Raw genomic sequence first — 129,203 nt, 5'->3', positions numbered from 1 at the left:
AATGACCTCGGACAAGAAAGCCTGTTTTTTCTGTTGTTCAATACTGAAGAAATTTAAACTTTATATGCAGAACATTGTAGAATATTTTTAAGGTTATCTGCTATAAAAAGCCAGACCAGGAAAATCTCCTTCATGTTTTTCTGTGTTTTATTCTCAGTTACTTTCACACAAAGGCATCTGCTGTGATGCTCACAATTCTGATGAAGTCAGTACTGATAAGTGATCAGAATTATAATATTTCTGACTCTTCTGGCTAAGTTGAATCGAATCGGGACTTTGAAAACCAGAATCGAATGGATTATAGAAATCAGTGATGATACCCAGCCCTAGTGAGCCGCCTAGGCACGACAGAAGTGGATGTAGCTGTAATAGGAAAAGAACTATTGCTAACTTTTCTCTTAAGTTAAGGCCTGATCCTTCTGAAATTCATAGCCAGTGCTCTGACACGGTGTCATCAATCTTTGAATGCTGAAAAAGCACAGTGTATCCAGACAAACACATTATATTACATAAATTATTATAAAATTTGTGTGCGCCTAACTTTTGTACGCCTAACTTTTTAAAGTTAGGCGTACCGGTACGCCCATGGCAAAAAGTTAGTCTAGAGCCCTGCTTAGTTACTTTTTATAAACACAATTTACAACCTGAAGAGGTGATAAAGCGATAGATCTTTCAGCCCAATTCTACTTTTTCTACATAATCCATCATACAAAATGTAATCAAATGGAAAAGTCCCTTTTTAAAACTTATTTTATTAGTTTTAATCTGTTAACTTTATGCATAAGCAAAAATTTAATTAAATTTTATATGCAACATTCTCTGACTGGAAGAAATTTGTTTAATATTTAAACCTATTTTCTGCACATTCCAGCACATAAAATAATTTTTTGTGTGTGTGTTTACACTCACTCTTTCAAATAGATGCAAGTAAAACACAGCAGAAAATAAATAAAATCAAAGACTAGCGGTCCTGTTGCTCTATTTTCACCTGTAAAGCAGGAGTGGGGTAGGCAGAGGTTTACCCTGGTGCAGGTGTGCCGCAGCGGTCAGTGGAAGAATCCGCGAGTTTCTCTGTGAGTTTCCCATTACGTTGTAGCGCACTCGGTGCTTGCTTGGAAGTTTAGGGGTTTTTTCGCTGTAAAAAGAAGTTTTCTTCCCACGCAGAACGGACGCTAATGTTTTTGTCACTTTTTATGGAATCAAACTCAAAGTAAGGTCAGTACTTCCACGCTTTAAACGCTGCACGCTCATACTCTCTCCCGCACTCGATATATTATCCATTGTTGATCTGCACACTGTTGTCACGAACGTCGCACTCGCTTACGTCACTGTCATGAGACGTTCTCGCAAAAAAAAAAAAAAAAAGCGTTCCTACGGAAAAGTAACGGTAATCTAATTACCGTTTTTGCAATAGTAATCCCTTACTTTACTCGTTACTTGAAAAAAGTAATCGGATTACAGTAACAACGCGTTACTGCCCATCTCTGTGCATAAGCAATCATGATGGGCCACCTGGACCAAAAATGCCAGGGCCGATTTTGTGTCCAGGTCCAGCCCTGCCCTAGAATTTACCTTATTGATGTTTAACCCTTTAAGACCTACCATAGAATCAACTCCGCCAGAGCTTATATTATATTTTTTACATGCTGTAGTACCATTTTTGGGAGCATTTCAAGTTGCAGTTCTACCGGGATTTAAAAATAGTTACGCAAAACGGAGCATGCCAGCTCCGACTAGCTTTAAAGGGTTAAACAGCTTTCCCAGCAGGCTGCAGTAGTTTAATATAAAAGCACACCGACTTGTCTCTGTTCAGATGTGGATATCACACAGCACACCTCTGACTGTCATCTTACTGAAGAGCAGAAATGGCATTAAATGGGAAAACTGCAGTAGTGACCGGAGCAGCGCTGGGGCTAGGAAAAGCAATAACTGAGATACTTCTGCAAAATGGTGCCAAGGTAAAGTTGGACGCCTGTATATCTTTGTAGAGGGGAAAAAAGAAGCTAGAAATGATTTTACATAAGTGCTAACCAGTTTTCTGTTTAGCATTTTATCCCGTTAAAGATTATATCAAAGTTTCACATATCTTTTGTGGTTATCTACATTGTTTTGTTTTCTTTTTGTGGCACAGAAATTAACAAAACTACACAGCAAATTCAAAAGTGTTAAATTTTTTGGTGTTAATAGTCTCCTTGCAAAAGTAGAGTTAATTTTACTCTAAGCAGAGTCACATTCTTTTAATGTAACTCTGAGGTGTAAAATGATAGTAGTTAAAATCGAGTGTTAAAAATGAGTGTTTCTCTGTCAAATCTGGAGGTGTTAAAATGGAAACATTAACTCTTGACCTCTTAACTCTGAACTCCTAGAGGGGCTATGACACCAACAGAGTAAATTCACAGACTCCGCCCCCAGCACGGCTCCAATCGAAGCTGAAGTGAAGCCGTTTCAGAACATTTTGCTCTACATATTTGAGTTGTTTGCCATGCTTGGTAAGTCATTCTTTCAAAGATTGTTTCAATTATTATTATGAGCTTTTACTTCTGTGGCTCTTTGGAGTTGAGACAAAGCTGTGTGAAAGGCATTAGCCATGTTGCTCGCTGATAGCATAATATTCTGTTTTAGCTAGCTGAAAGGTATTGTTTGCGGGCAAATACCACAGCCTTGAAAAAAAAGCTTGCATGTGAATTTTCAGTCAAACGTTTGGTCAAATACACCTAAAACAATGTCTAGAATGTGAAATGTTGGTATAATGGTGCTGCTTGAAGCCTGAAAACGATTGCCCATAAAAAAATAAAAAAACACGAGCAAACAGCAGTAGCAGACGTCCTGACTGGATTCCACGGTAGCATTTAGATCCCTCCAGAGTTTTGTGCACACGGTTTAGGTAAAAATGAAAAAGGTTGAGGTTTTACATTTAGTTCAGTATTACCTGTTGCCTGTGTCTTTGTCTTTTGGGAAAATACTTTACACAAGTAATGGCTCAAAAAGGATTCCTTTTTTTTTTTTACTGTGCTGCAATTGTTTACTGGATTATTTGTGCCATTAATTAGTGTCAACTAATTTTTATTCGATCTCCACACAGGATATGCTTGTGAAGATGGAATATGGGGGAGAGCAGAAGTGCGTTGAAGTTCCACAAAGTGATGAATGAAGGACATGCATATTGTATTGAAGAAATAAGTGATGAGAATGCTGTTATTTGCATTTACCATGTCAGACCTTTTGATAAACAAAATTCTAATGAAAGTGAGAACATGTATACTGTTACATCTTTCAGAAAATGTTTTGAAATTGTGGTGCACAGTTCAGAATAAATGTTTTTCAAAAACCATTGCGTCTTTTTAGTAAATGTTTATTTCCAAAAGAAATTTCTAGAAGATCAGAACAGTAAAATTCCAGCTTTTTAGAATGAATTAGAAGATAACTCTTACGTAGTTAAACTAAAATACTCTTTGAGAGTTAATATATAAACTCTTAACACCAAGTGTTAAATTATCAACTCCAGACTGATTTAGTGTTAAACACTAAATCAGAGTTAACGTACCAACTCTCCAAAAAGAGTTAAATTAACACTCTCTGGTGTGGACCCATATAGACACTTTAATAGTGTTGAAATCAAATCCGACAGTGTTAATTTGGACATGCTGGATTTGCTGTGTACTTAAAATGTAATATCCAAGTTGAACAGTATTTGACTGCACTCCTTAGGATTATTTTTATTTTGAAACTTCAAAGAAAATTATTAATACAGTTTGCATAGTCTCTGAAACTGAACATATGCTATAAAAAAAAAAGGCCAAATGTTTGTTTTTCACTGAGTTGGTCCTTGGCTGGCACTTATTTTTCAGAACTCGGTGCTTCGGTCGATCATTAAACACTGGACCAATGTACTGCAACCATCTGAACCCCAAGCTGCAGTGGGTCAGGGTGGAAATTTTAAATGCTGAATGAACATTAACTATTAAAAAAAATTGATCTGTAAACTATAAACAATTCCAAATGTAGCAAGCCACAGGTGTTTATCTCTGCTCGCCTTCACCTGTTCAGGTAACCCTTTTGGATATAAATGAAACTGCAGGGAAGACTTTAGAGGAAGCCCTCAACAAACAGTATGGAGAAAAGAGATCTCTGTTCTTCAAGTGCAATGTTCAGTCTGAGGAGCAGATCAAAGGTAAAGTATACACAAAGAAAACAGTGGTGATTTTTTTTGTGGAAACATCACTGTGTTTAACAACATAACTATTAGAGAAACACATTACAGTCATGATACAAAGAAATTACAGCCCAAAATTATTTAAATGTAATGTCAGGTGTCCAACGGCACACAAAGTATTCTATTTTTTCCATTACCAACTTCGGCACACTGTAAACCCAAAGATGTTAGCACAACTTAAAGAAATTTGGGAAACGGGTTGTCTTAATGTTTTTATTAAAAGTTGAAGCTTATTGGAACTTCAATATATTTTGACGACAATAAAACTAAGATGTTTAGTCATTACATTCAAAAAATATTCAGTAACTGGTACTTAAAGTTTTCAGTCATGTCTCCCATGGAAATAAGTTGACATAACTTAAAAGGAATGAGTATAACAGGGGCACTTTTTCGGTTTAGCAAAACTCTTGTTCACTTTTGTAATCATTTTTAATTAAACAAAAAAAAAGTCAAAAATCTAGTGAAAACTCCAAAACATTTCAGGCAAAACTTAAAAAAAAAATGAAAGGAACTAAAAGCTACAATTGCGCTGAGTACTACTAATTTTAACGCCTTAAGTACATTTCTTTAGTTCAACGTTGTTTTCTTGGCGTCCACCAATAACACACTGCACTATCAATATTTGAGAAATATCAAAAAAGCAATATGTACTTTTGAATATATTACCTCCATGTGACTGAAATAAGTAAAATAAAATGGCATTTTTAGGTAGTAGCTACTTAATATGCAAAAAAAAAAAGTTGAAGTTGATCAAAAGTAATAAGTTAAACTCATATGGAAGAAATGTGGAACTTTTCTGTATGGCTTTCACTTTCCCATGGTGTTGTTGAGTAAATATTCACTTCATTTCCTTATTTGTGGATAGTTCTATATAGACAAGTCTTATAAGGTCCCTCCACAGCATTCCAATGAGGCTGAGGTCTGAACTTTGACTGGGCCATTGCAACCCCTTGATTATTTTCTTCTGGTGTAGATCTGCTGCTGTGCTTCACTCATTAACCTGTTTATCCAGTTTCAGGCCAGCTTTACCTGCCGGCCTCACATTTGACTCTAGAACACTTTGGTATACAGAGGAGTTAATGGTTGACTTAATGACTGCGATGTGTCAACTTTGTGTTGACTTGTTCTTTTTGGAGAGAAACCATTCCAACAACTCTATCAACCCTTCCAAAAAGGAATACTTGTTCAGTCTTTCGTGCTAACTGAGGCTGATCTGAGATCTACAGTCTGACTTTGGGGTGATGTCCACAAAGTCAAATGTCTTCATCTGAATGTTTCCTACTTGTGAATCATTTTGCAGTGAGACAGTAATTCACAAGTAGCAGACACCGGATGAGCTTCGCATACTTAACCTCTTAATTCCTATGGAAGCAGAAAGGACATACTTAGTTTTTTGTAGTAGTTACTTAGCTTTTCATTATAATCCTTCTGTATTTTGACTTTTACACAGGAAGATTTTAAAAAAATAAATAAATAAATAATGGCAAACACACCTTTCATGTGACGTCAAAGAAAACATGATTCATCATAGCAGGCCACATACCAGCCCCCTGACTGGTCTGCGAATATGTAACCCCGCACACAACAATGTTGCATCATGATGCAGAAAATATTTCTTATAAATTTAAGAAAAATGTTAATAAGCACTTCCATACTAACTTGCACTGACGAAAGAAAAGTATCTAACATAACAACAAAAACATGGTTTGCTCTGCTTGCTATAGTGTGCCCTACACGTTTAAGGAAACAAAAAAAATCCACTATATTAATTAGAAATATGATTGTTACTGAAAAATGTTTAAAATTAGAAAATGAAATGTAAAATCCTCTGTGCTGCTTTATCGTGGGGCTAAACGTCACCTGTGATATGTTAAATGTTAAGAAATTTAGTGCAAAACATAACAGTTCTGTCCCACCTAAACAAATTGGTTACTTCTGTTAAACTATGGCTGACTGATCAGAAATGTGTCTTACCTGGTTTGCAGTTCTGTCCCAGTAAACACTAAATTGTCCAAATTACACAGACAACTTTTACATAAAGTACTTAAACACGTTGGGAACTATCTTGACTTTAAAATTCCTTACTTTTGATTCTAACCACTCTTCTTCTTCTACTGTCCTGTCTTTCTTACATCTTTCTCCATCTCAGAGTGAAGTTATCTCATACGAACCAGATTCATAAATGTGTAATCTAGCAGAGCAGGTGCAGTTTTGGTCTCCTAGATAACCTTTTTCTACTTTTGTCAGATTTCCAGTTGGTTACAGCAGTTTAAATAAAGACACAAGAAATTATGCTTGAAGGTTTTTGGTTTTTCTTTATTATTCACATATCTGTTACATACTTAAGGAATGATATCCGATGTCGACATGATGGTTTCAAGGTTTATCGGTGCTACTTAGTGATGGAAAAGGGACGTAACCTTTCATTTCTGTGCGCACCATGAAGGCCTCTCCATTTTTGGTCTCATCTGTCACCAGCTCAAGGATGCACTCTGCTACCTCAGGTGTACTGAATCAAAAAGGTACAGTGACATCAGTGAATATGCATGTACACATTATTATATCAAGTTATACAGATGGAGCAGAGAAACAAAATGTCGATGTTGTAAGGTTTATGACTGCTTTAACAAGAAACAGAAGAAAATTACTCACTTTAACACCCCAAGCTTTTGCACAAGCTGGTTGGCTGCACCCTTCAGGTGAGCAAATTGTCCCAGTTTGTGTTCGATTGTCATAAAAAGTTCGGTTCCAACAAAACTTGGACAAAGAGCGTTGACCCGTATTCCATAGTTTGATGCTGCAGAGGCAGCCTAGTTAAAAAAAAAAAAAAATTCACATAATTAGCCTTCTTGGTTTAAGTAAAGCATAGCACGGACATAAACATTAAGTTACTGTTTGTTTCTAATCGGAGGCATTAAAATGCAGGTTATATATATTTCTCAAGTGTTCGGAGATCAATAGATGACTATTTGGGCATTTTAAATTGGAAAAAAAACAGCAGTAGGTTGGAGTTACACATAGAGCGCATGTACATGTTGATTCATAACTCTGCACTGAATGAACATGAGCAGCAGATTTTTGGACAACCCATTGTTTTTGTCTCTAATACACCAACACAGTAGAGTTTAAACACAGCCTCCCACTTTCAGAGGCTCGAAAGTAGTAGGATAGAGTAACATTATTTTAAGTCTGAGGCTTGTTTTTAATACTTGAGTGAGAATCCACTGCAGTTAGTGACTACCGTATTTTCCGCACTATAAGGCGCACTTAAAATCCTCAAAAATGATGAGTATTTTGACCTCGAAATGATTTAACTGGCTTCTGGCAAACCCCAAGACATGTTGAGGGGGTGATTTAGCCATTTAAAGCAGCTGTGTTGGCTCAAGGACACATCTAAAACCTGCAGGAAACCGTCCCCTGAGGCCTGGAGTTTGACACCTGTTGCAGTAGATACATTGGCATCTTCATTAATATCACACTCAACTGACTGCGTTTCGTCTTCCCATTGCACTGATGGGTGGACAGTTCTCAGGTGCCTGTGCATGATATCCTTTTCATGCACACTCTACACTCTGCCTATGTATTGTCAGTAAAATTTAAATGGTTCCAGATTTTGCTTCTTTTCTTGGTGTCACTCATTTTCACTACTATAACTTTCTAATATGACAATGTTGAGCAGGAGGGAGAGAAAGAGAGCCAGGGGCAACAACAAGAGACAACATAATTTACACATAATTGTGTGTATAATTTTATATTGTTGTTGATAATATAGAATTATCAACTAAACAACCCGAAGAGCCGGTTGGGAGCCGAAAGAGCCAGTTCTCTAAAAAGAGCCAGAATTTCCATCGCTGTAATGTTGGCCTCCTTCACTTGTGTCAACATATAATTGGACGTCACATTGAGAGTTTGCAAGAAATGTTAAAATCCACTTTGTTGGTGTATAGAAGAAAAGCTCTTATTGTCCATACAGCTACAGATCAGATACTACACGACCATAGCATCTTTCAAAAACTGACATTTGTGGTCACTTTAATAATAAATGCATAACTGTGTTCTATCAGATGAATGACTCAACAACATAGCTTTCTGTAGGGGGGGGGGTAGTATCTTGAGGAAGGATTTCAAAATAAAATAATGACACTGCCTTGACAATTCCTGGTACAACTAATTTGCAATGACACTTTTTTTTGTGTGGTTAGTCACTTATATGGTGATGGATGTCTTCATTTAGCTTATGCTTATTCTAATGAAGTACCATCTGGCAGCACACCAACACACCAGTGTACAACTGGTTTTACATATCACTAAATCAGCCAGTCTTCATAATATCACAGGAACACTAACAAAAAGTAGCTGTTATAAATGATTTCATTGCACATATCATAAATCTAATTTAATCTAATGTATTTTATTAAACCTACTGAACCAAGGCACTGCCATTTAATTCAATAGAAGAGGATAGCTTTATTGCCACTGAAAGCAGAACAAATAACAACAAATTAAGAGTGCAGCTTCTAATATCAGTTGTGTGTGTTTTATTCGATATCCTTGTTATCCAACAGAAAAAACAGTAATCATGGATAACTACTTTTCATTGTTGTTTACTAAGACACATTACACAATATCCTAATATGATAATAATGCACATTTTCTGAGAGGGCAAGTTGGTACTTGCCCTGCAAAAATGTAGCTTTGCAAGTACTACCAGTAAAGATTAGCTTGTAACTTTATCATCAGACCAGCAGCTTCTTAATGACTAAAGGAGCATTCACACATGCTGTCATGGTCCTGGGTGCTGGACCTTGAGTTTTTGCTAAATTTTAAATTCTTGTTTATTATTTGATGCTGTTTCATTCTTAGTTTGTTTTTTTGTTTATATCTGATTTTCAGCACCGTTTGTAGTTTGCATCCCCGAGTTAGTTGGACTTGACTAGTTCCAGCTGTTTCTTGTTACCCAGCTGTTTCAACTCATCAGTTATGCTCAGTTCTAAACAGTTATGTCCTTTTATTACATTTTTGCTAAGTTGCACTGTGTTTTGCCTGCTTTATGTGTTTCTTAGGTTTTGGTTCTAGTTTTTCTGAACTTTTGTAGGACTTTTTGTTTTGGGGGTTTTGTGTGTGCGTGTACAAGTATATGTCTCACCTCTTCTCAATTAATTCTGCCTGATGATGCATACGAGTTGTGTCCATGTGTAGTTGAAGGCTGTTTAACTATCAACTATGCTGCGACAGAAACAACCACAACGCACAAGGCTAGCTACCTTCTCTAACTTAGATCATAAGAAACAGTGATTATTCACCACACCGATCAGATTTTTGATCAATTCCACCATTTTCACACAATGACAGGCCACACCAAAAAACACCCTGCACTTTCAGATGTTTTCATAATGTGATTACTTAATACAAAAAACTAAGGCAAAACTTGCATCACGCATGCATGTTCATAGAGACTGCTAGCTAGCATATCACAAGGCAAACAAATATCGTCTTGATGTTCTTGAACAATATCATGGGGAGTTCTTTCTTACCGCAACGGCTCGAGTAAATCCGATCACTCCGTGCTTGGTAGCCGTATAGACAGGACAGGTAAGAAAAGGGCCCAGACCTGTAGGACGGGTTGTATCAATCATTGTAAAAGATTAAAGTTTAAACCTGAATTTCATGACTTCTAACACTCTTGTCTGTGATCTCTCCAAGTTTCCATTAAACAGTATTTACCTGCCATAGATGCTATGTTGACGATGACCCCTCCTCCACCTCCATTCGTCTTGCGCATGTGCTCCAGCGCCAGGTAAGTCCCCCTAATAACACCCGCCTACAACACAAACTTTATATCTGGCGAAAATCTTTCAACTGTCTATGAACACTTGCCTGCATATAAAATGTTGTGAAATGAATAACAGGAATATTATTGTGACATTATTATGTCAGACCAATAACTGTCCTAGATGTCGCTCTGAAATCTTCAGCAATTAATCCCATTTGAGACAGAGCAAATCTAACACGTCTGTTGTGCTTTCAGCTTCTTACCAGGTTTATGGAGATCATATCCTGCCACTTCTCCTCATTCAAGATGCCGGCATTGTTGCACAAGATGTCGATTGCTCCAAAGGCTTCTGCAGCTTTCTGAAAGGCAGCTGAGAGAGTTTACAGGAGTCACTTAACTTTGCAAGAGTCACTTTACAACTATGCTGACCTGTCCCACCCACCTTTATATGAAACAAACAAGCCCAATTTAGCTGTTGTTGGATCCAAATCTTGCTGTGCTTTTCTCCTCTCCCTTGTACTCAGTTTTTTCAGACCTCACTGACCTTGTTCTACTCTCCCTTTTCATTGAATGTGGATTTTCAGCCGCAATCAAATGCCACTTGCATGACTCAAGACAAAATGTCCCCAAATTTTGGAAACTTCCTTTCATCTGGTGAACATCTGCCGCCTGGAACACATACTACGAAATCACAGCGCGTTTGATCAGTTTCATGTGTTTCGGCAGTTGTTTACTTCAGGATGAGCCAGGGACCCATTTACTTTAGCATTTCCAGCTGTTTCCCCCTTTTCGGTACCTCCACCGTTCACAATGTTTTTCCAGGTTTGTGTGCTTTACCTTTGAACTCCTCATCCGATTCAACATTGCAGCTCAGGAACAGGGCTCGGTCTGCTCCATACTCTTTATTCAGGTCTTTAACTAGATTCTCTCCTTCAACTTTATTCACGTCCAGGACGGCAACCTATTGACAGGAAGGTTCAAGGACCAAGGTTCACATGCATAGTTATACAAGTATAACACACAGTGAAATGTAACCTGACACGTTCCTCGACTTATGCAAAAGGGAGGGGGAGAGAGAAAAAGGAAGTAGAAAGCAGAGTAGAAAGAAGTTGTCATCGAGCAGAAACGGGAGCTGGTATCATGTAAATATAATAATAACCACTGCAGCCAAGAAGAGTGCCTGAGAGCCCAGTTGTAAGTAAGCTATTAAGACTCAATTGTACACCGTGTTCCTGTTTTCCTCTGAAACAATAAGTTCCGTTGGAGCAGCCTTTCAACGCCTCTCTCTGTGTCTCATAAGCGAAGTTGACCCAGACAATAAAGTAAAGCTAGTTTTCGGCTACGAGCCCGACAAGGAACCCGATGTATTAGCCAGAGGTCCCTTTACTGTGGTTCGGAGCCTCTGACCTTCAGTAATAGTAATAAATCACACAGCAATAGTACATTCATGCAGTTGTAAAAAGCATGATAATATATTAAGTAATCCAAAGTATTCAGAATACGTTACTCTCATTGAGTAACGTAACGGAATACGTTACAGAATACATTTTGGGGCATGTATTCTGTAGTGGAATACATTTTAAAAGTAACCTTCCCAACACTGCATGTGTGTCACCTCTGAATGTGTGCCGTTTTATTTTCTCCATAAAACTCAATATTTTGCCCACTTTTCATCCACACCCAACCTTTACGAACTAAAAATACATAAACAACAACCACATAACAAATGCAGCGCTGACACAAAAACAGACACGGCAGGTAGATTTCCACATTTAATCTAAGACAAGGATTAAGATTAAACTTGGCAGCTTTGCAAGGTGTTTATTTTTTTTAAGTAAAGGGCACACCTACATGTTCAGACCCCCCTAAATATACAGGCTCTTGCTGACTCCATCGCCAGCTGCTCTTTGCCCCACAGGCTGATTAAAAAATTCTTGGCTGTGGGGCATGAACAACTAAAAACACAATATAAAAGAAAACAGCAACAAAAAAATGAAGAAAAAAAAACTTAAATAAAAAGAGAGACGTGTGCAACAAGTGAATTTCCACATTTAGTCATGGATTACATGCTGCTAGTCAAGTGTTACCAGTTAATGTGTCACAATTTGGCATGGTGTCAACAGCTTGGCAACTCTTCGACGGTTGTTTTGTAGTTGCTATTTTTTTCAACTAAAGGGTGCCGGTAAATGTAAATTAATATTTTCTACACCACTGTTTACAACAAGCGCACACATATAATCTCTCACTCACACACACACACACACACACACACACAAAAGAAATCCAAGTCCGAGCTTAATCTTTACCTTAGCACCGTTTTTCAGAAGAATCTCCGTTATCGCTTTCCCTATTCCCATCGCCGCTCCTGTCACTATCGCAGTTTTACCGTCCAGAGCCATTTCAGCTGTTTATTAAGAAGAGCCAGGAGGTGGTCAGCTTCCTTACACACGCAAAGAACTGAGAGAATGTTAAATAGAGAGAAATTGGTCGCTATTTAAACTGCCCATCTGTCGCCGCCCACCAGGAAGACGCGCGGGGCTTCAAACGTGTGGCAACCGTGCGGAGGTCGAGTGAGAGACTGGAGGCGGTCAGAGTGAGTAACTGGTAACTGCACAGTTAACGACCAGCCTATTCATCCCAACTGTGCAAAAACTCTTCTCGCGGTCATTTTTCGATGGTGCGTGCAGCAGGGGCGTAACGAGAGGGGGGTCGGGGTTTTACTGGAGAGTACAGTTATTTTACAACCCCCAATGCCACTGGATAAAACCAGTGATTAGTCATGTTACCAGACCACTGTGCGTGGTGTCATTACACTCTCAGGAGACAATTTAATGGAAGTATATTTTAAGTACTGTATGGCTTCATAATGCTTGAAGGGGTATTAGGGCCACATTAAGAAAAACAAATATTACTGACCATTTTGAGACCAATGTTGGTCAAGTTACTTGAAGGTAATCAGTAACTAATTACTTTCAAAAATAAGTAATCAGTAAACAGGATTACTTTTTCAGGAAGTAATCAGTAATTGGTTATTGATTACTTCCTGAAAAAAGTAATTCTGTTACTTTACTTATTTGAAAGTAATTAGTTACTGATTACCTTTTAAAACATAAATTACACCCTAAATAGGTAATAAAGCAATAGAACTTTCAACCCAATTCGACTTTTTCTGCATAATCCATCATATAAAATGTAATCAAATGAAAAAGTCTCTTTTTAAAACTTGTTTTATTAGTTTTAATCTTTTAACTTTATGCATCAAGCAAAGATTAAATTATATGCAACATTCTCTGACTGGAAGAAATTTGTTTAACATTTAAACCTATTTTCTGCATATTGCAGCATATAAAATAAAATATTTTTTTGTGTTTACACTCACTCTTTCAAATAGATGCACGTAAAACACAGCAGAAAATAAATAAAATCAAAGACTAGCGGTCCTGTTGCTCTATTTTCACCTGTATAGCAGGAGTGGGGCAGGCGGCGGTTTGCCCTGGTGCAGGTATGTCGCAGCGGTCAGTGTAAGGATATGGCAGTTTCACATTCCAGTGGCAGCATATTTGGTGCTTGCTCGGAAGTTTAGGGGGGTTTTTTGCTGTAAAAAGAAGTTTTCTTCCCACGCAGTGAGCAGCAGACGCTAATGTTTTTGTCACTTTTTATGGAATCAAACTCAAAGTAAGGTCAGTACTTCCACGCTTTAAAGGCTACACGCTCATACTCTCTCTCGCACTAGTATCCATTGTTGATCTGCACACAGCTGTTGCCACGAAAGTCGTACTCGTTTACGTCATTGTTATGAGACTCTCTGGCCAAAAAAAAAAAAAAAAAAAAAAATCACCGTTTTAGTAACGTAGTAACGCAGCGTGCTTATGGGAAAGCAACAGTAATCTAATTACCTTTTGCAATAGTAATCCCTTACTTTACTCGTTACTTGATAAAGTAATCGGATTACAAGTAACGCATTACTGCCCATCTCTGTTTGAGACTAAAGTCAAAATTTCAAGAATAAAGTCGTAATTCTAAGCGGCTGTATCCTCTACAAAACGCCTCGTATAGATGACTGAATTAAACAAACTGATCAGCTGTCCTGTGATACAACGTACATCCCCGATAACCTCGGCTCTGTTCACTACGCGCCATTTCATTTTGTACAAATCCACGCTTTGGAGTTTGTGTTTTTTTTCCGTTTGACCAGATGCAGCTTTCCGCACCATCTTTTCAATGTCCTTATACGGCTCACCACACTGTGTTAATGTGCTAAAAGAGAGAGAGAGAAAAAAAAGGTGCTAAGAGAGAAACCATTTACTTGTTACTAAAACCGATTCTGAAGTACAAGTTCACTAAGTCGGAGGATATACCTACCATAGCAGTTTGTCTTGAAACAAAAAACTAATCAGTCGATTTTCTCAAAATAGATTTTCAACTTTATTCTCAAAATGATTAATAATTGTATTTTTTTTAATTAATTAATGTATTTATTTTAATGTAGGCCTAAAACTCCATCATAGGGGTGTGCTCAGAGGGGGGTCATGGGTGACACCAATTTCCCTGAAATGACTGCTCCAGCATCACAGTCCCTGGAGAGGAGTACTGTTAATTTTACCACCCCCAATATAACTGGATAATACACATGGATAGGGCCAGTGATTAGTCATGTTACCAGAATACTGTGCCTTGTGTCATTGCACTCCCAGGAGACAATTAAATGTAAGTATATTTTGAGTGTTGCACATCCATCCACTGCAGTAACCACTTACAAACAAGGAGTAAACATGAGCAGATTGATCCAAATATCAATAGTATCGATGCCAACGCTGGTGTCTGATTGGTACTAACCTGATAGGATCGATTTTTTTTTTAAATATATATCCTTTAAGTTAATATGTAGCCCATATAATTGTGTTAAATAAACTTTTTGGAATAAAAAAAAATATATATATATATATACACACCTCAAACATGCATTGTGATAAATGTTTTCTGGTAAGTGCCACATCTGTTTGATTTTAAGCCTGTAACACATTTAAACAAAAGAAAGTTGATTCCGAGATGGGCACATTTACAAGAAACTGCAGTTTCAAAGTACATGAAAACCTGAAACCTGTTTTGTTGCATTAACTAGAAAATAAAAATATGTGTTCTGAATTTCTAAATTGATAATTTGTCTCATAAATCGTGACACACCATTTTAAAATCAGCGATATACTAAGTAATTAAAGCTGTAGTATTAGTGGTACAGAGTACTTCTTAAGCCGACCCCTTAAGGAAGCAGCTGAAAGACAAAGTTCTCAATACCATCAAAAAGCTTTAATTACTTAGTAACTCACTGATTTTTAAACATAAATCTACAAATATGATGAAGTGTTCTTATGGATAAATCTGCCGAGCAACAATGTGACATGAATGATTAATGTATACTCTTCCTTTGAAACTTTTGTACTATTAGTAATAGCAAGTGTTTAAGTACATCTTTGTTTTAGGCTCTTGCGCATTTAATACCAATTGTATGAAGGCTCGGGGGCTCCACATTGTGCTGGTTTTTGATCAAATACTCTGATTTTGTGACTGCTTCTTTCAGTCCTTTCTCATTTCATTCGTAGCCTTTAATCACATTAGTCCACCTTGCCGTGTAACCTTTTAGATAAAACCATTGTCTAGACATACTTCTTGTGAGTGCAGACTAGCTTCCCCTTTTTTTAAAAACACATCTTTGTTTTGGTGACTTCCCTTTCACAGCTGACTGTGGGTGATAACTAATTCTTAATACAGAGACCCATGTGTATCTATGTGAGATCTGACTGCAGTGCCTTCAAACATATGGTGTGATATTTTGCAGTGACAATGCATTTTCCCTTGTGGTTTGTCATTTCGGGTATTGGCAGAGGAAGTTGATTTCTGTTCAGATATATTAGTTTATTCTACGCCGGTACAGTGACTGACTACGTCCCTGTCAGGCGTGCGTTTGTTTAAATAGGGGAAGAAAAAAGTTACACTAGGGGGAGCTAGATACAGGTGACACTACATCTTTGCGGTGTGTTGTGACACAAGTTCAGCAGCTCCTACAGTCAAATGGTTTAAGTGTCAGTCTTGTGCAATAACAAGACTGAAATTTGCCAGTGGCAGGATGTTGCAGATCAAACACCCACACAGATTTTATATTTTAATCTGTTATTGCAGTACATTTCATACATTGTACAGAAGTTGAAACTCTTGCCTGAAAGACTTGAAATATTGTCATGAGTTAATCAGTGGGTGATGCTGAAAAAGTTGCATATTTCTTCTCTTTTGGGAGAACTAGGAGAGCTTCTCCATTTTTGGTCTCATCTGTCACGAGCTCAAGGAAGCCCTCGACGACTTCTGCAAGCCTGCATCAAGAGATACAGTTACCATGAATATTCATTTCCACTGCAAAATACTTTTAAAAAACATAATGCCATGTGCACAGACATTTTAAGGCTTTGTACAATTTTAGACTCACGTTAACACGCCAAGTTTTTCTATCAGTTCCTGGTTGGCATCTGCCAAGTTGGAGAATTGTCCCAGTTTGGACTTGATAGAGGAGAAGAGGTCCGTTTTAACGAATCCTGGGCAGAGGGCATTCATCCGTATACCATAGCCTGATGCAACTGAGGCAGCCTAGTAAGAAAGTTTCTTTACATTTTGTGTAGCTCTCGATTCAATAAGGGGCTGAAAAATTGTCACAGGAGAAAGATGGTGATCGAGTCCACTGGAACACCGAAGAGAAACTGAGCTTTGTGACCTGCATGTTCTCCTGCTAGCAGCAACCATCAGATGATTGCCACACTGGTCAGAGGCATGACATGAATAGCAACAGTAATCGTGTGTCAGGATATCCTCCACCCTGTTATTCCACCTGCAGGATGAACTGACGTTACAAAGCAGGATGATCCATGCAATTTCTAGTTTCAGTTTTCAGTTCTTCAATACCATGCGCTTCAGTGTATGGTGCAGTCCATTCCCTTGTGCATACCTTTGCTGCAATAAGTGCTTGGTGGAATTACTGTTGCCATCGTGTTAGTCTGGTCATTCTGACCTAGCATTACGCTCACAACTGATGCTCGCTGATTTCTTTCCAGACCATTTTATGTAAACCCTAAAGTGTGCTGGAAAAATCCTAGTAGATCAGTTTCTGAAGTACTCAGACCCACCATGCCTTGTTTAAAATCACTTCAATCATATTTCTTTTGATGTCTCTTTGAGCCTCAAGTCATATTGACCCAATTGACTTTTACTGGCTGATTAGACAATGTGTTAATGAGCAGTTGAACATGCAAGTTATAGCAGTAGCACAGTTGCCCTAGTAGCCACTAAGCCCAACATGCAGCTTACATGGACTCTCCAGACAGTACAAACAAATTGAAACTGATTTTTCCTGAAATTGTGTCAGTTTCCTTACCGCAAATGCTCGAGTAAACCCAACCACTGCATGCTTGGTGGCTGTATACACAGGGCAGCAAGACAGAAGGCCAATACCTGTTGGATGGGTTGCAGTTCAAGTTCAACTCAAGTTTTCCTTTAGCAGTCAAAGTAGTCCTGATAGTTCAGGCTGTTCATCATTTCAAATGAAGTGACTACCATGCATGAAATGGTCTGTTTAGACGCAAATACATAAGTTTACCTGCCATGGATGCCACATTGATGATGACCCCTCCACGACCCCCAGTCAGCTTGTTCATGTGCTCGATAACCAGGTAAGACCCCCTAATACAGCCACCCTACAACAAAAGGCATCCATGACACTTGCAATCTCTTGCATATCTGATTTTGAGTAGCTCAATGTGAGTGTTTCTTACAAGGTTGATGCCAATAGTCTTCTCCCACGTTATCTCATTGAAGATGCCAGCATTGTTGACCAGGATGTCAATTCCACCAAAGGTTTCTACAGTTTTCTGAAAGGCAGCTTGAGACACCACAGGAATAACAGTCCTTTCAAAACCAAGTGACAAAATTCAAGCCAACAATAAAAAGACAAATTCATCTCTAGCTGTTTATTGGGAACTACAAGAACTGTTGCAGCATTCCCAATTCATGAAGCAACTTTAAGCTGACTACAGAAGCATGCCAACTACAACTACCTCCAGAATCTGATCAGCTTTATTAGCAGCATCTACATTAGCAAAACCCCTGTGCTCTGGTAAAGTTCTGATGGCTCATTGACTCCCACATGAAGAGCAAGTAATTTCTCATGGTCTGGAGCTCCAGCTGCTGATAACTGCTCATACTGTGACTCAAGCTGGTGAGTTCGAGAAAAATTCACTGACTGGAACAAACTAAATCTACAAGTATTTGAAGGAAAGCAGAACACACACACGCCTTTGCCGCCACCATTTACATTTTGTTGTGTATGCATGTTACCTTTGATCTCCTCTTCTGACTCTACGTTGCACAGCAGGAACAGGGCTCGGTCTGGTCCGTGCTCTTTGTTCAGGGTTTCAACTAAACTCTGTCCTGCAGTTTCATTCATGTCCAGGATGGCCACCTATATGTGCAGGACAACACATTAAGCATTTTGTTTTTGGTCACATCCTGCAGTGAAATGTTATGATTTACCCCCATGAAGGGTTTTAGCCACAGACACTAAAAGAGGTCAGGAACCTGTTCCATCCCTCAGTGAGGATGAAAATTTCATCAGATAGAGTCTTCCTTGCATTCCATTCTTGCAAATACAACCCAAAAAATAAGTTACATTTCATTGCTTAGAGTTTAAAAAGCATAAGTGTTACCATTTTTAGTGAAAGAGCTATAATAAATGCTATTAAATGGATAGCAAGTTTCCCCTCCAACATCCACCTTCCAACACCACAAATACAGTAATTTGGTGGGCAACCAACTTCAGACCAGGGGGGACAAACTGAAGACAGCTTAATAAAAGGATGCAGTTCAAATCAAACTCATTCATGCTGACTTAACCTGTATCCACTTTCTAACTCTAAATAGGCCATGCAGTAGTCTACTTAGAGTATTTGATTTTACTCACCTATGACTAGTAAAACTAACAAACTTATCTACTCTCGCAGTTACATGCTCATATTCATCACCACAAATTTACTCATTTATTGCAGGAAAATAAAGTATTCAACCTCAGCACTTCAAAATGTGAAGCACAAGAATATCTGATCTCAAACACTACCTTGGCACCATTTTGCAGAAGAAGTTCAGCTATTGATCTTCCTATTCCCATCGCAGCTCCGGTCACTACTGCAGTTTTACCATTGAGAGCCATTTCAGCTGTTTCACAAGAAAAGACCTAGAGTAGATTTGCAAGGAAATGAGAAAATGTTAAGCAGAGAGAAGTTATGTGTTTTTATATGTTGCTGGTCATCAGGAAGCCATACAATTTCCAGCTGGTTCGAATACAGGGAGAGGCAATCAGAGTGAGTGAGTGCACCTGTAGGAGGTGTGGCTCTGCTGACTGAAACTTGGCCCAACTCAATAAAACATCATTTGTGTCTGACCCATACTCCGGAACAGTAGGAGGCGATAATGCTCCTTTACGTTGGTTGCCAACCGCCGTTAAACACAAAAAAGAAGAAAACAAACAAACAAACATCATTTGCCCTCATTTATTTGGTTTGTTTGTTTACTGAAGTGGAAACAGTCTAACTTAGTACGATGTCTTTGATACAGGCAACACAAATAAGTTAAATGTTTTGGGCTAAATCCGTCACGATAAGTCACTCTTCAGTTTGACCAATGAAATACTTTGGAAATGTTTGAAATCTATTTTGACCTGACGGTCATAAATCTCTTAATCCCCACAGCCATTAGTGGAGCTGCATGTGGCCAGCAGATGGAGGTATGGAGCTGTGCAACTTTGTGGCCAGTGTCTCTGATCTACTGTCAGAAAAGTGAAAGAGAATGTCAAAAACACCTGATTTTCAGCTTTTTTCTGCTTTTACCTAATGGTTTGTTTGTTTGTTTGTTTGTTTGTTTGTTTGTTTTTAAATTCAAGGAGAGTAGCCCAATGTAAAGTTGTTGTTGTTTTAAATCACATTGTAAGTGTTTTTTTCTGAGGCCTTCAAGTGGCAAATCCAATTAGCCACATGCATTTATGAGGATTGCATTCAAATAAACAGCCTAAAGTTTCTTTTAGGAAGGAGTTTGAGCAGCAGTGCTATCAGCTGGTCCAGATAGCTGAGCCCACTCGACCGATATGACACTCCACTGGCTGGCTCAAATACTCCATATGCTGACTTTAATATTTAAGCATTAATGAAGCATTTAATAAAAGAAATGCTGATGAGTCAAACAGATCCATTAACAGAGGTTCCAGCACAACTAAAGCCCGGTTATCCCAAAGTTAGCTTCTAGCAGGTCATAGGCTGAAAGCCTGAGACTCTTTGTGGGGCCTGAGAAAGCATGAAGTTAAATTCAATCCCAAATCTGATACTAAGTCAGTGCAGTGAAGCAAGAGCAGCAGCACTCTGAGCTAACACTGATGTTAAAGCTCCTTAATATGAACAAGTGTGGAACAAACTGCACGGGAAAGCATCTGGTATGCAGTCTGTAGGGGTCTGGAAAAACATTCCACTACAAACAGAACTTATTATGAGGAGTCACAATGAGTCACTGATTAGATTTTTAGGCGTAATGGTCAATGAAGCAGGATGCTTTCTTGCTAATTTAGCTGCTTTTTATTGCATTTACTGCTGCTCTGCTGCTCTGCAGGAGACACAGGAGTGGTTATTGTCATCAAAGGTCAAGAAGCTGTCTGATTAGTTTTATTCAGTGCCAGGCAGAGAAAGCAGGTTTAAGCACGCATGATAGTATGCATATACAGTGTATTAGTCATACTTATAAATACTGAGCCAGATACTGAGCTGTGTGCGTGTGTGTGTGTGTGTGCGCGCGTGCTCAGGACACATATTGCTTAAAGGGTTTTGAGCATAAACGTACACGGCAAGACTGTGCAAGTTGATTATAACTGTAGAACTCATTGTGTGGGCTTCTGGCAAAATATTTCTGTCACAACCGCTGCAAATGTACAGAAAGTATTGCAACAGAAGCGGCGCATTGCTCATACTTGATGCAGATAACGATGATGATGCTTAGCCCTTGAAATATTTTCTCTTTTTCGTTCAGTCCATTAAGCAGGAAGGTCAGTAGCCGATACAGTTTTATGAACTGCATCACTTTTGTTTTTGCAGCTCCAGCAACACACATAATTGCTGTTAGGGCAGGGTGGGAACCTCAAGTATTAATGCGATGTGACTCAACAGCCGTCCTGAACTGAACAGCAGCTCAAAGAAAGCAGTTTTTACAGCGCGGATAGTCTGCATCCTTGTGTCAGTGAGGTATGTGCTTTTTTAGGAATTTAAGTGAACTAGTGATGCCATTAATGACCCCATTATATAAGAATACTTTTGTCACGGCTCTGTTTCATATATCTATGATAGATATTCTAAAATGTTCGAATGAAATGCTTCTGGTTTTCAATCATTTTATGCAAAAAGGAGTTTTTAAAAGAAACCATGTAGAAAGATCAAGCCTGGAATTGGAAACAGCTGGAATACCAGCATCACTCTCCACACTGAAGTAGATCTCACATCACTGATGAAGAAGTCCCTGCTCAACTGGCACCATCAAGCTCGACTGGAATTTGCAGCTGCCCACGTAGACGAGCCAAATGTGGAGTAAAGGTGAGGCTTTCAAAACTTGTAAAACTATGCCAACTGTCAAGGGTCATGCTGGTAGCTGAGGCACTCTGTTAAAGGTAAAGCAATTAAAAGAATTTCTCTTTTTTTATTGAATTTCTTCGCCCTACTGAGGAGCATCTGTTGATATGCATCAGAGCCAGCACCTCATTTTTTGTCTTTTTATTAATGGTGGTGGCAGCGTCATGCTCTGGGGCTATTTTGCTGCCAGTTGTTCTGGTACACTATACAAAGTGGGTGGTATTGTGAAGAAGGAGAACTACCTCCAAATTCTTCAACGTCACCTCAGATGAACAGCTAGATGGTTGAAGCTTGAACACATCTGGGTGCTCCAACAGGACGATGGTCCCAAACGCACATCAAAACTGGATTTGAACAGATAAAGAAGGCTAACATCAAGATTCTGGAATGAAAATTCTTTAATATACTTAAAAGTCGAATCTGTGCCAGGAAGCCAAGACTTTTTAAATTAACTCTGATAATCTGCCAATAAAAGTGGTCAAATATCCAGCCAGAATTATGCCAGCAGCGTGTTGATGGCCACTAAAAGCATCTGGTCAAGAAGCTATTCAGCCAAGGAACATTAGTGGTATTTATCCTCTAAGGGACATTTAACAATATATTAGTGGGAGTGTATGTACAGATTTCTGTATATATACTTTTTAACCTGTGTGGATGAGGAAAACACACAAAATAAATTCAAACTTGTGCACCCAGTTCTTGTTTTTTAAAGTAATTAAAACTGTAAACTAATTCCACGCTGGAAATCATTAAAAGATCAAAATTACCATGACATTCATGCCCATGATAAATATATAAATTTATGACACCGCTGTACATCATAATGCAGCATGTCTCATTTTGGTGTGGAGAGGTTTGCAGAGCTCTGGTCCTGACCTGCCACTAGGTGGAGCAGAGAGTTGATAGCAGCGGTGGCCTCATGGTGATTGATTGCCTGTTTCAGTGAAGTCATTTCGTCAGTTTTTTGTAACCATAAACACATTGAAGATATCAGTTGCTTCGACATTCAGACTCCTAACTTCTACCGTTCACAGAAATTATAAAACATGAGTTTTATACTTATCCAGTGCTTTAAAGATTACTTTTTCTCCTTCTATTTCTTTTTTTGATAGGGTCTGCTTTATTGGCTGAACTGTAAGAAACAACAATCATGAGACCAGCACCTGATGTAAAGATCAAACTTTAAGACTGACGGGGCATATTTTGCTAAAATTGCTCCACTTTTGTATTTTCAATATTACATTCCTGCCTTTCGTCAGACCCCAGGCACACACATTGTTTGTGATATTCATTCTTGTAGCAGGAATCATTATGTTTTGGGGGTTGTCTATAGATCTGTCCCATTCATAAACGCCATTGGACTGAATTTAGCACAGATGTTCACTAAGACTGAAAGGAGATCTAACTCAACTTTACAGGTAAACATGAAATAGCATGAAATTAAGTGATGACATTAAATATATCTAAGAGGGTTAAAGTTCATCACCACTGTAGATTCATGATGTTTGAAAGAAAACTGCAATAATTCTGCTTATTATTTAGCACCATACTTAGAGTTTGCGATCATACTTTGGTGGGATGCTGAAATAGTGACACTAATCTTTAATGCCCGCGTATTAAATTCCTCCTAAGCCTCCACCATATTATGAGTCAGGACAGTAATGGATGTAAACTGCAACTTCACTGCTGGAGGCATGCAACCGCAAGACGATAATTACAGTTTTGTCTCTCTGCTGCCGGGAGCCTTGGCGAGAGGTGTAAGTGTCATATCCTTTATTGCCTGAATCTTTTTTATTTTGTTTTTTAAACTAAATAAATTAAATAATTAAATAAAAAAAATTTAAAAATTGATTTGACAGTGAAGGTGTTTCTCTTCAGCATCTTCCAATCACTGTCAGCGTAAAGTTAGCAAATCTGGGCTGTGAGTCATATATGGAAATTGTGCTTTATCTGTACAGAAGGTGCTCAGCTTGTGTCAAGTTTTAATTAAAATAAATACACTCGACTCTGATAAGAATTCTGCTTGTCTGAACACCTTAATCAAACTTTTCAGTACCCTGCTAGCCCTGACATGAAGTCTGCTTAGACAGTCTCAAAACTATTTTCATCAGCTTGATGTGTCAGACGTGTGAAAGGCCGAGTTATAAAATGCCCGTTAACTGTTACGAAAAATATCCTTTCAGCTCTGCGCATTCACAAACTGGGTCCACAAAGGGCCCCCGAGCTCGTCTTGCTTACAGGGCAAATCCACCATTTAACGGCTTTCAGCTGTGATTTGCTGACCAGCTGCTGACTTGTGTTTTCATCCCAGTGGCCCATTGCCATTTCACTGGTGATTACACTGCTAAAGAGCTCCAGCGAGCTGGACAATGCCAGAGAGCTTTACATGTCACCAGTGTCATCGGCCGCAAAGAATAGGCAGCCGCCAATGAACAAAATTTGAGCCTGTTTACAGTGTGAGGCCGTGATGGGGGAGGAGCAGGGCTGCCGGTGTGTGTCTGTGTCTGTATGTCGGTATCTACAGGAGACTGAGTGCAAATGCGCAGAGATTATGTGGTATGAAGGTGTGTGGTGGTTGCTGGAACTTAATAGAGCGGGGTTTTGTTGGTGTGCCAAAAAGATAGTGGATCACACCTCACTCCTCGGTCATTCACACGTGTTTACGTGACCCTAAAAATGAGACGCAGCTTCATTCAATTGCACAATGACCTAAAAGCCACTGAGTCAAGAAGCAGCTCCACAACAGACCTTGTGGTGGTTTGTTGACAAACTTCCATTCTGCTGTTTGTCACACACACACTTTTTGCATTCATGCCTTTCAGCACACACAGCAATCGGTCAGTGTTTAATGACAGAATAAAAGCTTTAAGTTTAAGTTATTAGAAGTTTTAGTTTCAGAGTCAGCGTACCCTGACGACAGGGTGATCACATCTGCTGTAAAGGAAGTCGTCACATGTCATCAGTCATCAGTCATTGTGTCAAGGTTTCAAGCGTTTTTGCCCTGTCGGCCTTTTGATAGACTATCAACCTGCCCACAGTGTACCCCGGCTCTTGGCCAAAGTCAGATGGGAGAGCTTCAGGTCCTCCTTTCTCATTATTTGGAGCATTATAGCCACAGCTGCCCTGGGGCGCACTGACAGAGGTGAGGCTGCCGGACACTGGAGCCACCAGGCCCTCTGACTACCACCAGTAGTGCTCCTAACTGAAGGCAACGGGTGAAGTATCTTGCCCAAAGACACAACGACCGAGACTGTCCGAGCCGGGGCTCGAACCTTCCGATTACAAGACGAACTGCCAACTCTTGAGCCACGATCGCCCCATTATTGTGACATGTATGGTTTGATCCCGGGGACGGAAAAACTTGAGAATGAAAGCAACATAATGAAAAGGAACTGGACCTGTGATCAGTTTATATTATGCACAGCATTCTCCAAAGTCAGTGCCTTCCTCAATCTTTTCAGTCAGCTAAGTCACTGCTCCTAACTGCGTTACTCCTAATGTAACTTTTTTAACAATGTGGAAATACATGTTAGAGATTTAACCATGTTGGATGTTTCAGACAGATGCCAGTACCAGTGTCTCAGAGAAAAACACCTCCAGTATTCATATATCTGCTCGATATTTCTCATGATGTTTTAGAACAACATGTTAAGAGTTACATTGCAAAAGGAAAAATATGGCTTCATTGTATGTTATCGTCCGGGATATATTTCACAAACTACTTAGAAACTTGTAAACCGTGCATTCAGATCCACTTCACCACGAAAACAATGCCAAATTTATAAACGATAAACCTAAAAACCTTTTTTGCATTTTTTTCTGCATTTTGTTATGTTAAATTAAAAAAAAAACAATGTTTCTTTACTGATGCTAATCAGAGAACTACTGTATGTGCCAACATCAGTATATCTGTGATAGATCACTGCTAATGCTAATAGCATCCATTATAACGTGAATATAGCCATCAGACTCTAAAAGTTTGTAAAAGCCGAACTTTATATCATCAAACATATAATAAAAGCCAGAATTTAAAATTCTAACGAAACATGGACCAATAATAAATACACTCTCCAGCCACTTTGTCAGGTTTTCAACTACTCATTAGCGCAAATATGTAGTCAGCCAATTACATGGAAGCAACTCAATGCATTTGAAGCATGCAGTCATGATCAAGAGACCCTGCTGAAGCTCAAACAGCATCAGAATAAGGAAGAAAGGTGATTAGAGTGACTTGTTGATGCCAGCGGTCACTTAAATAACCATTCGTATTAACAAAGGTATGCAGAAGAGCATCTCTGAATGAACCTTGAAGCAGATGAGCAACAGCAGCAGAAGACCCAGACTGGGTACCAGTCCTGTCAACTAAGAACAGGAACCTGAGGCTATTTGCAGAGGATTTGACAATAGCAACTTGGAAACATATTGCCTGGTCTTATGTATCTTGATTTCTGCTGCAAAATTCAGATGGTAGGATCAGTATTTGACTCAAAAAACATGAAAGAATGGATCCATCCTGCCTTGTATCAGCAGTTCGGGCTCATGGTGGTGTGATGGCATGGGGAATATTTTGTTGGTAAACTTGGGGCCCTTAGAACCAACTAAAAAATGTTTAAATGTCACAGCTTACTAGAGAACTGTTGCTGACCGTATCTGTGTCTTCTGATAATCCACCTCGAGTCATCAAAAGCCTCAGATCATCACAATGGTGTCTTGAACATCCAGAGTTACCAGATCTCAATCCAAAAGAGCACTTTTTAAAACAAGAGTTGCTCTTTTGGAATGGGAGATGAATGTGCAGAAATTTGTAGCAACTGTGTGATCTCTGACAAATTAATCTATACCACAAAGAACTGAAACAGTTTTGGAGGCAAAAAGAGGGACCAATCCAGTACAAGCATGGTGTACCTAAAAAAGTGCCCAATGAGGGTATGTGACATATTTGCCTATAATACCAACAGAAATTCCTGCTTTCAGCTTAATGTACATGAACTGTAGCAGCAAAACACATTCCCAAAATGCAAAAGAGCACACATCGAAATAGGATTTCCAGAGGGTGAGAGTTCGGTCGAGGACAGGTCAGAGTCAAATTTCACCTCCACACATTCGTTGATCACTGGCTCTCAGGATAACATCAGGGTTTCTGTGCAGATGAGAAAACAGGTGAGTTGTAGGTGTGGAGCAAAACAGAGTCACTTTTCACTAACATGGTAATCCAACACTCGGGCAACAACCGAACGACTTCTGTCTTAAGTAGTAGCAGGATGTGCAGGAACAAAGAGCGAGAGAGGACAGGAGGACTGATGGTGCGGTGACTGATGCTGCGGTGACAGCATCAGTCACACACATTTTTACCACATTTTGTGTATTTTGTGTATGTCTACTCAGCTGTGTGTTGTGTTGTTGTCATGAATTGAGTAGCCCTTCAGAGACAAAAGAGAGGAGGAGAGAGAAAGAGATTAGGAAGTATCATCAACATAGGTCTGATGCTGATGTGTCATGTGCTATTTTCAATCAAAACCACAAAAGCATCAGAACTGCACTGTTAAAACCTGACACCAGAAAGTGAGATTAATGATGTCAGTGTAATAATAAAATGACTGCAAAGACAATCATTTACAATTACACAGTGATTAGATATTACAGTTTCAAGTGTCGCATTGTTTACACCAGAGTTGCACAACAAAAGATAAAGAGATGCCTGGGGTGAAATTATTTCTCAGAGGCCAATGATCCTAGGGAGATGGTTCAAAGAATTGGGGATCTTTCCTCATACTCCCTTTCTTTTCAATTATCACTGCCTCCCTCGTTTCATTTATAGATTCATAATATAAACTCTCTATTTTAATGTCTCAGGGGGGTCTTAGATGACCTTAGGTAAGCTACTTCCTGTTTGTTTTAGATGCTGATTTCATCCAAGTTTGCTGCACAACATTCATTAGGTCTTGTGCTTTATGGGATAAATTGGGAAAGTGTCCACCAAGTGTTATAATTGTGATGGTAAACAAAGTGCCCCAGTGCCCCACATTAAAACCTTTGGTCATCAATTTTTATTGCTTTTCATTTGTGGAATAAGCAACATTACAGGCTGCATCCAGCTGTGCAGATGCATTTATGTCATTCAGACACTGTTGTGTTGTTTGAATGCTGTGACATGCGATGTGAGAAAGCCACTGGAATTGCACATTATTTGGCTCATATATTAAAAGTGAAATTATGTATAATGCTGTTGGAGTTCACTTTTCATTTTTGCTAAATATTATCACTTTTGTTGATATCTAAATGACCTCTCCTCACCTCATTCCTCGTCTCCTAAACTGAAGTCAGGGCTGTGACACACACAAACTGGCACAAAACATGCTTATTTATTTTCAGTATTGTTACAATTACTTATTGACAGCAGATTAGACATGTGGCCATCTCTTCTGCGCAAAGCTGACAACAAACTGGCTAAACATCAACACAGCTGGTTATCAGCTAACATTGTGCTAATGTTAGACCTGAGTGTCCCAAAAATCACATTTTCCCTCTGATGAACAGTTTGATTACATTCTCACATTGTATTAGGGTTTATTCCCTCTCATATAAATCAATTCAATTTATTTACACAGCACCAAATCACAACAACAGTCGTCTCAAGGCGCTTTATATTCTAAGGTAGACCGTACAATAATACATACAGATAAAAACCCAACATTCATGTGACCCCCTATAAGTAAGCACTTTTGAGAAAGTGGGAAGGAAAAACTCCCTTTTAACAGGAAGAAACCTCCAGCAGAACCAGGCTCAGGGCAAACAGTTGGGGTGAGAGGAAGAAGACAAAAGACATGAGAGAGTCCAAAAATGTTAAATCCACTTCAAAGATAGTTTCACAAACGCTGGCTAACAGTAGCAAAAACAGTGATGCTTACTGACAGGAAACTTCAGGATATCCTCGACAACTCATTTCAGTATTGCTGTCATCAGACAGAAGCGAACGTCCCTGGCTCATCAACACAATCGTTTTACAACCTCCTGCAAAGTAAACAGATGTGGACACGTTTTGACAGCTGAGGTAAAGAGTGGCCTGACAGCCCACACTCACTACAGAAGAACGGTGGCCACCTTACCCAGGATTCTGCACTTTAATTGGAAGGGTTAAGAAGACAGAATCCAATCGACTGCAACCTGCAATCTAGTGACATCTAGTGGTGAGATTTTTGCACACTGTACCTTTAATGTTCCTTATTTAAAAAATGTATTGCTGGAAACATTCATATTCAACTCTATGAATAAAGAAAGTATTTTATTAATTAACATACCTGAACACACTTTTTAAACACATTGTGTTCTGGCAGGACTAAAGCAGGACGACTGACTTTTATGACAGTTATATGATTATAATGTGGATAACAGCTAGAGAAAAGCAGCTGGTCCAGTTTTGTCCACCATGCCCTCATTCACGTGGGAGATTTAGGTCTACATAAGCTGGTGTCTGAGTTTTCACAGTTTTGGTATCACAAATTGGTACTGGTGTAACAGCTAGTAATTAATACTCTTCCACTAAGCATTTATTTTTATTTTTAACTTTAAAGCATTCCCTGTGGTGAAGCACTGACTGAAAAAAACACAATAATGTTGGCAGCGTAGATGAAAATTCATCCCTAATAGAGGATTTGGGAGATAGTTTAATGTTAAAAATGAACGTGTAGTTGGTTTCTTTGCAGTGAGGTCACTTTGCTACTGGGTCGGTTTAAAAATAGCATACTATTTATGGCTATATGAATGCTGCAGAAATGGTGGTGCTAGCTTTAAAGAGACCTGTCAGTTTTTATTGATCTCAGTAGTCAGGAACACCCACTTTAAGGAAGCTGGAGAATGTGCGTGCAGGAATGTGATGGGTGTGAATTCATTCATATGGTTGGTGTAATTTAAATCAAACCAAACTTTTTTTTTCTCATTACTTTCTCTTGTCACAGAACTGTTATCTCTTGCACACACCCGTCATTCAAATATAGCAACTGATGCTACGCCCTTCATAATAATGCAGCCATTAGTAGGCTAAGAGGAAGTTTGTGCATGCCATGATCAGTACTGGCTGACAGCATAGTTCTGGCTTTACTCAGAAAACACTCCAGGAATCCTGTTGGTTGAGTACAACAACTACAGCTCCTGGGCTGATGTGTCAAATTTTTTTTTATAAATGCTTTGTAACACATACCATATGTTTTATTTTTAAACACTTTGTGAAGCTGGTGAAGTTAGTGTTTTAGTAGAGCTGGTGATTGCAATATTTATTTGGAAAGCGTTTTTCCATGAATCAAGAATCAGCTAACTCAGATTTAGTTTTGCTTTTTTTAAAACCCTTCATTTATTTTTTGTTTTGCGATTTGTTGGTTGTTGTTGTTGTTGTTTTTTTTTTTTTTGATAGATTTTGCAATATAACAAATATACTGTTCATCTGCTGTAGATATTTTTTGGGCCTACCATCTTTTCTTTTTTCCTCCACTTTTCCAATTTCCTCAATTTTTTAAGGACACTGTGCACACCATACCCAGATATGTGAACTTTTGAGCTATGAGCTCTTTGAGAATCAACTTGTTGCTTAAAAAAATAATATTTTATGCCTGCCAAACTGTGTTTTATTTGGCGTTGTTCATTATGTTTTTGTGGCAAGCTGCTGGTAACAAAGTTTCTAAAGATACAATGTAAAAATGTTTCTTTGTTAAGTTGCCTGTTGTGCAGACACAACACTGGTTTTCCTTGAGTTAGGTGCCTTTTTTGTGCTCGAATGATTCATAGGTCAGTCTTTAGTGGCTTAAGACAAAAACATTCATCTGAAAATAGTCAGGTGTAAGGAGTGGGCTGAAAATAAGTGAAAAAACAGCAAATGTCCAAAGAAAAACTGACCTTCAGAAAGCCTGTAGAACTATTGCTCAAAAGATTACAAGAAAGTCTTGCTCCTTAAAAGCAGAATATAACGACATGAGTTGTGGCTCGAGAATTTTTTACAGTATTGTACTTTTATATGTTTATTTTACAGTGTACAGAATTTATAATTTAAATGGTATTTTGCACTGTATCACTTTTATATTATATGTATCATATTAGGTTAGTTTTTTGCTACTTCACCGCACCAGGGAGTACATTTGAAAAGGAAATATTGCATTATTCAGTCCTGTACATTTCACATTTTAGCTGCAAGAAATACGAATAGATACGATATTTACGTCCATTAACTTATGTATTATGCAATGTTCTAGTTCTTTTGGAGTTCTTCCTGTTAAAAAGGAGTTTTCCCTTTCCATTGCTGCTCGTAGGGGGTCGTTGGGGGTTTTCAGTGGTTTAGCAGGGCTTTTACCTTACAATATAAAGTTCTCTGAAGCAACAACTGTTATGATTCAGTACTAAATAAATAAAATTGTATTCACTTGAAATGTTTTAGAGTAAATCAACTTTAATTATGTCCTATTGTGGAAACCGGGGTTGATCCAGGTTTTGTATATTTCTACAGTCCAAAAACACTCTAAAAGTACTTCCAGGCCCTACATGACTGCTTTTTGTACTTATATATTATATTAGTATATTCATATACTGTATACTGCACAGATAATGTTTTACTATAGAGTTTGAATGCAATATTTTTATGTTGCTATTTTATATCTCAGAGCCTCTGACTCTAATCTAATGTTGGAGCATTCAGTAAACTGAATATTTGCCTGAGGGACAGCTTGCTAATGCACAGCCACTTTTCCCCTCTGCGTTCAACACAAGTCATCATTTTCTTTCTCCAAACGCACAGGCGCGTCCCCTCTTTCCCATACTCTCGCTTTTACACACGCCGAGTATCAAGTAGCACATTATATAATCAACCAGACCAGCTAAAAAAGGGTCTGTAATGCTGAGCCACGCGTAATGTCGCTAAAGACACAACACAAACACACGCAGAACAACGGACGCATAGTCAACTGGGACATCTGTGTGTTTCGGTAAAAGTAGAAAACTTCATAGGAAGAGCTTGTTTTTTGGGGGGAAATCAGGAGGGAGCACACACGTGCAGCTCCGGTATGCACACGTGTGTGTATAGTGTGTGAACTCTAAGAAGGGGGTTTGCATGCCCACCTTTTTTTCTCCTTTTCTTTCTTTTCCTTTCTTTAAAATTAAAAAAAGAGAGAAAACAATCTATACAAGCATATAAAAGGACAAATTCCACGTGGTACCCACGAACATGTATTTGTAAACTACTTGTTACAATAATAAGCTTGTGTTTTGGTCAGCAAGTCAATGAGGTAAAGGTGATGAAACGGTGACACGTCCAAAGAGCGAGCCAGACGTCATCAAAAGATCCGTGGTGCGTTTACGTCTATCGGAAAAATCTGACATGGATGTAGACGAGGGTATAAGAAATGATAGATGGTGATAATGGTTATAATTGCATAAGTTTCCTCCAGGATCAGGGGGTGGGCATTTCATATTTCCGAGATACCACATGAGAAACTGCGGAAGGCCCCACAAGTTTATTTAATCTCTTTATAAGGTCATTAGTCCAGCCCTGCACAACAGTCCCTGGTTGGCATGTGGCCTCTTGGGAAAATTAATTGCTCACCTTTACAGGTGCTTGGATTTCCTCCTAAAGTTCAAAGACATCTCATCCAACATTGTTGTCTTTTACTAATAAAATTGTATAAAATCAATAACAGTAGCCTAATATAAACAGACTTTTTGGTCATCTCAAAAAGAGCTGACTGCATGTTTGTAACACATTTCACACTGATAGTATTTTCTGTGGGACAGGCACTGCTATTTTAAGTTATTTTATTTTGCCTTCACGCTTCCTTTACTTAGTTAAATACAGCTTAAACATTACAGGTGTTTAACTAGCTTTTTTACGTAGCATGTGATTGAGGGTCATAAGTCATGATGGGAAACCTTTTTGGAGCATTTGATTGGTCATTCCTATATTGTAACTTCATGCATGATGGGCTTACATGCTGAGTCACACCCCAACAGCAAAATTTGAGACAGCTGGGTTAAATCAATTGTTATGTGAAAGTCATTAATATATATAAATGATGTGTTTCACTTTTATTCCAGTTTCATTGTGGAAAAAAATGCATTAAAATGATGAATTCTTTTTTCATTTATAAAAATGTCTTTGTCTTTGGTGTGAGTCCTTGGTTTCAACAGCTAACTTCGTCCAAAACACACAGCGTGACTCAGTGATACATTTCGTTACTGATCGCACTTGAATGCGCCCGACAAAGAGCCACTTTACGACTTCCCAAATTGGAAATTAAGAGGTTTTATGACGAGGAAGCGCATGAAAGCAGCACGTCGACCTGACCCAAAAGCGCGCTCCCTGCGTTTTACGTGTCTCCTCCCCCTCCACACTGTACGTGCGCGCACCTTTCTATCGCGTGGTGGGGATCATCCATGTTGCTACTAGTGGTGGAGATAAGGTTGTAATCCTGAGAGGCCCCGGAGACGTTTCTTGGGTTTTTGTATATGCTCTAACTCGGCGCTGACTGCTCCGCGTCGTGGACTGAAGCTCTTTTTGTCTCGGAGCGACACAGAGGCGGTAGACTCTGCGGAAAAACTTCACGTTTCCCTGAAATTGAAGGCGAATTCGGGCCGGGGGGGAGGACTGGTAATCCTGAGGGGGGAAGAAAGACGGTGGTGGGAAATGGCCACTCAGGTGGAGGCTCTCCTACCCGGCAACCCGCTTGCTCAAGCGAAGGAGCACGGTAAAGTGATCCGCAGTGAGCCTAAGGAGGAGGCGAGCGGCCGGGGCGACGGGGCCAAGCGGCAGACGGGTGTCGCCGATCAGGGGAGCGGCGGAGGCGGCAGCAGCAGTCCAGGACAGGGAGGGACCACCGGCTCGGAGGAGCAGACCTCCAAGCGGGCGACAGAGGAGAGCAAAGGCGGCTGTGACAGCGAAGACAAGCTAAGCGAGGAGGGAGTTAAAGGCGGCGGTGGCAACAAAAAGGACTTTACTGAAGCTCCCCCGCCCAAGGTGAACCCGTGGACGAGGAAAATGAATGCTGTGACCGTGGTCAGCGTGAATGGACAAGTACACCACGGTCTGTACCCTCCCTACGTGTTGATTTACTGGCTGTCAGTGTTGTGTTTAGTGTCTGCCTGCACAGGTGTGGTCGTCCTGCTTGCACAGGGGGAGTCATGGGGGTGATTTATTGAACCAAAAAGAAAGGAAAAAAGAGAGGCAACAGAATTGATGAACAAGCTCTAACTGTGGTATTTTGCAGGCTGGTTATATTTGGAGTTAAAGCCCTCCCTCCACAACCTCATAGTGAAGGCTATTCTTGGGGGAACATGGGTGGCTGATTGCACAAGTGAGCACACCCTTCCCAAAAAAAAGTAAAGGTGCTCCAAAGTGCCTGCAGCTTTTCTGAAATTTAAAGGTGCAGTTCAGGGATCCGGTACCCCAAATAGCCCTTCACTTGCGTGGACGTTTTATGGGCACTGTGTGTTGTGGTGCAAAGGTTGTGAAGTTGCTCACTGGTGTGTCATCAGATCGTGCATTTTCTTTTACTTGAGAGAGTTTTGGTGTCTCTTTCTTGGGGCTTTTTAGGAGAAGGAGCGTATTAATGTTTAGCGATGTCATCGTGCATGCTTGCTTGCATAGACTTTAAACTTTCAAGTTAGGAGGAGAAGACTGGAAGGAGAAGACTTCTGTCTTGATGATCTCTCTCCCCCTTCTTCTGCTGACACCCACCCTTGCATACAGCCACATCTCTGCTCTGCTGACACACACCAAGCTTGCCAAATATTTAAACCAGTATTTACTACTGTTTGCTTTTGGGACCGGTTTCGACACAGCATCAACCGCATCAGTCGATCGAGACATCCGCCCATGTCTCTCGCATTGCATCAATTAGCTTTAAAGGCACGAGTATGCTCGGTTGTGTAGCAGCTTAGCTGGCTAACAATAGCACACTGACTCCCTTTTTGGCCTAGTCCTTGGCCGGGCCCTTCTCATTCAGATGTTAGCCTAGCTCCCATGTGGCTAATACTCGCTTCCGATCAGCCCGTGTAAAGTACGTCAGCCTCTCAGTCGTTTAGAGAGCCCTCCTCGGTGCTAAAATTCTTGTCAAACCTGAAACATTTGGTGGTTTAAGCTCTAAAAACGAGCATGTTTGTTGTGAGACGTCACGTGTTCACTCCACGTGTTCCCCTAGAGAAAGGCATGAGAGCTGTTAGCTAGCTAGCTGTCTGCTTGGGCGACTTCGCTGCATTAGAGGGCAGATGTCGCATGTGGCGGTCTTGCCTGAGGCGGTCCGGGGGTTTTCGTGGTAAAGAAGCCGGTTGTCACGTCGTGCATGTGTTGTCAGAGTAAAACCCGGTACCTAGTCTGCTCCTCCACCCTGCTAGGTGTCGTTAGCTTGGAAGCTAGCAGGCAGATTTCATCGTGGATTTTATCTTATCGATCAGTGATCTAGAAAACTGATTACTATTATATTTTTGTCTGTAACAATTCACACGAAGTTGCCCCAGAATCCACACCGCTTGTCGATAATCTATCAGGTGGAGTGATAATTGGTGATGCACATGTAGGGGACAGTTCCCTGTCCTGTTAAAGCAACGTGGTTTTCATGTCTCACAGCCATGCGTGATTTCCTGCACGCCGGCTGTGTTGCAGCCGCTCAGTCAGGTCCGAGTCTTTGTTTGCACAAGAGCTGAAAGCGTGTGTAACTCATGCAGACTTCAGCCTGTACTCAGGGTGGATTGGATTGCTTCTTGCTCCTAAATCTGTCACATCAGCACATGAAGAGCCAGTTTGTAGCTTGCCAGGCAGCATTGCCCCCCTCCACCCCTTCTTTATCCTGATTGAAACCGGTTTGCTGGTTGACTTTTTGAGGCAGTGGCTCTAAACCTTTTTGTTTTCTTGTTTACTTATGATTCAAGGCCACTACCAGTGTTGCTGGGAAGTTCTAGTCACAGGTTTTTGTCTCCATGACTTATGAGCAGTTCCCTGAAAATAGATTTCAGTTTTTGGGTATGTAGGTAAACCATGGTTTTGGGTTGGGCAGTGATATAGAAATATGTCTACCATGAGGAATTTTTAATTCTTCTGTGTTTTTTGTCATTCCAACACTTTCATTCGCAGGAAGTGAAACTAAGTTTTGCACACAGGTCCCAGGTAAAAGCCAAGAAGAATGAGAACACATAAGGAATATGTACAAAAACAAACTTTTTTTTGTGAGAAAGTTTAGCATAAAATATGTCAACATACAAGTGTTTGCTTTTGCAAAATAGTTTTAATAACACACATATATGATGTTTACGACTCAGATGTTTCACAAGGACTGAATTTGGTCCAAATAAGCTATTTTATATTAATTGAAGAAATGATAAAATAAGTCTTTGTGGTTGTGTGGTTCCAGAACTTTTGGCTCAGTTTGATCCACCACACAGACAAATTCCTGACATAAAACGCTAGAGTTTTGATTTCAAAAACAAAACAATAGGTCAAGATTTTGCTCCTTAGCTAGTCAGAGTCATTGGTGGGAATAATCCTACTCTTAAGTGGAGTTCTGTAAGTGGGATATTTTAAATAGCCAGGGGATGCTTGTGGGTGTTTTTTGGCCATCTCTGATGGCTGTTGAACCGATGTTACTTTGCCAAACCCTGGCAAACCTTTATGTTGGTCTGGCTTTGCATCAGTGTCACCTTAAAAAGCTAATAGAAGTAGGCTTATGATTAGTTTCAAGTGATCATTTAGGGAAACTAAGATCCCCTCCGTCATGGAAATTGGTAAGACAGAAGGTGGAAATGGAGTTTAAAACCCTGTAAGCGATCACACTGTAGTTTCTAATCAGCCGTTTGTACTCTGTGTGTCCTTGAACAAGATCCTGGAATTCTGTTATGGATAAAGCTAGAACCTGCATGACTGGGAATGGTTATCCACATGTCACAGTGGGAGTATGTTGCTATATGTTAAAAGCGGATTTCGACAAGATATATAAAAAATTTTTCCCCATGGTTCAGACTGATTTGGTTTCATATTAATGTCAAGTTTACCTTGAGTTTTCTAACCACACCTAATGTGTGCAAAGTAGCATAACATAAATCCTGTTACATATACAGTCATAATTACCGTTACCATCCACCATTTAAAAGAAAGATCATCAGCTGACTCATTATGAACATTTAACAGGAGTGAGAGATAAAATGTTTGACCCAGTAAGGACCTGGATGGGTAGTTGCTCCATGTCATCGTACAGAGTTCAGAGAGGACATTCTTATCAGACCTTTGAATTTGCTGTCCTAGAGAAAATACGAGACGACACTCTGGTTGAAATTTAAAGGCATGTGTAACCTTTCTGTTCAGAGATGATGGATCAAAATTAGTAAAGCGCAGTTTTTATTTGTTAGCTTCAGTGTAAGACTGTTAATATTTGTAGTAAACATGAGTGGGGCTGTTCTCCAGGGAGTGTGGCTTCATGTTTACTCCCCAAACCACCACTGGCGCTCAAGCACACCACACCAGTTTCCCCCAGACTGGCGTGTAAAGAGTAATGACCACAGGCTTAAAGGTGCACTGTGGAGTTACCATGAGCACACAAATTATGTTTACATCCGGTGTTGTGTACCAAAGCACTTTCTTGGGCTCCTTAAGATATGGCAAATGTTTAAAGCATTTCCTTTCTCATCAATCATTTCCAACAATGGCTTGTTGAGTATATTTAAATTGAGACTTCCCAGAAAGTTGATTCTGTTCATTTGGATGTTGCGTTTTCAGTGGGAGAAATGTTTCGGCACTCATCCAAGTGATTTAGTGTGTCCAGATGAACAGAATCAACTTTTTGGGATTTCCTTAATTGCAACCATGCTTTTCAGTGCCTTTGGCATGTCTTTAGGAGAAGTTTGTATGTTTGTTTGTTTTTTGTCCACATGCATGACACAACTGCTCTGTAGACCTACTGGAAGTCAAAACTCCCACAGGGTACACTATATCTTGATCTCCTTCACTTTCTTTGTGGAGCAGGGGGGGACTGTGCCAGTGTTGTGTATGTGTGTGGCATCTGATTTTTAGCATCTGTTATCCACTTGATGGGACACCACCATCCTCAGTTGATTTTTAATGGTAGCGCAAAAATCAGAGCTTCCTGTCTCTTTTTTCCTACTAGACAAATAAATGACCAGGTACTAATATTGGTCCTTAATAAATTTAAGCTGCTCATCAAACAAGGATCGTATCCTCGTTTGAGTTGGACATAGTCTGACTCCACTGCCATGGACTTCATGCTGATGGGCTCTTTTCTAGTGACGGGTGACGGGTTGAGCCATTACAAGAAACTCTGTGGCTTAACAAAGACTGCAGTACAAGACGGGGTGGAGTTGTAGTTCATTTGTGGGTGGAGAATCTTCACAGACAGCTGATTATATTTGATTTTTGTCACAAAGTAGTTGGTCGATGCAATATTTTAAACTGTGAAACGATGAAAGCTCCATTTGTAACATGAACACGTTTGCATGTGTACCCCACCACTGCTGCCTGTAGGAAATTTAACAAAACCAGGTGAGGGGTGCGATAACTTTGTGGCTTGCAGTTGTCAACCCTGCCAACCCCATGAGCTGTTTTTGTTTCTACTTCCTGTCCTGTTTACTTTTTTCCACTTCAGCAAAGTACATTTAAAAAAATCCAGTCTACCTTCACTATTACTGAGAGAGGTCTGACCTAGAAGCTGAAGCTGATGACATTTAGATTTCTTTAACATCTGTAGTATGTTGTTTTGTGTCTTTCTCAGGCAAAGTAGGGCAATTAAAAGTGTTTTCCAGCTAATTTTCAAAGTAGTTTTGGTGATAACAAAAATCAATTAGCTAAAAACAAGGTGATATAGAGAGCTGACCAATGTCCAGTGCATAAAAGACTTGTAATTAGGAGCAAAGTGCAGCCACTTTGGCTAAACCACTCTCTTTCCTGTCCTCCTACAACACCTCACTGCTCTGTTCCGGCTCTGTGGGTGTTGCTTCTGGTACTAATAAAATTAAACAAGTTTAGTTTGCAGTACCAGGGCTGTTTTCTGGAGAGATTTCACTCCAGTTATTTACCATGACTTTAGTGTTTCAACCATCCATCCATTGTTTTCAACGGTCATAATAGCAGCACTCTAAGCAGAGAAGCCCAGACCTGACTTAGCCACCTTCTCTTTTAGCTTTTGTTCTTCAGCTCCTCTGTAATCTCTCCAGTGTATACTAGGTCTGCCCTGGGCCGCCGCCTAGCAGGACATATATGAAATGCTTCATCTAGGACAGAGGTCCCCAACCTTTTTTGCGCCACGGACCGGTTTATGCCTGACATTATTTTCACGGACCGGCCTTTAAGGTGTCGCGGATAAATACAACAAAATAAAACTAGTACCGGTACCGAAAAAAGATTTATTCATAACACACGTGAAAAGACCCAGGAAAACAGAGTTAACGATAAAAACGATAACAAAATAACGCTGAAAACCGATAAACCCTGAAAACCACACATTCTACACCTGAGCCTCAACTCTCGCGGCCCGGTACCAAACGACTCACGGACCGGTACCGGTCCGAGGCCCGGGGGTTGGGGACCGCTGATCTAGGAGGCATCTTAGCCAGGTACCTGAACCACCGCAACTCACAACTTTCAATATGCAGGAGTTGTTCTATACTGAGCCCTTCCCGAACAGCCAGACACCCTTTAGAGGAAATTAATTTCCAGCACTTGTATCCAGTCTTATTCTTTGGGTCACTACATAATTTTAATGTGATTGGCAATAACAGATTCAAAACGTTCAGTATGGATGTTCCTGGTAGTTAGTCTAGTCTAAAAGTCAGAAAACAATAAACTGAGGGCGGACTAATGGCTAAACTTTGGTAATGCAAATATTTCGTGTGTATTTAAGGTTAATGCTGTCTAATAATCAAAGTGTATTAAATGTTGCTTTAATGTGTTGCACTTTGTGTTGTACCTAACATTGCGTCCACTCCCTGAGCTACAATTTGGATGGGTAGCATGGTTATGTTGGTATACTCCTCTATAATTGAGCTTCAAATTTACAACTTCACAGATGGAAGAGAGACACTGTCATCTGTTGGGAATTCAGTGTTGGCTAATGGTGTCGAAACAGTAACAGGGCTGACTCGTTGTGGATCTCCCTAACATTGATATGACTCTTTCTCTCATTTAGAGATCAGGAGTTGGTGTTTTTCTTCACTCGGGAGTTTTGTGTGGGTGTAATGTTGCGTTCCATTTACCCATTTCCAGTTAAACGTAGTTGTAGTAGGACTGGAGGTGCAGTGCATCTGCTGTGTTGTGTGATGAAGTCATGCTAACATGAACACACCAGCTAATCATAGTCTTGAATTGTCCTTAATTACTCAAATGTTCTTGTGTTTTTGAGAATTGGCACATTTAAAAGTATAACCTGGAGAGTTGTGGTTTAGTGCAGACATTGGTGTACACAGCCACAATTTTTGAGGTGATTTATACATTTTTCAGCTCAAAGCGCCTAAATGATTTAAAGTGTTATTTTCTTTTTGCTGTTGTGGTAATTGTCAGATGAGGTGTGACCTTAGCTTGGCTGGGGAGTCTGAAACAATCAGCAGATCTACAGAATACATGCAAATATAGATTGAGCTCAGTGCATTAGCATTCCTATAGCACGTACAGAAACCTTTGAGTAGAGGAAGGCAGTTCAACTGTCTTCTCTTTATAATTTGCATCACATGCCTTTAGTTTATTTACTTTCTATTGTCACCACTTTAGATTGTTTATTTTTAGCACACTATTTGTATAAGATTATGTGCTGCTTTTGTTTCTGTAGCATGGTATGGTTTTCATCTCACCTCTCAGTTGTAAATCTGAAGTACTCTGGTAGTTTGTGGCTATTCAGAGCTGCTCAGCGCTTTGTAGGGGGTTGCTGTTTTAAAATTAGCATGGACAACTCTGTTTTCTCCTGCATTTGTCCCAGCCCGTAGCTCTCGTTGTCATCTTTAATGTCACTAGTGAAGAGCCCCCCTCCGACTCCCCTTCTTGTGTCGTCACACACCACGGATCTGTTTGTTGGCGGGTTTTACGAGGTGTCGGGACCCAGTGAAGGTTGCCATCCCTGAATGAGTGTTAACAGTTGAATGGGTAAAATGGAACTACAGCTGCAGACCAGGCTGCCACCATGCTTCAGCTGCTGAATGGGTCCTTAATGTGCTAATGGCAGCTCAGCTGACTGGTTGGCTTGTGTAAATGAGACTGTGTTGGAGGTTAGGGGGAAATTTGATAGCTTCTGTGAGCTTCTGTTGAACCTACAGAAGCATCTCAATGCTCTGGTGCTGCAGAGTTTTCCTTTTTTTTTTTTTTTTCTCCTCTGAAGATTTCATTACTGTCATATAGGGCTGCCACGATTTGTCGACTAGTCACGATTACGTCGACTATCAAAATCGTCGACGCGTCGTTTGAAGCTTTGTAAGATCACAAAAGACGCAGGAATAAGTGGCAGGATTTAAGAGTGTAATAACGGACTGAAACAGAAGATGGCAGCATTGCATGTACAAGGATGTCAGCTACCGTTAAACCCCGAAGAAGAAGAAGAAGCAGCTGTGTCCCAGAATTCATAGCGCGGCCCAGCGCAGTTTCCAACAATGGCGGCAGCTGGTTAGTTTTAATGTTACTCTTATTATTCTTTCTGGGTCACAAAATAAACGTTTAACATATTTTCAGGCGAGAATGTAGCTGTGTAAACCTCAAATATCTGCTCAGTTTATCAGGACACCACATATTTTCAAAAGCGCTCCGACGTTTTCGGAGACATCTGTTACCCACTAGCTCGTTAGCGAGCCGGGGGCTAGGCTCACTAGCGCCGTGAGAACACCGGACTCCCCGCAAATCGTTTTCAAACCCACCGCCGTCTTTCGCTACTCAGGTTAAATATATATGAGTCACTTAGATAACTTAAAATGTTATTGTTTGGCTTTTTTTTTTAGTATTTTATTTGTTCCTGAGTAAATCAGTTTGCCTGAGATTAAAGTTATAGTTTTTACACAGCTGAATAAACGTCAAGCAGACAACTGATTATCAGAAGTGTGAGATGCTCCAGAATTTACTCCAGTGTCCTGTTATATTTTAGATAGCAAGGAGTTTATTAAACTTCACCGAAACAATCCGCAAATTTCATTAAAATTTAATAAACTATCATCTTGTCTTTATTTTTAGTTAGCACAGACCTTAAACACTTAAAGCTGTAAGCTAATGATAGTTATATAAGAGCAGATGCTGCTGGTGCAATAAGCTGTAGTTTTGCGTCCAATGGATGATGATCTGATTAGTCGACTAATCGCAAAAATAATCGGTGACTAGTCGACTATCAAAATAATCGTTTGTGGCAGCCCTACTGTCATAGTCAAATAATGAGTTGACTGGCAAAAATGTTTATATTTGAAATGCATAACAGTGTCTCTAATTTTAGGAGTTTCTGCTTTTCCCCTCTTTAATGCCACTGCATAATGAGCCATTTTAACATGTGTGCTCTTGGGCTACGAGTAGGATGTAATGCACAGTTTTACATTGTTCTGTAGGAAGAAGGAATTACAACCAAAAGTTGAAAATGGAAGTCTTCAACATAACCAATCCTGTGTTGTTTTTTTTCTTAATTTTTTTTTTTAAAAGTGTCAGATAGCAAAACTGAGAACATCATGGCTTGTTCACAAAGTGTAGCATTGCTAAGCTAGGTAGCAGCCTAGTGTCTATTGTACTCACTGTACTGCACTTCTCCCCACACACTACACGCGTGTCACATACAAACTATAGTCCCTCTCTTAGGTTGTCCAGCTCGAGTTACTTTTATCTATCACCGGCTTGTGTCTGGACTCTGTGATAAAGGCACATCCCTCCAAGAAGGTTCGGGTGTGGACAGTTTATATCGAGGACGTGTCCAGTTGGTGGCACGTTGAAATATGACTTGGCTCCTCTGTATTTTTTTTTTAATTTTTTTATTGGCTTGAAGGGTGGGTGCCAGTTATATTTCATCTTATTCCTTTGTTATGAAGTGTGTACATTATGGGGGGAAATAATTGTGGTAATGTTCATGCAAACGTTGAATCACTTTTGGCATTTATAGTTCTGTGAAGCCTTGGACGATTAACCATTTCTTTATATTTTGTATTAATTTTGTCCCTGTCAGACTGTTTCGTATTTTTATTTATTTGGTAGATTCAGTGTCTGAAGATACTTTAAATTTCCTTGTAACGTTGGTTCATCGACTGACTTAGGTGCCTTTTTTATGTTGCAATTATTCATATGCAGTTCCAGTTACATTGGAAGTCTTGCATGTCGGAACTCGGTACGTTCCTGTAGGAAAGTCGATAAAGCAATGGTTCTTCCTTGCTAAGAAGCAACATAATTTTGTTTTGCAGCATATTCATGGATCTTGCTGTGCGTATTGCTTTTTTTTTAGCGACTCACAAATGCACAACGGTGGCAGTTTGTTTGTTTATTTAAGATTCATTTTGCTGCTGCCAGCTTGGATTGTTAACCCCGGGTTGGTGGGGCTGCTCCTAAATTCTGAGTGGCAAAATCCAGAAGTTGGGGGGGCATTCCAGATGAAATTTGACTGGAAACTCAGAAATTCCAACTTAATCTGGAACATATCAATAGGGCAGTTTTGTGCAAGACGTTAGGCAGAGGAACTGGACTGAAAAGGCTGATATCTAAAGGAAAAGTATCTGAATACCTTTTAGATAGCATGGAGAAATATTGCTGAAGCGCACATTTAAAACAATAAGAAAGTCTCACTCCTTGAAAGGGGGGAAAAAAGTAAAATGTGGGGTGTCTCAAGTACTGTACACAGTGTATTGAGATGTAGAAATCGTTGTCAGGCACCCATAAAGTGGCCACAGCTTTTTAAGCAGTTGAAGTTGGTATAATTGTTCAGCCCTTCATCATAGCTGATCATCACCCTTCGGGATACTGTTACAGTTTCGCAGCTTTGGTTTTAGTTCATTTAAAAATTGTTGAAGCTTTAAGTCATGTGTTCTTCACTCTGCCTACTGTTTATCACCCCCACCACCATCTGTCACCACTGTCCTGCCTGTACGTGACTCTGGCGATTGGACAGTTTTCATCTTATTCTTAACTTGAACTCTTTCCACATCTGAGGTGAAGTTAGAGCCCGGGTCGCTTCATTTGATGTGTGTCTCTGTGCTGGCTGCGAATGCAGCACAGAATACTGAGCGAGACATCTCCTAGTCTTTTTACTCCATGTGAGCTTGTGATGTCATCACCCTACAGATCACGTGACTTCAGAGGGAGTCTTCGACTGTGCATGCGCTGCGATTGTACGCGTTTCCTCCATATTTGGTTCTTGCATGCAGAAAGGCTTCCCACCCTCAGTGGTTACTCCGCTCTGTTAACAATTCAGACTGCAAGAGTGAGTAGAGGAAACTCAAGAGAAAGTGTCACACTCATAACTTGAGATGTTGGCTGTGACCAGTGTGTGGTGATTTTTTTTATATTTTTTATATTTTTTTTATTAGGTGATTATTGCTTTATCCAACCAGTGATGGTTGTTTGCTTTCCTCGGTGCCTTTTGGGGGAAATGTGGTGTGTCTCAAACATTTAAACAAGATCTACCAGGATTTATTTTAATTAAAGAAATCATAATGGGGATTCTATGTTCAACACTTTTTTTTTTCCATATATCAAGAATGTGACAGTTATGGGGGAAATTCCAGAAGCCAAATATGGAGTCAAAATAACAAATCTTTTGAATGTACAACCTCGAAATCATGATACAACACATGTGGGAGTGGAGGAAAAACCTGTGTGATTCAGACCACAAAAAACCCCCAGCGTTTGGCTGAGGAATGGGCCCGTTTCCCAACGCTGCGACTGTGTTTGTATAAGACTGCAGAGCCGACGTGGCATAAAGTTTATTTATAGGATTCACCAAGAGAGCCCCCGTGGGATCTTGGGGCAGGTACTGAAGCTGCTCCGTGCTGTAGGATTCAGGTGGAGGCCAAACACAAATTCCCATGAGGCATGTGCGTTGTGTAGAGTGGTTGTTTGGTTTGCGAGGATGGGGAGGGGGGAGGCACTCTTGGGGCTGTTGATCGGGAAGGAGGACGAGATGTGGAGGAAGAGCTTTTCAGAAATGTGCAGAAATCTGTTTTGTCAAGTTAGAGCACTTGACTGCAAAATAAGTTTAAGTGTATATTACAGTAAAGCATTAGAATTACAAAATGAACAGATGTGAAGCTCCCACTGGAGTAACTTTAAGAGACAATGGCTGATTTGAACTGTTGGTTGGTAGTGGCTAATGTTAATGGTAGCCTCTGGCAATCCAGCATGCATAGCAGGCTGCAACAACCTTTAGTGAGCACTGTGGGGAATAAACATAGGAGTGGGTGAAATGAGAGAATTGAAAGAAGTAGTTGATGTAGTGCTTGAGAGAAGAGTCACTACATACTAATGTCTTTAGACAAGAGCACGCTGATCTTGGTGAAGCAGTTAAGCAGTGAATGGGTTTTTTTTTTCCTCTAGCAGCTGGAGCTTCTCAAACATTCACATTGGTATGTAAATAATCATTTTACATTCTGTCTAAAAATAATCTGTTGGTTACAACAGCAATCTTTTAATAGTCCTGAAGAGTTAAACGTCCCTCTGTTTAAACAGATTTGAAGAAATTTACATTTAGCATGTGAGCAAATTACAGTTTGCATGAGAGTGCAAGCATCTCAAACCTTTAGGGGCTATTTCTATATTATTAATGGATGTCATCAGTCTGTGCAGTTGTTATGAGTACTTAGTTGTGAGCTTCTGCTGGAGCAAACGGTTTCGGGGACTACCTGCAGGGAAAATCCAACTACAACTACATGCTGCTGTCAAAGCACTAATAAAAAATTATGTAATGGTGTAAATCCAGTCAGCTGTGACAATTTTATTTTCTCGTGGTGTTTCAGCCTCTTCATTGGTGGATGCTAAGAGCATATTTATCACATTTTGCTCTGTCAAAATCTTTCTTCCCCCCATTTTTGTGTTTAGGCTCTTTACGTGTGTAATGTTAAGGCTTTTTGTTTAAGTGGTTGCCCCCAGTGCTTTATTCTTGTGTTGGCCTATTACCAATGCTGAGAAAATGTCTAATCCAGTGCAGGAGCTAAAAGAAACGTCTGTAAACGCTTTCCCAGTAGGGCTGTGCGATATGACCAAAATCTCATATCCCGATATAAGAATTCTATCGTCCGATAACGATATAAATCACAAAAATGTAACATTTTCTGTAAATTCTGTGAATCTCGGGCAGCTCGTCTTGCGGGAAGTGTTTCCAGCTGCGCGTCCTTTACCCGGAGTAGAGTGTTTTAACCGATGCATGAAACGATGCATTTTTAGACATAAGTTGTAACGGCCGCTGTTTTCTTTGTATTTATTACACGGCGTGCTGCGGGGAAAAGCCCGTTCTAACGTTTGAGTCTAAGGTTTATTTTTTAGCACCCGGGCCCTATTTCAGGAAGCCGGTTTAGAAAACTCAGAGTGAAAAACGATACTCAGGGTTGAGTAACCCCGAACTGTCCAACTCGGAATATTCGGTTTCAGAAAGGCTGATAACAATTAGTTCAATCAACGCGGAGTTGCTTTAACCCCAAGTTAAGCGCGCGCACGAGGATACATAAAGCCCTGATTAGTGGAGCACAGATTAAGCGAATTACCATGGAGAAGGAGGGAAAGAAGGCGCGGTCAATGTATTTTACAGCGCTTGAGGCCGAAATTCTGATGGCAGCATATGCTGATAACATGCAAATTTTGCAGAAAAAAAGTAACACAGCCTCAGCTGCAAAAGAAAGAGAGCATGCATGGCAAAACATAGCCGACAGAGTCAATGCGTGAGTGTTAATTTAAACATTGATCTAGGGATTTCCACCCATTTAACACGTTATTTTATTATATTTTATTTTGTATTTTATACCTTTTTATTTTGTGATGTGATGTGAGCGCAGGTGCAACCCAACAGGCCCCCAACGTTCCTGGCAGCAAGTAAAAATGAAATATAAAAATATAGTCCAAACAGGTAAGGTGTAATTGTATTATGAGCCATAGTGCTTGGTCTGTTTGTCCGATGTAAATCAATTGCAGTTAGAGGCTACATTAATTTCCCCTCTGTAAGCACTTATTGAAATTATCTGAGCACATTATAAGTACATATTTGCTTACTCTGTATGCTCAAATGTGACCCATTATGGCCACTAGAAAAAAAGCGGAGGCCCGAAAAACAGGTGGGGGTCCTCCACCACCACCACTCACAGAGCCTGGCCACTTGGCTTCCACATTTGTGATAATGTTGGCAGCATCACATATGATCTTCACAGTGCAGAGAACACAAATTAGCATCCATTACTATAATGAAATAATTTGTTAGTTTGAAATGCTACAGGGAACTATGTACCTGTACATTAATGCTGTGGAAAGACTTCCTGTTCACATAGTCTCCTTCATTTACTGAAGGAGCAATGATTGGAATGTGAGTGCCATCTATACAGCCAATCACGCCTGGGAACCGTGAAAATAAATGTAAAATTTAAGTAGTAGTTCAAGTATCACCACATCATGTATTAAGTTTTGTTCATCCTGCTACCTGCAATTTTGTGGCATCCCTCTTTGATAAATCTTGTGGGTCTATGACCGGGGAACACCACAGACGAGTACAGGAGACGTTTCAGTGCAACTGTAACATTCCTGACTGCCCGACAGACGGTAGCCTTGGGAACGTGCTCAGCGTCACCAATATTATACAGAAAGCTCCCGTTTGCAAAAAACCGAAGTGCAATACAAATAATATGTACAGAACTGAGAGAATGTCCGCGATGTGTCACATGCGCAATATATGGCCTGAGGATGTTATCCAAATAACTTATTGATTGTGCTGAGAAAAGGTAACGTTCGCACAGAAAATCATCAGGAAATGATAAAATGTCCAAACGCGCTCTGATCACTCTCTCCCGGCGGAGAGCTCTGCGGAGTATTTGGGCTTCAAGATCTACTGGCTCTTCAAGGAAGGGACACGCCATGTCTGACACTTCCTACTGTCAGGTTTCCGACAAAGAGGCGGGGACAGTCAGGGTTAGTTGTAGTAAACCTGCTAGGGGGCAGGTTAGCTTCACGGAGTGTGTCGTCACTCAGGCTTCAGCTGAACTCGCTTTGTGAAACCGAAAACCCAGAGTTTTCGTTAACTCAGGGTATACTTACTCAGAGTTTGCACTAAACCGGCTTTCTGAAACAGGGCCCTGGGGCCTGTTCTTCGTACGTCGCTTACTACATCCAAGATCAAATGACACATCCAAGACCAAACCATCGTGCTAACCGTGAGCTCGCTAATCCGGTTCCCCGAACACACCTGCTGTTGACGATTAGTACAGCTGGACGCAGTAATGTGACATCACTGGGTGTCGTAAAAGGGGCTACGCATCGATAGTAGAAACATTGATCGGCAACCCGCTGATTGGTCGGCGAAAATGTCGAAGGAGCGCGCTCGGTATTTTCCGGCAGCAGAGCAAGAACTCTTGAGTGAGGGATTTCAGGAGTTTCAGAGTTTAATGAAAACGCAAGAGAACACTGCAAAGGCTGCAAAAGCAAGGAGAGAGGGGCTGGCAGAAAGTTGCTGACAAATCAAACTCGTAGGTAATTTAATAATAATAATAATAATGGATTGGGTTTATATAGCGCTTTCCAAGGCACCCAAAGCGCTGTACGATACCACTATTCATTCACTCCCACATTCACACACTGGTGGAGGCAGCTACGGTTGTAGCCAGGCTGCCATATCGCGCCATCGGCCCCTCTGGCCAACACCAGTAGGCGGTAGGGTAGATCTATCATATGACACTATATTGTCCAATATCATATGGCATTATATTATATTATAATATGTTATATTATATCCCCTTTCACATTAGAGCCACAACAGGACCCACAAGAACATGGGAACAAGTAAAAGTGGAATACAGGAGTATTCTACAGAATGGTAATATTTATCTCTTAGATTGCTTTTCGTCTCTTGGCAAGGTAATACTGGCCTGTAATACTCTGTTAGTTTGTTCATAACAGCAACCAAGAAAGGGGCAGAGGAAAAAAAGACAGGTGGTGGTCCTGCACCCCCTCGTCAACAAGTTGGTTAAGTAAATAATACCCTCACGGGAATATCGATATCTCTCAATGAGCACACTGTCGCGCTGAGCTAAAGGATCCTGTCTGTCCCGCAATATACGCTGAATTCTGAGGACTCTCCTTATCAATCTTGCACCTTCCGCAATGGGTTGGTCGCGTATACGGACAGGACATGGCTGCGACAGGCTTCCCAAATCCACCTTCGCTTTTATAGCCGTGGTCTCTCATCTTGATTACACGAAGTAATTTACAATTACTACTCTGAAATATGAATTACATCTGTAATAATCACATACATGTAATAGAATGTTAATAGTACATTTCCCTTTTTTAGGAAATGACCTGTATGTATCTGTGTGACATCAATAAAAGGATCAAGTGCTGCATTATCTTTAGTTACATTGATGTTATTTATTTATGGTGAAACAGTGGTGGAATATCGCTGTTGCTTTCGTATAAATGAAGCGGACATACCTGCGTGGCCGCGATCTAATCCTGTTTACATAAAGTAAACCTGCTCCCGAGCAGGTTTACGCTTACGGCTCTGTTGCTATGACAGCAAGTCCCGGATGAGCTTCGGGGAACCGAACGATCCAGGATCACGCAAAATCGTCAACAATCTAATCCAGCTAACTTACTTAGCGAGGTACGAAGAACAGGCCCCTGGTGGTGCTTTTTTTACTTCTCATCTGTAAATAATCTGCTTTCACGTGATTCAGTTTATTTTGAAAACTCTCAACAGGATCTTGAGCTTTATTGTGAAAGGTTTATGTGGAACATAAACAAGCGGACACGCGATGCTGTTACCGTTGTTGTAGCTAACCACAACGCATTAAAAACAGGCGCTTGTCCGTCCGTAGTGTGGTTATATAAAATATAAGAGAAAGAGAGAACTTTAAGAAATTAATACAGTGACCATCAAAACGATGAAAAAATATTGCTGTAAACAGTTTATTTTGTGACACCACGAAACAAACGATAGCGTAAAATGAAACGATAGACGTTTTTATATCGTCATCCGATATATATTGTTATATCGAACAGCCCTATTTCCTAGTATCTGGCACGCAGACACAGGAACACTTATCTGTAACGCTTCCTAGAAGTCTTAAAAAGGTTCCCGGAGGCTGAAAGTACCCCGGTGTTACCCGACTCTGAAGACTCACCTTTCAACTCATTGTCTATCTTATTTTATTTATTTTTTAAGCATTTAAAAATGTAACAGTCGGTGACTCATCTGTAACATGCATGAGAATAGGTCTCGCTAACTTAAGTAGCCATCAGCATGGAGCAGTCTTTTTGTTTGTTTGTTTTTATTTGTAAATGGAAGTGCTGTGCGGTTTCTAAAACATATACCCCAGATAGGTGCTCCTCAGTGGGGTAAAAACATGTCCTAAAAGCAGAAACTTTTAGGACATAAATTAAAAATATTTAATAAAATGAGTAGAAGTACAGCAAAGAAAAACTTGAGTTTTCATCAGGGTCTAACACTCAAACTGTGAAGCTTAAAAGGGGAATAAAGGTGTGCCACAGGCTGTGCTTTCTTTGATCAGCTGATGCGCAACTTAAGCTACATATAATTTAGTCTTGTGTACACTGTAAACAAAATATGGACACTCCTTCTTATAGTAATCAGGGCTCTAGAGTGCGACCAATTTGGTCGCAAATGCGACCAAATTTTTCAGTGGTGCGACTAAAAATAAATATTTGGTCGCACCTGTGCGACCAACTGTTCCGGTAACAAAAAAAAAATCTCTGTAACTCTCCGTGTGGTCAACAACAGACACACATTATGCACCTATCGTGGACTAAACCAATCAGAGATAGTCAGGGGCGGGACCTCTCTGATTGGCCGTGGTCCAGTCGAAAGTGCAGGTGGAAGAGAGAGGTGAGTAGCTTGAATAAAGCGATATCAATTCATTAACGGATTCCACACAAAGACCTAAACACGGAGCGGACCCAACACATCAGAATCAGCTTAGTCTTTCTCGGCTTTCTCACCCGACGGCCTGAACACGGACACGCTGTCGGAGCTTAGCGATTCTTCGGGTCCGCGCTGTGTTTACGTCTTTTTGCGCTGATTCTGAGCTGCAGGTTTTGCCTCTCTCCAACCAAAATTCACCGAGCCTGCAGCAAAAGAAGCAGCAAACTGCGCTTCACATTTGATCAATGTCGTCATGAATTCCCTCTGACTTTTGCTGTTTTGCTTCCACCACGATAAAAATCACACTTCCTGCACAGCTCTCTCTCTCTCTGTACTTCAGGAACAGTTTCCCGTCTCAAATCTGTTTTCTGCATTATTCATTCGCTTATTACCCACCAGTCTAGCGTTGTTTACAGCGCTTTTTCTTTTTTCACTTCAATGACCTCGGACAAGAAAGCCTAATTTCTGCTGTTCAATACTGAAGAAATTTAAATTTCTTAAAATTATGCAAAATTGCAGAATATTTTTAAGGTTATCTGCTATAAAAAGCCAGACCAGGAAAATCTCCTTCATGTTTTCCTGTGTTTTATTCTAAGTTACTTTCACACAAAGGCATCTGCTGTGATTTTCACAATTCTGATGAAGTCTCATGTGTATCAGTACTGATAAATGATCAGAATTATAATATTTCTGACTGTCTGAGGCTAAATTGAATCAAATCAGGACTTTGAGAACCGGAATTGAATGGATTATAGAAATCAGTGATGATACTCAGCCCTAGTGAGCAGCCTAGGCCTGAGAGAAGTGGATGTACTGTAGCTGTGGGTAATAAGAAAAGATCAAAAGAACTATTGATAACTTTTTTGTTAAGTTAAGGCCTGATCTGTCTGAAATTCATAGCCAGTGCTCTGACACGGTGCCATCAATATTTGAATGCTGAAAAAGCACAGTGTATCCAGAAAACACATTATATGCTGCAGTAAATGCACTGCCCAAGTGTCCCCTCTCCCCACGGCCTTTCAGCAGCAGACAGCAGCAAACAGGTCGTCAGAGGAGGCCAAGATGATGATTAAGTTTTTAACATTTTCTACAATATTGACAAAGCACTTTAAGCACAAGTTTGTTAGTTAATAATTTAGAAATTAATATTGTCTGTATGGACTTCCCCCCCCCCCCAAAGAAAGTGCACATGTAAAACTGCGGTGTTAAGCGATGCGGTTGAAAAATTTGAGTGCGCCTAACTTTTGTGCCGGTACGCCTAAATTTTTTAAAGTTAGGCGTACCGGTGCGCCCATGTCAAAAAGTTAGTCTAGAGCCCTGGTAATATTCAGTTAGTTTTAGTTCATGACTGGCTTTCAGTAGTTTAACACTTGTTTGTGTGCGAGTGCAGCATTGTTTGTTTAATTGTTGTGCATTTAGATTGTATTTAAGTGGCTTTGCCTCAGTTCATATACAGCTGCTGTTGAGGATCGGCAAACAGCAAATGGTGAAGTTGTTTGTATCATTTTGATTTACTTTTAATGAAAAATGAGCTCGCTGATTAATTCTTCTCACTGGGTGTTTTAGTCGGCCAGCGTTTTGTACTTGTTTCTTCTTTATGCGCAGGAAAAATAAATTATTTTCTTTTTAATTCTGAGCTTTTTTTCAGGTTGGCACCACGTGGTCTGATGACGTGATTGTCGTACACTTCCCTCTCCTCCTCCCCCATTTACATCTTCACTCATTTTTTTTTCTCTGTAGGGTTTCTGTTATTTAGCCATTTCTTTGTAACACATAGTCATACCTACACCCATCTTTCAGTTTGAGAGTATTCAGTAGCACAGTTGTCAGAGCTTTATTACAGTTGCCCCCATAAAACTTAAAATACAACCAGCCTGTACTCATACCTGCAGAGAGGGTTTTTAAGGTGCCAAAAGTCAAAAACACTTAAAAGTCATGAAGCAAAGCTCAGGAGTGAAGGTTTGGGATCACAGATGGAAACTTTTTGATGTGGTGTAGTAAAGTATTGTGAAATGGGCCACATTAAAGAGATTAAAATCTACAATTTGGCTTATGAGAGCATTTTAAATAGGTGTTACAGTAGTTGTGTAATAATTCTGAAGCATTATGACGCAAACAGGACGGAGACAACTGAAGGGTTGTCATCAGTTTCAGCCAAATGCTCAAACTGATGCTAGGGTCACACTAGTGAAATTAGAAGTGACCAGCTGTGCAGCCACGCCCGTTCAGGTGCCGTCTTCAAGGTGACTTTTGTGCGATAAGACGCTGTCCAGCTGCTATTGTGTCAGAACAATAGTCAACAAAACCACAAACACTGTCCAACATCAACAATAATTCCTGTGGTAAAATATTTTTACAGTTGCGTCCTTAATATTTCAAAGACCTGAACACAAGGCCACATATCACATTTATTTTTTTTCTGCTTTTGGGCAGAAGCAATGAAATTTGTGATGGATTTCTGTGGTTTAAATTGAGTCCCCTTAATACAGTTAACAATACAATTTTAGCTTCTCAAGTGACATTACAACTATAAAGGTATCATGAAATAATTGTTAATGAGGGAAATGTTGCATTTGTTTGTACTCTTGGGCTGAAGCATTAAATTAGTAGAGAGGTTAAGTTAATGGCTATACCACGGAGTCTTGCTGCAATAATCAGTCACTGCTTGCATTACTTAAATGCCCTGGAAGGTAGTTAGATACACAAAGAGCATCTTATGTGAACCCACTGACGATGTGACTGCCTGAGGAGCATCAGCTTATAGTTTGCCTAACATCTTGGCCCAGGGAGGCTCTCCTCTGACCTTAAACGATCATCTGCAATCATCATGTGACGTGCACTGAACACTGAGCAGCCCTGTAAGTAATGCCTACATGTCTGTCGAGGAGGATTCCTAGCATGCGGCTCAGATGATCATGAGGTGGCAGTTTAGTTCAACAGCTTGCTTTTTAGTACTGAACAACACTTGATTGTCCACTTTTTGCAGAGTTTGGTGGACTATGAAATGTAATTACAGTTTCAGGAACTAGTCTGGTTCATTGCTGCTGTTGGGTTCCCAGAAGTGGTCGAAGTGATATTTAAAAAAAATAAAACTAAATAAATTGCTGTAAGTGTATGAACAATTAGTTACAGAAGTAAAAGAGATCAGTTTGTGAGAAAACATCAGCAAGTCCTTCTAGTGGCAAATCTTTCCACCTGGTGACGTCTCCGGGATGTTAGTTGTGCAGTCCATATTTTAAGAGGGAGACGATGTGCAGGAGGGATGATCTGATATCCTCGTGTTGGTGTTGTTCCCAGTAGAGCAGGGCGATATGGCCAAAAATATTTATCACGATATATATTTGAAAATTTGCGATAACGATATAACTGACGATATAATTGATGCGAGACAAAATACAACTCCACAACATTACTAGCGCAAAAAGACAACCTTCCATTTATTTTCACTCAAACAAGAAGCTGGTTTTTATGTACATTAAAGCTTTATAAAAATGTAACAGTGCAAATGCTAATTCCTTGCTGAAAGTTTAACCAAAAGGCATTTCCAGTAGAAATGGGCTGACATATCCTGAGCATAACCATGTATAATATCCACTGAAGTTAAAAAGAGGTGCTTTGCAACATTAAACTGCAGTGTGCAGTACGTATTTTTTGGACCATAAGGTGCACGGGATTATAAGGCACATTAAGCGAAACAAAGCAGTCAGATAAATCAAACTTTATTAAACTCATTCTTCTTGCTTCCTCCACTTCTGTACCATTGATTCATTAATGTTGAATTCTCTGGTAGCTGCTCTATTCCCATGTTGTTGCAGTATATTAATGACTAACCTCGTATTGTGGATGGATTATCTCAGTTGTTCTCCTGACTGAAGTTTGGTCCGTTTACAGCATCCTGCCATGCGATTGCATTTGTCTCTAACCATGAGGAACCTTCACGTTAACTTTTATAAGTGGAAAAGTGTTAGTGTTCGTCCTCCAGCTTCACTGTTTATGTTATGCTAACATAGCTGTGTCGCTAGCGATTACGTAGCACATCATTATATACCAGCTAGCCCAACTTCAGTAACCCTACAAACGTCACTGCTGTTTAGTTTCCTGTCTTCATTTATGTTGGAAGTGATAGCAGAGCTGTACGTTTGAATTTTTTCAGAAATCTCTCAGTCAGAACGTGCTATATCATGCTTAGGTAACTAGCGAAACTAGCGAGCTAACTTCCGCTAGCTTCCTGCTAACTTCTAACTCCGTTAAATGTAATACATTTTGTTTTCATGGATGCCTGGAAGTTAAACTTCATAGTTACCCCTGGTAAGGCAGTAATGCTGATCGTTTTATTAAAGATGAAAGAATTTAGACAGTTTTTAACGCTCAGTGATGCTGCAGTGTTCGTTTGACCTGAAGTATACGGAGTTTAGGACCCAGATTACTCCCAGATTTAAGAGCATCTTAGTCCGACAAATACGACAATAACGACGGCCGCTTGCATGTTCTGCAAAAAAATGTGCTTTGTCGTGTATCTGACGGACAAACACCAAACCAGTTCCACATCACTGAAGTTGCACCATTTTTACAAACCAATTCTGGTTCATCTGTTTCACTCAACAATCGGCCATGTGCGTATGAAAACAAAGGCACTGCGCATGCGCGTTTTACTCATATTCTATCGCGATATTTCATTTTCCTATCGTTGCCTAACATTATACCGGTATTACCGTGAACGGTATAATATGGCCCAGCCCTAGTTCCCAGACCATCATGAAAACGTTGTTCCAGGTTCAACATTGCAAGTGACCAATCACATTGTTGTGACGTTATTCCTTTGCGCGCTAAGCCATTCGTGCATTTATGAAATTCCAATGTTGCAAGGACAATATAAATTCTGCTTACTGTTTATTAAAGGGTCAGGGTCCATTGATCGGCGGACAGAGGCGGTTTCACGCAGCTTAAGTACAGTTTTTTGTTTTACGCCGGTTTTTCCCGAAGTCGCAAAAGTATGACGTCACAACATTCTGATTGGTCACTTGCAATGTTGATCCTGGAACAACATTTAGTATGATGATGATGATCTGGGAACAACAGCAACACAAGGATATCAGATCAACTGTGCAGGAGCACATGCACAAACAGTTGTATCTGGTAGTTATTAACAAAAGGGGGAGAAAATTGGAAACATCAACTAAACCATGTGACTCTAAAATAAAACTAAACACAATGCACACTTACAGGAAGATGCCACGTTTTCTCTCTAATCCCATTGCTTTTGCATTACCAGCCTCATTTACCTGGGCACTACCACTTACACAGGTAAGGGAGGGGTAATCAAAACATAAGTAACTTGATAGATGCTGTTAATGGTAAACCTGGCTCCTGATGTCACTTGTCAATTTATTTTTTATTTTTTTAAAGATTAGAACCTATAATAGATACTGTGTCCATACAGTCAAAGAAAATCTCACTTATTGCTTCTGTTCTGCATTTACTCGCTCACTGATGTAATGGTCATGCAAATCTATCTTTAATAATCCTAATACCACCGAACAGCTGATTTCCGAGAAAAGCAGATGAATCACAGAAGCAGTACAGAGTATAGCAAAAATGGGCAAGGCATCACCCCTTTCACAGAGGACTGTAATTTTTTACAGAGAACATAATTTCCTTAGGGATTAATAAAGTATTCTGACTTTTGATTTTAAATGCACTTTAAAAGTTGGTGGTTTTGCCCAACTAAAACAGCTCCTCTAGAGTTCTGATTGTTGGAGGCCACGTCAGAGTGCTCTGTCATGGTGACGAGGTAGAAAGACTCGAGGAAAGTGTTTCCTCCGTTGTCCCACTTCCTGTGATTAGGCACAAAATGAACAATCATGCACAACAAGGAGCAGTGAGAAATTTTTGTAACTACTATTGTTCATACACTAAGCAGATAAGAGAGGGCTAAATGCTTGAGGAATTAGCACGGATTCCTTGACTAAATAAGTGCAAAGTTGTTACGCTGGCCAGTGTTTCAACATGGGTCTGCTGACAGGAGAGCAGGAGTTTCAGTTATGCATTAACCTGACCCAAATGTGGCTGGAGTTTAAGTAGGTGGGTGGGTGGAAATCTTAGGTGTTTGCAGATGCATACCTGTGTTCAGGAGGATATGTTCAGTCCTGTTTGGTAGTTGAGACTTGGTCACAGAACAATGTGACACGGGCAAATGATCCATGTGTCTTTGGATCTTTACTTATAAGGCCAGTTAAAGCTATTTTTGGTGCTGAGCATACCATGAACAAACTATCCAGCTGAGGAGTGCCATTTGCTCTTCCTAGCTATTAGGAGAGTACAAATTTTAATTTTAGAGTTGCAGGATTTTTTTTTTGGAGGAAAATAAGTTTGATGTCAGGCTTTTTGCGCAGTTGCTGGACTCATAACTTTGTGTGGGATCTTCTGTGGAGACGTTTATCTCTTTAACTGAAGAGGCAGGGGTAATAGTTCACACTTTGTCCACTTTTGGCTGCACATTTCTATTTTCCTATGAAGGTCGGGAACAAGGATGTACAAATCTAGGTCAAAGTAAACCAAAGTTTTCTTCCATTAATTGTAAAAGTCTTCTACTTTTAGTGATTTTGCAGGTTTAAATTCTATTATAACAAAACAGATTTCAGGGATTTTTGTTTACTTGATTTCACTTGTGTCTCAAATTGTATCTGTTGGAATTTTCCTAACTTTGGTGGTAAAATGACTACAGGCCAGGATGATTGAAAAGTCCGGTCATGAGGCCGCCTAACACTGGGGGGTTCCAGCTTAAAATAGCAAACCAGGTTAGCGCAGAATCAGGTTCCTATTTGGAGAAATCCTTCGGTTTCCACCTGCCATTAGTGAGTTTTATCAGACTGGCACATTCATGTGACATTATCAGCCGCGATTAGTGTAAGCGGCCAGCTGCTGACGCAACTTTATGCCTGCTAAGTGTGGGATGTTGCGTTCGCCACCTGAAACGTCACCAGGTTATAAGAAGCTTTTGTTTAAGGGTAAAAAGCTGCCAGTTTCACAAAGCAAACATTTAGCTGTTTAATTATTTCACACAGCTTCTTTATGAAAGACTGCATTGTAGGGCTGCCACGATTTGTCGACTAGTCACGATTACGTCGACTATCAAAATCGTCGACGACTGATTTAATAGTCGACGTGTCGTTTGAAGCTTTGTAAGATCGCAAAAGACGCAGGAATAATAGCAGGATTTAAGAGTGTAATAACGGACTGAAACAGAAGATGGCAGCACAGCATGTACAAGGATGCCAGCTGCCGTTAAACCCCGAAGAAGAAGAAGCAGCTGTGTCCCAGAATTCATAGCGCGGCCCAGCTTAGTTTCCAACAATGGCGGTAGCTAGTTAGTTTTAATATTACTCTTATTATTCTTTCTGGGTCACAAAATAAACGTTTAACATATTTTCAGGCGAGAATGTAGCTGTGTAAACCTCAAATATCTGCTCAGTTTATCAAGACACCACATATTTTCAAAAGCGCTCCGACGTTTTCGGAGACGTCTGTTACCCACTAGCTCGATAGCTAGCCGGGGGCTAGGTCACTAGCGCCGTGAGAACACCGGACTCCCGGCAAATTGTTTTCAAACCCACCGCCGTCTTTCGCGACTCAGGTTAAATATATATGAGTCACTTAGATAAATTAAAAATGTTATTGTTTGGCTTTTTTTTTAGTATTTTATTTGTTCCTGAGTAAATCGGTTTGGCTGAGATTAAAGTTATAGTTTTTACACAGCTGAATAAACGTCAAGCAGACAGCTGATTATCAGAAGTGTGAGATGCTGGAGAATATACTCCGGTGTCCTGTTATATTTTAGATAGCAAGGAGTTTATTAAACTTTACCGAAACAATCTGCAAATTTCATTAAAATTGAATAAACTATCATCTTGTCTTTATTTTTAGTTAGCACCTTAAAAGCTTAAAGCTGTAAGCTAATGATAGTTATATAAGAGCAGATGCTGCTGGTGCAATAAGCTGTAGTTTTACGTCCAGTGGATGATGATCTGATTAGTCGACTAATCGCATAAATAATCGGTGACTAGTCGACTATCAAAATAATCGTTTGTGGCAGCCCTACTGCATTGATGGATTGGTGGATGCTTCTCTGGTGTCCTGGATTGTTGATTACCTGACAGGAAGACCACAATATGTACGTCTCCCACAGTGTGTGTCTGACAAGGTGATTAGCAACACAGGGGCACCACAGGGGACTGTCCTCTCCCCCTTCCTCTTCACCCTCTACACCACAGACTTCAGCCACTGCACAGAGACCTGCCATCTTCAGAAGTTTTCTGATGACTCTGCGGTGGTTGGATGCATCAGCAGGGATGATGAGACAGAGTACCGGGCTGTGGTCGACTCCTTTGTCACGTGGTGTGAGCAGAATCATCTGCAGCTCAACGTGGCAAAGACCAAGGAACTGATCGTGGACTTCAGGAAGACCAGGAAACACTTGACCCCTGTTTCAATCCAGGGGGTCAGTGTTGACATTGTGGAGGACTATAAATACCTTGGAGTACACATTGACAATAAACTGGACTGGGCTAAAAACACCACAGCACTTTACAGGAAGGGCCAGAGTCGTCTCTATTTTTTGAGGCGACTGAGGTCCTTCAACATCTGCCAGAAAATGCTGAGGATTTTCTATGAGTCTGTGGTGGCCAGTGCGATCCTCTATGCTGTTGCATGCTGGGGGAGCAGGCTGAGGGTCGCAGATGCCAACAGACTTAATAAACTGATCCGTAAGGCCAGCAATGTTGTGGGGATGGAGCTGGACTCCCTCAAGGTGGTGTCGGAGAGGCGGATGCTGTCCAAGATAAAGACAATGTTGGATAACACCTCCCACCCACTCCATGACATGTTGGTCAGTCACAGGAGCTCGTTCAGTGAGAGACTGAGATTACCGAAAAGCACCACTGAACGACACAGGAAATCATTCCTGCCTGTGGCCATCTCCCTGTACAACGCATCCACTTAACACACTGTTTGCTGCTACAACTACACATGTTTCTTTTCCAAATATTTATTTATAAGTGACTTATGTATGTATGTATGTATATATATGTATATATTGTACTATTCTTAGTTAGCGTATTGTCTGTCTTGTCTTAATGTTGGTTTAAAATGGAGCACTGTAACAAAAAATAATTTCCCCCAGGGATCAATAAAGTATTCTGATTCTGATTCTGATTGATGAAAACAAAGTAGTAGCCTGGGAGATGGACCTGAAGTCCTCTGATTGGAGCTAATGAGGGGCTGACTAAAAATTGCGCTGTCTGTATCTGCAACAAATCCTTTGTTATTAGAGAAGATCTGCAAATTTGTTGCTCATAAAATTGTTCTTTTAAAGGAAGGATGTTTAAAAGATAAATAAAAAAAAATATACACACTTTCCGCCTTAGTTTCTAAATGGGTTATTCAGTTACACTGTGATTCTCCTGGCTGGTTGATGTTGAAAGAAAATGTGGTTTTTGAATGTTCTTCATACCGTTTTATCTAAATGGGCATTGCACAAATGTATTAGCGATCAGAAAGACACCACGCCCTCGCCCTGTTTGTTAGCTCATGTTGCGTGATTGCTGTCGTATGTTGCGTCCCATCTTTGATCTCTCCAAGAAATCATTTTTTATTTACTACGCAACTTCTGTTGAGTAATCCTTGGGGGATACAAGGCTCCTAAACGGCCTAGCATGAAGCAAAAGTTAAAGACTGTGTAGTGTCAGGAAGCTCAAATTAAACCACTGTTGCACAATCTCCTAAATTCATGGCTCAAAGTTAAACAAACAGTCTAAGTTTGAAGTCCAGGAATCATGTAAATGAAGTCCAGGGATACTACGGAACAGTAAAGAGACATGAGGTTCAGCTCGCAGTCCTCTATTTGATTAAAAACAACTGATTTGAAGGTTGACTCTGATTATTAAGCCTGTGTGTAAGGATATTTGTGGCTCCACATGGGCTGAAGAGTGATGTTGAAAAAGAAAACCTCTGCCGCCGCCTCCTCTTCATCTGCTTAATGTGACCATCTTGAGGTCTTTAGCATTGAATTGCTAACCAAACTGGTCAACTTGCATCATGGGTAATGTACACATATTTCTGTATAGAAATTTTAAATTCAGTGGCTAATTTAATATAATTCCATGCGATTAGCTGGCGAAGCATTTGCTGTGGCTTTCAGTGTTTTCCTCATCCTCACTTGTACTTAAAATGCCTCAGAATCGGCTTATGACGGCGTTCCCAGCCTGGGAAAAAGAGAGTGCACAACAGCAAGCATTGCGATGAGAGAATACAATCGGAAAGCCAAACTACAGGAGAACTAGTTAAATTCTGGATCTTCTTTCTTTTGATGTTTAGTTTTGTCTTTAAGATAAGATAACCTTTATTAGTCCCAAACGTGGGAAATTTGTTGGTGCTTAGACAAGCGTCAGACAGATGCCCAAATCAAAAATCATATTTACTACCTATAGTGGATCTAAGGGGAGAAGAATTCTCCACAGCCATGCTCTCTGTAAACGTGACTTTTAGTTTGTTTTTCTGAATGCTTATAAGACCAACTTATATTATACAGTAGACTCTTGTGTTTGCACTTATCTCCCTCATCCTTCCCCCGTACACTTTTACTGCACTTCTTAACAGAGCTGAATAATAAAAGGCTGTAAATTTGTGTCCATTTAGAGTTCATTCAGTGTTCTTTAAGTACATAATGGGCTTTTTAAATCTCAGTATGCCTCTGAATTGGCTTCTTACACTGTCATGACACACATTTCTTTTAATATTTTTATTTATTAAATTATTAAATAGTTGAAACTCTTCTGCTGGTAAATTGCCACCCAGGGAACAACTGTAGGTTGTTGGTTTCTCACCCAGCCCAACCTTTTGTTATTCGTAGTGTTGTTCTGTTTCTAACGCTCTGACCTGTGAAGTGGACCGTGATTAAGAATGGGTTTGATTTGGGTATCTGTTTGTCGCTTGTCTAAGCACCAATTAGATTTTAAGTACTTTAAACTGAGGCTACATCATCAGAACTGTTGATGCCAGACCTACTGCCTGCTCTCAGACATCTCATTTGCCAGTTGGCCGTCTATCAGTTTTCAGCTGCAGTGAGATGAACCAAAATGAGAAAACAAGAGGTTTGTTCTTTATATTTTCTTATCAGTTTCTCCGGTGCTAAATGAACAAAGCTAAAACAAAGTAGAAAATCGGTGGTTGATATTGGATGTTGGTTAATTGCAAACATCAGTATTGAAAACCGATGCTAACTTTGACCATGTCCTAAGCTAACTATTCATTTTATTTTAAAACACTATGGTGTTTAACCTTGAGAGATTATTAGATCATTGAGAGGTAGTTGGAGACGAGGAGTATGGTAAGTCCCTTTGGAGTTGGAGTCAGGAGACGCCACTGAAGGCGCCTGTACACAGCTGCTTTACAGCAGCTAAACATGTTGCACTGGTTAAGGTTTTAATCTCATGTTTCCTGTTGTTTCTACTTTTAAACGTTCATTCATGCACTGTGACTGCAAACTTTTTAGACACCAGAAGCTTTGTCATTACTGGAGGTTGTTGGGAATTTGAAAAATGGCGATGAAATCAGCAATATTGTTTGCCTGGGTCTTTAAGTTTGTGCCATTTTAATACAGATTCCCAAGTATTGTTTGTTTGTTTTTTCCCCTTCCTAAATGGGAGGTTAGATGCTTTTTGTTTTGTTGGAAACAGTTTCTTTTGTTTACGGTTACCTGAATGGTGAAAAGACAAGATTTGAGCGATGGGTGTTATGTGGACGTGCGATTCAGAAGGTATATGCATTGAAAAGTGAAATATAAGTAGGTTTTCTGGGCCCAGAAATTCCTGTTTGACTGTACTGTCCTCCAAACCTGAAATATCTTGCTGTCATTAACATGTAGAGCATAGACGCCTCTACTGAAACTCTGGCATGCTGCTTCTCTTTGTGCTTTTGGCGATGTATCCGTCAGAGGATTTTTATTCCCCCCCCCGCTCTCTTTCTTCCTGGTGATTGTCCTCAAGGCGCTTAGTAAGATTTACTCTTTGGTGTGAACTGCTGCCTGGGAGCTGGTTGCCTCGCTCGTGTCACTGTGGCTGGTGACAGTGCAGGAGGAGATAGAAAGGAGGAAACATCTCTGATTTCAGGGCATGAGCCAGACAATGAGGTGGCGAGCGTGACTATCATTTTCATTGGGGGGGAAACTACAGCAATACCAGACTCACGTCTTTAAAGGCTGATAATAACGTGCACGTTTTCTTCAGAACTGGTTAAAGGTAACAAGTTTGTCTATCTTTCCGAGGTTCTCTTTGTTCTTTTTTTATTTTATGGATAATTGTTGTAATTGTAGCTGGATTGTAGCAATAATTTGTTACTGACGTGTTTAACCCTTTGTTTAAATTCTATATCTACTAATTTACATTCACGTAAGAGATGGTGGTGTGTGCTGCTGTTGAGCTGGTCATGTTGTATGGACATCACCTGCTGTTTTATGTATTTATTTTAAGGAATAACTCAGATCCTGCTATGATATGTTTTATTTTATTGTTCTGAGGAAGAGCCAACAAAATACACAACACATTAGCTGTCAGGCCTCAGTTGAGTAATATGTATATTTTAATCCTTTTATTGGTTGGTTTGTGTGTTCGGTATGCTAAGTGCTCCATTTTTTTAAAGGAAAAATATAAAACATTTGTTGTTTTTTATACTTTAACTTAACATAGCCTCAAGCTCTTGAAAATCTTTCGCTTTTATTGCCAAGAATTTTATCACCATCACTAGGGCTGTGCGATATGACGAAAATCTCATATTCCGATATGAGACATTTATTGTCCTGACAACGATATAAATCACAAAAATGTAACATATTCTGTGAATCTCGGGCAGCTCGACTTGTGTGAAGTGTTTTCAGCTGGGCGTCGTGTACCTGGAGTAGAGTGTTTCAACCGATGCATGAAACTATACATTTCTAGACATAAGTTGTAACGGCCACCCCCCCCTTTTTTTTTTTTTTTTTTTTTTTCTTTTTTTTTTTCTCCTCCAACATTTGAGTCTAAGGTTGTTTTTTTTTTTTTTTTTAGCACCTGGCGGCTCTTTTTTGCTTCTCATCCGTAAACTCTCTGCATACTCTTTCATGTGATTCAGTTTATTTTTAAAGGTCTCAACAGGATCTTGAGCTTTATTGTGAAAGGTTTACGTGGAAAACCAACAAGCGGACAGCAGAGCCACGCGATGGTTTTACCATCATAGTAACCATACCATAATAGAATCACCATAGTGTGATTATATTAAATATAAGAGGAAGAGTTTCTGACATGCCTTGACATGTTGTTCAACACACTTTTTGAATTTGTATTCTCCTGTTGTGGCTGCTTATTCGAGTGATTGTGTTGTGTGGGTTTGTTGCAGTGATTGTCGCTGGATGCAACAGAGTCAGAAAAGAAGAATGATGGTGTCGGCTTGTAGTTTAGTTTATGTGAAAACAGACACCACAGCAGTTTATTAAAGGGGAAATAAGACGCATAAAGCCAGATTATTCACCGAGAGCCTGCCTGCTGCTGGTAGATAAGACAAGTAATGAGAATGTAAATCGAACTGTTTGAAAGACAAGCGAGTACCTGTGGGAGAAAGAAGCAAGTTTGTCTTATGCGGGGTTTTTTTCTTCTTCCTAGAAGACTCTACATTTTTAATCAAATGCATATAAATGATTGTGCTTCTATCTTACTCTGTTCATGTATGCAGACCAAGTTGTAATGTCAGTCATTTTTGTGTCCCCACAGAGTCCACCGGCCCTGCCAAGGTAGTGAGAGCAGGCAACCCACCTAAAGCCAGGCGTGGCGGCAAGGTAATACTTTTCATGCGTTTGTCTGTGTTGAATGTTAAGCAGTGGACAGTTAAAGGGTTTATAATAATTACAAGCTCTAAACGTATTAATATGGCTCAATTTGTTTTTAAAAATCTCGAAGGAAAATTCAGTGCTTTTAAAATCCAGATAACAGATTTTTGTTGTGCTGCATTTAAAAACAAAAGTGATTTATTAAAATGTAGGTGAAGTGGCTTTTTATTTCTGTTGTAGTATCAGGCTTTCTGCTTTGGTGTCAAAATGTCAACAGTAGCAGGGGACTAGACTGGGTGCCACTCCTGCCTGGCAAGAAGACCAAAACGAGGCTAGAGTTCACACAGGCTCAGCAAAACTGGAAATTAGAAGATTGAATCAACAAAATCTGTGTTCTGAGTCCGTTTCTGCTGTGACATTTGGATGGTAGGATCAGAAACTGGCATTCATGGCATTAAAGTGTGGATCCAATTGTCTCAGGTGCTGCTGCTGGTGTAAAGTGTGTGGAGTAATTTCTTGGCACACTTCGGTCCCCTTTAAAATGATGCCTAGTTGAAACTAAACACTGCAGCCTGCTCGAGTAAAGCTATTCCATCACGATCAGTCTTCATGCCACAAAGCTCAAGTCTTCTCTAAACTGGTTTCTTGAACATGATTATGAGCTCACAGCCTCCACAGTGCCCAGATCTCAACCCAATAGTGCAAATTTGATGTGCAGCTGACAAATCTGCAGCAACCTTATGATGATATTTTGTCAATATGCACTATAATCACCCAAGAAATGTTTCCATAAACTTAATAAATCTATGCTGTGAAGGATTTCACAGTTCTGATGGGAAAAGGGGCGGTCCTACCTGGTATTAGAAAAATGTATCTAATGAAATATTTGCTGAATGTAAAGTGAAATGACAACCTTTATTTTATGACATGAGCTGAAGGAAAGTTGTCTCCCCCCCCCCCCCCCCCCCCCCCCCAATGTGACAGCTCAAGCGCAGGTATTTCTTTAATGCCTCGAGAAATGTGCAGTCACCTCCTCTCACATGCTGGAATGCAGATGTGCTCGCAGTGAACCAATTGCATGCGAGATGAAGCCTTTCATTCAGAATTTCCCACCCCTTTTGTCTGACACTGTAGTACTCTACAGTTGGTTGTTTGTAGCCACACCTTGGCCATAAACTTTTTATGGCTGGTTTGGAGTTAACTACCCAGTCCCAGGAACAAAAGACAGAAACTGGCAATCAGCTGGCAGCACATTGCTGAAGATAAACAGTAAAAAGCTGTAAAAACACTCATGTAAAGTGTTTTTAACCAGATTATACTTGAGCTTAAGGTGTAAGGACTACAGCGGTACTGCCTGTTCAGACATGATCAGCTTTTAGACTGCATTTTAACCTGAGAGGTGTTTATCTTTTTTCCTTTTTCTCTATTTCTTGAAGAAATTGACATTTTTAAACAGAAAAGCAGCAATCGGATGGTTTTTGTTTTTTTCCCCCCTCTTGAATTTCTTCGTAATTTCTTTGTTTTTTGTCCTCAGGTTGGAGACTTCGGAGATACGAACAGCTGGCCAACTCCAGGGGAGATTGCAACTAAAGACATGCAGGTAGGTGGTTGTTGTTGTTATTGTTATTACTGCGTGTTGTATTTTTGTAGCCTGGTATATGTAGAAGATACACTGGAGAGATTAAGCTCTGTTTCAGCTGACTACATTGTTTGATGTTTGAGTAGAAGCAGCGACATCCATACGTGCGCAACAGGTTTTGTCTGCTATGAGACGTATCTGATTTGCATAATTTTTTTTTCTTTTGCTCTCAGCTGGTGCATTAGGTTTCAGCTGTAGACGGATATGATATGTCATTTCATTCTGTTTACAGAACTTTTTCTTTTTAGAATTGGTTCTTTCAACCCATTGCTACAGAGCACATCTGTCTTGTAGAGAAAAGCATTAGCAGAAAGGTTTTTGAAAATTTGTGTTCAGGAGTTGTGTCTTTGAAAAATATGGACCAAAATTGCAGAAAATTTCTGCAGGGTAAAGGGTCACAAAATCTGAGGTAGAGCATGTAGAGACTGCTCTGGGACAAATGTACGAACTGGAGCCTTTATAAGCGAGCTGTGGTGTTACGGGGTCTGGAGGAAATCCTTTTATAGTAATGGGAAGAAGGTGAAGACTTGAGGGAACACAAGCGTTGCAACAGTTTAGAGTTGGAAGCAGATTTCAGTAACTTTTAAGTTAAAAATATTCACCAAGCAAAATGAGGAGCCGAGCCTGCTACACTTTGCTGTAGTGGGTGTTTGCAGCTTTCTTCAATGGGTATTTTAGTGGCTGTAATTACACGCCAGCTAAACAGCACATCCAGACAGAGCAGTCTGCTTCTGCTGGCCCTGACTTTGTGTCCCCAGGATTGATTGTTTCTTTTAAGGTGTGGGTTAGCCAAGATTTGCCACCATGTCTCCATCTGTGGAGACAAAGCAAAAATGGCTGACCACAAAACGAGCAGCTGCCAAATTTTATTTTATTTTTTTTACTCTTAAGGATTAGTTTCTTTTTTCTTTCAAAAAGAGAAAATTGTGACGGTATCTAAGGCCTGAGTCATTATAAACTCAGTGAGTTTAAAATGACTTTGCATGTTTTATTGTGATTAAAATGTTAGCTATTTCTAGGAGTAAGCTGTTCTGAGTCTTCAAGCTGCCTATTTGGTTACTTAAGTGCCTTAAAAAACATCCAAATGAGTCATTGATCCTGCAGTAGCACCTTAGTGTTAAACCTTCAAATTTGAGGGATGTTTACAGGTTTGTTGGGCCTGCGCTGTCTCCTGTCATATAACAAAAGAACTAAGGAGGTGGGAGTCTGTTAAAATTGCATTAATGTACATTAAAAAAAGTCTCTATTCTGCTTGTGCAGTGGTTCTTAACCTGGGTTCGATCGAACCCTAGGGGTTCGGTGAGTCGGTCTCAGGGGTTCGGCAGAGCCTCCGCCATGACATGCATGGCTCATTTTGTGCACCAGTAAAAAACCATATCTATGTCTTGAATTTGAAAAAAAATCACATTTTATTTTTCACTAAAGAGGGGTTCAGTGAATGCGCATATGAAACTGGTGGGGTTCGGTACCTCCAACAACGTTAAGAACCACTGTGCTAGTGATTATCTCACCCTGAAATGCGCCTGCATATAAGCTTTACCCAGAGGTCCATGACACTCTAAGCCCCTCCCCTCTAAACTGCACTTGTCCCTTAGAGCTGCAGGTCAGCTGTGGGATGTGTCTAATTTGTGTCCACTTACAGTAGCACCAGCAGTCAGTCACCCCCCCCAGAACTGTTTTCTATTTCTGGTCTCTGGATGACAGTATGTCACTGGGCAAGCAACCCCCGGTAACCTCCTCTATTTTAGGCAGGCAGGTCTGAGGGAACATGAAGGAGAGAGCGTGTCCTCGAGCACGAAAATGTGGGTCATATCATCAGCACCAGGAATAACCTGCAGGACCGGTGGGAAGGGTGGAGTCTGGAGGTAGGCCAAGGTCTGGGAAAGGATGTCCTTTTAGGGATCCCCCCTCGAAGAAGCCACCCCTGGATCTGTGGTGGTGCTATTCTTAGGGGGGGCTGAAGTTCGCCATCCATCATGCAACATTCAAAGGTGTAAATCAGTCACTCAATTCCACGGATTATTCATGCTGGGGACTCCGATATTTAAGAGAAGGTGGGGAATTTGCATAGTGTACTTTAATTTTCCATAAGCATAAAGCATAAAGTTAATCTGCTTTTTTTAAGTTTTAAAATTGTCTTCCACGATGCAACATGAACTACAGCACAGCAGTGCAAGCAGAAAGTACTTCACACTTGTTTGGGCAGCCCGCAGAGATTCAAAGAAACGTGCGGTGCAATAACACATTTAGACAAAACAATTACAACTTTTTTTAACAAAGTGTAAAGTCCAGACACTGAAAGTAGATTTGAATAAGTAATAAAAGGGTTTGTGCTACTTTTTTGTTGTAAGATTAATTAGATGAATAAATTGGATCCAAGTTTAGCAACTGTTTTGTAATACTAATCAAGCTAGGTTGCACTTTTTTTCTTCTTCTTTTTTTTAAATCAGTGAAAAACTGAAAAGCGTGTACACACCTCTGTTTTGGGACAAATGTTTAGAATAATCATCAAATAAAAAGGTTGTCTTCCTCCCCTCACCCCCAACTGCTTGCTGCAGATGACGGCCTCCTCACTGATGCTGGTTCTGCTGGAGGCTTCTTCCTCTTTAAAAGGCCCTTTTTCCGTCCCAATGCTTGCTCATTGGAAGTCATGTGATTGTTGGGATTTTGCTGGCTCATGCTTACCTTACAGTATAAAATGCTTTGGGGCGACTGTTGTCGTGCGTATACTAGTCACGTTGATTAGGCAGCTGATCCTGTTTGGGTCACTTATGGCGTTGCGACTTATTGGTTGACCTGTGACGCAAACTTGCTGAACTGGCCCCTCAGTTTACATGTGAAGAAAAGCCGTTTCCTCAGTTGTTCCCATCCACCACCAGTTTGTTTAACACAACCAACATATTTTATTCTACTGTATATAGTATTTTATTTTATTCTATTCTTTACAGTTGTGTACTGTATTTATTCTTATTATATTCTAATTTTGCTACATAACTTTTGCACTGTCCACTTCCTGCTGTGACAAAGCAAATTTCCCACGTGTGGGACTGATAAAGGTTATCTTATTAAGAAGGTGCTAGATTTTTAACCTTTCAGATTTTTTTGCTTCAGGCTGACCGCAGCCACTCCAGCTCTTTGTAGGAGCATGCATGTACTCCACTATCAACAAATTATGCTGTGTTGCTATATTGAAGATATTGGTACATAAAATAATTAAATTGGCTTGTAGTAAAAATTGGATCCACTGGCCCACTTGCCTAGTGGGGAATAATTATGATGATGAACACTGAAGTGCAAAAATCTCTCTAATCCATCTTAATTTATTACAATTTAATGTTTTTATATTTAAAAACTTGGAAAAAATAATGGTATAAAATTCAGTGTGTCATGTTATCAGCCCTTTGTGCCATTACAGTCAGAACCACTCCACACCTCTTAGAGAGCAGCAGCCTAAGTAGCTACTGCCACATATATAACTGTAGGTTGTCTGAGTCATGCAGGCAGAAGAAAGCCCCTCTTCCCCTGCAGTCTGGGGAGAAAAGCCATATACATGCATGTGACTGTTTAGTCCACAGTGGCTTCTGGTGTCATGTCATCTATACCTGATTGTATTTTCATTTTTCACCCCATTTTTTTATCATCTCATCAGTGTCTTGCCTGTAATTTTCTTTCTTTCATTCACCCACCGTAAATAGCAGGGCGGTGCTGCTTTCTGGGCTGGGTTTTTGGTTAACTGTTCCTATGCTCGGGATTAGAAATGTCTCATTATGAAAGTGGCTGAAACAGACGCGTCATCAGTGCCTTCCTGTAGCGCAGGAAGAATGACTCAGCATCCTTGTGATCTTAGCTTTGTGCGGCTGAAAATGCCGACAGCAGTGTTATTGATTAAGAAAACTCACTGAACCGCTCACACCTGATCCTTTAATGGTTTATCTCACACCATTCTGTCATCGCTGAAAGTATCCTCACTCCTCGTCCAAGCCGCACAGATTTCACAGCAATAAACCTCTTGATGTTATGACACACATTAGCTTTGTCTCCACTGAGATGAGCTTGGCTGTAGTGTGGAAGGCCCAGAGGGAGCTCGGCCGACTAATAGTTGCAGCAGATGCTTCTTATTATCCACAGCTTGTGCAACATTGACTTGGCATTTTCATTGTTTTTGACAACACCAATAAAAAGCATGATGTTGTTGGAGCAGAGGAGCGCAGGCTATAAAAGCCCAGTAGGTCTGATCTGCACTATATCCGAAAACTACCAGATTCTAACTATAGGGCTGCGAAGTACACTGATTAATTGGTCGGGTGCTAGAAAGCTTTGATCCATTTTAACTGCTTAGCATTAGAGCTTTTTGTTTTTTTTAAACATCTTTACATACCGTACGTGTGGGTCTGTGTGTTTGTCTGTCTGTGCATCATGGTCCCACCTCATTGTCTTCTCTAAACTGCTCTTCCCTCCCTCTGTTCAGATCGAGGCAGTGACACGGACCGTGTCCTGCCCGCCGACTGTCAGGCAGGTCAGAGACTCATGGAAATTCACTGTAAGTTCAACCCATGAACCCTGCTGCCTGCCTACCTGTTCACTTTCAATAACTGTATCTGATTTTTAGACCAAAAACAAGTGAAATATGTAAAACTTAGCATTACACTCACAGAAGTATCGCTTTACCCTTTTTAGAGTTAAACAAAAAGATCCAGATAACTCACCATTGACTAAAGACATTTGTGCTGTGACTTTTATTTGTAATTTTTCTGTATGTGAAAGAAGTTTTTGAACATTTCTTTTAAGACACTGGGTAAGCCTTGTGCCTTTAAGTGGCCGTATCCCATGGTAACCTTAGGAGAGCCTTTGTTATGAGACAAACTGTCAACTTCTGTCCGTTTAAACTCAGAGGAAATCTCAGTATTTTCTTCCCATTAACAACAGTCATTACTCAGTGAGCAGTAAGTTAATGACTTATTTTTATTTTTTTATGATTCTTCCCTGTCAGTGTCATTTTGCATCATCATCATCATCTGCTGAGTCATGTAATGGTCACCGGTGCCATGTTTTTGATTCATTATGCAGTTTTTGAGGGGGGCCTGTTGTGTTGTTCCTTTGTTTCTGTCACATATGATGGTGGAGCTCACATAATGAGGTCAGCATATTTGTAAATGTAATCTGTGAGTCAGATGTTCAAGCTCCAGGCTGCTCTAAGCAGCTGATGTCAAAGGGTTTTCTAATCTATTATGAGCGATGTCAGAGGAGGCGGAGCCTACAAGTTTTGTGCTCTCTTTTCGGAAGCCTGGTGAGGGGCAGTCAATCGGAAGTGGGGTCAGAGGGAGAGGGTGTTAAGGAGATGGGCGCTTAAATAAAAAAAATTGCTGCAGTGGAGCCAAAAAGCAGAAATGAGCATCGTAGATTGCCATCAAGGGCACAGCATAGTAGATGAATGTAGACAAGAATTTGGACTGTTGAATAAAACAGTACTACATGTGCTAGAACAGAAAGTGATTTTCAGACTCAGTATTGCTACAAAACTCTGCACTACTGAATTTGGAAAACCTGTTGTGCTGTTAGGATTTTGTTCTTTTTCTTTCCTTCTCATTTATCCCATTTTATTCCAAATTAGATTTAAAAGATTTGTTCATTCTAAGCTTGGCCTAAAGAAAGAGTTGGCAAAAGAGGATAACAGAGATAACCCAATAAAGCCAGACTTCTTTGCTTTGTGCTATTTGTGTTCTCTATATTGTATAATATAGGGATGGATGCCATCTGAGATAAAACGTTAACATTCGTTTGGAGTTGGTTTAACTTTTTTTTGTCTTTATAGCTCAGTGATTTCTTTGGAAGAATTTCACATTGGTTAAAAGGGTTAATAATATATTAGCTGACTGAATCATTGTAGGGCAAGTCTCAAAAATAAACTTCACAGTATGTAATGTTTAGGCCCAGCACGTGTCAGCTTTGCATAATACACAGTTATATATTTGAAAGGAATTACTTTAGCTGGTGTGTAAGGTCAGATGTGCAGTCACTGTCTGAAATCGTATCAAGAATTATGAGTAATCTGGTTTATGTTCACCTGAAGTAATTATTTTCAGCAAAGTGGAACGTTCGAGCCTTGCAAGATTCTTAATTTTCTGTTGGAGGTACAAAGTTAAAAAGACAGATTACAAATTGTCTCTCTTAAAGCTACAAACAAATAAAATTATGTGTAATACAAATGCTTTCAGTAGCAAGATTTGAAATGGGTTCCTTCAGCTTTTGGTGTAATTTAATTTAAAAATGCTTTTATTTTGTAGTATAATTTCATACTTTGCACTTTTTTAATGTTGACTTTTTTACAGACTGCTTTGTTTCTTACTGTTGTTCAGAAATACCAAGTCTGTTTGGGTTGGTCTGGTCTTTGAATTGAGTTTGTATGATCATATTAAACTTAATAAAGGGTGTGCATGGCTGTGCGTGTTCATGGAAATGAACTTGCTTTTATTTACCCAACTTCACACAAATTTACGTGACTCTTGTGCAAAGACCTCAGGAGTGCCATAGTTTGCAGATATGCATGTTGCTGATTGCTGAGCTGTCATAACACAGAGGAGTGGCCGATTTGAATAAACTACTATATCAGCTCTGGGAGCAAAGATAACCAGCAGAGCCACTTTATATATGGTGAACTACCCAGTGTCCGTTACTGTGCCAGGTTATGCTGGGGTGTAGGGCAGTAGGAGCAGTGTGTTACTCTGCTGCAGTCCCAAAAAAAGGTCACGTAAACCCCAAACCACATGCAAAGTTACCTTTGTCCCAATCACCTTTATGACCTGGTGGGTATTTGCAGTTTTAGCCTTCATTAAACATCAGTCCACCATATTTATTAATCCAAAGCCTCTTGATTTTACACACTAGACTGCTGGTTTAGGAGCTTCTTTTTCCTGTTTGCATTCGATTTATTGCAAACTTTATTTTTAAAAACTAAAAAAAAAAATTGATTTAAAATACTAAAAAAGACTGCTGGCTGTGTGTGTGCGTATGTAAACATACTGAGTTGCTCAACTCTAGGTCAAGATTATAAAAGTGATGTTGGTTCAGTGAAAATGAGCCCTTGGTTACTGAAAGCTAACCTGTCCCGTCAAAGTGCCAACTGTTAAAGGGTTTTTAAATAATGCTTTAATTTTACTGAAATCAAATGGTAAAAATGTCTAACATTATACAGAATCTTTGCCAGTGTAATTTGTTAAGCAAGTGTATTAAGAATTCATTGTGGCAAGTTCCATATAATTCAAGTCTTACATGAAATTGTCTCAGTCTCCTTTCATGGACTTTTCTTCGCCTCCTCTAAATAGCGGTTTGAATGTGTTTCCCGTCTACTTAGGGCACCAAAAAGACGATGGTTAAAAAGGAGTCAAAGGAGAAAAGGGAGAGCAATGAAGAGAGCAAGGAGAACGTGAAGGCCAAGTCAGACGACTCGGGAGAGGAAAAGAACGGTGACGACGACTCCCAGAAGAACGGACCGAAGAAAAAAGGTGACCAATGATCAAACTGATTTAATCATTTGTCTGTAATTATAGTGCTTGCTAAAGAATCTGGTTTTGACATTAAAACGTTTGAAGGAAAAAGTCCACTCTGAGCTTTTGGGGTTCTCGCTTTTAAATAATTGGCTTCATTAGTATCTGGTGCTAAAGTTGGTGGTAAGGTTGATGAAATACAAATGAAAGGATTTCAGTTAAGCAGCTCTAAAAATGGCAGTAATGACTCCAGAACTGTGAACTAAGATGTTAGGATTGTGCTGCTGTTTTTTGTTGTTGTTTTTGCTCTTAAATGGCCAGTCAAAGGATCAGTAACCGGTACAGGGGTACACATTATGTGGTAGATGATTTTGTGCTCTCCACTTGTGCCTTTGCAAATACGCCGTACTCCCCGTGTAATATCAGAGAACAAAAGGCCACTTTTGCCTACGTTTATCAGTGTTTCAGATGCGTTCACTCCACGTGTAAAGGGTAAAGTGAGTGCAAGATAAGTTGGGTCTTTCATGGCTGCTTAAACAAAGCGTGTTTTAATTGTAATAACCACGTTAGTAGTGTGGGAGCAAATCTAAATAAGCAGAGTCAGTTACAGTACAAGGTTGTATCACTCGAAGTCAAATACAGGTTGCCTTTTAAATTCGTGCCCATAACTGATCATTTAGGAGAAGTTTGTGGTGGCTGGTTATAGTTTAGCAGTTTTGGCAGCAGTTAAAGGTTTAAACCGTGCCAGCCAGGCAGCCAGCGAGTGCTTTCTGACCTTCACAGCATAGCTGGCCCTCAGTGTGCATGGCTGAATTTGCTCTGTGTGTGTGGAGGAGGGGGGCGTTTCCTGGCTCTCATGTTTTCATCACCCCTCAAAAAACATACCGGCATACAAATGGTCTGGCACGAATTTTAGGACCGACCTTCCCGTTCGTTTTCTTTTCCTAACAATTCAGGCCAGTTGTTGTATTGATGAAGAGACTTAAACAATGAAGTTATTTATACACTGAATTGCAGTATTTAAGATCAGTGCATACAGTGCACATTTTTATGTACTCGTATCAATTTTAAAGCAGTTGGGTTTATAATAGTAAAACTTCTTGTTCCTGGAGATGCATTTGTCAGTTTTTGTATATGTGCTGTGGAGGTGATGAGTTTCATGTCTCTTCTCTGACTAAAATGTTAAAATGAAGAGAACTTGAACAACTCTGATCACAGTATTGAAGCAAATGAATCATGTTTTTCGTGCCCATCAAAAAGGTTTTGGCTTTCAGCCACAGGTAAATCACCAGGACTCTGAGTAAAACACGCTCTGTTTTAAGTAGAGTTTAATTGGCTCTAGTTGTCCAGCAGGCTGCCTTGCAGAGCTGCAGTTTAAAAGGACAGCTGATTGTCACGGTGTGACGTGGACACATGGGTAAGGTTTTCAGATACCACAAGCAGGAGGGAGGGAGAAGGGAAATGACGGGTCTGGGCTTGCACGGAAGGCTGCAATTGCCACAAAATGTGGAATATAAGTAAATTTACAAGCTACCTTTTTAAGCGAGATGCATAAGTAAACAAAGAACTGCTGTCAAGTACAAGCAACCAAGTATTTTAAGAACAAGAGGGTTGATGACCACATCTCTTACATTTGCAGGGACAGTCACTTCCCTTCTTTATTGCACATGCTGTCTATCACAAACTTAACCACATGTCCACACAGCACCCTGACAACCAGCAGTCCTTTCAGATGGCAGCTCTGTGAGGCACCCTGCTGGACAGCCAGGGTACTGCAGGATACATTTACATCTATGAAAGTCCTGGAAGCGATTATCAGTTTTTCAGAATAAAAGTTGTATGTTTATCACATGCACATATCTAAAGGCTATTAGAATCAGCCAATCATCTAGCTTACAGATATACTGTTTCTAAACACAAAAAGCATGGTGGTGATTAAGATATTCATTTGGTAGATGTAAGAATGACTAAATAAAATAACATCATCTGAAACAGTCCGTGGATTTGTTCTTCCTTTTAACGGTGTTTCCTCTACATGTCATTTGAAAACAGGAAACAAGCAGAAGTGGGTTCCTCTGATGATCGAGGTGAAGTCAGAGGGGCCCAGGGAGCGCTCGGCCTCTAGGAACAACAGCAGACAGAATGAAAACCCGCGCTTGCCTCCCAACGCCAGGAACGACCTCAGAGGTTAGTCTGTGACGTCTTCACGTGGTAACAGGTTTATTTTGGGTGAGAGGTAGTAGGAAGTTGGCTCCACATGGCGGTCATCTCTGGTGCTTGCACATGATAGCACATCTGAATATGCGACTACTGGAAGTGGCTTTGATGCCGTGTCTTTAGATGTTGATAATACAGAGCTTATTATTACATTTAGCTGGTTAAGAAAGTGCACATGACTCAGCAGCAGGATGTGGAGAGGTGTGTGTGTGTGTGTGCGCGTGTGCATGCTCGACTGCTAATTTTATACTTCTGCTTTGATAGCTTCACTATTCAGCTGTGCACTTCACGTATTACTCCACTTGTGTTCAGGAAATGAAATCTACTCGCTGTTAGGAAGACGCTGTATCGTATTCAAATGTGTTTTATCACAATTTAGAAAACTAGTAAGAAAGAATTAGTTAGCCTCATTGGATATTTGTTCAGACCTACTTATCCAGTCTGGTTTAGTGTTTGCTGACAGGAATATGGTTGGCTTCCCTGCAGATTGGCATAGCCAAAAGTATGAGCGCGAGTGGCGTGACGACCACGATGAGGTTTCCAGCGTGAAGAGTGAGGGGGCGCCATTCCGCGGAGGATTCAGAGGTCGAGGACGTGGAAGAGGAAGAGGTCGGGGACGAGGCAGAGGTGCCGGGAGAGGTACATCTTACTCGTTTTAGACGACTCAAAAATATCAAAAGAACACTTTTTTTTCACCGCTAGGCAGGTGTCCTCAAAATGTTTATAAGTAATATAATATGAACATCGCTTTTGTTTTGTTTTTTTTAACCACAGTAAGTTTTTTTTTTTTTTTTCCTTTTAAGTTAAAAGGCTGACCAGACTGCACTGACAAATCAGCATCATGCAGGATACTTACACACGTTTCCTAATTTGAGGTCTGAATGCACTGAAGCAAGGTGGTAGCCAGATAATAGTGCAATAGCAGTGACACAGCAGAAGTCACATCTCAGCACAAAAGTAGCCTTGTAGTGTTTTCTCTGGAAATTCTAAGAAAAAGTATAACATGATTTCTTAATGCTGGAGAAAACGAGCTGCACAGTATTGTCACATAATAAAGCGTTTCTTCCTTGGATGGCATATCCTGGTTGGAGCTTTTTAACCAGCAGCAGCAGAAACTTCCATCCACCATTTGTTCTTCCTGTCATATGGACCGCAGCTAGCAACGCTTGTTTGAATGTGTTTACATTTGAGCTGCACTGGCTGTACTCTGCTGTGTATTTTTTAGCCCCAAGTGGTGAAACAGGTTTATTTTTCACTGTTGGCAGGAACTGTTTTCATGCATATTTATGCAGAGTATTGTGTGTGGAGATTGTTGAAGTAGGCCTCTTTTTAGATACTGAATCATCATTGGAGGCACACGAGTGTTCCTCGGTCTTGGACGTGCCATTGTGCACACCAGGGGACGTAAACGTGGGGTATCGCTATATAACATTTTTATATCACTTAAGAATTTACAGCTATTATTGCAGACGCTGTGATATGGCAGAGCGCTTGGTATCACTATAAGAGATGTGCTGCAGAAGTGATGAGCTCTTCATGTCTCTTCTCTGACTAAACATCTGTGGAGAGAACTTTCACAACTCTGATCTCAGCACTGAAAGTAAAGCTGCCTGGGCTAAATCCTTTCAAAATTACTTTCACAGGAGACATCGCAGTTTTTAATTTTGTACCGTTTGGTTGGTGATGTCAGTGTTTTGAGTGTTTTGAGTGCTTTGACAAACCCATTACCCACACAGCTTTTGTGGAAAGACTCCCCATGAACTTAAGTGAATTTGTCTTAATACTATAGTTTGAGGGTTTTACTTCCAGTCCAGTCTTCTGTTCATCTGCAATCATGGAGTACAGCAACTTTCTCTTTATCAATGTTTCAAGGATTTAAGCTGGTGAATTGGATGAATTAAGTTGGTACAGGTAGACAGTGTCTTATCTAGTTTTGGTTGCTTTGGCTGCCACGGCTCTGAATCCGAGTGTTTGATGACCCTGATCTGGCCCCCACCAAGGCTAGAGTAAAAACAAAAAAGTGCAATAACAACCAGAGAGTGTTGGAATGAGGACTGGCCTTGGCTCCAGCAGGAGAAACTGGTTTCCCTGAAGGCTTGTTGGTTTTGGCCAGAGTCTCCCTCCCACTTCCCTGTTGTTTTCACTCTCTTCATACATACATTTTTCCTTATTCCAACCCCCCCACCTCTCTCTTCATGTACTCATTTTCCTCCTTTTATCCTAAACCCTCCTTCCCAGAAGCACCGGCTACTCATAAACTTTATAACGGTGCCCAAAAATGTGAGTGAAGCAATTTTATTTCCACTTTTCTCCCTTTTTTCCAACTTTTTTTGAGGTTGTTGACTTTGAGCAGCGCTGAAGAGACTTTCAGTTAATGCTCAGCACATGAACTTTGTCTTTGTGTATTTACTCAGCCCTCAAGTGGGTGCCCTCCTACATATGCCAATACACATACACACAGTGTAATTGTATTTTAAGAGGCTCACTGCTCCTTCACTTCTGCGTTCTTTATAATTTACATCTTAACACTTTTTTTTTTTCTTGGCTGTGCCTTGAATAGCTTTTGAGTTAAACAGCAGTTAAACTTGAGACTTATTCTCATTAATCTGCTCCTACTTACTGATTGTCAGTCTGCTGTTTTCATTCTTGTGTAACCTTCGATAATTCTCACTCCTAACTATAACTAGCAGCGTAAGTGACAATATGGTACGAAAGAGATGCAATAAATGGAACATTTAAAAACTATTCTTAGGGGATTTTTAATAGAAATGGTGAAACACAACAAAATTAACAGTACTTGAATAAGAATTAATGCTTTGGGGGTGAGTGTCAGTATAAGAGTCTTCTCTCATGTCTTCAATGTGAGAGCCATCAGATAGCATCGATCTGAGAACAAAGATGCACCTCCCAATCAATTTTGCTGCCTACTAATAGCAAGTGGAAGAATTTTAATCTTTTGATTGGCTGGTTTTGCAAGAAATGAATAGTAAAGGGTAAAAACGATGTGAGCACTGATAGCTGAGAAGGTTCACAACGCAGAGAGTATCTGCTGTTCCCGTGCACAGTCTTTCACACGAGTAATGTATGCACGCCGTGCTGCACGCTTTCTGTCTAACCGACTGCTCCTCTCCCTTCAAGGCCACTACGACTATCACTACAGCTACAAGTCCTACGACGTAAAAGACGGACCCTACGGACAGAAGTTCAGCAACTCTGTGACCTACTATTACGACAACATGAGCAGCAATGACCTTTACTCTGTCGATCAGGATCTGCTGAAGGACTACATCAAGCGGCAAATGTGAGTTTAGCTTTTCTGTCACAGGAATAGGTCGATGTCGGGGGGGGTAAACTCGTATTTATTGGGTTGCGTTCAGACATTATGTGCAGATGTGCTGCAGAAGTGATGAGCTCTTCATGTCTCTTCTCTGACTAAATGACGGTGGAGAGAACTTTTCACAACTCTGATCTCAGCATTGAAGCATAATGAGATGAAGTGATTGGCTTTTGCAAAGATGGCAGACCTTAAGGTTGCATGATGTCACATCTTGACGTCATGGCTTGGCTTTTCTTCCTCCTAAGATTAGAGCTGCTTAATTTGGGGAATTGCTGCAAATAATGTCAGTTAAATGGGTTCTACTGGTACAAACTGTTATTAGACATTTGTGGTGTGGCGCTGGAGATGGAGCTAAACATCATCGGTGCTTGACACTAGCAGCTTGAGCCTCTACACTTGAATCTGGTTGGTGGCCGAGTTGCACTGTGATTTGCTTGATAAGGAAACATGGAGAAACCCCCCCCCCCCCCCCCCCAGTATTTCTGGTTCTGCAACATCAGCTTTGATCATTTGCGTTCATCTTTCAGCACTTTGCAGTTGCATCTCACTCTCCAGATTCTGAGTAGTGTGACCTCATTTGTCTGGCACCAGATTTAAACGGCTATTGTTCCACCTCATCGTGTCATATTCTGGATTTTGTTTTAGGCAAATTATCTGTGTGACACGGACACACACAATGAATCAAACTATGATGGATCAAAAAGAAACTGGTTTCATCACATCTTTGTTCCCATTACAGTCAACTGCTTTAAACCAGAGCTGTTAAACTGATTGAAGTTGATCAGCACCTTAGGGCCCAGTTTGATCTTACGAGGTTCAGATCTCAACTGATGTCTAGAAATCCTTCAAAGTTTTCATACGTTTACACTCCTGTGTTGTAAGACTGTTATCCCCACAGCAGGACTAGCAGTGCATTTCACTGATGAAATTGGAGTCATTTTCACTCTTTGGAAAGTCACACATTTAGTTGATTTTGGACTCTTTCGGAAAGCCACATTTGGCCCCCGGTCTGCATGCTTAACAGTCTTGTTGTCGATAAGTGGTTAAGTTTACTTCACTTATAAGAATAAAGTATCTCTTTTCAACATTACTGAAGCTGTTCAGATTATACCTGACATAGTCCAGTAAAGCACCTGCTGCTGGAGATGCTGTGTGTGTCGAAACAATACATTTTTGGCCAACTTACTCAGGCTCTGAAACCTTGTTAAATCCTCTGTTTTTAGTTTGGAAGATATGTGATGACTGTTGACATCTAGACAATGTTACATAACCAGTCGTAACAAAAATAAGTTTTCATTCAGTCTTTCCCTGTGATTTTTTTTTTTCCTTTTCTCACTTTACTTCCCTCTGATGTCAAAGACTAGGCATGAAATACCAGCATCTGCTGACCACTTTTCTCCCTGTGTTTTTTTTTCCCTTCCAGTGAGTACTACTTCAGCCTAGACAACCTGGAGAGAGACTTTTTCTTGCGGAGGAAGATGGATCAGGAGGGTTTCCTGCCCATCGGACTCATCGCCAGTTTTCACAGAGTTCAGGCCCTCACTACCGACGTCAACATCATTCTGGATGTAAGCGCGTTTCTTTGACTGGTTGAATGATGTCAGTCAGTGAAGACATTTAAAAATTCATGTTAAACGCAGTCAGAACTGGTCTGAAAGCGGCTGTAGGACAGAAAAACAAGCAATTAAATTGCATAAAAAATAATGTGAAGCAGCGTTCAAGTTAAAATGCACTAAAGGAAAAAAACCTTTGGGGACTGTGTTTTCTAGAAGCTTCTGTAGTTCATTATGTGAAACAATTTTCTGTCCAGAAGTAGCTCGAGGGTACCAAACAACAAATATTTGGCAGGTCATTTTTGGGTTTTTGTACAACTTCAAAAAATGAATAAATACATTAAAAAATGATGCAGCTCTAATTAGTGACCTTTAGATTTGCTACTGGGATATTTTCACCTTTGGACAGAGTCAGTCTGGGTAGTTTTCCCGTTTCTTGTCAATACATGAATGGTCGCAAATTTCTACTAATCACCTGGGCTAACCGGTCCCTCATCTGTCCCGTCAGGCGTTAAAGGACAGTAAGGAAGTGGAAATTATCGACATGAAGATCCGTCGGAAGGTGGACCCGGAGAAGTGGCCGCTGCCGGGCCTGAACATGCCAAACATGCCGCACACGCATACGGACTTCTCCCAGCTCATCAACTGCCCCGAGTTTGTTCCAAGACAAATGGCTGAGGAGCCCAGAGGTGAGCACTCTGACCTGAAGCTGCACATTTTGTAATGTTTAGCATTTAACTGACCCTCAATTCTGCATCACGTGAAATGAGCATTTCCCTCATTTACATGAAGAAAGTGAGAATTTTAAGATAAGTAATCCTTGCCTGGTGATCAAAGTTAATGTTGACTGTAATCTTCTCTCTGCTGCAGGTCTGCCCAGGGCCTCCACACCAATGCAACAACAGACCAAGGCTGAACCAGATGTCTCCAACCTCAAGACCATGCCCAAGGGCCTCTCAGCTAGTCTCCCTGACCTGGACTCAGAGTCCTGGATCGAGGTTAAGAAGAGACCCAGACCTTCCCCGGCCAGACCCAAGGTCAGCTCAGAAAAGGTGAAATTCAGAGCAAAACACAAACGAGATGTTGAATTAAAAACGTTTTAAGAAGGAAGTGATCATGTGTGGTTGTTAGACAAAATGAACCTCTAATATAATGACTATCATATCACTTTTGCTTCACAGCAGCAGGCACTGCAGTTTATTTTATTCTTTTAACTGCAGCATATATTTTTGCATGACCCCATTGCATCACTTTCCTTTTGTTTTAGTCTTTTCACATCATTCTTTAATCAAACCTCGCTTTCCGTACCCTCCTCCACCACCTCCTTCCTTTATTTCCCCTTGTTTGATCGGTTGACTGATGAAGTCCTCCTCATTACACTATCAGCAGCAGAAGGAAAAGGATGAGTCGATTCGCTCCCCGGTGCCCCAGCCCGGCTCCTCACCCTCCGCTGCTACCTCAGGAAATAAGGTGAGGAAGGAAATGTGTGTTATATAATGTGTTTGTGCTATTTTATTTAGAGTCTTGTTGAGATTGAGACTGTAGCTTCATCTTTCTGCAACTCTGTGATTTTTAAATCTGCACCTTTTTTAATCTTTATCAGTTTTTCAGTTAACTTACATAATCAGCTAACGTTTGAATATTTTGTTTTGTCACTCAGGACGGAGCCGAGCAGGACGAACCCGAGGAGCTCGACTTCATGTTCGACGAGGAGATGGAGCAGATGGACGGACGCCGCAACACCTTCACCGACTGGTCCGACGAGGAAACGGACGGTGAGATCGACGACCACGATGTCAACAAGATCCTGATCGTGACGCAGACGCCGCCCTACCTGAGGAAGCACCCGGGAGGCGACCGCACGGGCCACCACACATCGCGCGCCAAGTTGACCAGCGAGCTGGCCAAGGTGATCAACGACGGGCTCTTCTACTACGAGCAGGACCTGTGGGACGATACGTACGAGCCCGAATACGCCACCATCAAGGTGAGGATGTTCTGCTTGATTCTGCACTTAATCTGGTGGGTTATGAGACGACGACGTCCTGATGTAGAAGTCGGACAGCGTCCAGGTTGTGTCGCTGCCATGTCAGACACGTTTCCACCTGAAGCCTGGTGATGAGTAGATCCTTCAGCTGTTTCTGGATATGGAAACAAAACACCCAACAGAGTTTTTTGTTGTTTTTGTGTTTTTTGTTGTTGTGGCCGCCCATTGTTGCATTGTTGAACTCTTTGTGGCGACCTTCACGTACTCGCCGGCACAAATCCTGTGTCGTGTGGAACAGAGTGTTGCTGTTTATAAATAAACCCCACACGCAAGGCCTCGGCCTGAGGGCTCGAGCTGATGGGCTGCAGGGGAGCTAAAGATGGAAGGTCAGAGATCTGAGGATGCTCGGAGGGATAGAGCCAGTGTGAGTCGCGCTTGATGATCTTGGCAGGGAGGATGATTCGTCGCTGTTTGGTTTTGGTGGCGTTTTTAAACTAGCTTTGTTGTAGAAGGAACAAGAAAACATGCTTTACGGATGTATTCATGTGCAGAAACTTCAGGGTACTTGTGTTGATGTGAACCTGCTGGCTGCTGCGCTCGTGTCAGAGCAGTCAGATGTCAGATATGAGGGCGAAGAGAGTGTTTCTAGCAGCTATTTTTTGCAGCTGTATCTCGCTCTCCAGACTGCTGAAGATAAGGTCTGTTAATAATCGGTTTTGTCCAGAATGTAAGAGACATTTCCTGTGGTGTTTTGGAGTTTACAGGGAAATAATATGAAAATGACTTTATGTGCTTTTTTTCTGGACGATTGAAGTTGGCTTTAAACTTTTATATTTTAATTAATTTGTGACGTTTTCGTATCACGGTTCCCAGAAAGAGACATTTTGTCACGCCTCGTGCATTAACATGTGATTTTTCTCATTTTTACAGCAAGAGGTGGAGAACTTCAAGAAGGTCCACCTGATCAGCCGTGAACAGTTTGACTGCTTGACCCCTGAGCCGCCTGTCGACCCCAACCAGGAAGTCCCACCAGGCCCCCCACGACCCCAGCAGAGTAAGGACTCAAAAACACAGCCAAATATACAACGCTTTTGTGTTTTTAAATAATTATCACACCCAAATCTGAGGATTCTGAGGGAAATCTATGCTGTATACATGTCACAAACTCTAGAGACCTCTCTAGAAGGAAAACACCATGACAGGCCTGTTCACTGCTGTTGAATTCTCCTTTGCGTTTCTGGCTACCTTTTCAATGCAGTTTTTGAATTTATCATTGAAAATAATAATCATTGTCTTAGTACAATCATAGCATCAATATAAGGACTCACAAATGTTAGTAAATTCCCAGATGGAGATTGCCAAAACTATTGAAATGAACACGAAGGGGTGTACAAAGAAGTGGAAATAATAATAAATGCCTTTTTGGGGTGAAAACCCCCACAAAACAAATTGTCCACAACAAAGAGTCAAGTGGCTGGCACCACATGACCACACACTCCCACACTCATGACCACAAGATCATTAACACAAAATGTACCAGAGACGGTAGGGCTGTTCGATATAACGATATATATCGGATGACGATATAAAAACGTCTATCGTTTCATTTTACGCTATCGCTCGTTTCGTGGTGTCGCAAAATAAACTTTTTACGGCAATATTTTTTCATCGTTTTGATGGTCACTGTAGTGGCTATATTAATTTCTTAAAGTTCTCTCTTTCTCTTATATTTAATATAACCACACTATGGACGGACAAGCGCCTGTTTTTATGCGTTGTCATTAGCAACAATGACTGTAACATCATTGCGTGTCCGCTTGTTTATGTTCCACATAAACCTTTCACAATAAAGCTCAGGATCCTGTTGAGACTTTTCAAAATAAACTGAATCACGTGAAAGAGCAGATTATTTATGGATGAGAACCAAAAAAAGAGCTGCCAGGTGCTAAAAAATAAACCTTAGACTCAAACGTTAGAACAGGCTTTTCCCCGCAGCACGCCGTGTAATAAATACTCACAAAGAAAACAGCGGCCGTTACAGCTTATGTCTAAAAATGTGTCGTTTCATGCATCGGTTAAAACACTCGACTCCAGGTACATGACACGCAGCTGGAAACACTTCACGCAAGTAGAGCTGCCCGAGATTCACAGAATTTACAGACAATGTTACATTTTTGTGATTTATATCGTTATCGGACGATAAAATTCTTATATCGGGATATGAGATTTTGGTCATATCGCACAGCCCTAAGAGACGGTCATAAATGCTGTAGGTGATGCTACGACCCACGGCTCTACAAAAGTTCACCACGAACGTCTAAATCACCCATAAGAGATACAGAGAGAGCTGCAAACTGGGCTCTGTTTCACTGAAAGAACAGTCGGGCAGTTCTCGGCTTGTCCAGACCTTTTTTGTTTTCTTTTTCTCCCCCCCCCCCCCCCCGTGTAGGACCCCCATCTTGGAAAAATTCCTAGATGGGAGTCAAGTCTAAGAAGATGAACCCATTTTTAAAAACCAGGCAACCTAGCAGAACCCAGATGAAGACTGGCAACACAACTAGAAGAGCTTAAAAATATAAAATAAATCTCATAGTTGTTGGGGGGATTTTTGTATTGCTGCTTGTGTAAAGAAAGATTTGACGCGAGACCGAAACAGACTGGAAATGAATCAAGAGGATGGGCGTCAGCAAAAACAGAGCAGTGATTCATAGAAATCGCATTTTTATTTTACAGCAGATACATTCAACAGTGCTAATAAATATGCCAACATGTCGACATAGTCCTATGTGAACAATGGTCTGAAGGAATCTTTGAACTCCCTTTGGAACAATTTCCTGAGAGGAAAATTTTGATGGAATGACAAAGGATTGGTAGAAGAGAGGCAGCATGCTGCTCTAAATAATGTCATATTCTTCTGATCTTTCTCTAATTTTAAAATTAGTTTTATTGTGATCGACTCGCCATTAAACATGCTCTGTTAAAGCACCAGCGCTCCACACGTTACTGTGGAAAACCATTGAGTGTTTTGTCCAGAGGTCGGTCTAAAATGACAGAAATGCGGTCTCGCTTTATGACTTGCAAGACAGAGACGACCCAATTTCCAGCAACTTGGTGGTACTCTGTAGGAACTGTTACTGGTCTCCAGTTAAAATCTGCAGTCTTTAAATGTGCTGTAAACGGCTTTAATAACACTCACTATTTTCATTGAGTCATTTTTGTTCAACATCACTCGCATTAAAGAGACATTAAGAAGTTCTGAATCCATGTTGGTTCTGTGGTAACAGCTGTGGCTTTACTGTAGTCCATTATCATCACACTGTGAAATAAATGAAGCTATAAGATCAAAGATGTTGTGACATTAGATGTCTCTTAAAGTGTTTAAGTGTGTGTCGGGACTTTGCGTGTGAAGTTTTTCGGTTCTTTTCTACAACAAATCTATCTTCGTCCACAGTCCCCACAGACGCTTTGGCAAACAAACTCTTCGGTGCCCCCGAGCCCTCCTCAATAGCTCGCTCGCTGCCAACTACCGTGCCTGACTCGCCCAACTACCGCAGTGCCCGGACGCCCCGCACGCCTCGCACGCCTCACCGGAAGGACCCGACCATGACGCCTCGCTTCTACCCAGTTGTGAAGGAAAGTCGGCCCGTCGATGCCAAGGTGAGACGTTGGAATTGTGTTTTAGTGGCAAAACCTGTTGGGTTCAGCATGAAAAGCTCAGCGACTAAACGTGTTGATTTTTCCCCGCGCCCTTTTAGACGCCTAGGAAGAGGAAGACCCGGCACAGCTCCAACCCGCCCCTGGAGTTCCACGTCGGTTGGGTGATGGACTCCAGAGAGCATCGGTCCCGTACCGCCTCCGTCAGGTGAGACCCTCTGCTCTCTGTTACACGCTCTGCAGTCAGCTTTGATAATACCAGAACATAAAAGGAAAAGCATAGAAGATATTCATATTGTGTACTGTCCTTTAAGTAAAATGATCACAAGACTAAAGGTTTACTGAAGGTGGACTTACTTTAGTAGATCTCCACCTAATCCTCCACCTTTCTCTCTATCAGCTCTAATGCAAGCCCATCGGAGGGCACCCCCGCCCTGGGTAACATCGGCTGCACTCCCCAGTCCCTCCCCAAGTTCCAGCACCCATCGCACGAGCTGCTCAAGGAGAACGGCTTCACGCAACACGTTTACCACAAGTACCGCCGGCGTTGCCTAAACGGTGCATTTCCTCATTTTTAAACATCCCTTAAGTTCTGATCAGAGACTGTTTAGCATTAATTATTACAAGTTAATTGAAACTGTGTCCTTTATCTTCATGTATTTGACCACTTTTTCTCCATCACAGAGCGGAAACGGCTGGGAATCGGCCAGTCGCAGGAGATGAACACGCTCTTCCGATTCTGGTCATTTTTCCTGCGGGACCACTTCAACAGGAAAATGTACGAGGAATTCAGACAGCTGGTAGTCGAGGATGGAAAAGAAGGATATAGGTAAGATCTGCAACCTGTGTATGTAGCAGTGACATTACTATTGGACAGTTGGATTTACGTGATGAGGAGAAGAGCAGATGTAAAGCTTTGGCAGCACAGTGGAAACGGGCTCTGTGCAGCTGTCTGAATCTAGCTTTTGTTATTTCCAAAGCTCGGTGTGATCTAATTTCTCTTGTTTCCTCTCTCGACGCTTATGTGTTGCAGGTACGGTTTAGAGTGCTTGTTCAGGTACTACAGCTACGGTCTAGAGAAGAAGTTCAGACCAGACATCTTTAAGGACTTCCAGGAGGAGACCATGAAAGACTACGAAGCTGGTGAGGAAACCTTAAAACACTCTCAGAGGCACCTCAGCAGAGATTTTTATATGAACAAGCTCTTGTCTTCTGTACAGTCACGTTTAACAACATTTGTTTTCTGACCACAGGGCAGCTGTATGGACTTGAGAAGTTCTGGGCCTTCCTTAAATACTCCAAAGCCAAGAACTTGGAGATTGAACCCAAGCTGCAGGAGTGCCTGAGCAAGTTTAAACGCCTCGAAGATTTCAGAATCGACGTAAGTTAAATATTCTTTGAAGTTTGTAGGTATAAGCAGGCTGTAAGGTGTATAATAGGGCTGAAGAGACATGATCTTACTTCCAGTATCGATGATCAGTTCTTAGGTAAGAAAGATTAACTGAGATACAAAAGTTCATAAGAAATTATCCTGAAAAGATTTGAGGTCACACATGAAGTGTCATATCGGATTTAAGCTCTCTGTGATAATAAAGGATATAATCTGATATTTAAATGCTAAGATGAGCCTAAAATTGGTTCATGAACTAACTTCAGGAAGATGATGTGACTTCTGACAGGTGAAAGAAGATGAGCATGAAAGATGTGTGGTCCTATGTCACACTGTGGACAGTTTCAAAGTTGGGTGTCTTCCAAACAAACAACATTTCGATTTAGGATGATGGTCTCACAATGCGTCTACTGACAGGGAGGAAAACAGAAAGTCGGACCAAATGGATGCAAGTGAAATGTGTAAATGGAGTTGAGCCTGAGCAGCAGAAGCTGTTTGCATGTTTCCTTATACTGTTATCATGATCTCACTGACTGAGGCGTCCCACGGAAACAGATACTGTCCTTGGTGCTGATTCACTAGGTTTCATCTGTTTTATCAGGAGTTTACGTGCTTCAAGTTTTCTCCTGTTTGTATCAATAAGAGCTTAAAGGGTTTTTTGAAGCGCAGCATGTTGTTGCCTTAGGCGTGTTATCTAACACGATTATTTCTGCTTCTAGCCGCCTATGGAGGAAGGAAGTCGCCGAAGACACTCGTCCAGTGGGGATGGTCGCCGCCGGCACCCCTCTCAGCCCTCCAGCCGTCCCCACAGTCAGGCCAGCTCAGGCCCCACCCACGCCACCACCACCCAGGTTCCCACAGCCAAGGATGATGCCAAACCTACCAGCCACAAAGCCCCGGCTCCCACTGCTGATCCCGCATCAAATGCCAAAACACTGAAGTAACTCCACAAACACACTGGCCCACACAGACTAAATTAACCAAGTCTGCAAGTCGCCGGTTCTCTCTGCGCCACAGGAGGGGGAGGGGCATCCAGCTCTTCATTTCAAGCATGTGATATCTTTTTTCTTTTTTTTCCCCTTGTTTTTGCGCCTGTGAAAGGTTTGATAAATAAGAGAGACAATAAATAATATGCCTCGGTTTATTGATCACTGCTAAGGTTTCTGAACTTTTTGTCTTAATGAGGCAAGCAATGGATGGGTCGACAAACCCATCCATTGCAAAACACTTGTGCAGACCTTCGCCGGATGGTTTAGGTTTAACATTCTGGAAAAAAAAATTTTTTTTTCTTCCCTCCTTGTTTTTGGCCCCTCCCTCCCTGTCTCTGGGACCCTCTTTGATCGTCACTGTCCTGCTGGTTGAAAGATCTTTGATCCCTCATCCAAATCTCAGATTAATGATGACTATTTCTTCAGCACGAAGTGGAATTTGAGATGTGGAAATAGTTTGAACAAGACTGAGCATCTAAAAAAAACGCAAAAACAAGCCCCAGTAACGGCCCGCTGGAGGCCGTACTGCTCTTTGACATCCAGTCGGACCAAAGTGGTTAGAACCGAGCAACTAACTTTTTCATCCGCAGCGCCCTGAGAGTTTTCAAAGGGCTAATATATGAAAAAAATAATTTACCTTATGGCTGCACATTGGAGGGGGAAAATATTTAAGGAAGCAAATGATTAAAAAAAAAAAAAAAAAAAGAGAGAGACTTGCATCAACCCCTTGCTATGGACAAGATCATTGAAAGTTGCCTTATTTTAATGGTTTTACTGCTTCTAAGTTGTGCCCGCCACCTTATTGTCGATTGTACAGCATCAGTCACCCATATATCTCACCACCATTTCCAGCTGAGGCCACTAGTTGGTGCTCTCTGCCAAATTTATTTTCCATCCCCCTCAGTCCCCTTTCATCTGTCTTCCAAGTGTCATTTGGTCTGTTACAAGTCCTGTAATTCATCGCTGTGATTGCAAGTTGTGGCTTTTTGTGCTGAAACACGTCAACCTGGTGAAAGTTTGTCAGCGCCCCACCCCTCGCGAAAAAAATAAAATAAAACACTTAAACGTGATGGAGAGTTGGGGTTGATCTCCCTTTGGGTGCTACCTGACTTTCTGTCGTCCTCCACCTTCCCGTCAGATGAGCTGCATCCATCCGTTTGTCCATCCATCCATCCATCCATCAGTTGATCATCAGTGACGCTACAGGACTGGAAATCATTACAATCTGGATTACTTGAAGAGGCGATGGTTACAAAGAGGACCGTCGTCCTGTGACGCAGGTGCTTTGGGTGGAGACACTAACGATGCTAAGACGTTCAGCGAGCTGCCCGCCACCGCTTCCTGGTTCTCACACGGATCCAAACGTAAGGTGCAGGCAAAAACACGGACAGGCAGGTACTGATGTAGCAGCGTGGGCACGCTCAGTAGAAAACGCACCGCTCGACGTCTTGCCTCACTGTGGACTGGATTGTTTGTTCACAACCTGTTGAGTCGTCACTCTTCGTACAGGACTATTAAATCTGATGATATCAAGCAGAAGAGCGACTCTTCCTCCACGAGTGTAAATGTGAAATTTGAGAGATGAACAGAAAAGATAACAGCTCCCCACCTCTTGTTTTATTGTCTATAGTACAGATATATATTTGCCTTACATGTGTACGTACTCTAACTTTTTTTTTTTTTTTTAATGGTCTCATGATTTATCTTTAATGCATTTTAATTTCAATTTGCAGTGTTTGTAGTGTTGTAATGCTGGAGGAGCGCTCTGTGTCGGGCTGATATAAAAACAGAAATGGGAACGTAGCTCACATCGCAAAAGGGAAAGTTGACATCAGGGCGTCAACGGGTCTTCAATGTTTAAAACGAAAAATAATGTGTAAGCTTCTAGTGTTTCATGTTGAAATCAGTTGATTTGATATTTTCTTTTTAGTGAAGATGAGAGAAACATCTCTAATATTACTCTTTTATGCAGCCTTCAGTTTTTCTACAATTAGAATGTATGCAAAGTCTAAAAAAACTGAAGAAAATTCTTTGATTTTTGGGTTTGAACTCAACCAGAAGTTCATCAAATTCTAGTTAAAAGAAATTATAAAAAAAAAATGCACATGTGCAAATAGACATGTGGGAAGAAGTGTTTCCTGCTGACCTACTGAGTGCTTGTAGCTAATGTTTGCTCCAGTCATAACTTCAGTTTGAAACTGCATCAGACACCTGTGCCTGTCTTTCTTTTTTTGGGGGGGGGGGGCCCAGAGGTGGATGTCACATTGTCCTGTCAGTGTTATGTTGTTCAGTTTCTTCCTCTTAAATTTAGAGTTGTATTTAAATGCAAAGTGAAGCTGTACTTGCTTTTTATTTTATTTTTTGCCCACCCTCCCCTTTAATCTTTTATCTTCAGGGAGATTTGGATCAGTTTCAGTTGAAACATCAAAGTGTTTACTGGAGAGGAGGAAAAAAATGAGCTATGAAATAATTCAGAAATGAAAACTCATTTCCCAAAGCCGGCAAAGCCTTTGATGTGATCATCACTCGTCTCGGGACATTTGAGGGGATTCAGGTGCTTTGGGAGTTTTCATCCATCTCTATCGGCATTGAACTGCTGCTGTCCATATAAACTCTAGGGGGCGCTGCCTGTTCAGCTGGTCAGAGTTCCCAGCTGTGCGGGATAAAAGATGGACGTATGGAAGGAAGAGAGGAAACTGAGCAAGATGTGATGTCGCTCAGAGGAATATGGCTGGTTATGATGGCTGGAGACTGGGAGGACAAAATTCCATAAAGCCATATGAATAAGAAATAACTGTATATGAACATCAATAGTTCATTACATTACAGTATCCTAGGCTTGTCATGAGGAAAAAAAAGATGAAAACGAGGAAAAAAGGAACAAAAAAATATATAAAATGGAAAAATGTAAAATACTTGAATGAGATCTTGTATTATAACATTTAATATTCATAATATCTGCTTTGTAGGCTGACGTGATTCGCTATTAGTGTTATTTGTAATTTGTAGTAATTATGCTTTTCCTTTAATAAAGAAAAAAACCCACAAAACGCACAAAAAAACCTCAAACACCAGGTGTCATGTGATCATTCCTATTGTCTATGAAACCCACAGAAAGACCACATGCTTTTTTTTTTTTAATACTTTAATATTAAACAGTTCTATCAGAACATTTGTTACATTTGTATTAATCACTTTTTTGGTAATCCAAAAAGACATTGATATTCTGAAAGTATAAGTGCCACAGATATGCAAAGTGCAAAGGAATTGCTTGTCATTTGCCAAAGAATACAGATTCTCGTCTGTCCCAGTGGTCAGTGAACGCAACAGAAGAGTCTGAATGGGTGAAAGTGCTTTTACTAAACTTACAAAAAGTTAAAGAATTCATTAGAAATTAACGATTGCATTTAAAACTGCAATAAGATACATCAAACAGGAACATTCACATTTGTCTTGCATGCTCTTGCGGTGATAATATCGCCTCTTTTACATCCATCGAGGGAGCATTTGTTGTCCAAACCAAGTAATTGTAGTGGTTTCCTCAAACGGTTTAACAGTTGGGTACAAGTAAAAATGCATTCAGAACGAGTGCCAGCAAATAGTGAGACTGCAGAGTGCGGTCCACTCCTGTTTTCACCCCGTTAATCACAGAAAGACTTCAAATGTGCTGTAGCTTAAGTCACCGATGACTGTAATTCAGACTAAACTCAAAGATGTGAAATGAAGCAAATGTCAAGACAACGGACAAGAAAAAGGAAAAGCTTGTTTCCATCCTGACTTCTCTCTTTTTTTTTTTTATTGTTAAAAATTAACAGGTAACAGAGCTTAAAAGTAAAATCACATCTGTATGTTATAGTGCAATGACCACACACTAGCACATAAAAGTCAGGTGGGTGACTGCAGAGGCTCGGCAAACTTTGACAGTCAAACTTGACTGAAGATTCAAAATATAAAAAAAAAAAAATCAACGTTTTTAAGATCGATTGGGAATTACATATCCCCGCATAAGATTCGACCGTTGCAGTCCTCACTGGCCCTTCTTTTGTGTGTCAGGGATGCTCTCGTTCAGCGGGGTGAAGCTGGTGAGCAGAGTGTGGCGCTCGTACTGTTTGGTCTGACGGAACTTGCTGTCTGTGCTGTGGAGCCTGTCCAGGATGCCGAAAACGCCAAAACACTGATTGAACCTGAAAACCGAGACAAGTGAGGGCAACTGTTAGTTATCCACCAAGCAGAATTAGAAACAATTGCCCCAATAATAATAATTTTCAAATTCAGATTTAAGTTTTAAACAACTCAACTACAGGAAACTTATAAAAAGCTGAATAATAGTGGACTTCAGTTTGTCATCCTCACTGCACTGCACAATGAGTGCTGTTGTGTATCAAAGTGAAAACTCAGATACTAATTTGAAGCTTTTACATTCTGCTTTGTGAAGCAAACTCACATTTGCATAGAATTTATAAATGTGGGGAAACGCAGTAACATTTCTTCCTCCGGTCATCGCCTGGTCCTGCAGGACGTTTCTTCCTGTTAAAACGGAGTTTCTAGCTCCCACTGTCGCCAGGTGCTTGCTCTTAGGGTTTCAGCTGATTGTTGGGGAATTCTCTGTATTATTATATTATCTCTGCTTACAATATTACAGCTATAGAGTGCATGCCACAACAAATACTCTTGTGCATTTTCCTGTAATTTGGCATCTTCCCCAACTCAGTGTTACTCGTCTTCCTCTTGATGGGACATTTTCATTGATTTAATTGTCCAATGATAGTGGATTATTCCTACAGTGCTGTCCCACTAACTATTAAAAATCATTTCAGAGTCACACAGTCATACAAGCATAAACACCAAGATACTATATTTTTTACTTAATCTGGTGTCTTGCTTATGCCATATTAAGCCACATGGAAAGACTTCCCAGACTGTACATAATTACTTTCTCCTGTATGAGTAACACTGTGTACAAAGTGCAGTACATAACATTGCCTTTTCAAAGTTATACATTTATCAGCTTCATCTCGTCGAGGTAAAAGTTTTTGGAGTAGCTTCACCCGAGTCTTTGCACACGTGAAGGTTCTGTGTGCCTTCACGGGTCTTATCTAAACAAGATAACTGTACCAGCATCACCGCCTTCCCATCCGGTCGAGTTACTGTGAACTTTGACCTTTCGGATTTGCAAAGTCATCATTATTTCTCTCCAGCAGACTTTTGTGTGACATCCTGTTTGAGTCCAACTGAACATTTGCACCAGTTAAAGAAACTTTTAAGCAGCATTTCTAAGATATCACCTTCAAAACAACAGAACAGGACCTCTGTAAGACAGGACAGGTAAACTCACCTGAGGTGGTGGAAGTCATGGAACTCAGGAGAAGGCAGGAAAGGAAGGTGGTATCCGCAGTGGGAGATGGTGGTGCTGACCAGAGCTACGCAGTACCACATGGAGGTGGTGGATACGTGGGAGCCCAGAAGAACCGGCCCGCTTACCACCGGCAATAAGTTGGAGATCTAACAGCAGAGAACAATCCAGTACGTTTAACAGAAACACACTTACCCTTAGCAGAAGTAAAGTGCTGCGAGAGTTTGAGGTGTGAATTATCAATTCTTCTTTCTTTCTTTTATTCTTCTCTTGCATATTTAAAGATGAAATAGTCTCTGTGATTTACAGCAAATGTACACGTGTGATCTGTATCTGCACGTTTGATCCATTTTTGCTGTTTAACACAAATATCAACTACAGTGGCAATCACTGAGCCAGCAGGGATACTTCAGGGCAGAGGTGGGACCAAGTCATTGTTTTGCAAGTCTCAAGTAAGTCTCAAGTCTTTATCCTCAAGTCAAGTCTCAAGTAATGTCAGGCAAGTCAGAGTCGAGTCTCAAGTCACTGGTGTAAAAGTCCGAGTCAAGTCACAAGTCTGAAACTTTGAATTTCAAGTCCTTTCGAGTCTTTAAAAAAAAAAAAAAAAAAGAAAAAAGAATGTTGCAGTTATGCTAAATGTAAATATTAGACCATGTAATTTTTAAATCTGTGTTTTTCTCAACACATGACAAAATAGTGAACTTAGAAAATATACACAAATTGTGAAATTGCACCTCTTTAAAATGCAGCTCAATTAAACCTAGCTCCAAGAATAATTTTCACCGACAGTTCTGAGATAAGCTGCATGTTATTCTTGGATGCGGTTGTAGGACCGGCTTTAAAATCGCATGACAAAAATATCATACACATTAAAAAAAACTGTATCACCAACGTAGCCTGGACAACATTTGCTAGTTAGATGAAGTCAGCTATCTCATCTTAGCATATTTATATGCATATTTATAATCATACGGTTCTTGGAGTGAGTGCATACACTCATGAAGTTTAGTAACTTCAGGTCACTGCAACAAGCCCAGGTACAGTTTACCGACGGATGGGTACAGGACCTTGAAATGCACCGTGTAGAACGAAAGACCATCGTACGTATCATAAGTTTACCAGTCTCACAAATTGTCGTCATAAATACACATTCATTAACCGTTTATTAATAGGACCTTTGAGCTCAACGGTAATTAATTAGTAGTGGAAATAATTTCTGGTAGCATCACAGAAATGTAGCAGTGACAATAATATTGTATGCTGTAATCGTACTGGGCAATTAGTGATACAAAAAACCTGTTTTATCCTGTGAATAAAAGTATATGTTTTTGTCAATGTACCATAATAACAGAAGCGAAACACAATATTGTGTCAGGACAATTCACTATTTATGCACAATAAACAAAGGAGCATAGCGCGACAATTTCTGTTCAGCGCCAGACTTGCTTGTAACCTATATCACTAATTATGTTATGAAAATGACGTATTAACTACTAAAAAACACTGACCTTCGTGGAAATGCTTGGAGCAGACTAACCTGTGAGCTGTAGTGTTCTGGGACGTTATATTTGATATTTGAATGGCTGCAATCCAGGCCATCCGTCGCGTCTTTGTTACTTCGGAAACATGGCTCGAACAATTTCTCTTCAACGACGTAATCCGATAACAACCGATCTCTTTACCCGTCGGCTTCCCGTGGCTGTCATGCGACCGGCTATTGCAGTTAATAATACAACAGCTTCTTGACATTTTTTGTGTTTCTTTTTATCGCTGTATAACTGATTTCAATTGAAAACCTGCGTGCTCTAGTACCTCTTGCCACGAGTTCCCAGAATTCTTTGCGGTTTACCCCTGAATGACGTCACATTTTCAATCTCTATATAATATGCATGTTAAATTTTATATTTGGGGTGAAATATCAAGTCTTTTCAAGTAAACCGGTTCAAGTCCAATTCAAGTCCCAAGTCTTAGAACATTTTTTCAAGTCAAGTCTAAAGTCATAAAATTAATGACTCGAGTCTGACTCGAGTCCAAGTCATGTGACTCGAGTCCACACCTCTGCTTCAGGGACTAATCCGCTCAGCTCTAACTGTGCTAAGAGTGCAGAGAGTTTGTTTACGTGAGATAGTTCCAGCTGCTTTGACACTCACAGGGGAAACGGTTCATTTCTTTTTGTTGAGTAGGAGAAAGAGGAAGGCTCACCACGTGCTCCAGAGGATGAGCGTAGATGGAGACAATACCGATGGGAGCGGTCCAATCATGGTGCTGTTTGTGGTAATGCTTGTAGAGGCTGGGGTGGTGGAACAGCCTGAGGAAAATCAAACAAACAAAATGAACGCATAAAACGACTGCACCCTATCCTGCGTCAAGGTTTGTACTGTGCGCTGGCAAAGGCTCTGAGCTCACATAAGAAAAATCGGATTAACGCTGATAGACGATGTTGCAGGCTGCATTGCTTTATGTAGGGTGAGTCTACAAACAATGTTTATACGGATCGCACCTAATGTCCATGTCCTGTCGCTAAAAATCTAACATGAATTACAAACACCACTAAGTGCGGCACATTTTTTTACTCTTAAATCCCCCAAATTATTATCTAAAATATACAGAACACTTTCTAAATTAGATGAATCAATATCCCTTCCTACTGCAAAGTGGGAAGCAGATTTATCAGTCAACCTAGACCAAAACTTCTGGTCTCAGATTTGCTTAAAAACTTTCAAATTAATTAAAAATCCCAGTCTGCAATTAATACAATACAAAATACTTCATAGAGTGCACTATACAGGTCATCGGATGTTCAAGATGGGCTTTACATCTTCCAACAACTGCTCACACTGTCAAGGCAATACACCAGACAATTACATCCACGCTCTTTGGTTCTGTCCACCAGTGCAAAAGTTTTGGCGCGAGATATGTGAAGACTTATCAAAGTGTCTGAAATGTAACATTCCAACTTCCCCCTTAGTGTGTCTACTGGGCAGCTTAGATAATGTCACTTCAGAAAAGAATATAGCCCATATGATCTTCACTGCCCTATGCATAGCCAAGAAAACAGTCCTCATGAACTGGAAAAATAAAAATAATCTTAATTCTAACCAATATAGAAATTATCTATTAGATTACATTAGTCTTGACACAGCCTCTGCCACCACATTAGATCAATTGCTCTGGGCCCCTTTTATCAGCTCCATCACCTAGTGGGGGTGGGGGGTCATAGTTTGGTCCCGCCTTCACTGTTGTGATTGGTGAGGGGGTAGGGACAGGCTTAGGGCGTCGGGGGGTTCCCCGGAGGCATCTTCCTTGGGGGGCTCAAACCGGGGTAGCGGTCACGTCCGGTTGGGGGCTCTGTTGGCTCTCAGGTGACTGTTTCCTCGCGGCTGCGTGCAGCGGGGCTAGGGGAGGGTCTGTGCTGACGGACGTGGGTTACTGACCTGGCAACCTGACTGCCCCTGGGTGGGTCCGGGATGGGCGTGAGGTTCTGGGGGCGCTCCGTCTCTGGGCTGGGGCCCGGGCCGGGCCTCGGGGGCTTGGGTCCTGGTTGGTGTGTTGCCGGGGTTGTGGGCGGGTGGGTGCATGGGGGCCCGGCCCTGGAGCAGGGTGCCGCCGGTGCGTCGAGCCGCCTGGGGGGCTCTTCATCTGGTGGGGGGGATGGTCACATCTTGCAGGAGCTTTCTTCTCTTCAGGAACTCTCTGCGGGAGGGGGAGATACAGGAGAGGTGGAGGAAGATCTCAGCCTGGGCGTTTACCGTCTTATGTAGTCTGGAAGATGTGTGGATGGTGGGGTGGGTGCAGTTTTCTCTGTGGTGGGGTTGGGTGGACTGTCCAGGGCTCTGTGGAGCCGGAGGGCGCTACTGCACTGGGCCCCGGTCTGATGGGCCTGGGCCCCCCTTCCCTGGCGGGTCGCGGAGGGTGGGAGTGCCTACTGGGGTCAGCGGGGGAGCTGGCCCCAGGGAGGGGTTACCTGCCCCTCCCTTCCTTCCCTCCCCATCTCCAGCTGCCTCCCTCTTCCCGCTCCTCCACAACCACCCACACATGCAGGGCCTTGGAGTGGGGGTATGTCACCAGGGTGCAGAGGAGGCTACCCCCCCTGTCCCCTTCTGGCTGCCTCTGCCTCAATTTTATCCCACAACTTAGACATTCACATTACTCACACTCTCATTACACATACATATAGGATCTTGGGGGTGGGCACAATCACGGGGTCCAATTTACCATCGGGGTGTATACCTCACCCCTGACGTCGTTGCCCACCTCTCAATTTTAAATACACTTAGTCATTGAGGGCTAGCAGGAGGGACTATGCGCTTACCTGCTGCTCCATGGCAGGTAGCTCCATGCCCTCCTGGGTTTTAATTGCACCTTAGAACACATATGCATCAACACTACAATGAGCGGGTGGAGAGAGGTTTGGAGTCTTCTCCCACCCCCATTCTCTGCGGCCTGCTGGAGCGGGAGGGCTAGTAGGAGGAGTTGGCCGTCCGACTGCGGTCTGGGGTGTGGGGCCTCCCTGCTGCTGCGGAGTCGGGGTGGTCTGCCTCTCCCCACCGCAGGGAAAAGGGTAACACCACCTGGGTCTGGGTGCAATTCCCCCCTCCAGGGGCAAGGGTACCTAGACCCGGTTTGTAGAGTACGCTTGGGGAGTGTGATCGTGTGTACAGCGTCTCTTTATGTCTGTCTCCACGTTGGTTGAGTGTGGAGTGAGTGCATATGAGAGCATGAGGGTGGGAATGGATGTTTGTGTCTGTGTGTGCCTGTATGTCTGTGTCTATATGTCAGGTTGGGTATCAGACGCCACCTCTCTGGGGACACCTCAGGCCCTCCAAGGTTTGGAGGCCTATCTCCACCCACCACCACTTCCCCTGCCGGTGGCGGACTCCCTCAGGTGTCGGTGTGTTGGTGGTTCTTTGTGTCTGGGGGTGGGCGTCCGGGTACACACCGGCTCACTCCTTGGCGGCCGCTTGTCGGGGCCTGGGGCCTGGGGCTCGCTCGGGCCCCTTTGGAGGTGGGGTGCCCCCGGCCTCTCGGCCTGGGGCTCGGTCACTCAGGCGCAGCTGGGGGCCGGCGGAGCTCACGGGCGCGTCACTGCAACTCCCCCTGACTTCTGCTCCGCGGCTGCTGGGCGAGCCCTCATCTGGGACTCTCCTCAGCTCTTACTGGAACAGTGGCGCGGCTGCCCCTCTGTTGGTCTTCCATGGTCTTTTGTGTTCTGGGGGCCTCTGGATGTCTGGAGTTTTGATCTCCTCCATACCCGCTTCACACCCTGGAGGACGGGGCTGAGGCCCCCCCACACTCCCTAGCAGATCATTACATGGAGAAACCTTTGGAATGCAAGCATGCTGATCCACACAGGTATGCACACATGGGTATTCACAGACGCGGACTAAAGCTTTCTTGGCTGCTGCCTCAAAGCACACTGTGCGCTGTCTATCTTGCGTGCTGCACAATATTGTTTATTACTTAGTAAATACTGATATCTATGACTAGCTAGTTTATTGTGATGGTGCTTTGTTTTCTCTATTATTATGTTGCTCTTTGTTGTTTGCTGTCTCCTCTGTTTGTTTGTTTGTTTGTTTGTTTGTTTTTTCTCCATACAGGTGACCCAGGAGTTTGTTTTTTTTTTGTCTCTCTTCCCCCCCCTTCTCACCGTCTCTTCTCCCCTTTGGTTTTCTTTCTTTCTCTCCCCCTCTCTCTCTCATTCATTCCCCCTGTCCTATTTATTAAAAAAAAAAAAAAAAAAAAAAAAAAATGACAAAGGATGAACTGAAGCTCTGCCATCACGTAATGTCGCATACTGCTGTTTCTGATGTCATTTAGAAAAAAAAAAAAAAAAAAAAAAAATCTAACATGGTGAATTAAAACAGTATATAACTATAAAACAGAGTGACTGCACGCACATGAAAGAAACACAGATCAGCGTAGTGTTAACATCACAATCGCCTCCATCTCTGAAATGAGGAAGAAATGTCATCTACTGCCAACGATCCACTGATTGCATGTTTCATTTTGATGTGTCATGGGTGTTTAAAGTAAAAAATAAATGTTCTTTACCTGTGTGAATAGTAGAAGAAAATCTCCTCCAAGATGGCGAAGGCGGCCAGCTCCATCAGGGCCCAGTGAAAGGTGGGCAGCTCGGGGCCACAGGGGTTTCCTCTCCAGCTCATCAGGTAGTAAACAACCACAGTCATGGCCCCGGAGATTACCACGTGGTTGAAGAGGACACACTTCAAGGCTTGGCGCAGCTTAGCTGGATCCACCTGGAAGACAAATGAAGAGGTCAAAAGAGGTATCAAAACTATTCAAACTACCAAGCTTCCCTTTCCACTGACAAATGTAATTTACATGGCATGACACTGCGTTCATTTGAAAGACACTTTTTATTTCATAAAGAGAGGAAAACATTAAAAACTGAAAGCTTCTCTCTTTAAAAGGACGACCAATAACAAGGTCAGACCAGTTCTTTCTATTTGTATCTTTATCATGCATATTTAATCATCTTCACTTAATACTTGATATATATTCTTATTTCATGTCTTATCCTTTTCCATACTGTTGTTTCTGTTTATGCTGCAGAGTGTGTTATAAATAAGTCTTTATACTCATCTGACATCCCCTGTTAGGTACACCCGTCCAACCACATTAATGCACTTATCTAATCAGCCAATCACATGAAAGCGCCTCAGTGCATTTACACATTTATCCATGGTTCAGATGATCTGCAGAAGTTCATTCTCAGAAAGAGGAAGAAAGGCGACTGAAGTGACTTTGAATAAGGCATAAAGTGTTTTGAAACCTGCCAATCTACTGGTTTCCAGAGAATGTGTGAAAAAGAGAAAATATCCATTAAGCAGCATTTCCTGGTATGAATTTCTACAGAAATGTGCAGATGGAAGGGTCACAATTCAGTGTAAACAGCATGAAAGCATGGATTCATCCCGCCTTGTATCAACGGTTCAGGCTGGTGGTGGTGGTGTAAAGCCCTAGACGACATTTTCTCAGCATGTTTAGAGTGCCTCGGTACCAAATCAGCAAGATGAGTAGTGTTGCCAACCATGCCCATCCCTTTATGGCCACACTGTACCAATCTTCCAATGGCTGCGTTCGGCAAGATAACACACATCACAAATGGCCTCCACACCAGATCTTAATAATAATCTTAAAAATCCAATAAAGCAGCTTTGGATATGTGATTGAACATGAGATTTTCATCATGGATGTGCATGAGTGATGCAATCATGTCAGCATGGACCAAAATCTCTGCAGACTGCTTCTAGCACCTTGTTGAATTGTTGTCATGATGAATTAAGGCCTTTCTGTTGGGGTCCAACCCAGTACTAGCAAGATGTACCTAATAAAGTGGTCTTTGAGTGGATATCTGTATCAGCTAATTTACCCTTTTACCTCCAACCTTTGGAACCCAGTTATAAACTCATGCCATGTCATAATGAACTTTCCAGAGTGTGAGAACAGTGTGTCTCTGAAGCTTACACTGACCTTTTGTACATCTGTGTGTTTTCCATAACATGCACGCACACACGCTCTCTGAACAGCAGACTTTGTTTCTGTGCAGACTCTTTATCGAATGCTCTTTGTTTTCTCTCTCAATGTTCTTTTATTTGACATCTTTTTCCCTTTACTTGAACCAGCTGCAGCAGATAGCTCCACGAGTGTGGCTCTCTTCCATTTAGAAAGGCCTTTTTTTCTCCCCACTGTTGCCAAGGGAAACATTGGTTCCCTATAATCTACAGGGTGTTTGCGTTATAGTATAAAGTCCCTTAAGATAACTATCATGCTGAATTAGCTGTTTACCTATAGTAGATTACATTGATTTTTTTATCATCTAGTGTAAATAGCTCCACAAAATGCTAATTTTAACATAAATAAATGTTCCTACACTTAGAGATAGTGTGACTATACATTCAAATTTACAGCTCTTCTCATTCACCAGTGACATGCACTTGTTATTTAGCAGTTTCTAAAGCAAATGTGTGATCACTACACATGGGCTCTGACACATTGATCAGATAATTTAGATAAACAGTTACATTACTTGATAAAGTCATATAATTTTATCATTCTTAACCAGTTATATTGCTTTTTAAAGTACACAAGCACTTTTACCCAATTTTATAATCTTGTTCCATTATAGCACATCCTGGTTTGTTTATGACCAGTAGATCCCAAGTTCAGACAGCTATTCTCGATCATTGACCTGCAGTATTTCTGCTCGGAGTCACAGAGAAACACTGTGACAGCAGCTTTTCGCAGATTACCTCATCATTAAAGATATAAAATTTAAGGGCCGCAGAAATATATGTCAAGCTGTAACAGCGGCAAATTCCACTGAGTACATGCAAATCAGAGGAGGAGGGATTTTTGAAGCGATAACACACTCTCTGATGGGAAAACGAGAGAAAATAGGGGGAAAACAATAAACTGGAAGTCTTTTTCATTTGGGTAAAGTGAGTCTCCAGTTTGTGCACTGGAAAAACAATCACTAACAAGGACACTTTTCACAGTAACCCCTGGTTATCAGTAATGCCCCTCTTTATCTCTGCGGTGTCTGACAACATCTGTTAATCAAACACAGTTAGAGGACTTTGGTCAGACGGGCATGTGGAGAGCCCCATCGTTTGCAGATGTTATCAACCACATCAGCACACACGCGCATGGTGTGGATCTTTAAGTAGAGCAGCGGCCTACAGCAGCATGCCCAATAGCAGGACTCAAAATTAAAATGTAATTGTTTTCATTTTTAAATCTCATATTCACTTAAAAAAAAAAAGATATCATGTGATCATATCATAAGCTTGTACATTTTATGTAGATGGCATGAAAAAATAAAACAAGTAACAGTGCAGATAAAACAAAATAAAAAATAAAAAAGCTTACTGGGTTGTTCTTGTCCAACTGGATACGGTAGCGGGTGATGAAGGACGGTGTGCCAGTGATGTCCACCCACAGCAGGAGAGCATTTGACCCCCAAAAGGCCAGAGTGGGAACAAGCATGGTCCCTATGGAGATAAATAAGATAACTATTAGAGAACCTTTAACTCAACCGGGGCCTTCATTATGCGTTCATTTACGCACAACTCCAAACACATCAGGAGGAGATTTCAAGTTAAATCCATGGCAAAATCTTCCACAATGACATCATCACTGTGCACCCTGCTGTTTTTGTTTGTTTGCATTAAATTATATCACCAAAGGTGTTGCTCCAGCCGGTGAGGAGTGATTCAGTTTTGGAGTCGATCCAAAACTTAATCACTCGATCTGGAGATTTTTGGAATGATTCACTGAGATTATTATTTTCATTAATTAAAATTAATGGAAACATTCCCTTGATGATATCATTACACCCTAATCCAGGTCCAGATAGCTTTCTTAACAAGGGAATCAATTCATGCGTGGTGTGTGTTGAGTTTTTAGCTTTGATAGTATTTAGTTAATATCAAATCCAGTTCTTTGATATTCTGGATAACTGGTCTTTTTATTATTAATAATGGATTGCATTTATATGGCGCTTTTCGAGACCCTCAAAGCGCTTTACAATTCAACTATTCACTCTCACATTCACAAGCTACAGTTGTAGCCACAGCTGCCCTGGGGCAGACTGACAGAAGTGAGGCCGCCATATCACTTTTTTTTCGCATTATTAGCATCACCTCTGAGCAACACCAGTAGGTGAAGTGTCTTGCCCAAGGACACAACGAGCAGGGGATCGAACCGGCAACCTTCCAGTTACAAGATGAGCTTCCCAACCCCCTGAACCACGGTCGCCCTATTCTTATATTATAGTTGATAATGTTATTATAGTGATGTTATTATTATAGTGTGATGTTATGTGGACTGAAAACACTGAACTGAAAATACATACCCTACCTAGCACACATCCTATGTCCTACATACTCTAGATAACATCTGAATGAGGTAAACCACCTATTGTGCAAAAGCTGCTCGCTGTGAGACAGCAAGTGAGAAATCTGAACTAATGTGTTCTTAGTGCTCCACAAACATGATTTTTCCTCTGTGCTGGCTAATGTGACCTTATGTGTCCAAAATATAGGGGAAAAAATCTATGCATTGATGAAACCACCTAAATGATATGATACAAAAGGAGGTCATTTAAGTTATTTGCATGTTTAAAGCAGTCTGCAGTGCTTGCAAATCCACAGTCATTTGCAATGTTGCACTCTGGTTTTATTTCTTACCCAGGAAGAACAAAGAAGCGTCGTGGCCCTCGTATGCCACGTACAACTTGGTCCACAAGTTCTGCCAAAAATCTCCCGAAGCTCCCCAGAATCTCTGAAGGTGCCTGAAGGAGGAATTACAGCTCAGTTTTAAATTCACAAAACTGACTACGTGTTAAACAAACCTCTGTGGAAACTATTCGTTACACACTTGTCTACACATCTTGTGCTTGCATGCTCTCTCCTTTCCAGCAGCCCCTCCAAACAAAAATCTAACCACCAATAAAAACACCCAGGGATGGACAGTGTGTCAAACAACTGCAGCTACAACTAGTCCAGCAAAGACTCCAATCTGAATACTTGTACACATTACATAATTTCAGGTGATGAAATTTGTAATTTCATGTAATGCTGTGTTCTCGTTACACCCTTTACCAGCCTAACATGTACTGTCCTGTCCTCGTCTATCCAGTCCTGGCTCTGCACCATCCTGCTCTCACTCCTCCCATCCAGTTCTCATCTGTTGGGTCCAACTCCTTGTCATGTAGCGCCTGCCTCTTTCTACTATGCATAACGTAACAACCTGGCAATGCCACTCCTCCAGTTTATGTCAGGGCAAACTGTTGTTTTGCAAATGTGACATACCATGTCAGTGAGTTCCCGAACGCAGCCAAGAATAAGATCCCAGATCCAATGACAAACCCGGCTTTCTTCACAGAGTCCCACAGTCCTCCGGGGCCCTCCTGGGAGACAGAAAAAGAAACAGCGTTGTGTGAAGCCCTCTGTTGCTTCGGCGATGAGAATGCAATCTCATGATGTTTCGCTATATTAGCATTTCCCCACAGAAACCTTTCCTGATACAGAAATGTCTCAAAAACAACAGCGAGACTGTTACTGAAACCTCTATCTCGCCAGGAGGACGAGAACACTGTGGATCTGAGTGGTTCCTGTTGAGTGTGGGGTTTTCAGGAACTGCCTGAAGTTAATAACCCAGAATGCAAAGCAGCAGGAGGGGAAACAGTCAGACTCTGAAAACTCTCTCTGTGTATTTTACTTAGGCAATTACAGTACATTTATAGTGCATTTTCAATCATCATAAAGAGCATCTCAGTTAAAGGATAACACTATTTTACACCTGTTTAGAAAGGTCTAAATATAGCTGTTTACACAGAAAATGTGCACGATGACTCTGACAAAATGCATCTGCACTGAGAAATGCGGATCAGTTCACTCAGCAGGAAGTAAGCCCAAGGATTGATGTCACATTCACTAGACTCTCTAAAATGCCAGCTTTTCACCTCAGCTGCCCTCATCCAAGCCACGACAACAGAGAGAACAATGTCACACAAATGCCGTGCTGGTCTCACGCCTCAGCTGGTCGTTTTCAGAGATGCAATCATGATCATGAAGATGCAAATACACCCATGCTTCCTTGTGCACTTATTGTGACATTTTTGCTTACTACATTTATTACCCATATATTTTTTCTGAAAACTGAGTAACTAAGCTATCGTTTCCCTGTGAGCTACACTCATTTTGCTTTTCTGCTCCACGTGACAACAAAACCCGTCTCTACCGCTTCACTGATCAAAACACTCCTTTTCTCACGATCATACACACAATCCAGTATTTGCTTTTGTCTGTTTGCTGCCTCTATAGATTCAAAAATTAAAAAAAAAAAAAAAAAGGAACGTGCCTATCAGGTCAAGCCTGTTGTCAACAACATACAGCAAAGAGGGCAAGTCTCGGTGGAGTCACGGTTTAAAAACAGCAGTCAGATGGAAAGATTCTTAATTAGACACATCAGGCTGCAGCTATAAAAATAAAAATTAAACCTTTAAAGATGTGATTTAGAAAAATATGCACGAACAAGTAGTGTATGCAGAAAACTAATAGAATAAGCTAAAATTTGACTTGTATTTAGCCCACAGGGAAGGTGAGAAATCCAGATTTGATTTTTTTAAAAGGATTTGCCAAACATCAGCTTCTGTGTGTGCTTCAGCCCCCCCCCCGGGGGAATATAGAGATATGTAGGGCAACATGAGACAGGTTTCATTTGAAGCTTTGCACGCATCAAAGTATCTGCAGTTGTTTGGCAAAATTACATTACATAACATACACATAACAACGACCTCCCCAAAAACAGATGAGCAGTAATCCAGCAATTCACATCGGACAGCTAAGAGGGGAAAAAAAGTCATGTAATGTATAACGGATCGAGGGTTGTGCCTGTGTTGTCGATGACTCGCTGTATTGTGTTGCCGCCTTGTCCGTTTGTGAATCTTTTCAGTTGAATGGTGATAACAGCAAGGTGTTTGGCTGCAAGGACGATCTGTTCTTACCTGTCGGCCGCTGCTTCCTCTGCTCTCCTCAGCTTCCCTCGCACCTGCAAACACAAAATTACATACAAGAGTTAAAACATGTAGATGCTACAGCAAATATTTAATTCAATTTCAATTCAGTTTTATTTACATAGTGCCAAATCACAACAACAGATACCTCAAGGCGCTTATTGTAAGGAACTATGATCTATCAGTAATTGCCAGGGAAGCACATTTTAAAATGAAGAAAAAATCAAACTATGATTCTGGAAGCAAAAACTCCTAAGGAAGTGTACCATCTCAAAATAACTAATTACAGAGCGAAAAGGTTTATTGGAAAAGTAAAGTGGTCTAACTCCAGCTGTCCTTCAAAATAAGACTCTTTGATAACAGGAGATTTTTTTTATTACATTTTTGTGATTACATTTGAGAGATTAAGTTTCTCTTTGAAATGTTGTCATTTCTCAAAAACATTTACATTTTTGTCTCAAACTTCTTTGTATCTTTCCAATGTAGAGTAATCATCCGAGTGCATGTGCAAATTTGTACCACAGGAGGATTAAATATAATCCTATTATTAGAGTGTGGACGTTTTTAGTGAAATTCTTGGGGATCAGGCTGCCCTACATCCACTCGGCCCATCTCTTTTTGCAGTAACGGTGTAAAAGCACAAACATCCATCCAACTAATAATTACTTTCACAGCAATCATTCACAGACTTTTTTTTTTTTAAATCACAGTTTAAATCACGAGCAAATTATGGTGACCTATATTATTATTATAACGCCATTATTCAACTAAAACTAACAGGCATGTAATCCTAAAAAGAAATATTAAAAAAAAATCGTTAATACAACTGAGATGATGCTCAGCTGTGCACCTTACAGGAGTGTAATACAGAGTTTATATATTGCGAGCTGAACTGCGTGTACCTGAACGCACCAGGTGCCTTTGCTTATGCATCACTGGGCCTACAGGTGAGGAAAAAGACGGCTGTGCCCAGTTTTAGTAATGGCTTTTTCACGCTGATCAAACCTGACCTGACGTTAGCGCTTCAAGTCTGCGGTGACTTACCGCTGGCTGCTGTCTCCACCGACATGTCTGCCCGCTGCTCACAGTCCCGCACTGGCCGCTGCTGTTCAGCAGCTCTGGAAAGAAGCAGTTTATTTACAACAGCCAGCGACTTCTCACTGGCTGACTCCCGGTCAGCTGACCCAAGCCCGGAAAACGAGACTTCTTCCTGCTCGGTGTGTTTTTTTTCCTGCGGTCCACGTGAGATCCAGGTGAAGGTTGAAACCACAGCGGAGTCCGGTCAGTGCTGTGATCCAATGCATTAGATAGCTGTCTCATTAAGTGAATACCGCTGTCAGAGTCCTTGGATATTTTATTTTCGTACTTTGTTCAACACGATAAAATTGTCGTCTTTAGGAAATCGTTTTTCATTTGGATTCGCCGAGAAAAACAGAAACCAACCACCAGATTAATCATTAATGATAATAACTGTTCACTGCAGGATCATTTATCTTTATTGCACTTTATTATTAGCAGCTTGTCATAAACCACATCATTTATTCTCATTTCCTCAGTTAAATGTGCAAAAAATGCCAAAGAACACAGTTTAACCGAGCTAAAAATATATTTCTGCACAAGGTTGTTCCCAAACAATTATTAGCTGAAACGCTAATATGCATTTTTCAGCATGGTGTGCGATGTGTCCTCAAAACAAGGAAACTCAAAGAATAGAGGACAAAAAAAGAAATGGCAAGCCTCCAAAAACTATTTACAGCAAACGAACAGCATCTGAAAGTCATGTCCTTAAGAAACAGGAAAAGCTCAAAGCCCACAGGACCTGAGAGATGCATCTGGAATTTCATTTGATCTATCTACTGTTCACTGAAGCCCAGATTTTAAAACAACATGCAATACCATCTGGAAGGCATCTGACTGTCAGCAGCTTCAATTTTCACCATAGTCTGCAGTGATCCCAAACACACGTCCAGTAGAGTAAAAGCATACCCAGATAGAAAAACACACACTGGGACACCAACAGTCATGGATTGGCCTCCCCAGAGCCCGGACCTGAACCTTAACCTGAACAGTGAGATCATCTTAACAGAGAACAGAACAAAAGGCAGCCAAGATCCAAAAAAAGAGCTTTTAATGAATAGGCTGGCAATTAGCTTTCAACAAAAAAATAAAATGAAATAAAATAACTAAATGTGTAAGATCCCCCCCAAAATGGAAAAAACTGAACTTGACCTAAACCCTTAAAAAATTAATATTAACAAGAACAAAAACAATAATAATTTGCAAATTAAGAGCACATATTTTTCTTCCATTTGTCTTCTTAGTTCGAACTCTGTAGACGACCATGACCAAGATGACTGAGAAACTGCAGGGGCATGGGAGCACATGATTTAAAAAAAAAAGCATAAAAAACAAACAAACATTTCATTAATGCAAGAAAACTCCAACCATTTAAAACCAGTGCAGCCACGTTCACGCTCACACAGCTCAGTGAACGCAGACCTGGGACTCTTTCAGCTGTGCTTTCAAACTGAATTAAAATCTTCAACTCTTCATTCAGAGCCATGCTCTTTCCTAACAGCGCCAGCAGGCAGTTCCAGTTGACATTCTAGTGGAGATGCTTAAATTTCCAAAGGAGATTTTAGGAAAATGTGTCTGAAGTTCTATACATCAAAAGCGTATTTGATAGAATGGTGCATAAATATTAAATATATTCACATATGGTATGGCTGTGTTTTACTGTAGAAAGCATCTCCTAATAGGTTAGTGGTATGTCTGAAAATGCTGTACTACACTATGGGTCTGTATGCTGTACACATTGTGCTTTCCCTACTGTAAACTGTGAGTTGCTGATCCTAATGTGCTTCACCATTGGTTGTGTAAAATGGTCAGAGGGCCGGTGAGACGTTAGTCTGTGGTGGCTGTGGTCGTACCTTTGCTCCACCCCTCGCCTGAACAACAATAAAGCTATAATGCACAGATAACAGGTAAGGCTTTGCACCGACGGCACCTGTAACTATCCCTTTTGTTTCTTCCAATTATAGTTAAAATATCCTAAAGGCAAAGTATATTGTTATCTAATCACTCAAAGTATTGCTTTAACTCTGAAAGTCCAACCTTCAGTTTGGAAGGACAGTTCTGTGCAACAGTCTTTCTGGCATTTGTGTGATGGTGTGATGAATCTTTCTTGCATTTTGAAGGTCTTTCAAAGGTTTCAAAGGTCCAGTAGAGTAAAAGCATACCTGGTTTCTGTGGACTGTGGCTGCTTTTTCAATCCAATTCTTATATCAGTGTTTTTTAAGACTTATCGCTTAAAACAAAACAAACAAAAAAACTCAAGGGATGAACCAGTGTTATAGCTGGACATAATAACAAATTAGTCAAGAACCCATCTTAAATTTTATCTTTAGACATTTTGTTACTATATGATTTGGTTGTACTTTCTTTAGTTGAACCTATGAAAAATACCAACGGTAACACAGTTTGACGGGAATAAAATAGTGGTTTTGTACCAAACAACTATTAGCTGAAACTGGACAAGTGGAGTGCAAAAAAAGGGAAAAGACAGACCTAAAAAAACTATCTGGAATAGATAAACAGTATCTGAAAAATGGAGAAAAAAATCCTGCAAAGGCCCTAAATATGACCTGAGAGATGCAGCTGACCCTCCAGTAGATCCATCTAAATCTACAATGAAGCCTTAGTAGACCAGAAATGGTCTAAGTGTGATGTGATGGTGGCTTTCAAGAAGCCATTTTTAAGAAAGGGAAACAGTGAGAAAAGGCTGAGGTATGGCAAATCACAAAAGAGCCAGACTAAAAATCAGTGGTAGCAGGTCTGACGGTGTGATGAATCAAAATGTAACATTTTTGGATCAACACATCAACATGTACGGAGGAGGTCGGGAGAAAGTTACAAGAGTAATTGTCTCCAATCTGTCCCACAGGACGGCTTTGGAAAATGTGATGAAAGGCATAAACTTTAGACCTTTAACTGTATTTTCACAAGTTTTACAGCTTTTGCTACTAATAAAGATCTCCCACGTGATCATTCACATGGCACCAAAGTAATTATGAATGAGATAAACAATTACTTATATATTTCAGGTTTTTACAATGATTCCACAGTAACATAAATAAATAAATGCATAAATAAATAGATAATACATTTTCTGTGAATGACTGTGACTGGGTAGGCTGGTGATGAGCTACCAGAGCTTTTTCTGCAGTTTTAAACATTTATTCATCACAATTTAGGTCCAAAGAGCCATGTTGTTAGATTTCTTTCATTGCTTTATCATTTAGAAAAAAATGAGGCCTCCTGTTAATATTGACATTACAAAATTGGCATGACAGTGATCCCAAACACACTGCCAGTGCAGAAAAACCAAAAACACACAATGGAACGCTATCAGTCATGGATTGGCCTCCCCAGAGCCTGAACCTCAACATTATTGAAGCAGCTGATAGAGAATAGAACACGAGGCAGCCAAGAACCAAAGAAGAGCTTTGGATGTCCTTTAAGAAGCCCAGAGAACTGTTCCTAAACACTACATAAAGAAATTACAAGAAAGCGGCCTAACAAATGTCAGATGGTGACGAAGAATAAAGGTACTAAATATTTACTTTCAAGCTCGTTGCAAAGCTCTCTGTATATGCATTTCCATGTATATGTGCACTCTTTTCAATAAATCTCTAAATCTTTTAAAATTTTCTAGCAAAATATGAACAAATGAGGGGTGGTCAAACTTCACAATGCTGTACTTCCATGTACAACACTGCAGCTTTACAGAGATGACATGAATGTCTACAGGATGCACGTGCATGCACTTTCCCCTATTTTCCGTGCTGTAACTGCTCGTGCAGTTATCATTTAATACTCCCTTATCAAGAAGATATTCAGCTCTGTCAGCAACATGTGGCTCCTTTTATTATCACCAATCATTGTGAAACAGGCAATCGGCACACTGTAAAAAATATATGCTTTAAACACTTCTGCGGATCAAATGTAGAAAATGTGGAAAGAGAGGTGACGCTCTTCTTACATCCCGGAGGAGCTTCTCTCATCTGTAGTCTGAAGATTTATTGCTGTTTTATTCTTCTGTTGGCTATGATTCTAAATTGTTTAATTAATGCATTTATGACACATTTTATGATATCCTGTACTGATGAAATTGGCAACTGCATTAATTCCTTTGGATGACTCCGTTCCTGTATTACATGACACATTGTGCTATATCAGCAGTGTAGTCTTTTAGTATTTTACTGTTGATATCAGTTAGCCAGAACTAAATGAAAGTCTCGGCAGATTTAATTTTTTAATTAATTTATTATTTATTTGTATTATCAGCCTACACTTTCAGATCCAGACTCAGACCCTCCAGGAGGGGGCGACACATTTCCACTCACTCTACTCCAACCTTCATGGTGTAACCAAATTTTATTCAAGCCATAGGATCTGATTTAATAAATATAAATTTACAGTGCATTTTTAAAAAATTATAATATTAGTTATTATATTATGTTTTCTGTTATTTCTGTCTTTCTTTTGGTTGGGAATCACAGGAAAGAGGAGACATGATCCTCAGTACTTTTCTATTATATTACACACAAATAACTTAATTGGTTTATCAGAAAACTGAAGTATGCATCACAAGTTTAGGTCAAATAGTTTCACTGTAAATGCTGCATAGCAGACTTTGACGGATCAATAGATTTGTTGTAAAACTCATCTTAAGTCTGATTTAGATTTTTATGCACTAAATGAGATCTAGTCAGTCCGATTTCATCCGGTCCCTGCAGCGTATTTTCACGCTGATACAAATTTACTACACAGCTCAGGTCTGACCTCTGGTGAGAAACTGTGCGCACTGCATCAGTATGGTGCACACATCCATCGGATGTGAGTCCTGCACAGCCTTGACTGTCTTTGAATGTCCTTCAGCTTTTTTTGTTTGTTTATTTTTGTGTTAAATCTCCCTTTTTCAGGTTTGATTTGCACATATACAGTTTTTAACAGTCATGAAGTATTAGATGATTTCTGGTACCTGCCTAACTACTTACATAAACAGCTGATAAACCTTTGGAAGAAGGGTGGTCAGCAGCATTATCTGTTTGTTTTTATGGTTTTTTCTATGCTTTTCCTGCAGCTTAAATATTTTATTCAGATCACGTGGATGGTGGTGGGATTCCACCGTTGGAGTATTAATGCTTTAATAAATGCCATATTTTATTTGGGACTTCTGCCGACGGATTAGCTGCATAACTTTCTCAGCACCAGGAGATGCAAGGAAGATTTAGCTCATACTTGTTGATGACATGTGTTTTATCTTTGGTCTTTGACTTTGATCAGTGTAACTTTGTGCTGAACATTGGGGGGGGGGGGGGGGTCAAAATCTGTGTCTAAAAAAATAAATAAATCTGGGTAAATTCCAGGTGATTAAACATGCAACTGTTTTGCTGGTAATAACTGAAATGAGTAAAGAAAATCAACAGCCTATTTACACAAGATAATTCATAATTTTCTTGGGGGGGGGACCCCCCTGGAAATTACACCCCTGAATTCAGGTGATGCACTGCCTGATTAAGTGGAAAAAAGAGTGACACCCAAGAAGAAGACCTTTCTGATGCACTCAGTGATCTTAAGCGTCTTGCAGAGGTAACAGCAGGATCTCAGGTTCAGGTCTCACGTGTAAAAGCTAAACTATTAAAGATACTATTCAATAACAGTGACAGAAATCTGACCAAAGTGAGACAAATGATGAAGCCCATAAGTCTATTAACTGAGCTTCCTCCTTCTGCTGCTTACATTTCTGACAAAGTGGACCAATGAGCTAATCTTTTCTCTCCGTACAGACAGAATCTCAGACTATCCTGTGAGCAAACATTCTGTGGCACTGTGCTGAGCACTGCACCACATCATTGGCTTTGCACACCCGTCTGGTTAGAGCAGTAGTGATGCTAAAATCCAGTGGAGATCTGCAAGTAATATTTAGATACACGTTAGGATTATACAGTTAAAAGTCCATGTAGATCAACTGAAATATGTAGCAAATCAGCGCTATATTTTTTCTATATCATCTCTTCTGTCATTATGTAGCATGTGCACATATGTATTGTATTCCTGGACCTACCTTATTACTACAGGCCTCTGGACTGTGCTTAAATTGTAAACTGTATAAGCCTCTGTTGTGTTTTCATATCACACACTGCACACCGGTGTATTTTAAATCAAACACTCAATATGTGATCGAAGTGCAGACTTTAACATTTAAACAAAGGTTTGCATTGACTGTTTTGCAACCACAGCCCTTTTCATTCATACTGGCACAAATATGTGAAAGCAAGGGTGATATGCAGAGCAATAGGAACGACATGGTATGATGGCTCATAACATGAAGATATGGGAAAGAGCTGATGATCAGTAAGCAGCAGTCTGGCTTCACGCAGAGAAAGGGCACTACAGATGTGATGTTTCCTTTGAGAGTGTTGGTGCACTGTGTCTGTGGATAAAGAAAGACCTAGTGGGGTGCCAAGAGAGAAAATGTGATACTGTATGAGGAAGCCAGCAATGGCAGAGAAGTGTGTGAGGATGGTGGAGGATATATATGAGGATGGCTAGACATTGTGCAATAGGAGTAACAGATGGGTTCAGGGTGAAGATAGGATTACATCAGGGATCGGCTTTAAACTCCTTCTTGTTCGCAGTGGTGACAGGCAGGTGAACAGGAGAGTGCAGGCAGGGTGGAGTGGGTGGAGACGAGTGTCAGAGGTGATTTGTGACAGAAGGATGGCAGCAAGAGGGAAAGAGAAAGTAGGGAGACCTGTTATGATTCATGGCTTGGAGACAGTGTCACTGACAAAAAGACAGGAGGCCGAGCTGGAGATGGCAGAGTTAAGGTTTTCATTGGGAGTCATAGTTGAGCAGTTTGGAGACAAAGTTAGAGGCAGGGCTGAGGTGGTTTGGACATGTGGCGAGGAAGGATAGTGGATACACTGGACAAAGGATGGAAAAGAGGAAGACCACAGAGAAGATTCATGGATGCAGAGGGTTGGTGTGACAGTTTCTGTATTTATTAACTAAAAAGCTACTCTATTGGATGACTGACTTTGGCCATTATTCGGTTATCCTGCTACTTCTATCAGAAATCTCCTTATCAATAAACTCTACATGTTTGTTTCCACTGGCAGCCATGCATGCCACTACCATAAAATTGCATCCACCACGTTTGACAGATGATGTGATATGCTTCAGATCAGGAGCAGTTTTTCTCCTGCTCCATGCTTTTCTCTTTCCACCATTCTGGTACAAGTTAACCTGGGTTTCATCTCTCCAAATATATATATTTTTTCTACAACTATGTAAGCTTGATTTAAAATCCACTGTGATGGTGGAAATTTAACTGCCCAAAGGGTTATGAATCCAACAGTACACCAGATTTAAGACTATTGGGGAAATCATTATTAAAAGAAATTAGGTAAACAAGTAAAAGCTAGCTGAAACGTCCAAGAATGATGTCCATGTGGGACACTTATTATAAATTCATAAGGTAGGGTCTTTAAAGGATGTTCAAATAAGTTATTAAAAGATAAACATATTGTAGTCTGATGTAGACGAAAAATATTTGTACCCCTGAAAATAATCAAGGTAGCCTATATTGGATTAATTGGTGTACAGTGAAAGAATCAGCTTAAATCTGCTTAATATTATTATCGATATGCGCGGGAAACGTCCAGTATTTCCACTCAAACCACGTGTTTTTTGACAAAAGTAAAAAGGTGTAAAGGGTTAAGGACAATCTCAGCAGCAGATTCAGATTCAGCAGCTTTGCTCTCTGCTCTCAGCAGTCGCGCTCTGCGAGCAGCGCTGGCTCGCTCCGATATTTCAACTCGCTGTGGATTGTGGGAGACGGGGACACTGCCCAGGCTTGTTACCGGAGACCGAGAGGAAAATTTTTCCGCTCCTCTCTCGCATTTGTAAGTAATCAGCCAGCTTCGCGCACAGCCGTGTCAGCTCTGGTGTTGGCGTTTCGTGTCGATCGAGCCGGTCTCCGTTACCCCGGCTGAGACGTTAACGTTGCCATTTCGTGCTTTTTTTTCCCTGGCATGGAGGCCGATAGGGAGACCGTGTTGCTGGGGCTGACGGGCAGGAAGGGGAGGGAAGGAGCGGGCAGCTGCCGCCACTCTCGGGTGGAAATAACCCCGGTAGAGCCCGCTGACCCGAGCATTAAAATCGTCCTCGGGTCGTCTGACAGCTCGGTATTTGGCGTTAGTCACGCGCACGGACTGTGGGGGAATTAAACGCACGCGCGCTAGGCATCCGGCGGGCTGTTGACACGCGGAAATAGCTGTCAGTGGCGGTTCAGCCCACCTTACACCTGGTCAGAGTAGAAAAATGCCGCAGATGTTGCGGGAGAAATAAAACGTGCTTGCTGTGTGTTGGTGGGGGGAAAAAGCTGAAGAGCCGCGGGAAACGGGGGCTTGGACACTGTATCGCGCGCGGAGTGTTTGCGTTGGGAGAAGGGTTTTTTTTGGGGAGGGGTGGCGTGGCCTGTGCTGTGGGCTAATTGATTACCACACAGCTAATTGGTGTCTGCATCTGGTGCAGCAGCATTGATTTCGCTCGCAGTAATCTTTACGTTTCGTAAAGCGGCGGGGTGACTTGCGAAGTTTTTATTGCCTTACCGCGTGCGTATCACGTTTACGTTTGATGAGCGACCTCTCTCGAGATGTCTGGACCGTAAAATGTCACATTTGGGTTGCGCAATTTCCCCATGGTGACATAAAATGAAAGGCTTATTTGGGTCCTCTGCAGTTTCTCATCAAATGGTCAAAAGAGTAGGAGTCCCGAGGGAAAGCGGCATACTGTGTGTACTAACCCCCCCCCCCTTCTTTAAGAAGCACCCATGACATCAAACTCATTTATGTCTGGAATTTAATGGCTGTTCCACCCAGTCCTTGTTATCTGTGTATTTATTTATAATTTTTACTTTGTAAATCCAAGAAAGGGGCTCCAATCACAGGAAAGTTAAAGCAGGGGTACGTTTTCCTATCAAAGGATTACTCTGTTTATTGGCAGATTGCTTAATAGAGTACTGGGTCTGGTCCACAATGTTTGCAGCAATTTAAGAAGCTGATAAAGATAAATCTTTTTGATATTTGGCTATGGGTATTGGTCTTTTTGTCATGCACAAATTATTGTTTGTAATAAAGGAGATCAGTGTTGTTCAGATTTGTCAATGGATCGTGGCTGATGTGCCCGTGCAGAGCCTGACGCTGGTAGCAGTGACAGCATCATGTCCAGCCGAGGAGGAAAGAAGAAGTCGACCAAGACCTCGCGGTCCACCAAGGCCGGGGTCATCTTCCCCGTGGGGCGTATGCTGCGCTACATCAAGAGGGGATTGCCTAAATACCGCATCGGGGTGGGAGCTCCTGTCTACCTGGCTGCTGTCCTCGAGTATCTTACTGGTGAGATTTATTTTGCAATGGAAGAGAGTGGTTAAATATTAACAGACAGCAACACAAGGACTGACTCCAGAATCAAGACAATAGAACTACCAAATGACTACTTTAAAATCATTTTAGGGGTATGTAAGGGCACTTTAAGAAAGAAAAATCCCTGTGACGAAGCATGCTTTGTTATTTACATATTTGTAAATCTATTGGATAGCAATAGATGGATATCCAATAGAATGCAAAGTGCTGCAGATTAGCTGCTATTAGCGATGGTGATGCTAGAGGATACTGATGAGGAAGCACTGGAAATCTGTTTATTGAGGGATTTCACAGTTCAGAGATCACCCACACAGCAAAATCTCCAGTGTTAAATTAACACTAGAGAGTGTCTATATGGGTCCACACCTCTGAGTGTTAAATACAACACTGTTGAGTGTTAAATTAACACTTTTGACAGTGTTATATGTTTAAAAGTAACCTAGTCAGTTTTGAAGATTAACAAAGACTAACACTGAGCAGTGCTGATTTTCTAACACTGAAATATTTCTAACATTTTGAGTTATTTTCCAGTGTTAGAAAATCAGCACTGCTCAGTGTTAGTCTTTGTTAATCTTCAAAACTGACTAGGTTACTTTTAAACATATAACACTGTCAAAAGTGTTAATTTAACACTCAACAGTGTTGTATTTAACACTCAGAGGTGTGGACCCATATAGACACTCTCTAGTGTTAATTTAACACTGGAGATTTTGCTGTGCATGTTTGTCCTGATGTTTGCTTCAAATGACATTCGGAGGCACATTTACTCTTTGAAGACCTCATGAAAGTTAATCAGGTTCACTCATACATTCAGCATTCAGGACACAAAGCTGTTTTTTTTAAAGCACCCTTGATTATTTTTTCTTTTTCTTTTAAAAAAATCCATGTAGCTGAGATTCTGGAGTTGGCAGGTAACGCGGCCAGAGACAATAAAAAAGGCCGTGTGACACCACGACACATCCTGCTGGCCATCGCCAACGATGAGGAGCTGAACCAGGTGAGCTGCTCTATAAATAATGATCCTAACTTCCAGGTGGTGCAGGGCATCATGGACATTGTCTTGGTTTGTCTAATTTCACATTTGCAACTGTTTCAGTTGCTAAAAGGCGTGACCATTGCAGCAGGTGGAGTCCTGCCCAACATCCATCCAGAGCTGCTGGCCAAGAAGAGAGGCGCCAAGGGGAAACTGGAGACGCCTGTCTCACCTGCCCCCGAGAAGAAACCCAAGTCGGTCAAGAAAACGACAGCTAAGAAACTGAGTGGGAAAAAGGCAGGAGGCAAGGCTAAGGTATGCCTTAATGTGAACAAGACTGATGCCTTTAAGAGCGACTGTGACTGAATTTAACTGTTTGAAGTGTATCATTAGTCGTTACTGCGCTTAATTGTCGGGCATGTCTCAAAATCAGTCCAGACTATTGGGTTTTTATTTTTTAAAAAGCATCCATACTGACCATAGCGGCAGATGCTAGACACTCCACTGCTGATTGCAGGGAAGCTATTCCTGTCCAAAGTGCTTGCAGCTCTCCTGCTGATAGCTGTGGAGCTGCACCACTTCACAAACACACGTTTGACCCATTGTGGCTGTAAGAGAGGAAATACACCCTCTTTACACAAACCAAGCAAATTGAGACTAATCAAATTTGGAAAGACAAGTAGGAGCAGAAAACCCCCAGCCTTCAACAAAACATACACAATGTTTAAGCAAACCTTTTTTCCCCAGTTATGTCTGGAGTGGATTTAACACTTCTGGAGCTTAAGTTTGGAACAAAATAATTTGCATTCAGGTAACATCAGGAAATTATTATTAAAAATTGAGATTTCATCCTTTTCCACATTGTAGGAAAATAAAACGGGAACTAATGGCACTGCAGGATTTACTGTTTTAACTTTCAGAAATATATGCAACTGAAGGCACAAAACTGAGGCAAGATATTATTAAAAACTGCAGCTTTAACACAGAGGCAGTAGCTGACCTCTGACCCTCCCATGGTGGGGGCATTATTGCTGCAGTGTCACATGTCAACATGTATTCTGTGTCCTCAACAGAAACAGGGTGAGGTGAGCAAGGCGGCGTCAGCAGACAGCACTACAGAGGGATCTCCATCTGACAGCTTCACCGTGCTCTCCACCAAGAGCCTTTTCCTGGGTCAAAAGGTCAGTCCTCTGTCAATTCAGACATGCACTAACCTCAACACAGGTCACCGCTAATTATACAGAGTCGAGTTCAAGTTTTAGATGGTGATTCATGAGGCTTACGAAGAAAGTCTACACAAATCTTTTATAGATGCAGTAAAACATACGTAGAGCCATACGTTGGATATTAAAGGCTGGTGAGGGTTTTAAGGGGACTCTATTGTGCTAAAAAGCAATGCTGAGGTCAGCGTTTAATAACTTTTCATTTAAAGGATGGACAGCTTGAGATAATGTTTTTCTTATTTCAGTTGTGAGTTTTCTTCTGTTTTCAATGTGACCTGTGTTTCTTTAGCAACCAAATGCTCTGTGTATACAACTCAAATCAGATAAGAAGCAGAAAAGAATCCTTCATGCGCTGCCACAGGGTCTCTCAGGCTCTTGGTAGACTCAATAGACTACAAACTGTTGCCTCCATATTACATCCGACTGTTTTTATTCAGTCTTTTATCTGTGCTGCTCCCTCATGACTGAACTAGATCTAACACGGGAAATCTGACAAAGATGATTTGATAACATCGAAGCCATTCAGTTGGTGTCTTAAAAGGAAGTTTAAGTTTCTGTTTAATATAAGTTTCCTCACACTGAACATTGTGATAGTTTTGTTGTAACTCACGTGAAGGTCTAATAGGCTTAAATTGGAGTATAGATAGTTAGATAGATAAAGATATGAATGACAGAGATATTTTGTGATCCGTTAGCTCCCATTGCTTTGGTCCTGCTGAGCATTAAAAACTGCTTTTTAACCCTTTGGCTGAGCTGAAACCTGAAAGTAAGTTTGCAACAAGTCATAATCAGAATTCCTTCAAAAGATTTTTTTTTTCAGAATATACTTCAAGAGCATAAGACTGTCATCAGATCAGATGCTCATGAAAATCACTGGAGGTTTAAAAAAAACACATAAAAGGCACTGAAGTGACACTGTATTAGAGAATGAATGACTCAAGAATGATGCAAGAAGTGCCACCGGTTCCCTTTTTATTAATTTCACACATTGAGAATTGAAGATAACTGCTGATTTAATATGAATCTGACCCTTATTCTTACCCTTTGTGCTAACTTTTTTGTTCTTTGATGTGTAGACAAATATTTGAATGAACAGCATTCCTGTTTGTCAACACCAGTCTGACTTTTTTCACCTTTCACTAAATGTTTTGGTACTTTATCACAAATTAAACACACAATGGTAATGACATAACAACATCTGGACACTTTACTTGTATTAGACAGTAGTAGCAGTTAGACCACCACCACACAGAATCACCGATATGAGGCAGGGTGGATCCATGCTTTAGTTTTTAGGCCTAATGTCACAGCAGAAATCAGGACTTATGAGACCAGGCAACGTTTTTCTAGATTCATGTTGTCCAGTTTTGGTGAGCCAGTTCAAACTGAAGCTTCAGTTTCCTGTTTGTAGCTGACAGGAGGGGCACCTGGTGTGGTCTTCTGCTGCTGTAGCCCATCTACTTCAAGGTTTGATGTGTTGTGCATTCAGAGATGCTCTTCTGCGTACCCTAAGTTGTAACAAAAGGGTGTATCTGAGTTACTGTTGCCTTTGTATCAGCTTAAAGCAGTCTTCTCTGACCTGGCTCACTTGATATTTCTTCTTTTTTGGCTATTCTCTGTAAATCCTTGTGCAGGAAAATCCTGGTAGACCTGGAAGTCAGCCACGCCATATTCAGTACCCCTTTTAAATCAGCTGTCTTTCACCCATTCTGATGCTCAGTTTGAATGTCGGCAGGTCATTTTGACCATATCTACATGTGCAGAACAGGTTTACCCAACAAAGTGTCCACTAAGTGTACTCATTTTTATTTTGCAAATTCTTGAATCATAAAATATGTTCTTACACTGTTTTAATGCAAAAAAAAAAAAAAAAAAAAAACGCATTGGGAGAAGTAATTTACTTTAAGGTTTCACCTCAGGCCTCAGTCACACAGACTTGGAACCAGTCAGCAACAATCTGGCAACAACCGGTTGCGAAGGAAAAATGCGCCAGGGAGTTGCTTCTCTGTCCCGGTGTGACCGAGGGTTTAGCTTTCACCTGGCAGTTGGCAGCTCTGCATGCTTTGTTCTGCCCTGCGTATGTTGATGCTAATATGTCATTTCATACTAATTAACTTGACATTTTCTTGCTAGTGAATTAGAATTGATTCTGCCCTGATTTAGCTGCCGTCTTCTGCTACCGCTGGTACTTTAAAAGCATAATGACTCTTGGCACCGTGCTTGTGAATCTTTTATGAGCTGTAACAATGAACAAAGAACAATGAAGTGCTTGCATTCCTTGATGATGCATGTAGTGTACTGTAGTGTTTTAGTGAAGGATTAAAAAAATGATTAGATGCTGAAAATATTAAAAGCTTTCAGCTTTTCATTTGCGGATTGGAAATATTATACTCGGCAGCAGCAGAGTATTAGTGCTTGATTGTGTAGCTGACCAAAGATTACAGCAGCAGTTATCATCAGTGGATGATAATTAATCAGATGAATGCAATAAACCTCCCACTGACTATGATAATGAAGTCATTAATAGAAAATCTAGTCTTTTATTCTGTGTGTTTTTTAAGATTCAATTGTTGTAACTGCTATCGTTCTTTCTGATCTTCTTGGCTTCTGTTTTTCTTTGGCACAATCTGGGCGTTTATCATCAACTCTGACTTTCAAATGCTTGTTGCTGAAATATAGTGTCTGGGGAATAGCAGATGACTATTGAATCTTAAGCTGAGAGGTGCTTTTACTGGATGTCTGTTTGAAATGATAAACATTCAGAGGAATACCTTGACATTTTCAATTCTTTTTCTTGAAACTGTTGGTCCTGCTGCCATGAAATAAAACTTTAAAATCAAGTCAACAAAGAAGCAAATTTATCTTTTCCAGTTAATGCAGCAGGATTCTCCTTTGTACTCTACAAAGATTATTGCAGGACATGTAGGAGTTGGAAACCTTGTGGGACACCACGGGACATCCTACTAATATAAGCTTGTTTTAAAATGCGTTCAATAAAAAGAAGTCATTGCATTTAGATGTAGAATACCATAGGCTGCATCCCCTCTGGACAATATACAGTTGCAAATGAAAGCACTTTATCATGTCATTTAAAGGACCAGTGTGCTTATAGTTGGCTTTCAACTAGATACGGTAACATTCAGCTTTAAAGTAGTGTTTAATAAATGCATATAAGGTTTGCAAACTAAATCATTTTCAGGGAGTTTTCAGGTGTTTTCTTGCATGCCCTGTGCAAAATTGGCTTTGAATCTAAATTTAGGAAACAAAGTGCACTGTGTCCATTTCTGTAATTCACCAGAAAGTCAAGGTATCCCTACTGAGCTGCAGTGTTACTCTGGTTTTAATGGCTTTGCTTCCTGACCTCTTCCTTCTTGTCCACCTCCTCCTTGGCATGCCTGCTCCCCCCCTTTGCTCTCCGCCTCGCAGCTCAACCTCATCCACAGCGAGGTCAGTAACTTGGCTGGCTTTGACGTGGAGGGGGTCATCAACCCCACCAATGCTGAACTTGAACTTAAAGATGATCTAGGTGAGCTCCTCAACTCCCTGCCCTCCTTCCTTCACCCCCTCTCGTCCGCGTGGGCTTAGATATTCAAAATCATTGAAGGTTCAACAGTACAGCTTCTTCTAACTTAAATCCTTACTGGGTTAAAAAATATCAAAGTTTCAAGCTTCTTAGAGGGCCTTTTTCCACCCGTTCCATTCTTTCACACTGTGAGCAGCTCGGTTCAGATGGTGGACAGTGGAAGAGATATTTTAGGTTTCGGTTTAACAGAAGGTGAAAATCAGGTTTTTAAAATGCAATTTGTAGCACAACCAGTCTGTAGTTTCGACATTAATTGTATTAAACTGTGATTTCTAATCAGCAGGTATTTGAGATGCATTTTTATCTACATTTTCTGTTCCTTAAGACATTTCTATGCTGACGCTACTGCAAAAAGGCTTTAGTTATGTTCACCCATGGCCATTGGGGGAAAATCAGAAAAGATTTTTATCATTGTTTCCTCTGGGTTGATTGCTTTGAGGTGGCAGGTGGTCCTCTGCAGCAGTTGCACTGTTCAGCTGTCATTCAAAGACAGAGGTTCTTTAGTGCTGTAGCTCTCCAAAAAGGTGATTCTGTTCATCTGGACGTAGCGTTTTGTGGGTGAATCCAAGTGACTTTAGGCTGAATGACGAAACATTTCTCCCACAAAACGCTACGTCCAGATGAACAGAATCAACTTTTTGGAGATTTCCTTCCCTGGATGATTGAGAATGCATCGAGACGTTTAGTGCTGTAGCTAAAACTTCCCTGCCATAAGATTTGTATGACATCAACTGTTCGTCTTTGGTTTGGGGCAAATTAATACTTCAATAGTTTGTTTTTCTGCTGACATTAGGTCAACAGTTTCAGAGAAACTTAAGTAACACTGCCTCTTTTCTGCTACATGGAGAAAATGGTTTCTCCTGTGTCTCCCTCATACATGCACTAAAGAGAACTGTGGGGTAAACTAGCATTTAAAAGTAGATGCACTGAAATGAAACAAGTGCACACAAATTGTGGAAATAAAATTAATAATCTAATTTTGTTTATTGGTTTCATGGGGAGACACACCGTTTGTGGCAGCAGTCTGAAAACACTGAAGTAATGAAATTTTCTAAATTATATGTAAATGAAATATAACATTATAATTGTATAATGTTCTATTTAATAGAAATAGAAGATCAGATATATTAAAGCTTAGTAAACGCCAAATGTTAGATTAGATCTTTTTTGGGGTGTGGGTTTAAATAACTGCGTCTTGTTTTTATTTATGCTTATAATCTATTTGGTTAATGCTCCTGTAAACGTTCCTTAGTAGACTTATTCGATGCTTGCTGGATGGTCAGCTCCTTGGAAGTAACAGAACTGCTCACAGTGTGAATAAACTATGAGATGCTTTGATTCTTAAAGTAGCCGTTCCTGCTCGTTGACTCGTGAATATAAGAGCAGAAAGGTGGAAATTTTCCTTCAAATCAATAGAAAAGCATGGATAAAATGCCGCTTCTAGGAGAAGAAAGCGATTTCTGTGGAGACTTTCAAGGATTTTCTCAAAGCTCCTCAGAGCAGCGATCCTGCTTGCTCCTCCTGTTGTGTAAATGTGTTGCGGTTCATTCCAGGTTGTCCTCCTTTCAAAGGGCTGCAGGACCTTTTGTAATGCTTGAAGATCAGTGTAGTGCACTGAAGTAGAGCGAGAGAAAACCCGACACGAGCCTCATTTAGGCGCTCACTTCAGCCTGACTGTGAGGTTGTTCACCTGGAGTGCGATCATAACATTCAGGACTCGGGATGACACAGTTGGACGGAATAAATTCTGCTGCTGGAAAACTGTAGGAATAAAAATATTTTGGGGTGTGGTTATATGCCCTGACGATTACACGCTTTTGGATTATTTACTCTATTCTTGTTTTATTTTAAGCAAATCTAGCCAACTGTGCAGTCCTGCTTCCTGATTACATACTGTAACATGACCTACCATTCCCTCAGTTGCCTCCTTGTTCCCTGTGATGTCCTCAGCCAATAAGGAGCGTGCTCACTTTCTCTTTTCTTCTTCTCTTTCATTCATTTATTTCTTTTCTTTTTGCCATCTTATTGCTCCTGGTCACTCACTGTGTTTTTTACCACCATGTTTGTTTGCCTGTCGTTGTTGTTGTCTGTAGTTGCAAGTTGTCCAAGCCGACATTTCCATCGTGGAGAGCGACGCTGTCGTTCACCCGACCAACTCCTCCCTCTATACAGGTGGTGAAGTAGGTAAAGGAACCACTGACACTGCAGACACCACGACTGCCTGTCTGCTCTCCCTCTGCATATCCAGATGGTCAGCGCTGCAGTCTGTGGGCAAACATCACAGCAGCAGCACAGTTTTTATTCTTTAATGAAGCGCTTTTTAGACCACGACCAAGGTCCCTGCTGTTCTTACTGTAAAAGCATAACCACAGAATATATGATCAGAATTGCTCGATGGTTAAAAATTGAAAAGGGAGGAAAAACCATCCTTCATTATCAGTGAAAAATTAACTTGCAGAGGCTTGAAAAGTGCAAGTAAAGGCTTTAAGATTAGTGCAATGAGGTACTTGTGGGTAACTGCCAAGATCTGAAAGTTGGCCGCCAAAAAAATGTTCTGCATTCACACGCGATGTTTTCCACAAACCGAAGCCAGTAGGCAAACAAAATGTGGACACTCAACTCAATTGGTTCATGTAAATTTTGGTTTTCATCTCGACTCAGAATGTTTCGAAACTGGTTCCCGCTCGTTCTCATTCGCAAAGCAGTGTAACTGTAGTTAGCTGGGTGACCTCGAACTCCCACGTCAGCACCAGGGGTCGAAGCGCTGACACTGTGTGAGGTTTATATGTGGATGAAAAGCTGGACTGCCACATACTTCTGTGACAGCTTTTCAGAGATGTATCTGGAGCGTAGCGTGTTATAAGCTTTTTGTAAGCGTGTTCAACAAGCTTTCAGAGTCATATCATATCTTCTGCCTAAATTATTCCTCCTGCTTTGTGAGTCTGGCTCCTTGCCACAAAATCTTAAATCAGACTGCATTAAACGTTCATGGTCTCGGCTAACTTTCAAATCTTTGCCAGTTTATTATCACATCATCCAGGTATTATTTCCAGCTGGCCTGCAGAATGTGTAACAATTAACCTGGGTAGCGCATATTTTTGTGCTGTGCTCTCTCCAACAACCTTTTGTAGTTATTCCCACCAAAGACAATGTACACAATGTTTATGCTTCTCCTAGTGATTCTCTTAGTCCAAGCATCAAGTAATGCATACACACACTTTCTCAGTGTGATCCTAACACAGTGCTGCTGCTTGTTGTTGCTTTGTTCCACTCGACTGAAACGCAGACGGTCTGGGACTCGCTTCATTTCCTGTGACATTTAACCTCTCTGACTGTGCTGTCAGTTCAGACGGTTAGAAAGAGAGAAAATGTCTAAGACGCTGTTTCCTGAAGCTTCATATTAAAACCCGTCAGGGTTGATTTGTGGCAATTTGGATTAATGACTGAACAAATATTAACTAGCTCTTTACCTACGAGGACCATCACCCTTTGTCTGCTTTTCTTGTAATGACTGTTAAATGATTTCAGGGGCTTTTCTTTAAAATGCTGACTTTTACTCTTACTTCCAGACCTTGATTTTTACCCCCCCCCCCCCCCCCCCCCCCCCCCCCCCTGCCTGTTTTTAATATTGTTGCAGCCAGAGCATTCATTTGTCTGCTTCTGGTGACGTTAAATTGCCTCCCCTCTTCTCTCTTTAGCTCTGAGTGCATTTTAAAGTGGTATAAATGTCGTCAGTGAGACATGAATACACATGAAATCAAGTATCCTAGTTAAACTTAAATTGCTAGGACTATTTTACTTTAAGTCCATTCATCAGTGCTGCAAAGCTTTTACATTGTTAACTATAATATTCGCTCACCCACTTTTTTTGTTGCTATTTTGAGAGTGAAAGAAAATACTCTCCTCACTGTATATAAGCCACTATGGAAGGACAGAGGGAAGTAATTACAGACTGAAGCTTTAATACATTAGTTTAACTCTCAGAATGAGTCATTCTGAAAATGGCAGCTTTGAATCCTTACACTTCATTTATGAGACTTTCCCAGACTCTTAAAATTAAAGTAACAGGAACATGTATGTTTGATTATAAATGTGAGTGCAGAGATTCAGAGAGAGGCCGGGGGAAATGATTGACAGCATCATTGTCTGTTGTGTGTCTGCCTGCCTGTCTGTCTGCATGATCACCAGTCAGCTCTCTTCTTGCTTGCTGTTTTTCTCGCTGCAGTATGTGAGGATGCATTCACCTTAGTCCTCTCTCCCCTCGCAGGCTCTGCTCTGGAGAAAAAGGGGGGTAAAGAGTTCGCCGATGCAGTGCAAGAGCTGAAGAAGAAAAACGGCCCTCTGGAGGTGGCTGGTGGTAAGTGCACAGAGGATTATTTTTATTTATATTTTAGATACAGAAAGTAGAGGTTATATCAGGAGGCCTGAAAGATCTCGCTCGGACTTGGCTGTGGTACTGTAAATAAGACATTAAATCATTCTATCACCATTATTTTAACACCACATACAGATAAACATGTGGAAATGATAAAAATTTGGCAGAATGTTTTTGTTTTGTTTTTTTCTTTCAAATAAACGCTGGTGTATTTTAGTGATATAAAAAGATAAATCGCCATAAACACAGGGGTATAAAAACCTGCTACATGATGCTAGGCTGGCAACACAGGTGAACTGAAACATCATCGTCACTGAGTAAGAGGAGTATCAGCTGAACAAGGGGAAATGATATATTTTACTTAGAAATAAATACAAGATCCAAATCCAGAAATTTAAAACTAAATGCCTGCTCAATGATGGAATATCCAGATAATCCTAGTGAGTTGTTTTTTTGTTTTTTTTGTTTTTTAATAATTTTTTTAGACATTTTCAGGCTCGATAAATCCTCTGAAGAGTGACAAGAACTCCTATAATTTCTGGTAATGATTATGAGACCATGTGATGAGCGAGCAGGTTCAGAGTTTAGTTTTCTTTGGAGTCTGAAAAAGTTGCTGATTGGATGAGGTCTACTGCTTTAACCTGCCTACACTAACCTTATCCTCCAATCACATCAGAGTGCTCCTCTCACTGTCTTGTTACTGGCTTGTACAGTAACAAATAAGCATGTGCTTCTTTAAACTTTTAAACTACTCGATTAAAAATTAGAGGAACACTTTTTAATAAGGCTGTGGCATCAAGTCATTTAAAAATCTGGGCTATTGATCTGGTCAGATAAATGGCAGAGAGGTTTGTTGCTGTTTTGGTGTTAACAAGAAATTAACTACAGGTGCACCACCTGTGGGCAGGCGAGGACATGGACACCCAAATTTGTGAATGCAATAACTTGAGAACAAAGCAATGTAGGAATTTTAAATTCATACCATAGGTGCTGCCACTAGTGTTAGTGTCACTACTGATATCATGAGGTGATACCTGGACCCTACAGAGGTGGCACAAGTAGTCCAACTCCTGATACATCAAAGGGTGCCTTTTCCAGAAGGTTTGCTGCACCTCCCAGCACAGAGAAGCAACAGAGAACGTTGTGCTGCCTGTAACATTCAGCATGACTGGTTTGCTGACGGGTCAATGATAGTCGAGGGACGCACAGGCTTCTACGGGCTAGGCGACGGCACCCTGACTGCTGTTAGGGGACCTATCCGATGCTGTCAGATTGCACCTCAGACTGTCCGGCTCCAGATCCCCCAGGACTGTATCCATGACATTGTCTCGTTAGAAGCACGCCCTGATGTTGTCAAACATGCAAACAAACACGTGGGTCCATCTCCATGTCTGTAGAAGTCAGTGATTGGTCCATCCATACAGTAAAATTGACTAACCTGCCAAAATATTTTTTTTCACTTTGATTTTCGGTGTGTCTTTGAACTCAGGCCCCTGTAGGTTGACAATTTTGATTTCCATAATCAAAGTGGCATCCACTTATTCACTGAACACACACAGTTCATGATGTCAGTTGAGAAATCCAGCATGATTATTCAGTTATTTTCTTTACCCTGACGTCTTGTGTGTTTTCAAAGTCTTCCTTTTATTTAGGAATAAACAATCTCTGGCTTTCACACACACTGTGATGAAAAACCAAAACTGTCCATAAAATAAAAATGAATTTTGCCACCTCACAGGATTAGCTTAACATTTTAAGTGCTCAATAACAACTCCCACCTTTTCGTTCTCACTTCTTTTCGAAGTGTATTGTAACTGTTCCTGGGTCCTTTTTAACAATGTT

The 129,203-nt window shown here is 40.8% G+C and overlaps 5 protein-coding genes across 13 annotated transcripts in view; 2 read left to right on the top strand and 3 right to left on the bottom strand.

The window, feature by feature from the left end:
• Positions 1-6,511: 6,511 nt before the first annotated feature.
• On the bottom strand, positions 6,512-12,513 carry LOC146624570 (15-hydroxyprostaglandin dehydrogenase [NAD(+)]-like). Its single transcript, XM_085364019.1, has 7 exons — positions 12,293-12,513; positions 10,824-10,947; positions 10,250-10,356; positions 9,938-10,034; positions 9,748-9,824; positions 6,866-7,023; positions 6,512-6,722 (listed from the first exon to the last, which is right to left on the bottom strand). The coding sequence occupies exons 1-7, from the start codon at positions 12,383-12,385 to the stop codon at positions 6,590-6,592; spliced, it is 789 nt and encodes a 262-aa protein (XP_085220145.1). The 5' UTR covers positions 12,386-12,513; the 3' UTR covers positions 6,512-6,589.
• Positions 12,514-16,227: 3,714 nt separating this feature from the next.
• Positions 16,228-19,230, bottom strand: LOC146624569 (15-hydroxyprostaglandin dehydrogenase [NAD(+)]-like). The gene is made up of 7 exons (XM_085364021.1): positions 19,138-19,230; positions 18,363-18,486; positions 17,801-17,907; positions 17,626-17,722; positions 17,404-17,480; positions 16,465-16,622; positions 16,228-16,351 (listed from the first exon to the last, which is right to left on the bottom strand). The coding sequence occupies exons 1-7, from the start codon at positions 19,228-19,230 to the stop codon at positions 16,228-16,230; spliced, it is 780 nt and encodes a 259-aa protein (XP_085220147.1).
• Positions 19,231-33,088: 13,858 nt separating this feature from the next.
• Positions 33,089-91,802, top strand: larp1 (La ribonucleoprotein 1, translational regulator). 7 transcript variants are annotated; one of them, XM_085364671.1, is made up of 21 exons: positions 33,089-33,738; positions 64,518-64,582; positions 66,108-66,173; positions 70,681-70,752; positions 73,564-73,714; positions 75,749-75,883; positions 76,400-76,552; positions 79,052-79,214; positions 80,674-80,818; positions 81,312-81,492; positions 81,674-81,840; positions 82,193-82,273; positions 82,464-82,790; positions 83,721-83,844; positions 86,242-86,447; positions 86,546-86,652; positions 86,845-87,002; positions 87,129-87,273; positions 87,478-87,587; positions 87,698-87,825; positions 88,554-91,802. In XM_085364671.1, exons 1-21 carry the CDS (start codon positions 33,342-33,344, stop codon positions 88,776-88,778), a joined length of 3,306 nt encoding a protein of 1,101 aa, XP_085220797.1. In that variant the 5' UTR covers positions 33,089-33,341; the 3' UTR covers positions 88,779-91,802. The 7 variants fall into 7 exon arrangements, with proteins under 7 accessions (XP_085220797.1, XP_085220796.1, XP_085220793.1 ...); XM_085364670.1 differs by having other exon boundaries at positions 82,190-82,273; XM_085364667.1 differs by having other exon boundaries at positions 82,169-82,273.
• A 195-nt stretch (positions 91,803-91,997) lies between these two features.
• Positions 91,998-107,857, bottom strand: faxdc2 (fatty acid hydroxylase domain containing 2). The gene is made up of 9 exons (XM_085364665.1): positions 107,762-107,857; positions 106,709-106,752; positions 105,012-105,109; positions 104,388-104,491; positions 103,069-103,190; positions 100,228-100,433; positions 96,379-96,484; positions 94,159-94,325; positions 91,998-93,007 (listed from the first exon to the last, which is right to left on the bottom strand). The coding sequence occupies exons 1-9, from the start codon at positions 107,784-107,786 to the stop codon at positions 92,851-92,853; spliced, it is 1,029 nt and encodes a 342-aa protein (XP_085220791.1). The 5' UTR covers positions 107,787-107,857; the 3' UTR covers positions 91,998-92,850.
• A 7,764-nt stretch (positions 107,858-115,621) lies between these two features.
• The window catches only part of macroh2a1 (macroH2A.1 histone), a 19,847-nt gene continuing 6,265 nt past the window's right edge, over positions 115,622-129,203 (top strand). The window contains exons 1-7 of one of the 3 annotated variants that reach the window (XM_085364662.1): positions 115,622-115,689; positions 116,980-117,180; positions 118,098-118,204; positions 118,304-118,495; positions 119,254-119,361; positions 125,080-125,170; positions 127,254-127,343. In XM_085364662.1, the coding sequence (XP_085220788.1) occupies positions 117,009-117,180; positions 118,098-118,204; positions 118,304-118,495; positions 119,254-119,361; positions 125,080-125,170; positions 127,254-127,343 (760 nt within the window). In that variant the 5' untranslated portion in view covers positions 115,622-115,689; positions 116,980-117,008. Of the gene's footprint in view, positions 115,690-116,621; positions 116,752-116,979; positions 117,181-118,097; positions 118,205-118,303; positions 118,496-119,253; positions 119,362-122,829; positions 122,930-125,079; positions 125,171-127,253; positions 127,344-129,203 lie in introns of those variants that run through there. The other 2 variants (XM_085364664.1, XM_085364663.1) reach the window with 2 other exon arrangements.

Source organism: Diplotaxodon limnothrissa, linkage group LG10, assembly GCF_057381915.1.
Source record: "Diplotaxodon limnothrissa isolate DT_005_m linkage group LG10, D_limnothrissa_male_GT1.1, whole genome shotgun sequence".
Taxonomy (NCBI): Eukaryota; Metazoa; Chordata; class Actinopteri; order Cichliformes; family Cichlidae; genus Diplotaxodon; species Diplotaxodon limnothrissa.
This window is presented reverse-complemented; position numbering and strand designations above follow the sequence as displayed.

Coding starts and splice junctions, on each gene's coding strand:
- LOC146624570 (XM_085364019.1), bottom strand. CDS start 12,385: ATGGCTCTGGACGGTAAAACTGCGATAGTGACAGGAGCGGCGATGGGA. Junction 10,948..12,292: donor TTCTGAAAAACGGTGCTAAG/GTAAAGATTAAG, acceptor TCCTGTCAATAG/GTTGCCGTCCTGGACGTGAA. Junction 10,035..10,249: donor ATATGATCTCCATAAACCTG/GTAAGAAGCTGA, acceptor TTTGTGTTGTAG/GCGGGTGTTATTAGGGGGAC.
- LOC146624569 (XM_085364021.1), bottom strand. CDS start 19,230: ATGGCTCTCAATGGTAAAACTGCAGTAGTGACCGGAGCTGCGATGGGA. Junction 18,487..19,137: donor TTCTGCAAAATGGTGCCAAG/GTAGTGTTTGAG, acceptor CTGCACATATAG/GTGGCCATCCTGGACATGAA. Junction 17,908..18,362: donor GTCAGAAGAGGAGATCAAAG/GTAACATGCATA, acceptor TGGTGTCTCAAG/CTGCCTTTCAGAAAACTGTA.
- larp1 (XM_085364666.1), top strand. CDS start 33,342: ATGGCCACTCAGGTGGAGGCTCTCCTACCCGGCAACCCGCTTGCTCAA. Junction 81,856..82,168: donor CCAAGGTCAGCTCAGAAAAG/GTGAAATTCAGA, acceptor TGACTGATGAAG/TCCTCCTCATTACACTATCA. Junction 87,588..87,697: donor CATGAAAGACTACGAAGCTG/GTGAGGAAACCT, acceptor TTCTGACCACAG/GGCAGCTGTATGGACTTGAG.
- faxdc2 (XM_085364665.1), bottom strand. CDS start 107,786: ATGTCGGTGGAGACAGCAGCCAGCG. Junction 103,191..104,387: donor CGCTTCTTTGTTCTTCCTGG/GTAAGAAATAAA, acceptor TTATCTCCATAG/GGACCATGCTTGTTCCCACT. Junction 94,326..96,378: donor CTCATCCTCTGGAGCACGTG/GTGAGCCTTCCT, acceptor CTCTGCTGTTAG/ATCTCCAACTTATTGCCGGT.